The 144,179-nt window shown below is 43.8% G+C and overlaps 4 protein-coding genes and 1 pseudogene across 4 annotated transcripts in view; 2 read left to right on the top strand and 3 right to left on the bottom strand.

The window, feature by feature from the left end:
• The window catches only part of ZNF787 (zinc finger protein 787), a 22,542-nt gene extending 21,303 nt beyond the window's left edge, over positions 1-1,239 (top strand). The window contains exon 3 of the mRNA XM_028095216.2: positions 1-1,239. This exon is cut by the window's left edge and continues 504 nt beyond it. Coding sequence (XP_027951017.1) covers positions 1-569 — 569 coding nt within the window. The 3' untranslated portion in view covers positions 570-1,239.
• A 16,036-nt stretch (positions 1,240-17,275) lies between these two features.
• On the bottom strand, positions 17,276-38,735 carry NLRP5 (NLR family pyrin domain containing 5). Its single transcript, XM_028095226.2, has 13 exons — positions 38,393-38,735; positions 36,814-36,891; positions 34,083-34,139; positions 33,570-33,578; positions 31,887-33,474; positions 30,153-30,323; positions 28,327-28,494; positions 26,730-26,900; positions 24,724-24,894; positions 22,592-22,762; positions 20,449-20,619; positions 19,005-19,175; positions 17,276-17,408 (listed from the first exon to the last, which is right to left on the bottom strand). The coding sequence occupies exons 1-13, from the start codon at positions 38,679-38,681 to the stop codon at positions 17,276-17,278; spliced, it is 3,348 nt and encodes a 1,115-aa protein (XP_027951027.2). The 5' UTR covers positions 38,682-38,735.
• Positions 38,736-52,637: 13,902 nt separating this feature from the next.
• NLRP8 (NLR family pyrin domain containing 8) lies at positions 52,638-73,732 on the bottom strand. The gene is made up of 11 exons (XM_088027030.1): positions 73,650-73,732; positions 73,291-73,616; positions 71,550-71,624; positions 68,433-70,032; positions 64,698-64,868; positions 62,789-62,956; positions 60,771-60,923; positions 59,076-59,246; positions 56,874-57,044; positions 53,890-54,060; positions 52,638-52,767 (listed from the first exon to the last, which is right to left on the bottom strand). Exons 1-11 carry the CDS (start codon positions 73,730-73,732, stop codon positions 52,638-52,640), a joined length of 3,219 nt encoding a protein of 1,072 aa, XP_087883156.1.
• A 22,046-nt stretch (positions 73,733-95,778) lies between these two features.
• Positions 95,779-96,270, bottom strand: LOC114202144 (large ribosomal subunit protein uL23 pseudogene; annotated as a pseudogene).
• Positions 96,271-106,613: 10,343 nt separating this feature from the next.
• Positions 106,614-132,164, top strand: NLRP13 (NLR family pyrin domain containing 13). The gene is given in 14 exon segments (XM_088027029.1): positions 106,614-106,918; positions 108,100-108,152; positions 115,361-116,581; positions 116,584-116,930; positions 119,236-119,381; positions 120,782-120,949; positions 121,387-121,557; positions 122,689-122,859; positions 126,298-126,468; positions 127,101-127,271; positions 130,815-130,897; positions 130,900-130,952; positions 130,954-130,985; positions 132,041-132,164. Coding segments are annotated over 14 exon segments (3,216 nt in total).
• The last annotated feature ends 12,015 nt before the right edge of the window (positions 132,165-144,179 follow it).

Here is a 144,179-nt window from a genome sequence, read left to right as displayed (position 1 = left end):
GCCACCTGCGGCTGCACCCCGAGCTGTCGGGCCCCGGCGTGGCGGCCAAGGTGCTGGCGGCCAGTGTGCGCCGGGCCAAGGCGCCCGAGGAGGCGGCGGCGGCGGACGGCGAGATCGCCATCCCGGTGGGCGATGGCGAGGGCATCATCGTGGTGGGCGCGCCGGGCGAGGGGGCCGCGGCGGCCGCAGCCATGGCGGGCGCGGGGGCCAAGGCGCCGGGGCCCCGCTCGCGGCGCGCCCCGGCCCCCAAGCCGTACGTGTGCGTGGAGTGCGGGAAGGGCTTCGGGCACGGGGCGGGGCTCCTGGCCCACCAGCGTGCCCAGCACGGGGACGGGCTCGGGGCGGCGGGGGGCGAGGAGCCGGCGCATATCTGCGTGGAGTGCGGCGAGGGCTTCGTGCAGGGCGCCGCGCTGCGGAGACACAAGAAGGTGCACGCCGTGGGTGCGCCGTCGGTCTGCAGCCGCTGCGGACAGAGCTACTACCGGGCGGGCGGGGAGGACGGCGAGGACGACGACGACCAGGCGGCTGGCGGGCGCTGCAGCGAGTGCCGCGGCGGGGAGGGCCGGTAGGGGCGGAGGCCCGGGGGGGGGCAGGGCCCCTCGGGCTTGGCGGGAACGATGGCGCAGGACCCGGAGACCGGAGAGAGACGGACAGAGGGGCGGCAAGGGCGGCGGAGGCCTCGTCTCCCTCCCCTGCCCCGTCCCGCCCCGCCCGGTGGTCCGCGCTGTGCGCACGGCCGGCCCCGGGGCGCTAGGGCCCTCCCGCCCCCGCCCTGCGCCCTGCAGCCTGCCCCAGCCTGGCCTGCCCTTCTGGCTCTCGGCGACCCCGGGAGAGACCGTGCGTGGGAACTGGAGACCGAGGGAGGACGGGGCCCACGGCCCAAAGAGCGGTCCCTGGTCCCTCTTTCTCTTGCCCCGCCGCCCGGAAGGCCCCGCCCTTCCGCTTCACAAGGGCCACACGGAGCGAAGGGAGAGGGTCCTTTTCCCCTTAGAGTTTTCTTTGGATCACACCCGCCTCCTGACTCCGCCCTGCCATTATTTTGTCTCTACTTCCCCGCGGGTCCTGTTGTTCTTGGCCCTCGTCCCCCCCCATCCAGGGTTTGGGGTCGTGGGGCAGTGCTGGGGCAGGACTAGCCCCTGTTCCCGGCAGACCCTGCAGAGATGGGGTCCCGTCTGTTCCCTGACCTGGACGCGGCTGCAGGAGGGGTGCGGGGGCAATAAATCGCACTATCTGATTGTCCCTGCTCTGCGTGGTTCTTGAGTTGGGAGGGGGAAGGGCAAGAGCGTGACTTGAGGGCTCCCCAGCCCGCATCCCAGGGCGGGCACCGGGCGAGGGCTGGGCCGTGGAGAGCTGCTGCTGAGTTGGTACCCTCCCGGGCCCGGGTGTAGACTGGGCTGTCCTGAAGAGGGACCCGGCCTAGCCGCCTGCAGTGGGCCGTGGGCTTTCCAGACAGAAGGTCACCGGACTCGGAATATTCCTGAGCTTGTGAGGAGCTAGGGCTGGTTCAGAGCAGGGCGCGCTTCTTGCAGCTTAGAGAAGGAATCCCACATCTCAGCGGGTTAACACAAGGCCGTTCCTCACTTGTGGGACAGTGACAGCACACGACGTGCCCGTGCTCCCGACTGTGGCTTCCTCCCCCAGCACCTGAAGCCCCTTCCTGCATCTAGCTTCTTGGAAAACTTGGCCTGGAGGTGACCCGTCTTTCCCCTGCTCACATCTCGTGTGTGTGTGTGTGTGTGTGTGTGTGTGTGTGTGTGTGTGTGTGTGTGTGTAGCGGGGGGGGGGGCAGTCACAGGGTCACATCTCAGTGCAGAGGAGGCTGGAAATGTCCCTGGTCAGGCTACTATTTTCCAGTGGGGAGCTACACCATGGAGGAGGAAGAGGGACTTTGGTGGGTCCAAGTGGAGGAGCCAGCTGAGGAGCTCGTGGGATGAAGACAAGGATATTGACGGCTTATTGACAGTTTGGGGGCACTTCTATGTCCCAGGCACTGTGCTCTGTGCCTGACAGACACAGTCCTATAGAGTCATTGCAGTGGTCCTGTGAGGAGAGGCCCGCTAGTAGGTCGTTCGTCAGAATAGGCCTGCCCCGACCCCAGCCCCGATGCTGATTCCAGTTTCCTGGGACATACAGCCAGAGTCTGGGTGCCCATGTCCCTGGATTTGTGGGAGGCTGCAGTGGGCTGTCCTGGGGGAGAAAGGGCCCCACCAAGGGGTGTTTTCAGCTTGATGTCCCTTTTATCTCTGGGGAAAGAGGAGTTTGCTGGCGTCAGGAAGTTGAAGGAGGAAGCGAGATTTCCAGCGTGAGCCCGGAATCTGGCACCTGGTGCTTCCCTGTCCTTGGGCAGGTCATGTTCCCCACTCCCCCCTCCCCGCCGCGGGCCTCAGGTCCTCATCCGGAGGATGAGGGGCTCAAAACCAAAGAAACAGGTGGCCACCTGGGGGGTGGGAGCCTGACTCCCGGGAGGATCTTTTAGACTCTCTCTGGTTGTGATTGTAGGTCAGAAAAGCATGGCCTCAAGTGGCATTTCCTGCTTGGAAATTGGTTAATGTGGTTCAATTTGGTTTGAAACCTCAGATCGCTGAGGGCTGGGGGTTGGGGGGTGAAGCTCTTGTTTGTCCAGAGAGGGCACGCATAAGCAGAGCCCTGAGAAAACATGGCCTCACGCCCTTGGGTCCTCTCTGTGGAGCGCTGACCTTGGACTCCTTGGGAGGTGGGGGCGGGAGGGTGAGGAGTTGTGGGAACATGAGTGGTGGCAGGTGGAAGGAAGCAGCTGGGCCTGACGCTCTCAGGCCTGCCTCTTCCGCTCCCTACCCCAGGAGGTCGGGAGGAGCTGACCCCTAGGCCTTGTGACCCTGGGCAAGTGAACTCTGACCCTCGGGTTCCTCTGCAAAGAGCTTGCCTGTCCCACTTGAAGGGATACCTGGGGCATCTGTCCGTGCCTCTCCGAGCCTCAGCTTACTTCACTTAACGCAGAACTCAGTGAGCCAACAGGACTGTGTACCATTAATATTAATATTACCATTATTGTCCCGATGCTTTCCAAGAAGACGAGTCACTGACTCACTGGAGTGAGACTAAATACATTTACCCACAATGTTAACAATGACACAGGATAATCATTCCCTGGGTTCACTTACTGTGCGTCGGGCACCCTTCTCAGCCCTGCCGTCCAAGACGCCGGTTCGGTGTTTCTTCATCCCAAGAGACCATGGATGCCCGTATGGAGAACTAATGCGCTGCACAAAATAGATCAGGCCCTCTCAGCATCAGCACTATTGACACTTGGGGCTGGGTCACTCTGTGGTGGGTGCCGTCCCTGGCCGTCCCCGGTAGGGTGTTGAGCGGCATCCCACCCAATCAATGCCAGTAGCACCCTCCACCTGTGTCAGTCCAGCATGTCTCCAGACATTGCCAGATGTCCCCTGGGTGTGGGGCAAAGTCGCCCCTCGTTGAGAACCACTGAATGAAATCGAAGTCCTGCAGCCCTTAGCTTTTTCCTCCCACGGAGTGAGCATTCCCCCTTCCTTTCCTGCAGCCAGCTCTGCCTTTCCTGGCTCTTCTACCGCGTGCTTGATGTCTTGGCTTCAGGTCTCGGTGGTGCCTGGTCTCCTGAAAAGTTCACCTGCAAGCTGCAAGCTTATGTTCTTGTGGGGTCCAGGCAGGGGACGGAAATGAGTGAGGGCCCTGGGAAGATGATCCCCCAGCCAGCACGAGCCCTGCAGAGTGTGGACGCGGCACTGCCTCACCTGATTTTCCAGGAGAGATCAGAATTAGGATTTTTAAAAATGGGAAACCCCCCTTTTTTTTTAATGTTAGCAACTAATTAAAAAAGAATTAAAGCCCAGTGTGAACCAATCCAAACATACCAGTGGCCGATTTGGGTTTAGGGGCTTCAGTTTCCAGTCCTCTCTTTAGCATCGATTTGAGAGAATTAAGTTCTCACCAAACACAAAACAAAACAACCCCCCAAACAAAGCAAAGGTAACTGTGAGAGGTGAAGGGTGTGTTAATTAGGGGGTGGGAACTTTGACAGTGTACACGTGTATCAAATTAAGATGCACACTTCAAATATCTTAGAGTTTGTCAATTTTACCTCAAAGCTGGCAAAAAAAATTTTTTTTAAGGGGGAATTAAGGTTTTGGAGTCCCATATCAGTAACGTTTGTCTCCTTTTCATGATCTCGAGCCAGAATTTTAAGTTGGAACATATCACATAAAAGCATGGATTTCTGGCTTTTCTTGGAAGTTCTGCAACACTGGGTCTTCATGCCGCGTGGAGACAGTTGGCTGGAGGTGTTGGGTGTGTGCATTAGTGTGTGTGTGATAGTCCTTTGTACACCCAAAACCCAGGGGTAGGGACCTTTCTCATGCTTGGTCACAGGACTCCAAAGGAGGTCTTTACGGAGTACAGACCCAATACGTTTTGGTTTCCTCTTGAGCTCGTACAGTTAGTTCTGGAGGTCAGAGATTTTGACTCTGGGCTAAACATTCTGAATTGCAACTGGGGAAGGCTGTGGTGGCCATGATGCCCAGGACTCTGCTTACTGAGCATTTCGGGTGATTTGGATGGCTGCCCTAGCGGGGAAGCTGCCTGCTCCAGAATAAACTCAGACCTTCTCCACTGGGAAGGAATATGTGCTCTGTGTTGGGGTCTGCTGTCCTTGAGCTTCGACGGGCATGCGGATGTGGAGGGGCCGTTGCTGACTGGGCAGATGCCTGGGGCCTGTCTTCTCATGCATCTTGCCATGTAGTCCTCGTGGTACGCCTACCCTGCAGCCTTTCACCCAGGACAAAGATGAAGTATTCGGGGGCATGTGAATTTGGGGGACCTTTCCAATCACATGAGCCCAGAGTGGTAGTGGTACTAAGAATCACGCTTGCTACCATGTATTTAGGACCCACTTGGGGGCAAGGCTGACTTCCTGTCCCTCACAGCTCAGTGCTCACAAAGGCCCATGGGGTTGGCATTAAGTTCTCCCTTGTTGGTGATGGAACTGCTACCAGATCATGGTTTGCAAAGTGGTAGAACTGAGATCTGAACCCAAAGCCCCAAACTTCACACTCCTACTGTGTCCACATCTACTTCCTTATTTGTGTTTATTGAGCACTTACTACTTGTCTGGGACCCTGCCAAGCACTGGGGACGCATCACTGAACATAACAGGCACAGTCTGCCCCCTTGGAGCTACCCTCTAGTGTGTGTGTGCAGGGGTGGGGGTTGGGGAGTGACATGCAGGCGAGGATTGATGTGGAGAAAGCCCTGGGGTGGGGAAAGGGGAATGGGCGGTCGTCTGGAGAGGTGAGGTTGCAAGGAGTGGAAGTCAGACAGTCACAGGATGACTCCATCCAGCTTATTTTCTGCTGTGAATGCAATTATCTGGGAATGTTGTGTTCCATGTATCCCCACGCCAGGACTGTTAAATGAACATTTATTAAGTTGAGCACAGATGGTGAGCTGTGGTTCAACAATAGACCACAAGAGAAACTGAAACAGGGAAGTTTATTACTTATGGGTCCCAGAGGAAGTACAGAGCATGCCTCAAGGGGCCACATGGGCAGGTCAAGGCAGAGTGCAGACAGAGTCAGGACCGGGAGCACTTGCCTTTCTTGGGGTCTGTGGGTGGAGTGCTCTGGGGTTCCCGGGCCAGGACTGGGCTGGCCAATTCAAACCAAAAGAGTGGAGTTTTGGTGAGCCCCACAGGGGTCTTAACCAAGGGGTGTATGAGGGATATAAGTGCTGGGAGGCAGGGGAGACTTGCTCACAAGGGTGGTTGGGGCAGTCACCAGGAACTTGCCTTTGCTTGTGACTCTAAGGCATGTGCTGCAGGGAGGCCTGAGTGTCAGGTTCAGGCTCCCACAGGCCACCTGGCCACACAGAAGGGATGCTGAGGCAGCCATTTCCTGGAGTAGCTTAGCTAAGGTCTGGACACCACCTTTCCCAAAGTGTACCCGGGGGAAGGTAGGTTCCAGGGAATGTGCATAAGGTGTTTGGAGAAAACAGGATCCTGTGTTCATGGAATTCAGGAAAATGTTGTATTTGAACTTTTTTTTAAAGATTTATTTGTCTATTTGAGAGAGAGAGAGAGAGAGAGAGAGGTGGGGGAGGGGCAGAGAGAGAGGGAGAAGCAGACTCCCTGCAGATCGGAGAGCCCGCAGGGCTCAATCCCAGGACCCCAAGATCATGACTGAGCTGAAACCAAGTGTTGGGCACATAGTAGGTGCGAAATCAAGATTTTTTTCACTGAATAAATCATAAAACAAATTTTTGTTTGTTCCCCTTCAAGGAGCCTTTAATTGCAGTGGTCGGGGTGGAGGGTACGTTATAACTTGCAGCATTTTCTGAACGTGTTTGATCACGAAACCTTCCACTGATAGAGCATCTTGGGGGCTTGTGGGCTCCAAGCCATCCCTAGAGAGGTACATGTTGTGTGTATGTGTATGGGTGTGCATGCATATGTACATGTGTGTGTCCTTGTGTGTCTTCATATCTCCGCACGTCTGTCATTGTATATGCATGTGTGTCTGTGTATCTGTATCTGTGTGTGTCTCTAGTGTCTCTGTGTTTGTGTGTCTGCGTATTTATGTCTGTGTTTCATACACGCACTCATCTGTTTTCCACTTACCTTCCAAAGAAGCTATAGGTCTGGAGGGGATTGCTTCTGGCCCCATCGATTTTGCCTGCTCTTTGCCTTGATAGACAAAAAGTCTATCCACAAACCCTCCCCATTCTCACGCCTCAGCCAGATCCTTCAGCACCATGGACAGAGCCCCATTGCTGGGTCTTGGGTGTTGGGAGTCCAGCTTAATCCACATGCATCATCTTCTGAAGCTTCCCAACCATCTCATGAGGAGGTATCATCCCCATTTTACAGATAAGGAGAGGCTCAGGGGAGGTTATTTCCCCCAGACTCTCCCAGCTCGTAAATAGCAGAGCTATTTAATAGTGAAATCAGTTACCCATACTTACAGTGGTCTATACTTCATGCAATGTTTGTGAAATTGATGTGGTCACCAGCAAGCAAAGCAATAAGAGTATTTCGATGGACAAAGTCATTATGGCTTCTGGGGGCTATGCCTAAGGAATTTGGGTCAGGAATTGGTATGTTTGATCACAAATAAGATCTTTTTTTTTTTAAAAGATTTTATTTATTTATTTGAGAGAGAGAGAGAGAGAGAGCACAAGCAGGGAGGAGAGGGAGAAGCAGGTTCCCTGTGAGCAGGGAGCCTGATGTGGGGCTCGATCCCAGGACCCTGAGATCATGACCTGAGCTGAAGGCAGACACTTAACAGACTGAGCCACCCAGGCGCCCACAAATAAGATCTTAAATAGAATAGATACTTGGAGGAAAATTACCAAGTCTCTTTTATACCAATTCCCAGATTCCTCATTCCTCTTCCTACATTATTCTTTGAGATACTCAATGAATATACAAATGTTTTTATTTATTTTTTTTAAAAGATTTTATTTGACAGAGATACACAGCGAGAGAGGGAACACAAGCAGGGGGAGTGGGAGAGGGAGAAGCAGGCTTCCCGCCGAGCAAGGAGCCCGACTTGGGACTCTATCCCAGGACCCTGGGAACATAACCCGAGCCAAAGGCAGACACTTAACGACTGAGCCACACAGGCGCCCCAAATATACAAATGTTTTTACAAATAATTTATCAAATGGGAGCACATCATGCATATTATTCTGCTACTTGCCTATGTATGTATGTATGTGTATACGATGTATCTTGTATCTATGTAATCTGGATATCTATATTTCTACCAACTGTCTATGTATCTATCCTTGTATCTATATATATATATGTACGTATGTGTCTGTCATCAATCTTCCCACTACCACCTAGCTAGCTAGCTACCGATCTACCTGTATATCCAGGATTGTTCCAGAGAGGCCCATATACATCATCTCATTCCTTTCAATATTTTCACAACATTTCATTGTGGATATAACATTTTATTACCTAGTAACACAGTAAGACTGTCTCTTGTCTTCTGCTATGATAACAATGCTCCAGCAAAACCCATTGCTTCTCTCCTGGCTTCCAAGAGCTGCATGAAGGGGAATGTGCATTTGAATTCTGACAGATATGACCTCTCCCCAGAGGCTAGACTGATTGTGTCCCCAACATTGTACGAAGTGACTCCTTCTGCCTGCCCTCCCCGTGAGGGTGATGTGGTTTGGAGTGTTGTTGGGGTGCGGAGTAGACCACCAAGAAAGAATTCTTGAGATGTCTTTGGTGCAAAAAAAACAAAACAAAACAAAACAGTGGCTTTAATAAAGCATGGGGACGGGACTGGTTGGCAGTAAGAGCTGCGTGAGGGGTGACTTATTATATACTTGGGAGTTGGAGGAGGTAAGGAAAAAGGGGGGTGTCCAAAGGGACTCCTATATGCTAAAGAAGACTCACCAGATACTGGCGGCCTGGCTATTATCAAGCTAAGGTTGTTTTCCCTCTACTAAGGCATTAAGATAGTTGGGAGTTTCCTGGAGGAATGTTGTACTCTGCCTATCTCAAGTATTTATCAATAGGCTGCAGGTTATAAGGAAATTCCCCTCTGCCTTTGTTTCTCACAACACTAAGGAGGGGAGGGTGATGTTAGGCTCCAGGAAATGGACTCTATGGGTCTCTGGAAGTTAGGCTAGTGATAAGAGTGCTTCTTCCTTGTAAATCACTAAGACATTTGTAAACTGATGGAGACTCCTGTCCTGCAGAACTGTGATCTCTATCAGTGAACCATTGGTTTTTTTTCCCTTCCCTTAGTTTTAGGGCAACCAGCAATGCCTGAGGAATGTCACACGTACCCCAGCTGGGGGGCAGGGGGGTTGTAGGGTTTCAGCTTGTGCTTGGCCCTCCGCTTGCCTTCTGCTCCCTCATCAAGGGGACACATGAGCAAAGGTTTTGAGATGGCCATTATCTAGGGAGATACAACCTAATGTGCACCTACTCTGTGTCCGGTGCTTCATAGATATCATCTTGCCTAATGTTCACACCAACACTCGGAAGCAGGAGCTGCTTCCTCCGTCTGACAGACAGAGAAGCAAACCTCAGAGAGGGGAGGTGACACATCCTAAAAGCCGCTAGATTTTATTAAGTGAAGCCACTGGCCCAAGATCTGGTGATTCATTATCATTCCCCATGGAATAGAAAAACTGCCCAAAACTCCATCGAGTTTGGCAGCTTCCTCCAACCCACACCCCTTGTCCTGGACCTCAGAGGCTCCTCCCTCTCCTTAGCTGCATTTGATGTGGGAAACAAAGAGAGAAGAAAAAAATAAATTTCCTTACTGCCTATAGCTCATTGACAAGTCCTTGAAATGGGCAGAGTGACATTCCTCTAGGACTCAGCTGCCTCCATGTTAATACTTTGCTGAGGATAAAAGGCAACCTTAGCCCAACAGCTAGGATCCTGTAAGTCTACTTTAACATATAAAAATTCCTTTAGAAATTTCCTTTATCTCTAAACCTCCCGAGGGACATGTTGGCAATCACCCCCCCAAACATATGATCCACCGATATATATCTGAAGTGTCTCATGAATCAGGTTTTTTGCTTTGTTTTTTTTTTATATTTAAAGAAAAAAATCTTTATTTCATACATAGAAAAAGTAAGAAAGTAATTAAGCTTGACTAATTTTTATTTTATTTTTAAATTTTTATTTATTTATTTATGTCAGTCAACATACATTACATCATTAGTTTTTGATGTAGTGTTCCATGATTCATTGTTTTCGTATAACACCCAGTGCTCCATGCAGGACGTGCCCTCCTTAATACCCATCACCAGGCTAACCCATCCCCCCCCGCCCCCCCCCCGTCCCCCCCCCCGCCCCTCTAAAACCGTCAGTTTGTTTCTGGGAGTCCATAGTCTCTCATGGTTCGTCTCCCCCTCCGATTTCCCCCCTTCATTTTTCCCTTCCTTCTCCTAATGTCCTCCTTGCTATTCCTTATGTTCCACAAATAAGTGAAACCATATGATAATTGTCTTTCTGTGCTTGACTTATTTCACTTAGCATCATCCCCTCCAGTTCCATCCATGTCGATGCAAAAGTTGGGTATTCATCCTTTCTGAAGGCTGAGTAATATTCCATTGCATACATGGACCACATCTTCTTTATCCATTCGTCTGTTGAAGGGCATCTCGGCTCTTCCCACAGTTTGGCTATTGCAGACATTGCTGCTATGAACAATGGGGTGCATATGGCCCTTCTTTTCACTACATATATATCTTTGGTGTAAATACCCAGTGGTGCAAATGCTGGGTCGTATGGTAGCTCTATTTTTAACTTTTTGAGGAAACTTCATGCTGTTTTCGAGTGGCTGTTCCAGCTTGCATTCCCACCAACAGTGTAAGAGGGTTCCCCTTTCTCTGCATCCCTGCCAACATCTGTCGTTTCCTGACTTGTTAATTTTTGCCATTCTAACTGGTGTAAGGTGGTATCTCAATGTGGTTTTGATTTGAATTTCCTTGATGGCTGATGATGATGAACATTTTTTCATGTGTCTGTTAGCCATTTGTATGTCTTCTTTGGCGAAGTGTCTGTTCATGTCTTCTGCCCATTTCTTGATTGGATTATTTGGTTTTTGGGTGTTGAGTTTGAGAAGTTCTTTATAGATCTTGGATATCAGCCCTTTATCTGTGGTGTCATTTGCAAATATCTTCTCCCATTCTGTGGGTTGCCTCTTTGTTTTGTGGACTGTTTCCTTTGCTGTGCAGAAGCTTTTTATCTTGATGAAGTCCCAAAAGTTCATTTTGCTTTTGTTTCACTAGCCTTTGGAGACGTGTCTTGAAAGAATTTGCTGTGGCTGATGCCGAAGAGGTTACTGCCTATGTTCTCCTCTAGGATTTTGATGGATTCCTGTCTCACATTGAGGTCTTTCATCCATTTAGAGTTTAGCTTTGTATATGGTGTAAGAGAATGGTCGAGTTTCATTCTTCTGTATATAGCTATGACTCAGGTTTTATTAGATGGTAATAAATGACCTTTTCCCAACAATAGCTAGCCCCCTCAAAGTCCTGGAAACCTTACTTCCAAAATTCCTTAGAGACTTGTGCTATCCTTAACCCCCTCCCAATTTGAAAGTATATCATGGGCCACTCCTCATGACCCCAGTGTAGCCTTTTCTGCCCATGGGTCCCATCCCCGTGCTTTAATAAAATCACCTTTTTGCACCAAAGACGTTTCAAGTATTCTTTCTTGGCTGTCAGCTTCGAACCACAATGTCTTTCCTATATCACATTCACTGCTGTGACTACATCCAGAACAATCTATTTTTATTTATTTTAGATAGAGTGCGCCGTGTGAGTGGGGGCAGGGACAGTAGGAGAGGGAGAATCTGAAGCAGACTCTGGCTGAGCTCTGGCCTGGGTCGGGGGGTGGGGTGGGGTGGGGGAGGGGGGCCGATCCCACTATGAGATCATGACCTGAGCTGAGACCAAGAGTCAGAAGCTTAACCAGCTGAGCCACCCAGGCACCGCTATGTCCTATCATTTAAATGCATGGGTCTGAGTTACACTTTGTTTTGTTTGCTTGTTGAGGTAAAATGCACGTAATGCAAAACCAACCATTTTTCTAAAACTTGGTAAGATTAATGAAAAAATTAACAAAATAACAAAATACCCTAAGCCATGTTCATTTTACTTTATAAAAAGTATAAATGACCTCATCATAACCTCATATATCCTAATCACCTCCCACTGGCCCCACCTCCTAATACCATCAGATTGGGAGTTTCAACATGTGAATTTGGGGGGCGGGGGGGACACAGACATTCAGTCCATAACAGTTATAGAAGAAGATTTTTTTCTTTTTTTTTTTTTTAAGATTTTTATCTATTTATTTGACAGAGAGAGACACAGCGAGAGAGGGAACACAAGCAGGGGGAGTGGCAGAGGGAGAAGCAGGCTTCCCGCTGAGCAGGGAGCCCGATGTGGGGCTCGATCCCAGGACCCTGGGACCATGACCCTAGCCGAAGGCAGATGCTAAACGACTGAGCCACCCAGGCACCCCGAGATCTTTTTTTCTTTTAATAAAAATAGCTTTCTGAATTTTTGTCTCTCTGCTCCCCCTTCAACTTTTAATCATGGTCCCTAATCATCTGTGGCAAAACAATGAAGAAACACCATTTCTGACACAGGTGCTCCCAGACCATGGAATGACTTGACTTGGTTTTCACCAAGCATTTAAGAACTCTGCAGCCAGACTCTTTCTTTTTAAAAGAATAGACTTAATTTTTTAAAAAAAGATTTTATCTATTTGGGGGGGGCACGAGCAGGGGGAGGGGCAGAGGGAGAAGCAGGCTCCCCGCCGAGCAGGGAGCCCAATGCGGGACTCGATCCCAGGACCCTGGGATCATGACCTGAGCCGAAGGCAGACGCTTAACTGACTGAGCCACCCAGGCGTCCCAAAAAATAGACTTAATTTTTCTCAGGCAATTCTGGGTTCACACAGTTCATGGAAGGTGCAGAGATTTCCCAGTAACAGCCTGACCCACCCACGCACAGCCTCCCCCACTATCAGCATCCCCAGCCAGAGTGGTGCATTTTTACCACAGATGAACCTACACACGTGCATCGTTATCATCCAAAGCCTGTAGGTTACATTATGGCTCATTCTTGGTGTTGTATATTTTACTGGTTTGGCCGCGTGTATAATGCATCTCTTGTTCTAGCATCACACAGAGTAGTTTCACTGCCCTAAGACCACCTGTTCCTCCCGTCCGCCTCCCCCACCCCCTGGGAACCACTCATCATTTCACTGTCTCCATAGTCTTGCCTTTTCCAGAATGCCATATGGTTGGAATCGGATGGTGTGCAGCCTTTTCAGACTGGGCTCCTTTCACTTGGTAGGGTACCCTCGAGTTCCCTCCATGTCTTGGCTTGATAGCTCATTTCTTGTTAGTGCTGAGAATATTCTGTTATCTGGACGGACCACATTTCATTCATGCATTTACCTGCCGAAAGGCACCTTGATTGCTTCCACAGTTTTGGCGACTGTGGATAATGCTGTTACCCTCTTGGGTGTCGGGTACACGGCGGTCCCTCTCCTATAGAAGAAGCCAGCCGTGGAGGCATCCGATATCCTCAGCACTGCATGCTGGCATGGGATTGCCAGCGGATCAGCCCGACCCACTGGGGTTCAGGGGAAGCCACTGAGGGTGCGACTGAGGGAGGTTTTCTGCTGAATGTAGAGTGATGGTCCTCAGGTGAGGGCGATTGTGCCCCCGGAGTGACATCTGGTGGTGTCTGGAGTCGTTTTTAGTTGTCACGACTGGGGGCAGGCCAGTGCTCCTGGCGTCCTAATGGGTAGAAGCCGGGGATGCTGCTCAATATCCTCGCACGCGCAGGACAGCCCCTCCCCCACAACAATGCTAACAGGGCGGAGGATGCAAACGCCCGCGCAGGGAGGTGTGAGCGGATCCTTTCTGCCGGTCCAGCTGGCGAAAGATAAGGATGGTGTTCTACTGCCATCTAGTGAGGATGGGGGGAGACGCAGAAAGGCAGGCGGGGCATCCCGACCCCAAGCCATATCCGTTCTGATGCTTTTATTTTTTTAAATTTTATTTTATTGTTATGTTAATCACCACACATTTCATCATTAGTTTTTGATGTAGTGTTCCATGATTCATTGTTTGCGTATAACACCCAGTGCTCCATGCAGTACGTGCCCTCCTTAATACCCATCACCAGGCTAACCCATCCCCCCTCCCCTCTAGAACCTTCAGTTGGTTTCTTAGAGTCCATAGTCTCTCATGGTTCGTCTCCCCCTCCGATTTCCCCCCCTTCGTTTTTACCTTCCTTCTGATGCTTTAGGCTGCACTCAGTAATGGCTCCGTGGGTGGCTGATTCCAGGTTTAGTTAATTCAGCAGCAATGCCGGGAGGTTGTGGGGAATAAGCGTGGTGTACAAGTGGGCATGAGGGATTTTTTTGGGGGGGGGGAAGATGAACTGTTCTGTATATTTTGGTGATGGCTATCCAACTGCTTGTCAAAACTCAGAACTGTACACTAAACAGAGGGAAATTTCTACTGCAGGTAAATCATATCCCAAAACCAACTTAAAAAAATACAGACAATGCGGAAGAAAAGCAGCCTTCTCAGGCTCCAAAGTAAAAAACAGCTGGCATGCTCTTGCTAACATGACTCTTCCTAGGATGTACTGATTGAACATTTGCAGCTTGTACTTGTCGCCCCCCCCCCCCCCCAGTTGCTAGAATGTAATAAGCTCACAGAGAGCAGGGACCTTGTTGGTCTTGCGTGCTGCTGAATTGTCAGACCTGGCCCAGCAGCCAGCCCATAGGCACTGGGCATTTCTAAGAATAATCAGCACATCGTTGCCTCCTTTTGGAACTTGGAATCAAATGAGAGATCAGGAGTTTGATATAGATCAAGATGTCGCCTCTATTACTCAAAACTCCATTGGCCCAATGGCCTATATTTGCAGATTTTTTTTTAAAGATTTGAGAGAGAGAAAGAGAGCACGCGCGCGTACAAGCAGGGTGAGGGGCAGAAGGAGAGGGAGAAGCAAACTCTCCGCTGAGCAGGGAGCCCCATGTGGGACTCGATCACAGGACCCTGAGATCAAGACCTGAGCCGAAGGCAGATGTTTCACCGACTGAGCCACCCAAGCACCCCTGTATTTGCAGATTCCTAACACTTTGCCTTAATCAGAGTCATAGGAAGCTGCATTGAGGGGGAAAGAGTGCACATGTCGTAAGGACAGGCTGCTTGGAAGGAGAGCCCAGAGGGGCTAAGCCTCATAGGCCTGGTGTTTTCCTTCTGTCCTTACCAACTAGGTAACTTCTCTACCCTTGGAGATGGCTGGAGCGGGGGGAGGTAGTGGTGGGGACAAGACATTAAGTGCCCTTTTCCAACACGCAGAAGTGAGTTGAGAGTGGCTTCCCCCAGAGCACAGAGCAGAGCATCGGACAGACTATAAGGTGGCCCAATGATCTCTTCATCCCTTCATGCCCTTCTGGGGTCTCTTCCCCTTGAGTGTGTGCGGGACTTGTGACTTACAGCGAAACAGAATATGGCAAAGTAGGTGGGACTTCACTTGTGTGGTAACATGAAATTTTAAGTCTGTTTTGCAGGGAGACTCTCTTGCTAGCTTTGAAGAAACAACCTGCCATGCAATGAGGCAGCACGGGAAGTAGCTGGGAATGCCCTCTGACAACTTGCAAGAAACCGAGGCCCTCCGTCCAGCAGCCTGCAAAGAAATGAACGCCTCCAGGAACCACTTGAGTTTGGAAGAGGTTCCTCCCCCAGTTGAATCTCTGATGAGACAATGGCCCCATTGGACACATTCATTGTGGCTTTGTGAGACCCCGAGGCAGAGGACCCAGCTAAGCCACACCCAGACTCCTGACCCACAGAAACCGTGAGGTAATGTGTTTCAAGCTGCTAAGTTTGTAACAATATTGTGAAGGGCAGTCGATATCACAAGTAGGTATTTAATAACATATTTGTGGGATGAATGTTCTAGCTTTGAGAGCTTTCCAGGAATTCATCTTCTCAAACTGCCCATAAGAAGTCGGTGCCATTTTCCTTATTTTACAGAGAAGGAAACAAAGGCTGATGGAGGTTGGCATTTGTCTTGCGTCATCAGAGTCATTTAGGAGAGCCAGGATGCCAACACAGGTCTGAATTAAAAATTCGTTGCCCTCTCTCTTTGATCTTCCTTTTCGGGCAGTTTTCCAAAGCGGGACATATGTACCGTCAGGGGGAGAGAGAGAGAGGGACAGGCAGTGCTCAAGAGACTCCATTAAACACAGACGGCAGGTGTGAGGTACTTTTAGCTCTATGTCAGGTGATACTCCTTTAAAAAGACAAAATAGTAATGCTTTATTAGCATTTAACACAAGCATTAGTGGTAGAGCCTCACAGGGTCTGTAGGTCAGATGGTCACGTGTCCCATGCAGGAGAGCCGGTATTCTGAAGACTAGGACATCTCTGATTTGGGAGGTGTAACTGTGACACCTCTCCCCCATTCACATCACACAAACCATGCCCCACTGGTCCAAGGCACAAGCATTATGTAATCTGAGACACTCCCAGAACATGCATTTAAAATGTATTCCTGCAGAAACACCACAGATTGAAGACAATGCTAGCAACATAAGCCCAAGGGAACTACAGGGCTGACATTTCTCCTATGCTCTGCATAAACTTGTCATCAGCCATATTACAGGGCTGAGAGGAGGCAGGCTGATCACCATCTAATCACCATCTGAGAGGGAACAAGCCTGAAACATTTCCAGGTTTGAAAAAATGAAGCTTGAATTTGAAGACCAAATGAGTTAATTTGTAGATTGTGTTTCAAGTAGAGCCTGTGTTAGCGACCATCATCATGGACCAGAGAAATAAACCGAAGGACCAATAAATAGGACATATTGGTGAGAACACAAGAATTTCCCACTTTCCTAGAAAGAGACTGATTGATCTGTAGCCATGGTAACGACCAACCGGTCGTTAAATGGATCCAAGATGACTTGCCCCAGGGAACCTGCTTTGACAAGCCAAGGATGGACTCCCCTTAGCTTCTGAGATTCAGCCGATCAGGAAGGGATTCACTCTGATGAACACACTTGTGAATGCTAAGCAGTCTTACCTGAGAAACTACATGTCATGCTACATGCTCACTCCAGAGACTCACCAATCCCTGAACTCCACGCTTCCCCAAATCCCTACCTACATAAGATCAGCAGTCTGCTCTTCTCAGAGACAGTGGTAGACCAGTTCTTCACTACACTAAGTAATACATTTGGTTTGTTTATATTTAGATAGTGATAGTCACACCATCCTCCTGACTTTTAGATTGTGCTTTAATTCTTTTTGTAACACCAGCAGAGTTGTATCATCAACATCTGGGGGTCACTTTTAGGACCTAAGTCCTCCGACTCTTCTCTTGGATCATATCCCCACTGCTCAAGAAGGTCACAGGGTACTTACTCCCCAGATACTCTCAGTGCTTATTTTATTTGATTTTCTCTATATGCTCCGAGGTAGGACAGACATTTCGTAGATACAGAGATCCTAGGATTGGAAGGTCACAGCCTGTGTCAGAGGCAAATGTAGTAACCAAGTTATATTGGACACATGAGAATCGCCACCAGTGAGGGCTTTGTGAGAACCAGAACTCACATTCCATCTCTGAGAGGGAACTCCTGGGTACAGCTTGCCCCAGAAGACGGCTTTTATGTTCCTCCATCAGAGTGCATGTGTGTGTGTATGGTCGGGGGCAGGGAGGGGGGGAGAGTTTCATGTTTTCAGTTTTTCCACCAATACCGGTCATCTTCATCAGAAGAATACCAACTGTCACCAATTATGATCTGTGGCTTGAGTTGTTGGACCTCCTTCAGAAGCTTCCGTATTTGAGTGGGATATTGCCATTTCCACAACCTGGAGAGGCAGAAGGGGGACACATTACTCTGGGAATTTGCTTCTGCTTCTTCTTTCCTTAAAATTCCTGGAAACTCCATCAAGGATCTGAGACCTCTTCTTGTACTCTTGAGGTGCTCCACAGAGGAGGAGTAAATCCCTACATGTGAAGGCACGCTTGCATGCATTAGGTGCTACACTGAGCTTTTATGGTCATCTGCCCCTCACCACGGTCTTTAGAGGCAGGCATGATTATTCATCCATCCATAAACTCCTTCCTGAGAACCTACTTTGTGCCAGGTCCTGTTATAGGGTTCGGAGGCCCAGTGACGAATAAGGCAAAGCCCCTACCCTCAGGAAGCTTATATCCCTAGGGCAGGAGAAACAGGTATTCAAATAGATACACAGCATCGTTTCCATTTTACAGATAGGGAAATAGGCTCCTGGAAGGTCCATTAGTAAAATCTAGGTCTGACTCTTCAACTGCCAAGTCCCATGATCACAGGCTGAGCTTGTCCAAAGCTACACTGCTTCATGAGTCATTGATGCAAATATGCTCTCTTTCAACCCAATGTTCTGCCTTTCCAGCTTATCTGCTGAAGAGACCACTGTGACAGTTCTCCCTGTCCACACTGAAGTCTCTGAATCCACAGAGCCATGCCTTCCATTCCATCCTTCCCCTCAGATCCCACACTACAACCACCCTGTTACATCCATACGTCAACACTTGACCCCTGCACAAACCCAACCACTGTAAGCTGGGCTACACAGAGGCAGTTTTTCAATCAGGGAGTTTGCTATTGAAATAAATACAGGACAACCAACCTCAACGGTCTGTCCCTCTTAACCGTTTTCCAGTGGGGAGTTTGGTGGTGTTAAGTACACTTGCACTGTTGTGCGGCCATCTTCGCCATCTATCCTCATAACTTTTCATCTTCCCCAACTAGAACTCTGTGCCTATTAAACACCGACTCCCCATCCCCCTCCCTCTCCCCCAGTGCCACCATCTACCTTCAGTCTCTATGGATTTGACTGCTCTCAGGACCTCACTTAGGTAGAATCATGCAGTATTTGTCTTCTTGCACCTGACTTACTTTGTCCATGTTATAACAGGTGTTAGAACTTCCTTTTGTTTTAATGCTGAATGATATTCCACTGTGTGGATATATCACACTTAATTTACCCATTCCCCTGACTGCAGATGCCTGGGCTGCTTCCGCTTTTTGACTACTGTGAATAATGCTGTTGTAAACATGGATGTACAAGTAATTCTTCTAGATCCTGGTTTCAGTTCTTTTGGGTATGTACTCAGAATTGTTGGATCATATAGAAATTCCACTTTTAGCTTTTTAAGGATAAACATCTGATTTGTATGTTGTCTCTCCATTCTTCCTAAACCCATCCAGAAGTAAGCCCCATGATATCAGGCACCTTGCCTCTGTCTCTATCCCTATCCTCAGTACGGTGCCCAGAACACAGTGGGCACTTAGTGGTTGGATCAAGGATCTGGTTGGTAAGCCACATCTCAGTTTCTGGGATAAAGCATTTCTCCACCAACCAGCATGCTCTGTAGCAGAAGGAGGTTTGTATCTCGGAAGACAATCGCCAGGGACTCACCCGATTATTTGTAGGTTAGATGTGGGTTGTGCAAAGGCGGGACACAGCTTCATCATTCCTACGGGGCTGAAATTGTTCTGCATCAGATTCAGGCTGGTCAGGCGCTGGCTACAGAGGAGAGCCGAGGCGAGGGCCTCACAGCAGCCGGAAGTCAGTCCACACGCCTCCAACCTGCAGGGCCAACATGCCAAGAAATGCCTCCAAAGTTCAATGACCGACCCTTCCACCCACTGGACCTTCATGGCAATGTTTAAGATAGAGGGGTGGGCTCTACCACTGGCGTTTCTGGTTCCACAGTTCTGGGGAGGAACCTGGACATTTGCATTTCTAACGGATTCCCAGGCGATGATGCTGGTTCTCCTGTTAAGAGCCGCTGGGTGACTTAATTACAGTTGTGGAAAGAATGAAAGATAAAGAAAGGGTGAGAGCACTTGCAACCAGGGAACAAAGCAAGGCACGTTGAGAAAGGCTTGCTGAGAACCTGCATTTCACCTGGAACCCAAGAAGGAAGCCAGGTGAACGGGGCAGGAAGTAGAGATATAGGCTTGGGAACTGCACGCACCTGACCCTCTCGGAAGGAAGGCTGGGACATGTCTGAGACTCGGACAGGGAACCAGACAGCCACAGGGGAGTCAGAGGCCATGGTGTGAGAGGAGGCTGGGCATTTTAGGTCCCATTAAGGATTTAGGATTTTATCCTAGGAGCAGCTAAGGGCCAAACAGCTTTGTTGGATGTAATAATTGGATGGTGGCCGTGTTCTCCCATGTTGGAGATGCGTGTTGAGGTATTCAGAGGCTGAACAACAAACTATAACTTGCTATGAAATGGTTCACCAGATAGAGCAAAATACTGATGATCATTTAAACTGGGTGGTGAGCATGCAGGTTTTTAATGTCCCAATCATTCTAGATTTTGTGTATTTGGGAACGTCTTGTGATAAAGTAAAAAGTCGTGGGATGTGCTCAAGTAGTTTTAAGTGCCTATAGTTAGATGGTGAGGTGGGGCTGAATAAAGCTTATTGTTATTATTGGTTTTGCTTCTACAATAATATCTAAGCCTCTGTGAAAACAGGAAATCTCTACTAGGGAGGCTTTGGAAAGAGGTGAGGGAAGGTAATTCAGTGATAGCATAAGGCACTTGATAAGATTCCCGATATGAGTGAGGTTAAGCTGATAGCGGTAGAGATTTTTCCTCTATTGTTTCAGAAAGTAGGGAACGTGGGTACAGATATTAAGTGGTTTCATGGTGGAACGTGCAGGGCCTTCCTATGAAATGGCTTCATGTTGATTCGAAGGGGGTGAGGTCATTTCTTGAGCACCAGGGAGAACAAGGTTCGTTCAAATGGAATTGTGAGAGTTGGAACACTGTCTTTGTTCAGCAACTTCGTGCCCAGGTCCCCCTTCCTTTTCACCCAGCCCTCATACAGGGGACCCCAGGAACTCACCCGAGCCTCCTCAGAGAAGCCCTCCTGTGTTTCAGTCCCTCGCACAGTGCTATGATGCCTTCATCACCCAGGGCATTCACCGCCAGATCCAGGCTCTTCAGGTGTTTGCTCCTTGTGATCACATGGGACAGTTTCTTGCAGCAGGCCGCGGTGAGATGACACTTAACCAATCTGCAAGAGGAGAGCCCATGTCATTTGAGGAGAGGGTCAGAGGGGGACGATGCCCAGAAACATCAGTGGGGTTTTCCTGGACTCCTTCCTCACTGGTAACCTTTCTGTCCATCCCTGGGAATGGCTTAGGTTGTGCAGCATCCAGTGGCTCAGGTGAGGAGGGATGATAGTGACAGGTGGGGAAAGCATGTGATGTGGCTGGAGGGATTTCTGGAAAAAGAAATGAGCACATCAGAGCTTGCTTCCCACCTGCAGATGGGATGAAGATTCCCCCAGGTGGATGGAGAAAAAGAGAAAAAAAAAAAGAGAAGTCGGTAGAGTCCCTGAGAGGGTGAGAAAAGATGACAGATGACAGAAGGTACTGAAATGCTAGATGGGTTTGGGGCCCAAAAGGAGAGGCGTCTTGTGCTTCTGTTCCTGGGACGAATGGGGAGGGTGGGGGCAGAGAAGGCCCCTGAAATACTGACTGCATGATTCATCTGAGTAGAGATGAAGGGAACAGCTCCACTGTCTCCTGTCTTCAGCTGAGAATAGAATGATCCCACTGGGGATGAGAGAGTCCATCTTCCCGAGGCGTTCACACCAAGAATGAGCAAGAGCTCACACCTGCAGACCAGGTGGGAATGGCTAAGCCTAAGATGCCAGCAAGGATCAGTGATGATGATCCCCCAGCATTTAAATGTAACCCCAAAGAAGTGGCGCCTCCAAGTAATTAAGCTTTAGTTTCTACACCATGCAAAAGTAGAGCTCGAAACACTGATTTCATGAAAACAAACATAGGAATAATACTTGGGGGGGGGGGGCACTCAGCTCTGTGGGCTATGATCTCTATCCAATTTCTTTCTCTTGTTTATTATTGGAGAAGGAGAGATATTAAAATGGTCCTACTTTTTGGTTCACTGATTTTTTTTTAAAGATTTTATTTATTTATTTTACAGAGAGATAGCGAGAGAGGGAACACAAGCAGGGGGAGTGGGAGAGGGAGAAGCAGGCTTCCCGCGGAGCAGGGAGCCCAATGCGGCGCTCGATCCCAGGACCCTGGGACCACGACCTGAGCCAAAGGCAGACACTTAATGACTGAGCCACCCAGGTGACCCTCTACTTTTGTAATTGAGAAGAAGATACTACCAAGTACACAAAGATTTAGAAGGTACGCATGACTAAAACATTGGACATAAGCTTAGTGTCCAGCTTTAGGGGATTTCTAAAGTTATGATGCATCATTCAGTGGCATACCATACCATACTTAGTTTATGATTATGATCTGCAGATCCTCAAGGGACAGAATGTGAGACCAAAAGGCAAGGTTTGGGCTCCTAAGGGAGTTCTGGTTTCCCCTGCAAATGATTGGTAGGAGAACTACATGAGCCTAGACATGTGAAATATTTAAAGCCTTATGCCTGCCATGTGGCAAGAAGCTTTTAGCGGTAACTGCTGGGATCCTTTCTTTGTAATACTTACGCATCCAGGAGGAATTTGCCAAAGTGTTAACTGCTTTGTCAGATTGGAGATTCATTTCTGTTCATTGATATCTTTTAACTTTTCTATAGTCTGTTTAAGGATGGAATACTCTTATCAAAGAGAAACATTCCAATAAAAGGTAAAGAAATTTGAGCCCCAGAGGAAGATGTTGAGAGAGAGCCCCTCCATCTCCACCCTACATACAGAATGAACAGCTGAAGAGTAACTTAGGGCAAAAAGAGGTTTTCTGAGAAGCGAACAGGTTTTTAGAAATCGAGGGTGACCTAAGCTCCAAAAATCCTATCGTGGGGTTCCTATCTGGACTCATTTCCGTGTCCTTCCCACACTCACTGTGGTAAACAGATGAAAGCCTGAGCATCAGTTGACCCAACTAGACCCAATTACCAGAACTAATTTTTGGTACCAGTCTTCCTGCTCACATCTCTGGACTTTCTAGGAACCCCAGGCCCCAATATAGTAGAACTGACCCCCGACAACCATTGAAACTTACTCCAGGTCCTGGAGGTGACAAGATGGTTCCATCAGGACCTCGCAGAGAAGGTTCATCCCACCATCTTCCACGGGGTTCATGCTAAGGCTCAGATGTGTCAGATGTTTGTTGCCCATAAGTGCAAACGCAAGAAAGCCACAGCCGGCGACATCCAGGTTGCATTCATTTAGTCTGCGGGGCACACACAAGGGAAAGAGGAGGGAGGTTTCAGCTTGGGTAACAGGACGACCATGATGTGCTTGGTATGATATCTAGCAGCACGCGTGCACTGGATGCCGTTCAAGAAGCTCTTTTTAATTTTCCTTCATGCTCAATGTGTCACTTTCCTGTGGCTAACTGTAACAAATTACCACGAACTTGGTGGCCTAAAACACACATTTATTACCTTACAGTTCTGGAGTTCAGCAGATTTTGACTGAGGCAAAAATCAAGGTGTCAGCAAGGCTGTGTTCCTTCTGGAGGCTCCAGGGGAGAATTTGTTTTATTGCCTTTCCTAGCTTTTATAGGGCTGCTCATGGTCTTTGGCTTCTGGTCTTCAGTCAGCAATTATATCCTGTTACCATATCTCCTCTCCCACTTCTCCCCCTTTCCCTCATAAAAACACCTTTGGTTACATTAGGGCTACTCAGATAATCCAAGATAATTTCCCATCTCAAGATCCTTAACTTGCTCACACCTGCAAAGTCCCTTTTGCCATGTGAGTTTACATATTTACAGGAATTAGGACATGGGCATCTTGGGGAGCAGGTCACTCTTCTGTCTACCATACTCAGTATCTTCCCATCATTTATTCACTGAGGAACCTTGGAACCCACAAGGTAGACATGTATGTTAAAGTTATATTCTTTAACAGAATTTCTGGCTACAGGTATACCATTAACATACGTTGATTTCTTAAATTATAGAGTTATTGGTGAACTAATTGGTCAACGGGGTGAAATGGCAGAAAGCAAAGTGACCCCAGCAAGGCAAGCTGACAGTGTGGAACAGGTGTAACACCCATCTTTTGTTCTCACCACCAGACCAAAGATGTAGGCTAGAAGAATAACCTGGCAATGGGGTAGCAGTTTTTAAGGCAGTTATGGAGACCCCTTGCTCTACGCTAGCTAGAGTACATGGCCTTCCCTAACTGCGCATGTGGTACTGTCCGGAGTGGTGGGGACACTACCTCTGTGGCTGCCAACCCTGTGTCACCATTACCATCATCCAAAAATCTCAATTATCCAGCTCTCCCTACCAGAACCTAAGCTCTGTGAACTTAGGGACCACATCGGTCATCTCTGCATCACTGGCAACCAAGAGTGTTCGCCAGTAGCACGTGCTTACTATAGCCAATCCTCATTATTCAGGGATTCTGTGTTTGCACATTTGTCTGCTTGCTAAAATTTATTCGCTACTCCCCCAAGTCCATACTCATGGTGCTCATGGGGCATTCACGGACACACGTGCCTGTGCAGAGCAGAGAAATATCCGAGCTGCCCAACGCACACGCTCCCCACTGAGGCTGAACTCGTTTCAAGTTCATTGTCAACAAGTATCCTTTTCATGATCTAGTTAGTGCCACGTTTTCCGCATTTTTGTGGTTTTTGTGGGTCATTTTGTTGTTTAAGATGTGGTGCTGTCCAGTGTTCCCCTGCCCAAGAAGGCTGTGCTGTTTGGAGAAAATGCTTCAGAGATGAGCTTCGTTTGGCCACGAGTCATGGCGCTGTCGGCCCTGAGCGCAATGTGAGTGAATCAACAATATGTATTAAATAAGGGGTCTTTAAACAGAAACACACAAAGCAAGGTTAGGTACCGGTTGGGTGATGAAAATGTGACCAGAGGCTCGAAGGAACCTAACCTTGTGTTTCCCCTGGAAGAGGTGGTTCGGTGTTTGTGACGACTTTATAGAACATAACTGCAGGAAATAATGAGAATCGCCTGTATTTGGATAAATGACGACTTCCCACTCTAAGAAAACGGGCCGAGATGGAATTTTCCAGGGAAGGAGGAAACTGGCAGGGCCAGGATGCAGCCCTCATCTGTTCCCTTCATCATGACAACCATCCTCCCACTGCTTTGAGCTTGGCGAGCGTTACATGCTGTTTGTAACAAAGCAATGCAGTCCTCCCAAGGAAGCAAGCTGGACTCACATCAGCCTCTGTAGCCCACAGTTGGGCAATTTTATGGCTTGACACAACATATTCACGCCTTCACTCCCCAGGCTGTTGCTCGACAGGCACAGGTGCGTCAAACTCTGGTTGCTGATGAGGGCTGAGGCCAGGTCCTGGCAGTCGGCAGCTGTGAGGCCGCAGTTCCCCAGTCTGCAAGGAGAGAGCCCGGGAAGGAAAGAATGAGGTCTATTCTGAAGGTTCCATCCCTCCCTCCTTCGCAAATAAGGGAAAGAAATGCTACCCCATGGCTGACCATGCTCTTGCAGACGTATGGTGATGTCACACTGTGTCTTGCATTTAACTTGCAAACCCAACCCTGATATTTATTCTAAATGGCGTGGGTGACTAGATCTGCCATCACCCACAATTGGAGACACATGGACAAGGTCAACCTGCTCCCCATCCAGGTGTTCTTGCTCCTCACATGCACTCTCTCATGGGATTGTGGCAGAGTTAAATGAATTAACACATCTAACATGCTTAGAGCAGTGCATATAGCAAACATTTACTCCCTATTACTGACACTGATTTATTTTGATGAAGAAATACTGGCTGGGTTGGATTAGAAGGGGGTCAGGATGTGTAAGCCTGAAATATGCCACTTGGGCATAAGGATGATCTTGAGCTGAAAGCAACTGAGAAAAAGCAGACACAGGAAGGGCTCTGTGCTCTCCCCCATCTGCCTAAAAACAGGGCATGAGTTTCCCTTGTGAGTGTGTCCCTCCTCTTTGGTACCAGCAAGAGAATGACCCTTGTTACCAGAGATGGACATGACATGGAGATGAGTCATATATAACATTTATCTACCATTAACTCCTCTCATATACTTCCTAGTCACCTATCCACAATTTCTCAGCCCCCTAGAAGCCCCAAACGCCTTTTGTCTAGTCACTTCTCTACAATTTAGCATAACTTTGTTAAAATGATATATAAGCTTGAGTCTAACCACTTCTTTGGGTTTCTCACATCTTTTCTGTGAAACCTCCATGCATATTAAAAAAAAGTAGTACAAATAAAATAGGTGTGTCCTGTCAATCATCAGTTTAATTTGCAGGCCTCAGATATTGAATCTAAGAAGATAGAGGGAAAGTTTTTTCCTTCCACTACAGACTGAGGGAGAGAAGATATGTTGGCTTCTAATGTGATTCCCCCCCCCCTCAGGAATTGAAAGGTAATTTGTGCCATTTTGTTTTCAATTTCTGCTATGACTTTAGACTCAAACTCCCCAGGAAAGAGGGATGTTATTGACATGGCATGCTTTGGGAGTGATGGGGGGGGGGGAACAACTTTGCCCAGATTGTAGGTCATCAAGGGGGAGATTTCCAAGTCTTAGGTATCAAACCAGAGCTCATGTTTTAGTTTTGCCTTTTATTCCCTATGTGGCCCCAGTCAAGAGATTTTCCTTCTTCTGGATTCTGTTTTCCTTATCAGCAAATGGGGTGAAAATAATTCCTACCTGGCAGGTTGTGAAGGTGGCATTAATGGGATTAGAACACTCAGCACAGGGCCTGGTGTTCAAGGACGCCATAGATGGCAGCCCCAACCACAAGCTAAGACTCTCCAGGATTTGGGCATTGGTGCAACTTTCCACTACATAACACGACAGTGCTAACTATAAGCAGAATGCCGTATGTGAGATCCCCAGAACTCATTTGTCTTTTAATGGTACATCTGTACCCTTTAACCAACCTCTCTCCATTTCTCCCCCCAACCACCAGCCCCTGGCAGTCAACATTCTTCTCTCTGGTTCTACGCGTTTGGCTTCTCCCCTAGACTTTTATATCGTTCAGAGTTTGATAGCAAAGACACAGATGTTATTTACTGAGTCTTCTTTTATACCTCAATATTGGGGCACTCCCGTGGGGTCAGAACTCCCATTCCAACCCTTGGCTTAGGCATCCACGAATTCCCCTCCCCTCCTTCCCCACCATTTGGGCCGTGTCAGCTAAGAGAAAGGAACCCTGGTGGACAGAAGTGCAACTCACATCAGCTTCTGCAGGGTGCACTGTGAGGCTGTCAAGGCATTGCAGAGAGGCTTTATGCCCTGGTTTGCCACCTTATTTCCTACCAGGCTGAGAGATTTTAGGCTGATGGATGTAACAAGGATTTGGGAGATCACCAGGCAACAGGCGGGCGTTAGTCCACAGTGATCCAACCTGCAGAGATAAACAACGTGAAACACATTCTCACTTCTCCCCCCAAAGCAACCCATTTCCCTGAGCACCAGCTACTCTGGCCATGTTGCTGATTTCTGGACACTATTTGCTCTAGGCTCAGGGTCTGAGCATTTGCTATTCCTTGTGTTTGCACCATCCCTACTCATCCCCAACCCCACATCTTTATGTGGTTCAATTTTTCATTCAGGTCTCCTGAATGTCACCTCTACTGAGTTTGCCAGCCTCACAACCTTACCTAACTGTGCCTCCCCACCCCACTGCACCCGAAACCCCTCTATCCAGTGTTATTTTAGGCATAGCAATGATCACCAGCCAATGTTTCATATATTTGCACTTTAAAAAAATTGAAGTATATCTGACATGTAATATTGTGTAAGTTTAAGGTATAAGCATGTCCATTTGAAACATTTATATACTGCAATATGATTGCCATTGTAATATTAGTGAGGACCGCTGTCGGGTCACATAATTATTTCTTTTTTTGTGGTGGGAATAATGACGATCTAGTCTCTTAGCAAGTTTTATGTTTATAATACAATGTTGTTGTCTACAATTATTATACTGTGTGCTAGGTCTCCAGGACCTATTTACCTACTAGTTGCAAGTTTTACCTTTCAACAACCTATTTCTACTTTCCCCCACCCCCGGTCCCTGATAAACACCATTTTACTGTGTTTTTATGAGTTCAGCTTTTTTAAGATTCCATATGTGAGATCGTATGGTATTTGTCTTTCTCGGACTTATCTCAGTTTGCATAATGTCCTCAAGGTCCATACAAATGGCAGGATTTCCTTCCTTCTCAGGACTACTTGCACTTGTTTATTGTTTGTCTTCCTCTCCAGCATGTCGTCTCGATGACCCTGGCTTGGGACGGCGGCTCGCAGGTTACAGAGCAAAAACGCATGTAGTGCAAAGCGAAATACTCTTCCGCAGTTGCTCTGTGTCAGTTAAAGCTCAAAACAGAGCTTATGCTTCTCTGCCTCGGCATGGCATCCAGTAGCAGTGTCTTTAGACCAAGTTAATCTAATTGACAAAACACATGCCCAGGATCTACAAGACCATGGTAACAGCCCCAAACTGGAAATGACCAAATGTCCCTGGACAGGTGAATGGCTACACTAACTGCAGTGTATCCGTCCTACTAAATCGTACTCAGCCCTGAAAAGGAACATGCGACTGATACTCTGAACAGCATGGATGATGGATCCGAGGGGCGCCTGGGTGGTTCAGTCAGTTAAGCATCCGACTCTTGATTTTGGCTCAGGTCCTGATCTCAGAGTCATGAGATCGAGTCCAGATTGCCCTCTTCCTTTCTGATAGGTTTGCAGCTTGCTGCGAATAATTATTTAACAAGGAAAGACAACAAGACAAAGCCAAAAAGGCAGAAGCCATACCCAGAATGTACCTCAAAGACTCCAGCAAGCAGTTTGGGTGTCTTAGTGCTTCGCACACCATCATCAGATCTGCATCCTTCAGGTGAGTGTTTCCCAAGTTCAGGTATTTAATATTACGGTTGGTAATGAGAGTCAACCAGAGATGACGAAGGCCCAGGGTAACCTGCACACCTTTAAATCTACCCAAAAGAAAGCAGAAAATACGAGACACAGGTGACAGCTGTACCCCAATTTTCCCCTTTCCCCTCCTCTCCCGTTCCAACTCTCCTATCTTTCCACTGTTGGCATTTATGTAAAGATTTTTAAAATTTTGCAAGTGATCTCTACACCCAATGTGTGGCTCGAACCCACAGCCCTGAGATCAAGAGTTGCACACTCCACCCACTGAGCCAGCCAGATGGCCCACATTTAATTTTAAAGCAACAAATACTTGAGCATCTATGATGCATCAGGCACTGGAAACAGGATTAAGTGATGCTGGTACTCCATGTTCCGATGGCGCTTGATCTCATGGGGAGACGCTCAACAAAGAGCTGAACCAGAGTCATGCTGAAGAATGAAATATGGTTGGTCCATTAAGAACAGAGCTAGAGGGCGCCTGGGTGGCTCAGTTGGTTAAGCGACTGCCTTCGGCTCAGGTCATGATCCCGGAGTCCCGGGATCGAGTCCCACATCGGGCTCCCTGCTCAGTAAGGGAGCCTGCTTCTCCCTCTGACCCTCCCCCCTCTCATGTACTCTCTCTCTCTCTCATTCTCTCTCTCTCAAATAAATAAATAAATCTTTAAAAAAAAAAAAAGAACAGAGCTAGAGGGGCACCTGGCTGACTCGCTTAAAAATAAAATCTTTAAAAAAAAAAAAAAGCAGAACTATAAACAGATATGGTCAAGTTCAAGTCAGGCTGAAGAAAAAGGTCAAATGTCAGAAGACTGTATATATCGTGACACCACTTGGGTTAAAAAAAAGTCATTTGCCAATATATACATATAATTGCATGGGAAGTTTATGAGTAATTAGGGAGATAGGAAGTTGAAGAAGCATCAGAGGTTTTACTGAAAACCCCTGTAATGCCTGAATCTCGTTACCATGATGATGCATTACTGCTGTATTGCAAATACAGTGGTGACACAGAGTTAGGCTCATCACTGCGTGGCAAGAGCTAAGAGCAGGGATTCTCAGGGGAAACGCTAGGGTAAAGCCGGCAGAGGGTGTTAGTGCAGGACGGAGGTGAACAGGGCACTGTCAAGACTCTGGCACGGTCCAGCTTTCGGAGACTACTTAGGGAAGGGGTACAAGTGGCAAGAAGAAGAGGTTTGTAAGGAGAAGTTACATGTGCTTCTCTTGGTCTTGGAGGGAAGAGTCCAGAACAGAGCCTTTGTCTGCAGAACTAGCACTTCGTCTCCTACTCCAGGTGCTTGGTGAGTACCCTGGGGTCCACCACAGACCCAGGACCTTATTGGGTGTTCAAATATTTATTACCTTATTAATGAACCTAAAAGCATTAAGAACTGACTTAAAACCTCCCATGAGTCAAGTACTTTGATCTCACAATGGCCTCGTGCTCCACCCATTTGCCTGCAATGAGCTCCCCGCACCTTTGGCCCTAACGAACTCCTATTCTTCCTTCAATACCCAGAGTGAATGAACCTGCCTCAATAATCCCTTCACAGGGTCTTTAGTTTCTCCCTATTGTGTGCTTTTGGGAACTTGTCTCCTGTGTCTTCCACAGCAGTTATCCCCTCTCATTACATTCTTAGATGGGTCTTTTCTGGTAGGTGGGAGAAGAGAGTGGTGACATAGCCATGCCAAGAGGCATGTACCAGGGGCCGGGTAGCCTTACATTAGATTCTGTATTTTACAGGTTGGCTGCCTCAGTTTGATACAGAGGGTCTTCATGGCCCATTCATTCAGGATACTGCCACTCAGGTCCAGCTGTCGCAGGCTTGGGTGGGTGCTGAGCACGAAGCAGAGACTTTTCCAGCCCTCATCAGCAAGGGTCTTAATCGGCGTCCTACATTGGAGAAGGAAATCAACATTGGCTTCCACCGGATGGGGTTTAACATGAGCAACTGCCACAAGAGTGTCAGAGGAGAGAAACCAGTCTGTTATGGCAAAGACGGGGATGGCTTCAGAGGTCCTGAGGTCGATTTAGTGATGTCGCTTTGTGCTTCGAATGCATGCTCTCACACCCACCCTGCCTCCTGAACATTTTAATACCCCACGGGGCACATACTAAGGTGATGCGGAGCCACCAGCTCTTGAATTGGGTTTGCCCTTAGATTCTAGCTCCCCCTTGAATGTAAAATGGTGCAGCCACTGTGGAAAACAGTATGGAAGTTCCTCAAAAAAGTAAAAATAGAGCTACCATATGATCCAGTGATTGCATTTATAAAAATTGAATTTTGAAATTGAATTGAATTGAAGTCAGGATCCTGAAGAGATCTGTGCATTATCGTTCCGAACAGCCAAGATATGGAAACAACCTAAATGTTCGCTGATGGCTGATGGACGAATAAAGAAAACGTGACACATACACATATGTATACACACACCAGGGGATATTATTCAGCTTTAAAAAAAGAAGGAAATCCTGCCACTTGCAATAGCACGAATGAACCTAGAGGACATTATGGTAAGTGAAATAAGCCAGTAACAGAAAGATGCATACGATCTCACATATAGAATCTAAAATAGCCAAACTCATGGAAGCAGAGAGAGGATGGTGGTTGCCCGTGGCTGGGGGAGGGGGAATGGGGCAATGTTGGGGGAAGGGGACAGAGTTTCAGTGACACAAGACGGATATCTAAGGTAGAGCAGTGTGACTGCCGATAACGATACTGTATCATATACTTGAAATTTGCTAGAAGGATAGGTCTTAAGTATTAGCAACACACACACACGGAATGGTAACTAAGTGAGGTGATGGACATACTAATTAGCTTAATCATGGTGATTATTCTACCAAGTTGTACATCTTAAATATGTATAATTTTTATTTGTCAATTATGCCTCCATATGGGGCGCCTGGGTGGCTCAGTTGGTTAAGCAACTGCCTTCGGCTCAGGTCATGATCCTGGAGTCCCGGGATCGAGTCCCGCATCGGGCTCCCTGCTCAGCGGGGAGTCTGCTTCTCCCTCTGACCCTCCCCCCGCCATGCTCTATCTCATTCTCTCTCTCAAGTAAATAAATAAAATCTTAAAAAAAAAAGTTATGCCTCCATAAAGATGGGAAGGAAGGGGCACCTGGGTGGATCAGTTAAACATCCGCCTTCGGCTCAGGTCATGATCTCGCGGTCCTGGGATGAAGCCCCGCATTAGGCTCCCTGTTCAGCAGGGGGTCTGCTTCTCCCTCTCCCTTTGCCCCTTCCCTTGCTGTGCTAATAAATAAAATATTAAAAAAAAAAAAAAGAGGGCACGTGTGGTGACGGACACTGGGGGTTATGTGCAACTAATGAATTGTTGAACACAGCATCCAAAACTAATGATGTACTATATGTTGGCTAATTGAACATAATAAAAAATAAAATATAGGAAGATGGCAAAATAAAAAAAAAAGAATAAAATGAAGGACTCACCCTTGGGGAATGAGGGGCTGTGCCTCGGTGAACTCATCCTCTGAGAAGCTCTCGTGGACATCGATCCGAATTTTCTGCAGACACTGGCAATGCTGCAGACAGAAAGAGGACACCATCAAGTCCATCCGGCGGTTTATCGGAAGCCACACTGCCTGGAAGCTGTTCAATGCCAAGCGAACAAACTCTTCATCTTGAGTCTCGAAAAGACAGTGGAAGGCGTCCAGCAAGTCTGGTGGGGCGGGGGTGCTGGCCTGTTGCCCCAGCAGAGAGATCCAGCTCAGAAGCCCCTGCTTCATGGCCAGGGGAACGCGACATCCCAGCAGGACTTCCAGAGCCCCTGTCACTTCTTTGCTCATGAGGCCAAACAAGAAACGCTTCATCTGGAACAGGTGGGCATTGGAGCTGATCTGTTGGAGCTCCACCAAACTCATGTTCTCCATGAACACAGGGTAGGGAGCCCTCTCCGTTTCCAGTCCTTCCAGAACATAGTACAGGGCAGCAAAGAACTCCTGGAGGCTGACGTGAGGGAACATGTAGCACCTGTCGCAGCCACGGTCTCGGAGGAGGATGTTCGTGTGAAACAGAGCGGAGAGCTCAGACTCCCTGAGTCTGTGAACACCGAGGTCATCTCCATAAAACAGAAACTTCCTGTTCCACACTCCCTGCACAGCCATGAGGCACAGGCTCTTCAAAATGGCTCTCTCTTCCTGGTTGAGACAGTGCCGGGAGGCGTCTCGCGGAGTGAGCTGATGGAACACAAAAGTGGCATATAAACCTGTGAGAGTTTGGCAGGTTGGGGGAAGGCTCTTTCCCGATGCCTCCCGTAGATTCAGAGCCTCGCAGATGAGCGACCCCAAGACGGGGACTTGGCACTCGTCCAACAACAGGTGGTTGTCCACCACCGAATGCAAGACTTGTGTCTTCTGATGCTCATCCTTCATGTGCCCAAGGAGCAACTGGATCCTTTTCTCCACCGAGATGCCCCCAACAAACAGGTAACGGGGCAATGTGAGCATGGATTTGAGCTTCTCTATGCCCGTGTCTCTGACGGTGATCATCAGGGAGGACTCGGGAAGAAGGACTTTCCTCAGCAGACTAAGCATCAGAACAGACATGGGTTGTTTGGCCGCCCAGTCTTTACAGAGATTTGTGTCATCGTCTTGGGAGGCGAAGTCCAGGTCATCGAAACCATCAACAACAAACAAGAGCCTTTCTGGCTGGGACATGATTTCCATCATTGGAACCTGGGAGTCTGGCCACTTTCTGGAAATTAACTCTGCAAAGCTGCCCTCGCTCATGCATTGCATGTCGCTGGCATGGAGGAAGAAGACATAGGAGAACATGCCCTTGAAGAGTTCACCCTGTGCCCAGCACAGCAGGACACTTCTGGCCAAAGTGGATTTCCCAATTCCCGATTTTCCGTGCAAAACCACCGTGCGAGGCTGGAAGCCCCTCTGGTCTGGACTAAAAGCACCAAGCAATGTTTGCATTTCTGGACAGTCAGAGGCAAGGTTTTCAAAACCACGGTATTCATCCAACTCTGTAGCAAATTTTGTCATCACGTAGCCCTTGTAGTCCCTTGTGTTATCTCCACAGCCCAAGTTGGACAGGGGAAGGCAGAAGAAAAACAGGAAACATTTCAAGAAAGTCCGGAATTTAGGGAAAAGCAAAAACAAAACAAACCCCCAAACCCTGGACCTGGAATCAGTGGATCCTAAGTCAGACAGTCTACACACATGGCTCTTTTGTTCCTTCCTAGCAGTGTACTGATAACAAGCTCCATCCCTCAAAGATCACTTCCTCAAAGCTTAGGAACATCCTACAAAATAGCTCTATTTGTCCCTTTAGCCTCATCTTTCTTTTCAGCACTTAATACCTGCCACATGACATTTTTGTTGGCTTACTGTCCTTCTCCCCTCAGTAGACTCTACTTGATGCCCAAGTTCACCAGAATCATAGGTTTTTGGAATTTATCTTCATACCCAGTCCCTGTAGATGATCACAGTGAACATACGTGACTCTCTCCTTGGTGATGATTCTAGGAGCTCTTGGGGAAGAGACTGATGCACCAGAGACAAATGTGGATGAGCAAAGGGACAGTGGACTCCTCTGCCACCCAAACTCCATAGACTGGTTTTCACCCAGCTCCATCCCAGGACAGAAAAAAAAAAAAAAAAGTGAATCAGTTTTCTTTACCTTCTTCTTTTGTCTCTGCTGCTATGGCACCATCTTGTTCTATAGCTTGTGAAATTTCTGCAAAAAAGAGAGTAAGGATGAATTCCCCCACTCTTATGTGAGTATCCAAATCAGAGAGGGCACAGACCCACATCTCAGGACCAGTTTGAAACATGGCAGCTGCTGGCTTAGCTAGAGAGACTAACTGTATATAAAATGAGCACTTGATTAAAAATCAGAAGATATGAGGTTCTGGTCTCATTTCTGCTTTTAATTCGTTGGGGACCTTTAGGCAAGTTATTAAAATGAGGGCTAAAACCTGGTGGATAAGAACCAAGGGAGTCTGGAGTGTGGCATAGGATTTAAATGGGAATTCTAGGGCGCCTGGGTGGCTCAGTTGGTTAAGCGACTGCCTTCGGCTCAGGTCATGATCCTGGAGTCTCAGGATTGAGTCCCGCATCGGGCTCCTTGCTTGGCAGGGAGTCTGCTTCTCCCTCTGACCCTCTTCCCTCTCATGCTCTCTCTCTCTCTTGTTCTCTCTCTCAAATAAATAAATAAAATCTTTAAAAAAATAAATGGGAATTCTGTCACTTCCTGCTTATGAGGTCTTGGTCAACTTGCTGGGCTTACAGGCTTCTGTATGTTCATCTATAAAGCTAGGATAGGGGCGCCTGGGTGGCTCAGTCGTTGGGCGTCTGCTTTCAGCTCAGGTCATGATCCCAGGGTCCTGGGATCGAGCCCCACATCGGGCTCCCTGCTCGGCAGGAAGCCTTCTTCTCCCTCTCCCACTCCCCCTGCTTGTGTTCCCTCTCTCGCTGTGTCTCTGTCAAATAAACAAAATCTTAAAAAAAAAATAAAGCTAGGATAATAGTTTTTATGTTGTGGAGTTGCTCTGAAGATTAAATCAGGTGTTTTGTTGGAGGAATAGCACAGCCTCTGGTATGTAATAGCTACCACTTATGGACAATAATCATTATGTCTACTTATTAAAAAATAGTTTCCTAATGTGGCTAAGTACATATTTGACTTAGGTGATGTGGGAATGGCCTTACGGTATTTAAGGAATAGCCATAATGGTGGTGTTAGTCTTGTAAATTATAAAAAAAAATGATACAATAAATTATGATAAATATAATGGAAAACCATTTGAGCATTTTAAAGCAGAGGAGTCAAGTTGTTAGATGTAAATTTCTAAAAGATCACCTTGGTTGTTATTGTGTGGAAAATGGATTGCATATAACCGTCTGTGGAAACAGGTAAGAGATTCAAAGGAAATGATTCTCATACACAGGATATGGATAGAAAAACATGGAAATGGGTTATACTTCAGATGTAGATCTCATAGGATTTTGATTCATTGGATGGAAGGTAGAGAAAGAAAAGAAAAGTGAGTAGGCTTTTGGAATGAATAACCAGGTGGTTAGCAGTGCCATTTACTGAAATCGAAAACAGTGGAGACATATATAGAAAACCAATAACACCAATAACGGCAGAATACATGGTTTTCTGAAGAGCACATGTAACTTTCTCCAAGATGGGCCACAACACACAATGTGAGAATGGAACAATGTTCCAAAATTTATGGCATTACAGATAAAGCAGTGCTTATTGGCCCTCACATGTAGAGTTTGGGCATGCCATTTTGCCTCTGGATCTGTTTTGTTACTGGACAATTGGAATTTCAGTTACTACCACACAGGATCCTGTTGAGACTTATGAGATTAAAGCAGGTGGCACCATGCTTGACTCATAAGGTCTCAACAAGTGATAGTACTGACGTACAATGGTAATTTAGAGGGGTTTCCCAATGTGGCTGGTAAGACCCCAGCTTTTGTCAATTTTGTTCCTACTGCCAAGATTAGTCAGGCAGTGTCTTTATTTCACATCATTGCTAAATCACTAAGTAATCTTTAAATGCATAAGATACAATTTTATCCATGGAAAGATGATAATATATAGGACTCACCCTGTTAAGCTGACATTTACATTAAAATTGGAACAATTTACAACCTCTGGGATTCTGAGACTCTTGACTCATCAATTGCTCAGACTTTTGTTTTGAAGGGGGTTTTCCTATCCCCAGCCTGGACAAACCTGCATCAACACAAAGTTGGTCCTGATTCTTTCAAGGTGTTAGACTTCGTGGTCAATGCTGACTGCTGGAAGATTTGCGATCTACAAGTGGTAGTGTGGGTAACAGTGGGAAATTCATGTTGTCTATGCAAGCCTACATCTTTCCCTCTAGGTTTTGGCTTCACTGCTCTGATCCCTTTCATTGGTCTCCCTTTTCCTCCACTGAAGTATGAGCTTCATGAACGCAGGGGATTTGCACATACTTTGTCCACGGATGTAACATAAGTACAGAGGGCAGTGCCTGGCTTGTCACCGGTTCCCAAATATTCAGGGAATTTTATTGAATATGGTTTCATGCTATCTGGATCTCTCCACCAAAGCCTCCAAAACAGATCCTTAGGTGGAGCTTGTCCTGGCAAGGTCATGAAGTTCCCCAAACTGAAGATGGGAACCCAGAGAGTTGTAAGAAAGCTTTAAGATCACAGACTTCTCTTGGACTTAGAATAAGAAAGACCATGATTACTAGATGCTCAGAACCCATACAATCAGCCAAAAACAGGATGCCAGACTAGAAAGAACACTGGACTATCAGAAGTCATGGTTCAAGTCCTGGATGGGCCACTAACTAATCACCACATGGCTTTAGACACATCCATTGTCCCACCACATCCACACTGACCTGGCACTTCTTTCATGCTTGGTTCTTGGTCATTCTTCCTTTGTGTAGAGTTTTCTGGTATTTCAGTCAGTGAATATTCTGCAACAGAGAGGAGATGACACAATAGTCTCAGTAAAGTCATAGCAATTACCCAGACTAGGGGATGAGAGCATCCCCTGCCCAAATTACTGAGGGGAACCAAGACAAACATCAGGATCTCACAGTTTGTTCCATGACTAGCTGGTAATGGAGACAATGGAGTCAGATCCTCCAGTGCCACCAGCACAGTGAAGCAGCAGAGGCTGGTCATAAAGAGTGCTCCAAGTTTGAACTTGTAAATTCCAGTCCCATTTTGCTGTATGGCCTTGGGTAATTCACATGATGAGGTTATGTTATGGTTATATTATGGTTATCAAGAGTTTATCTTCAAGAGTCATCCTCAGCACCTGTCTTAAACTTCAACTAGTTAGTTAACTACTCACTAGAGGCCTGTGAATTATCCAAATAGAGGTGTCCAACTCATGAGTTCTAACACTGACCACTCTTTCTCCAGTCAACATATTTTCCACACAGGGCTTTTTTGAAGCTCAGAAGGAATAGCTTCTCTTAAAGTCCTTTGCAGCTGTAGATGTCAAGTTACATCTAGGGATGGCATACCTGTAGTCTTTAGAGCCAATCTGACTGCTTGCCCTTGGCACTCTAAGTTTTCTTTCTTTGTTTTTTTTAAAGATTTTATTTATTTGAGAGAGAGCGAGCGTGCACACATGAGCAGGGGGAAGGGTAGAGGAAGAAGCAGAATCCCCGCCAAGCAGGGGGCCTGATGTGGGACTCGATCCCAGGACCCTGGGATCATGACCCACGCTGAAGGCAGATGCTTAACCGACTGAGCCACCTAGGCACCCTGGACTCTAGGTTTTCTGTCCACAGTTGAAGAGAAGAATTCCTCCTGATAAAGGAGGGCTATTTTTTCTACTACCTTTCTCCTAAATACCCTAAGCTGATCACACAATTTGATCCATATACGTTGCTATAATATGGACACCAACAGTCTGACAAGATCAGTCCTTAGAAGAGTTCCTTGAGCTTTAAGTCCTTTAGCTTGGGGCAAGAAAGACGGGAGACATCCACTGTACAACCACCATAGTGTTCTCAATAAATGAATGAAGATTTGTTAACAACTTTGTATACATTATGTTATTGAGTCTTTGCAACAGCACAGGTAAGCGTCAAAGTTACTGTTCCAAGATGTAGAATCCAAGGGTCAGAGTAAAAGGGGATTTGCCCAAAGTCACACATAGAACAAGTGGAAGGTCCAGAGCTCAAGTTTAGCACTTAAGACTCCAAGTCCTGTCTATAAACTTCAGCCAAATTCTGTCTGGGTAGAGTGTCTGTCTACTCATTTTTCTTTTCTTTTTATACAGGCTGGACACTACTCTAATTTCCAGCCAGACAGGATGACTAATGAGTGACTTCTCACAGTTCAGACTCACGCCATGGAGGTGGACCCAGTTAGTGACCAAGTATCCCTCTCCATTCCCATGGAAGCTTGAGGTAATCTCCTTTCTCTTCCACCCCCAGATTTGCCCCAAGTCTTACTCACTTTTCATCTCTTTCCTTGCCTTCTCAGAGAGTGTGGACAGGTTCATCTTTTCAAAGATGTGAATGGATATTTTCCAGGCAAGAGATTCTTTATAATGCTCATGGAAGAGGGAGGCTAGATGTTCCACATTGGCATTGTTCACTTCAACCCATGGAAAAGAGCACATTGCCAACTCTGAAGCTTTTTCCATGAGCAATTCCTTAAATGTCTGAAACTCTTCCTTGCTTAGCTGCTTGAAACACCATTGCAGTCCATAGTTGGAAAAGGAGGGTAATTTGGCTTCTCTCATCTTAGTGCAAGGCTGAGAGCTCAGGTTTTGATGGAAAAGTGGATTCTTTAATAATATGGAGAAATGGTACCTGTGAAAGAGTAATAAGATTCACAAAAGAATCTTGCATCAAATTCTCTAATTCATACAAGCAACCTCGTCAACTCACTAGAAACATTTTCTGTTCCTTTTGTGAAATACACAGAGAAGCCCAATTCATGGGTAACAATTCTTCATAGACTTAAAATTACTAGCCATTATATCTATTTATCTTGTTATGAGAATATAAACTCTGGGATGTTTTGCTGCCCTTATCCCTAGTTCCTGAAACAGCACCTGGCATAGAGTCAGAATAAAAACACTTAAAGAATACAAAAACACTAATTAGAAGGTAGATGTGCACTGCTACATTTATTGCGGCATTATTTACAATAGCTAAATTATGGAAACAACCCAACTGTCCATCGATAGAGAATGGTTAAAAAAGATGTGGTATATACACAATGGAATATTATTCAGCCATAAAGAAAGAATAAAATCTTGCAATTTACAATAACATGGATAGGCCTGAAGGGTATTATGCTAAGTGAAATAAGTCAGACTGAGAAAAACAAGTACCATATGATTTCAGTTATATGTGGAATTTAACAAACAAAACAAATGGGCCAATGAAAAGAAAAGAGAGAGAGAGAGACAAACCATGCAACAGACTCTCAACTGTAGGGAACTGATGGTCAGTAGAGGGGAGGTGGTTGGGGACATGGGGAAAACAGGTGATGGGGATGAAGGAGTGCACTTGTCCTGATGAGCACTGGGTGATGTATGGAAGTACTGAATCACTATATTGTCCACCTGAAACTAATCTAACGACAACAAAACCCCAAAACACTTGTCAGTGATACTCTTGGCTAATATGTTATACCCATGGAAACTGGCAAATAAATTACCACCATTTACAGAAAATTAGTCACTCTATTTATTTAAAGTAGCTTCTACACCCAACATGGGGCTTCAACTCACGACCCTGAGATCAAGAGTTGCATGACAGTCAGGTGCCTGAGTCACACAGTTTTTAGATCAGTTGATTCCTTTTGTGTCTGTTAACATGAAGTTACATAAACATAGTACAGTTTTGGTGTAAAAATATTTGAAAGTCTTATCTGTTAAGGGTCTTGTATCTAAAAGATAGAAAACCTTTTATAATAAAAAAATCTAATTAAAAATGGGCAAATGATCTGAAGACATTTCTCCAAAGAAGATACAGAAATGGCAGATGAGCACATGATAAGATGCTCAACATCATTAGCCATCAGAACTGATTCCATACCCCCAACCCCCTAAATCAGCCTGTTCTATAGGTGCACATCCATGACCTGTGCCATGCATTTCTTCTCCAAGTTCTCTGGAAGGCTTGTCTGTGATGACAAATATTTTGTACTTGTTAAGAATGCTCCAGGAAGAATTCTTAAACCTGGCAAATCTCCTCTTCCACCATCATGTGGCCTCTATAAACAGTGACAACCAAAATTGGTTGGGCATTTTTGGGCTGCTCTGGTCTTCCCCAACCATTACTTTGTGGTGGAAAAGAAAGCAATCAAAGGGATATCCTATAATATCCTATAATATATAATAAAACACTTCAAGGGGTCAAGTAGATGGCAACTTGTTTCCCCCCCCCAGGAGCCCTATCAGGGTGGAAGTTAGCTGTGCTCGATGTTCCTACACTTGCTGCACTTCTGAGTCTGATTTGTAGATACCCACTGAGGTCCTATCTAGCTCCTTCCTGGTACTGGAACCTTCCCACCAAAGTACAACCAGACTGCAGGGGACAGGTCTGGTCAAACTCGGGGTTTTGATGCTGCTGCTGAGGCAGAGGGGGGGACATCTGCTCTCTGCTCCCTTGACCCACACACTTGTTTCTGGTAGGTCCTTTCTGCCCCTCTGCCTGCCATGCTAAGATTATCTCAGTTTCCTATGAGACAGTCAGGATAAAGAAACCGAAGATTATAACATACATGGAAGGAAACACAGAAGGAAGGCCTCTGTGCTGGTCAAAGAAGGAGACATAAAGATGCCATTGTGACAAAACGCTACATTTCCCAAGTTTGAGTATTTCAAACACTGCTTTCAGAGATGAAGTGGTCTACATGGGCACAAGTTTTCCCCCAGGATACAGGAAATAGGTTATCACAAATGCCTGAGGTGGCACCCCTCAGACCATTATCATGGATTGACCAGCTGCCTGGAGAAGCAAACACAGTTTTTTGTTTTTTGTTTTCTTTTCTTTGCATTCTTCCATTTTCCCTTTCGATCCCAGAGAGAGTTTTGCTACAACGAATTGCTAATAATGATATTGTAGCAGAGGGCAGCTAATGCAGTTGACCAGACCTGTGTATTCATGTGCCAGGTCTGAAGGGTCAGGTAGCACAGAGGAGGCATCTAAGAAAGTAGAACTCAGAGGCAGAGGAGAGAGGTGGTTGCCAGCAGCTGGGTGTGGGGGAAACTCGAGCTGGTGGTCAGAGTGCGGACCTGCCATTACAGGATGATTAAGCCCTGGGATCTAATGCGCTGCATGGCAATGATAGGTACCAATGCTGTTTGTATAATTGAAATTTGCTGAGATTAGATCTTAAATGTTCTCACCACACACAGGTGATGGGTAGGTTAACTAGCTTGATTGTGGTGATTATTGTAGAATGTATACTATATCAAAACAGTACATTGTACTCCTTAAATATATTTTTATTTGTTCATCATACCTCGATAAAGTTGGGAAATAAAAAGAGCCCGTGTTGGTAATTTGATGTTAAGAGAGTGTATACTTCTGTGATTACAAGCATAGGCTCCCAGATGGAGACAGCCTCAGCTCCAATTTCTGCTTCCATGACATTCATGGTATGTCCCTGGGGGCAAGTAACAGCCTCTGAGAGTGGTCGCTGTCTCCCCCTGGAAGATGAGAATCGGTACCCACGTTTCTGGGGGTTTCCAAGAAGTAACACAAGTGGGCAGTCACTCTAAGGATGGGCCCAGAGCATGCGCTCAAATCCTGAATACCATCTGCTCTAATCATCACATGCTGGGACCATCAGCAAAATAGTACATGTTAACGACTCTCAGGGTCACATTTAGATTTAGAATTCAATTGTTGATTTGTGTGTGGGGGTGAGGCTAAACTATCCTTATGTTTTGGTGACTTTGGAATGTCTGGAGATTAGGACATAGGACATTTAGTGTTTGGAATTCCTAATTCATTTTGTCAAAAGAGGCAAGATTTCTGGGGAAAAAATTTCTTTTTATGCTACATTTGCTACTCACATGATTAAAACATTTATAAGAGTGGTTGATAATCACTCCCTTTCGCAATCTGGACCAGACTGTTCCACAAACAGAATAAATGCCTACAGTTTTGCCTGTTTTTTTAAATTTTAATTTCAGTGTAGCTAAAAATAAAAAGCTTCTGCACAGCAAAGGAAACAAATCAACAAAACTAAAAGACAACCTATGGAATGGGAGAAGATACTTGCAAATGACATATCTGATGAAGGGTTAGTATCCAAAATATATAAAGAACAGACAAAACTCAACACACAAAAAAATCCCAAATAATCCAATTAAAAAATGGGCAGAAGACACGAACAGACATTTCTCCAAAAGAGACGCACAGATGACCGACAGACACATGAAAAGATGCTCCACATCCTACAGTTTTTACTAAAACTGTAGTTTCATTTGTGTTTGCACCACTCTTCACATACATGAATGACCTCAGGTTTGAAGTATTTGTAGCCTCTCTTTGCACTGTAATTAATTTTTACCGATATTTTGTGGCATGAGAAAAGCACTCTTTTGTTTCAGGCAATAGACTATCATTCATTCTCTAGTAGAAAGGCTGTAGTCCCTAAATGGGTGGGCGTGAGCAGTGAGAATTAGCATTTGGAAAAAGGCTTAAAAAACAACACACATGCACGCACTCACTGGAAGACAGATTCTATTTAAGGAAGAGTAGAGGCAAAGAGCCACACATAGTCAGGTAAACGAAGCACAATCCTGACGAAACTGAGGGACGTTGCTGTAACAACAAAGTTGGAGTTTCATGTTCCCAGAAAAATAAAGCAGCCAAATCACATGGTCTTGATGGAGGCTTATATAGTATGGAGACATGCTTTGCAAACTAGAACTAGACATCCTTCAACAAACTGAATTTTCTGCTAGTAAAAGCTCCAGCAAATATACTTAGTGGTGAAACTTTGTTTAAAAAAAAAAAAAAAAAGAGCAGAAGTCAGACTTTCTGCAAAGGGCTGGCTCTTTTGGCTCTCTGTCCCAACCACTCAGTGTGGCTGCCATTGACAACATTGACAACAGATAAACAGGAAAGCTGTTTCCAATAAAACAGGCGATGGGCTGGATTTGGCCCTCAGGCTACAGTTCACTGACCCCAGGGAGGGAGACTGAGCATCTCTCCTCAGTTTTGTACTCTCTCCACTACTATTTAATGTATTCTGTAGCAGAGCAGTTGATAAAGAAATGAGGAATAAAGAATTGGCAAAGAAAGGTAAAATAGTAACCTTTGAAGGTGGGTTGAAAAACAATCATAAATTGTTAAGTCATCATTGAATTGAGTTGGTAACCAATCTGAGATATAAGACCCCATCCTAACCCTAATAACCGGTCAGGACACACGATGAGTGATCAGATTAACTACAGAGATAAAAATGAGCATTATTTAGGAAAGTGAAGTGTCTGTTTTGAAAGCTTTAATATGCTCCTGATAAAAACCTTGATTGATGGGGAAAGACAGACTGTATATTTTAAAAATATCACTTCCCCTGAAAGTCATCAATACGATATCACCCAGGAAGTCCTACTGATATGTTTATTGGGACTAGACACTCATCAAAATTCTTATAAGAAGCCAAAAATAGATAAGAACATTTGGGGGAAAAAATGATTTCATTGATGTCTCAGCTAGGTGGTGACCTCCATGAGAGGTCACGGTTTCCTAGGTTCTAAGATAGCGGAAGTCATGTTACATCTTAAAATATGTATGTTTGTGAATTCCTATCTCACAAAATAATTTGCAGATGGAACAGAATGTCTTAATAGTAGAAATAAGACAAGATGACAAAAATTCATTCAACTCAGTCCCCTTCCTACCCCCCCAAAAAGCCACATTAAAGCTCCCCCTGAGAAATGAAATGGTACAAATAAATTTGAAATGCATGACAAAGAATCCATTATATAAGGCACTCTCCCAGTCAATGGAAATGACCAATAGTTCAATTTATTAAAACGAGCAAAGGATATGAACTAAACAAAACAAAACAAAACAAAACTGGATATTGTTTTTAAATGTACTTGAAATCAATGGTATAATATGATAAAAAAAATTCCAATGTCCCATGTTTGACATTAAGCTAGCAGCGTCCATAATGTTTGATCATGCACTGCTTCATTACGGTGTAGGAAAAAGGTGCTCCTACATTTTTGGTGGAAGTGTAAACTCATGCCATCTCTTTGGGGGACAATTTGGCAAGATCTGTGCATTTTAAAATGCAAATATTATTAGACACAGGCTTGTGTGTAGCATCAAGACTGAAGGCCATTGATCCATAACAGGTGGGTTAATTTAAGCAATTAAGCACTCTGCAACCTTAAAAATGCTCAATCAGCACAAAATGGTGCCCCAGTCTGTAGGACATTAACATAATCCTCCCTCCTCCGCCTGCCACAGGATCTTTGGGGGATGGGCAGAAAGTGGGTTGAGTGGGGGAAGATGAACTAACTGGGCCAAGGCAAGTGTTAGGAGTTAGTTGGACAGATAGGCAGTCAGGGCCAGGGTCCCCAAAAAGAAAATATGGAGTCAGGACGGCTAAAATAAAACAGCACTGACATCCTGTTTTGCAGCTTAGACAGGACCACACTGACATTCTGCTTCGCAGCCTTTGCAGAAATGATTCTGCAAAACATCCTAAGATAAGACAGTTAACCATAAAGCATTTGTCACTATCATGTGCAAGGGGCAGTTAAGACATAAGCCCCTCACGGGCGCCTGGGTGGCTCAGTTGGTTAAGACATAAGCCCCTCAGATGTCAGCCACAAAAGTCCATCAGCATGTAGACATTAACCTAATAGGTAGACAGATACGTGACCAGAGCCCTGATTGGCACGACTCAGTACACTCTGATTGCTTAAGACAATTCTGCAAAAGAGCTCATAAAAAGTCCTAAACTTAGAAACTCCAAGGGCAACCATCTTAGGCTCCTTCCCTCTCCGGGAGCTTTATGATATTACTCAATAAACTTTGCTTTGCTGCCCACCACTCTTCCTCTGGTCTACCTCTTCATTCTTCAAAGTGGTGTGACCAAGAAGTTTGCACACTAAAGGCAGAGAATTTCTGCAAACAGAAGAACACTTTTCACTTTATGCCTTCTCATATGGTTTGCCTTTTCAAAATAATACTACCATTAAAAGTCATTTTAGAAGCTACTAGAAATGTATTCTACTAACAATTCTTACCATTACTCATCTACGAAAGACCAAAAAAGAAAAAAAAAAAAAAGAGCTAGGGAAAGGGAGCCAGGTAAACATTACTAACGATGGGGAGAAGTTTATGTGCTAATTACTCAGAGCCCTTTCAAGAACATCAACTTTTCTGCACATTCCTATATATTTATGAAGAATACTGACCATATTGGTGGAAAAAGGGAAAATACTTATTTCTAACAAGTTAAAAAGTTTACATCCTAACCACACAGCAATTAAAATTTTAAACTAAAATTTCCTAATTTTTTCCCCCTCCAACATAAAACAACCTGGACACATGGAGATTGAAAACAAAATACCCCCTACCCCCAATCTCCCAACTATTTGGTTAAGTGACTAAATGAATATGGGAAGCTCATTTAAAAGAGAATGAGTTTCAGCTTGCCACACCTGAACATTGATATAGACATGATTTGATTTAAATGTTTGCTTGACCACGCAAAGCAATCACTGAAGGGATCAGGAGCGAGAAGAGAACCGTGGCTGTAAGAAGCCACAAAAATCTCAGTGATCTTGGGAAGGTTATCTTTTTGGATGAGATGAGTGACAAAGGTTATATGCTCAGAGTGAAGAGTAAGTCAAGGTACAAGCAGTGAACAAAAAATCTAAATGAGTACTTTACTCTTTTTGAAACCCCTTCTTAGACAACTTATAGCTACTCCTTTGAACTTCCCGTAAGTAATGTCAATATACAAAGAGCATTACTGTCTTCAATTTCCAGAGTTGAAAGCTGAGGTTCTGTGAAGTTTGAACAGCTTGCTCTGCTTTAGGAGAAAGCATTTAACGCATACCTAATTAGAAGGCTCCACCTCTTCCAAAGCATCCCAGAGAGGGAGCTGATAATAAAACCCAACAGAGCAGAGAGGAGGAGAGCCCAGGTGGAAGGACTAGCCTGGACTGGAATAGGCAGGTGGGTGCCTTCCCCTGTAAAACTGAAGAGGGACTGGGGACAAGGTAAGGACATTATTCCCGTAGAGGCAGGATTGTAGGTTGGAAGAATGTAAACTAAGAGTGGTGGTTAATGTTATTTTCTGGAAATAAAAGACTAACCAAAGCTCTCCCTTTGTCTCTGTCCTTTATAACCTCTACCTGCAACAGCCCTCAGCACGGGGACCTTGAATGATCCCATAGAAGCAGTCAAGACTACAGGGCTGGGGATCAGTCACACGCCATTCTGAACACGGGTTCACCCCTTGCTGCCCCACGCGAAGCCATTTAATTCATCTGTGGCTCAGTTTCCTCACTCGACAAAGAACACCCTCAGGACCGTATAGCACTTCAATAACCGTGAGCTTCAATAACTAACATATAATTAGCACACTTAACACAGTGACACCCCCGATGTCCCACAAGTCCAGACGTCAGCTCATCTTGAACTCCGAGCCACAGCATCCACGACTCTGTCCTTTATTTTTTGTTTTCTTCTGTGTTCAGTTGTCACGGCCCGCGTACAAGGTCGAACAGGGATGAGGGCAAGAGAATGAAACATAAAAGTATGGGAACAGGAGGGTTGCCCACGGGGGTGCCGCAACAACTTTATTCTTACTTACACACTTTATATAAGTTCAGGTTATATAACAATAGGACATAAACAAGTTCCACAGGTTCCTCCCTGCCCTCTCCTGGCTCCGTCCCGAGTTTTTGGTTCAAGGCCAGGTTCCTCAAGGGCATAGTTTCTTCCCATGCCTTCAAAGGGCCCGGTGCGCTATTTTTCAGGGCTTATCAATAACACTGTGGTTTTCTTAGCCTAAATACAACTCGGGCTAGCCAGTACCACATGTTCTTGTATGGGGGCAGTCAGGTGGCCATGGTTCAAAGGGATCAGGGAGCCTTTGCTCTACCTGATTAACCCCTTTGTTGCTCATGGCTCCCGACATTCAGTGATTCATTAGTTGTGTATAACACCCAGTGCTCATCACATCACGTGCCCTCCTTAATGCCCATCACCTGGCTACCCCACCCCCCCACCCCCCTCCCTTTCCGCAACCCTCAGTTTGTTTCCTGGAGTCAAGAGTCTTTATTTTAGACCCAGAGGCTGGGAAGGATTGAGGACCATACCCCAAGCGAATGTGAAAAACACGTGGGGCATGTGGGGGCACAGGGCAGAGCTCAAGGAATAGGTCCCAATCAGTAAACGGGAAAGAAAGGAGAGGGGGGAAGGCACTAAGAACAAGACGGGATAAAATACTCACTGACTCGCCTCCTCGCCTACCAAGCCAGAGCCTGCTCCCCAGCCCACGGGCAACCGCACGGTGATGGGCTTTGGGGAATCCTGGGCCAGTGACGTTGTTGCTCCCCATTGGCTGCCCTGGGTTCGGAATGGCCGGGCCCAGGACAGGTGTGGAGGAGCTGCTTTCTGCTGTATGCACCGCCCCTCCCACCTGTCCCAACGCTTGTGGTGAAGACGCTGCCTCCACCTCAGCACACCTGGGCCCAGCCTCCGCTGGGCTGTCCCACAGCGATAATTGTGCGTGGGTCCTTATTTTACACAACGTGTGTTTATTGACCACTGTCTAATGCCGCTGCTATTGTAGGTTCAATCCGCTTTATCCATAAAACTCTTACCTGGATTCCCTGTGAACTCATAGTAAGCATTCCTGTTTGTTGTCAGAAGAACGGTCTCCAAAATTCTCCCCTTCTCAAGTGTCCATCCTGGGTAATAGAAATACCAGCCACTTGGTGCCGTGAGTCTCCACATTAATGGTGGTCTCCTAGAGTTTTTCTATCCTGCCCCTCGCAGCTTTATTGGGATATAATTGACGACACTGTGTAAGTTTAAGCTATGCACAGTATTGATTTGATATGCTGATTCACTGCAAAATGATTACCAGCCGTGGTAACAGATCGCCCCTACTTCGGTAGTTCCCAAACTTTACCCCAGATTAGAATCACCTGGGGGGACTTTTAAAACCCCTGATGCCTGAGCCACACCCTATTCCAACTGAGTCTGGAGGTCTGAAGCCCACCCCCCACCCCTCCAGGTAAGACACTGTGCCACGAAGCCTGGGGACACAGTCATACTTCCAAGCCTGGCTCTTCCCCTATTGCTTTAGCAAAGCTGTGTCTCCTGGACCTTATGGGGAACATGTCAGTGGGTGCATTCTCTGGCTTTCTGTTGCCTAGCTCCGAGCCTGGTGGCCCCAGGCAAGGCAGGTCAGCCTCACCTCATTCACTGTGGTGGTGCCTCACCATTGGCTCCAGCTGTTAAATTCTGGGCTCTGGAGAACAAATTAAAGCCAACTCTAAATGCAGAGTTTGACTTTGACGGACCTTTATTTTTCTCTACCCCTTAAGGATGGTGTGAGGGTGGGAGTGGGGCTGAGGATCCCAACTGCTCTGGCTTTTGTAGATCACTGCTTTGTAATATAGCTTGAAATCGGGCAATGTGGTGCCCCCAGCTTTGTTTTTCTTTTTCAACATTTCCTTGGCAATTCGGGGTCTTTTCTGGTTCCAGACAAATGTTAGGATTGTTTGTTCCAGCACTTTGAAAAATGTCATTGGAATTTTGATCAGGATGGCGTTGAAGGTATAGACTGCTCTGGGTAGCATAGACATTTTAACAATGTTTATTCTTCCGATCCATGAGCATGGAAAGTGTTTCCATCTTTTTGTGTCTTCTTCAATTTCTTTCATGAGTGTTCTGTAGTTCCTAGAGTAGAGATCCTTTACCTCTTTGCTTAGGTTTATTCCGAGGTATCTGATGGTTTTTGGTGCTATTGTAAATGGAATCATTTCTCTCTCTACAGTTGCATTGTTAGTGTATAAGAAAGCAACTGATTTCTGTGCATTTTGTATCCTGCCACATTACTGAGTTGCTGTATGAGTTCTAGTAATTTGGGGGTGGAGTCTTTTGGGTTTTCCACATAAATTATCATGTCATCTGTGAAAAGAGAGAGTTTGACCTCTTCTTTGCCAGTTTGAATACCTTTTATTTCTTTTTGTTTTCTGATTGCTGTTGCTAGGACTTCTAGTACTATGTTGAACAATAGTGGCGAGAGTGGGCATCCTTGACGTATTCCTGATCTTTTTTTTTTAAAGATTTTATTTATTTGTCAGAGAGAGAGCACAAGCAGGGGTGCTGCAGGCAGAAGGAGAGGGAGAAGCAGGCTCCCAGCTGAGCAAGGAGCCCCATGTGGGACTCAGTCCCAGGACCCTGTGATCATGACCTGAGCTGAAGGCAGCGGCTTAACCGACTGAGCCACTCAGGTGTCCCGATGTATTCCTGATCTTTTTTTTTTAAAGATTTATTTATTTATTTGAGAGATCAAGAATGAGAGAGAGAGAGTACATGAGAGGGGGGAGGGTTAGAGGGAGAAGTAGGCTCCTCACTGAGCAGGGAGCCGGATGCGGGACTCGATCCAGGGACTCCAGGATCATGACCTGAGCCGAAGGCAGTTGCTTAACCAACTGAGCCACCCAGGCACCCCCGATGTATTCCTGATCTTAAGGGAAAGGCTCTCAGCTTTTCCCCATTGGGGATGATATTTGCTGTGGGTTTTTCATAGATGGATTTTATGAACTTGAGGAATGTTCCCTCTATCCCTATACTCTGAAGAGTTTTAATCAGGAAAGGATGCTGTATTTTGTCAAATGCTTTTTCTGCATCAATTGAGAGGACCATGCGGCTCTTTTCTCTCCTCTTATTAATGTGTTCTATCACGTTGATTTGAGAATGTTGAACCACCCTTGCATCCCGGGGATAAATCCCACTTGGTCGTGGTGGATGATCCTTTTAATGTATTGTTGGATCTTATTATCTAGGATTTTGTTGAGGATTTTGGAATCCATATTCATCAGGGATATTGGTACTGGCACAAAAACAGACATATAAGACCAATGGAACAGAATAGAGAGCCCAGATATGGACCCTCAACTCTATGGTCAAATAATCTTTGACAAAGCAGGAAAAAATATGCAATGGAAAAAAGACAGTTTCTTCAATAAATAAAAAAGACAGTTTCTTCAATAAAAGAAAATTGGACAGCTATATACAGAAAAATGAAACTCGACCATTCTCTAACACCATACACAAAGATAAACTCAAAATGGATGAAAGACCTCAATGTGAGACAGGAATCCATCAAAATCCTAAAGGAGAACATAGGCAATAACCTCTTTGACATTGGCCACAGCAACTTCTTTCAAGATACATCTCCAAAAGCTAGTGAAACAAAAATGAAAATGAACTTTTGGGACTTCGTCAAGATAAAATCTTCTGCACAGCAAGGAAACAGTCAACGAAACAAAGAGGCAACCCACAGAATGGGAGAAGATATTTACAAATGACACTACAGATAAAGGGCTAATATCCAAGATCTATAAAGAACTTCTCAAACTCAACACCCAAAAAACAAATAATCCAGTCAAAAAATGGGCAGGAGACATAAACAGACACTTCTCTGAAGAAGACATACAAATGGCTAACAGGCACATGAAAAAATGTTCATCATTAGCCATCAGGGAAATTCAAATCAAAACCACATTGAGATACTACCTTACACCAGTTAGAATGGCAAAAATTGACAGGGCAAGAAACAACAAATGTTGGAGAGGCTGGGGAGAAAGGGGAACCCTCTTACACTGTTGGTGGGAATGCAAGTTGGTACAGCCACTTTGGAAAACAGTGTGGAGGTGCCTCAAAAAGTTAAAAATAGAGCTACCCTGCGACCCAGCAATTGCACTCCTGGGTATTTACCCCAAAGACACAGATGTAGTGAAAAGAAGGGCCCTATGCACCCCAATGTTCATAGCAGCAATGTCTGCAATAGCCAAACTGTTGAAAGAGCCAAGATGCCCTTCAACAGACGAATGGAAAAAGAAGATGTGGTCCGTATATACAATGGAATATTACTCAACCATCAGAAAGGATGAATACCCAACTTTTACATCAACATGGATGGGACTGGAGGAGATTATGCTCAGTGAAATAAGTCAAGCAGGGAAAGTCAATTATCATATGGTTTCACTTATTTGCGGAACAAAAGGAATAGCAAGGAGGACATTAGGAGAAGGAAGGGAAAAACGAAGGGGGGCGGGAACCAGAGGGAGAGATGAACCATGAGAGACTATGGACTCTGAGAAGCAAACAGGGTTTTAGAGGGGAGGGGGTGGGGGGATGGGTATTAAGGAGCGCACGTCCTGCATGGAGCACTGGGTGTTCTACGAAAACAATGAATCGTGGATCACCACATCAAAAACTAATGATGTATGGTGATTAACATAATAAAATAAAATAAAATAAAAAACCCTTTTGGAGAGCAGAGAAACCCATGCAGGTAATATGCTCATTACTTCCTGTAGAAAAAGATGATTTTTCAAAAGAAAAAAAATGTATTGCTGCTTCCAGATCCTTGAGTTCCAAATGCTGTCCTAATACTTCAATCATGAACAGCACAGTTTAGACCCGAAAGAGTTCAGTCTGCCCTGTGACGTACCGTCCCTTCCCATGAGGTTGGAGGGGAGGTCCCCTGCATGTTCCTACACTTCTTGACGTCCTGCGGACCACTCTCTAGAGCAAGGCTCTAGTTCAGCCTGCTGCGTGTCCAAGAAACTTCTCCTTTAACTTGTTCTATCGTATTAATGGACTAAGCCCATTAAAAAAATTTAGGAGTCACACTTCATTTTTTAAGAGAGTTCCTTAAACGCAAGGTGAGGGACACCTGGGTGCTCAGTTGGTTGAGTGACCAACTCTTGGTTTCGGCTCAGGTCGTGATCCAGGAGTGGTGAGATTGAGCCCCACGCCAGGCTCTGTGCTCAGTGTGGAGTCTGCTTCAGATTCTTTCCCTCCTGCTCCCACACTCTCTCTCTCTCTCTCTCAAATAAACAAATAAAATTGTTTAAAAAAAAATGAGGTGATTTCCCTTTTCCATCCCCCACTGTATTATCTTCTTTTGGAAATGTCCCCCGGACACTTTTTCAGACAAGGAACAAATTTCTTCCTTTTTTTTAAAGATTTTATTTTTAGTAATCCTTACACCCAACATGGGGCTTGAACCCACAACCCCAAGATCAAGAGTCTCATGTTCCACTAAGAGAGCCAGCCCAACACCCCTGAGATTTCTTCCTTCTGAACAGTTTGATATACTAGTCTACTGGTAAATAAATAACACTTGAAAAGTTTTCAAAGTGCATTCATGTATACATTTTTAATTAAATTCTTCCAAAATCCTCAAAGGCCAGTCAGATATTTTCCAGAGACAATGTTAGCATGACAGATTCAGAGACATCTGGAAGCCAGGGGTGGAGGTGGGCTGGTGCCCCCAACTCAGTGACTAATCCGTGTCTAACACATGGCCCTCAGCATCTCCGAGGGAGGTGCTTAGAGGTCATGCCCCACACCATTTTCTGGAATCAACTGGGCCATTCCAGACTCAGAATGGCCCACAGAACAGGCCAACAATTCCCAAGGAAGAAAGTATCCAGGGGGCCACCGGATCACTCTATCCATCTTGCCTCATCCCAGCAATCAGCGCTCCAGTCCTGTACAATCCTCAGGATTTTGTTCTTCACAACTGGGCCCTCCAGCCTCGTCATCATACTTGGGGCATAATTCTGTTTCGTCTCCCTGTGAAAGGTAAGATTCAGGCTTTGTTCCCTCACATTTGGTTTTCTTCTGCGGTCCTAGAGAGGTACGAACAACCTCGAGGACAGAAATTCACCACGCCGGAGACCACTCTGGTCCCACACAGCAGACCGAGAACAACGGTGCTGCGCTTGGGAGTCAGGGATGGAGTCCAAGGGCCTCGGTTCAACCACTTACTGAGTGCGGTCAGCAGCCTCCGCCAGTTCAGTGATCCTGCCCCCTGTGACTCACACTCTGGTGGAGTCTCCTCCCTCACTGGGCTATGGTTGGTCTGTGTGACCAAAAGAGTAAGGCAGAAGTGGTGGACGCCACTTTCAACAGGGAGCAATCAAAGACCGTGGTCTTTTTTTGGGTGCTCTCTCTCTTACTTGTTATGGAGGAAGCCAGCTGCACTGTCATGAGCAGCCCTACAGGGAGCATCGAGGACTCTGGCCAAGAGCCACATGGGTCAGTGTGGAAACATCTAGTCTCCATCCAACTCCAGTCAGGGGCTTACCTGAGGCCTCGGGGAAGACCATGAGTTAGAACCACCCAGTCAAACTGCTTCCGTATTTCTGACCCTTAGAAATTTTACAAGGAAATTCATGTGTGTTGCCTTAAGTGACTAAACTTTGAGGTAAATTTGTTACAGGGCAACAGACAAGGAATACTCCAGGTGTTGTTACAACCTCCACCCAGAATCCACCGCTCACTGAGAACGTCATGGTCTCGGGCACTATGCTTCCTAGACACACTTCCTTTCCATCCTCACAACACCTCCATGGAGAAGCGGCCATCCCACTTCACAGACGGGGAAACAGAAAGGTAAAGGAACTTGTTCACAGTCATATGGCTGTTAAGTGCTGATCGATCAGTTAAGACCAGGGTGGAAGGTTAAGGATAGGAAGAATTTAAAATCAGATGGGAAAATCCTGGTCAGTTTTCCCGTCAGGCACAAGCAGGAGCTGGGGTCTGATCAGCCACATAAAGGTGAGTATAAATCCCCAGGAAATGAGGGAGGGACATTAGCAACATCTGCACTAGATTTTGGGTCCAGAGTCTCCCTCTTTACGAGGACCTTTGCTTGGGTGCTGTTTCTGCACAGGGAACCCAGCAGAGACTTACAGAACAACCTTCTCTTTCCACTTGCGCTGCTGGAAGGCCTCCCGCAGGAGCACTATACCCCTGTGCCCAATGTCGTTCTTGCTCACGTCCAGGTATCTCAGGCTCTGGTTGTGGAGGAGCATGGAAGCCATAGTCTGGCAGCAGACAGAGGTGAATAGGCACTTTTCCAGCCTGTGGGATGGAAGTAGACAGTAGACAACTTGCCACGCCCCACATCTGAGAGCTCAGCCCATACTAACCCTGTGAGTCCTAACTCCAAGACGTTATGAGCCACATAACCTCTTTCCGAAATTGCCACCATGCGTCAGCTTTGCTCATCCAAAAAAATATTTATTTAGCATCTCCTGTGTACCAGGCACTGCCCTGGGCACTGTTGATATAACAGTGAGGAAAACAGCATCCCTGGCTTCCTGGAGCTCATAACTGAGTGGGGGTGGGGGAGGACGCATGTCACCAAACATATTCGAAGAGCACCGTTGGTTTCGCTATTCTAGTATGCAAGGGGTTCTGGTTCCTCTATGAATAGGTCCCTTTGCTTTCCCAGGCTGTGTGAAAAAAGCAGGAGAGATGGTCCCGAAAGGAGCTGCGTCACATAAGTACCGCATATCATAAATTCAGAGCAGGCAAAGAAGAGGAAGTGGTGTGTAGGTGAGCGAAAGGTACAGAAAGGGGGTGGTTAGGGGTCCCATTTTTGAACAGAGTACAATCTCCCTGGGAGCAAGGCTATTATAAGCAATGCAGAACAGACAGGACAGAGGGGCCCTGGGGGTCCCTGTGTCTCCTACATGTGCATCCTTTGCTTTCTTTCCGGTGGCTTGCCTCCCCCGCCCTGTGAACCTCCGCTAGCTGATAAATGACAAGCTGGAAACTGCTGCCCAAGCCAAAACTACAAGGGCATGCATTCCGCTTTGCGTTAGTTTATAAAGGTCTCGACCCAGTTTCCGTCAGGGAGGCACTTGCTAAACGGTGCGCCAGCTAAAACATCCCTTAACCTTGATCAGAGTCAAGTAAATCATTTCCTTTCAACAGTAGAAGGAGGAGGGGCGCCTGGGGGCTCAGTTGGTTCAGTTTTTGCCTTCGGCTCAGGTCATGATCCCAGGGTCCTGGAATCGAGTCCCACATCGGGCTCCCTGCTGAGCAGGGAGCCTGCTTCTCCCTCTGCCTCTGCCTCTCTGTCTCTCATGAATAAGTCAGTAAAACCTTAAAAAAAAAAAAGAAGGAGAGTCATTCTAAAATAATTCTAACTACAAATAAGACCCACAGGTATGTGAGGATTTTTTTTTTTAAATGAAGAGAATAAGCAATAGAAACCTGGGTTCTTCTTGGGAAAAATAAAGATATAGATGGCTTTTCTACAAGACTAGAATTCCACAGAATGAAATCTAGGGGAATTTTAGATCAAAAAGTTTGGAATGGGGGCAGTCCATGAATTTTATACTCAGCCAAGTTACTGCTCATCCGTGGAAGTAGATTATAAAAAGTAGTCTCACACAAGCAAAGGCCTAGAGAACACTACGTAAATGCTCACCTGGAAATTTATTTCATTCTTGAAAATACATTTCACTCAGTCTAAGAAATAATTCAATGCTTAAAACCTAAGATTAAATTTCTGGAGAAAAAGAATTGTGAGCTGGGACGCCTGGCTGGCTTAGCTAGTAGAGCATGTGAGTCTTGATCTCAGGGTTGTGAGTTTGAGCCTCACGTCGAGTGTACAGATTACTTAAAATAAAAATTCTTTTTTTTAAATATATTTTTTTAGAGCGAGATAGAGAGCGCACACATGAGGAGGGGCAGAAGGAGAGGGAGCGAGAACCTCAAGCAGGCACCACACCGAATGCAGAGCCTAACATGAGGCTCTGTCTCACGACCCTGAGATCATGACGTAAGCCAAAATCAAGAGTCAGGTGCTTAACTGACTGAGCCACCCAGGTGCCCCAAAATAAAAATTAAAAAAAAAATGAGTTATAGTGAACACTGAATTTCCTTAGACTAGCTAATTATCAACAAAAATGAAATCCATTATCAGTACTAATCCTAAGAAGTTAGAGATGTAACATAAAACAACGATTTTAATAATCTAGTCTTCAAATCCAGATTATACTAATAGAGAACAGAAAATGTGGGCAGAAAAGAGGCAAAACAGTTTCATCCATGGATCACCAGAGAAGAGATGTTTCCAAATATTTCCCAAACACTTAACGTAACCATGATACGAATTAAAAATAGGATGGCTCTTGTCAAATCGCTGGCTAGTATGAATGTTAGCATAGAGACCATTTAGGAGAAGAAGACAAGAAATTATATGTAAAAAAGAATCCCTAAGTACAAACGTCGATTTCAGAAGACCAGCTATGTCAGGCATTGGTCCACAGACAACAAAGAAACTTTTACTGAATGGAAGACTATTTCCTAGAACCATGGTCCTGCAAGTGCACCATGCATGGGAGCCACCTGGGCATGAAGGTTGAGGGGTCTGCGGGCTCACCCCCAGAGTACCACATGACCCAGCAGCCCCACCTCTGTGTCCGCATCCAAGGAAGTGGAACCAGGATATCCAAGAGACACCGGCACCCTCATTCCCTGCAGCATTACCCACAGTAGCTACCACACAGAAACCGCCTCCATCCCCACCAACAGATGAATGGATACAGAAAATGTGGTATATCTACACACGATGGAATATTATCCAGCCATAAGAAAGAAGGAAATCCTGCCATTTGTGACATCATGGATGCACCTGGAGGGCTTTATGCTGAATGAAATAAGCCAGAGAAAGGGAAACCCTGCGATGATTTGCATTCCTAACAACTCCCCAGAGGAAGAAGTTCCCAGTCTGAGGATCCCCTTTCCGAACGCTACACTGAGGCTGCCCAGTCCTCCAACTAAATGGAGGAAAAACCCCGGAAATGCAAAAACCCTTTCCTGTGTTCTGCTCAGAGAATTTTACAGACCATTGTTGCAAAAGAGGAGATGGGGTGACTTACTCCAGAATCTGGAGGCCAGACTTGGGTTTCGTGAGGGCCTCAAAGAGCAGGTTAACTCCATTGTCCTTCAGGCTGTTAAAACCAAGGTCCAGGCTTCTCAAATTTTTGTTTTTATCCAGAGCAGAGGCCAAGTCTTGACAGCAGTCAGAGGTCAGGGCACAGTTTCTCAGCCTGCGAAGAAACATGTGTCAAGAAAACCAACCAAAACACCTTTAGATTTTACTCCTTTCCTGCCTTTTTTTTTTTTTTTGCATAACAACATTATCAAGATATTCCTAACATAACCAATATCATTTACCCACTTAGAGTGTACAAGTCAACATCTTTTAGTATATTTACAGAGGTGCGCATTTGCCACAATTTTAGGACATTTTCATCACCCCAAAAAGGAAAACCCTGTACCCTTTTAATTCCCAATTTCTTCCCCCAGCCCACCCCCAACTCGAGCAACCTCTATCTGGTTCTGGATATTAATCCAAAGGAATTGGAATCAGGATCTCGAAAAGATCTTGAAAAAATATGTCTTTCATGTACCATAATATTTTCAAAATTCATCCATATTGTAGTATGTATCAACACATTGTTCCTTTCTATAGTTGAATAATATTCCATCATATGGATACACCACACATTCTTCATTCATGCATCAGCTTATCAACCCTTGGGTTGTTTCCACTTTTTGGCTATTATAAATAATGCCTCTATGAACATCTGTGACATTTCGGTGTGAATGTATGTTTTTATTTCTGTTGCGTATGTACCTAGCAGTGGAATTGCTGACTCCTATGTTAGGTCTACATATAACCTTTTGAGGAGCAGCTAGACCGTTTTCCAAAGCACCTGCACCACTTCCTGCTTGACTTTGGGAAGCTAAAAGTTAGTGGGTTCAGGGGATATTTTGTGCCCCTTTTTTTCATTTCTGGTTTTATAAGCCCTAGCAAATTTCTTTATGGTGTAAGACCGTCTAAGTTTATTTTCTGTTAATAATAGACAAAAGCACCCTACATTGGTGTTCTGAGTCCCATTTCAGCATGTATGGGGAGGTCCCCCACACTAAGAAACAGGAAAGCCCAGATGGTAATAGTGTCTGAGAAATCCACCGAATTCTGACACTATGTACAGATCATCAGATTGTGCAGGCTAAGGGCTCAGTCCTACAAGACTGCTTCCCTCACCTCACTCCCCTCATACACCAGCCCCAAGGCCAGGCTGGGCTTCTATAAACTGGAGGTTCCAACTCCAACCCAGGATGCCAGTCACCAGTCAGGTTCCCATGACCCCCTCCTTAGATTTGGTTCATTTGCTGAAGCAGCTCACAGAACTCAGGAAACCCATTTACTCATTTGATTACCATTTTACTATAAAAGGATAGAACTCAGGAACAGCAGATGGGAGAGATGCATAGGGGGAGGCATGGGGAAAGGACTCACAGAGCTTCCATGTCCTCTCCAGGTGAGCTGCTTTCCCTGCATCTCCATGTGTTCGCCCACCTGGAAGCTCTCAAATCCCATTCTTTGGGGCTTATATGGTAGCTTCGTTACACAGGCATGATTAATTAAATTGTTGGCTATGGGTGGCTGGTTCCACCTCCAGCCCCTCTTCCCTCCCCAGAGGTCAGGGGGAAGGACTTAAAGTTCTTTTTTTAAAGATTTCATTTATTTATTTGACACAGAGAGACACAGCAGGAGAGGGAACACAAGCAGGGGGAGTGGGAGAGGGAGAAGCAAAGAAGCCGGCTTCCCGCGGAGCAGGGAACCTGACGCGGGGCTCGATCCCAGGACCCGGGGATCATGACCTGAGCTGAAGGCAGACGCTTAATGACTGAGCCACCCAGGCGGCCCAGGACTTAAAGTTCTAACCCTCTAATCACAAGGCTGGTTCTTGGGGCAACAAACCCCCATCCTTGGGTGAGTTCCGAAAGTCACTCATTAACATAATAATAGACACCTTTATAGTTCTCACTACTTAGGTATTTCCAAGGGTTTGGGGAACTCTGTAACAGAAACAGGGACAAAGACCAAATACACATTTCTTAGGTTATAAATCACAATATCACACATTCCGACGCCCAAGGGAAATCATTTAAAGAATTTATGACTGAGATCATGTGCACACACACACACACACACACACAGAGTAGGTTTTTTCAATCACTCTATTCTACTCCAGGGAGGCTCAAGAAGAGGGTATTTTGGGACTCACACCAGCCTCTGCAGAGGACACGCAGGGTGCTGTAGGGCACTGCAAAGCTGTTTGGCTCCTTCATCCTTCAAGGCATTTTCTGCCAAGCTCAGATGGGTCAGCATCTCATTACTCTTGAGAGAAGACGTAAGACTTTTACAGGTAAGCAGGGTGAGGTCACAGTTCTCCAATCTGAGGGACAGAAACACACAGATGGGATGCACTTTAATCCATGTGCATGACCAGATTTTCCTAGCCCCTACTGAGAGATGAACATTGCCATCTGGGCTTTCCTTTTCAGTGTGAAAGCCTCATCACACCTCTGTTACCACCTCTTAGGGCTTCCAAGTCCTAAAGAAGAGGGTACCAGCCTTCCTGTGAGGTTAGGGGTGTGGAGGAGATGTGGGTCAGGAAAATAGTTATAGGGATTAGAAGGGCGGGAACGAGACCACCAACGGCTAAAGAATATGTAACGGATACTGGGGTGGCCCAGAAGAGACAGCCTTTCACAAGCTTAAAAAAAATGAATGCTTACTCAAAAAAAAAAAAATATATATATATATATTTAAACATATATATATATATATATGCTTTAAAAAGATTCATTAAAGACAGGAGCAGGCATTCGTGGTAGAGAAACCAAGATGAATAGTAAGGTCATGAAAACATTTTCATAGTAATGAAGGAAATAGAGGTTAAAACAATGAGATACGATCTCCTGCTTGTCAGACTGGCAAGATCAGGAGGGAGAATACAGAATATAACAATGGCCAGACAGGGACTCGGAGTTACGGGAAGCGGCACCCACCTGCTGGCAGGACTGAAAACTGGGGCAGACTCTGGACACAAGCTGCTGAAACGGAAGATGGGTGCTCTCCATGACCCAGAGATCCCACTGCTGGAGTGTTTTTCGCAGCGTGTGCGTGCGTGTACCATGTGCGTGTGTGTGCGCGTGTACACGGCCAAACCTCGGCGGCGGGTAGGACGGGTACCTACATTATTGCATATTCACATAATTGTTATCATTCAGCAGTGACGAGGAATGGGCTTCTGAAGCAGCTAAGCACAAAAATGTCGGTTGATCAGAAAAAGAACATACAGTAGCTGAGGCCACTTATGTGAAATTCAAAGCAATGCGAAACTGCGTGGTGCTCTGTTTAAGAATACACATGTGAGGGGCACCTGGGTGACTCAATCGGTGGGACGTCTGCCTTTGGCTCAGGTCATGATCCCAGGATCCTGGGATCGAGTCCTGCCTTGGGCTCCCTGCTCAGAGGGGAGCCCGTTTCTCCTTCTCCCTCTGTGTTCTCCCTCTCTCTTTCTCACAGATAAATAAAATCTTAAAAAAAAAAAAAAAGAATACATGCGTGAGGGGCCTGATCAGCCCAATTCAAGGCAGCTATCGTGAGGGGTAGGGCAGGGATCAGTGTAACCCGTGAGGAAGGAAAACAGTCCTGGTGAGGTTCTAGGTCATAAGCTGGATGACAGATACAGCAGGCTCATTGTAACTATATTTTCCAAGGTATTAGGTATAAATGTGTACTTTTACATAGACTTTCTCTCTCTCCCACCTAGATTCTTCACGGACCCATCGATACAATTAACACCAGCCACGAGACAAGTTGGCACACATTCCTCCATTACTGCTCTTCTCCCAGAATCACACAATTCACCAAACAAATGAGCAACAGTCATGACAACAACAACAAGACTTACACCAGCTTCTCCAGTTGGGCCACTGACAGGCAATATGCCCCAAATGTCTCCAGGCAGCTACTTCTTAGCATTAGTGTCTTCAAGTGTTTGTTACTTCCAAGATCCCTGGCAAGATCAACCCAACACTTAGGGGTAACCGAGCAGTCTTCCAACCTATGGAGGCCACACAAAAATGCCAAGCCTGAGCTCCTGGGGAAAATGGTACCCATGTAGCCATGTAGATCCTGTCTACTGTCCCATATTCTTGTTCTTCACACAAGAGTGACTCCAGGGGCGATTTTCATCTTCTCCAGCTGGTAAGCTTGCACCAAATTCAGCATCTTAGTCACAAAATATCAAATAATAGACACTTGGGGCCATAACCAGCTAGCACTGGCTTGGAGCTGGGCTCTATCCATGAACCAGGGACTCAATTCAGCCCTTGAAATAAATGCAACTTCTTTTTACATTTATCTGCCAAACAATCTTCAAGACAAAGAACTGCGGTTTCAGTCACATGGGATCACAGCTGCCGTCTTGTCAAGCTGGGTTTCCATCGGAAGTTGACTGTTGCCCAACTACCATGCTGAACCACCTCCAGGTCTGGCCACCTGAGCCTCGGAGGCTCCACTCAGCTCTGGCCGGTGTGAAGGACCAGAGCTGCCGGGTGGAAACAAGAGGTTGCCCAAGCTTCGTTGGCACAACGTAACACACGGAAAGACTGGTGGGGATGCTAAGCACTTGGGTGCTGGGATGTGTTTAACTACTGATTTTGGTGAAAAAAGCCCTGATGTGCAGTGTTGGCCAATATCTAGTGTGAATGCTCCCAGGGTGGCTGATTTACCCATGTGGAGTTGTTAAATGCACAGCAGGAGCACCCCACTGCACAAACGCAACAACCTCAGGAACACACACTGGGAGTTGGCAAACTATGGCCGTGGGCCAAGTCTCCCGGCCACCTGGTTTTGTACAGCCTGTGAACTAAGAACTTAAAAAAATTTTTAAATGGTTAAAAAAAAAAAATCAAAAGAATATTTTGTGACACGTGAAAATTAAATGCAATTCAAATCCCTGTACCCATAATAAATATCAGCAAATTATATAGTGGATAGAGTTATTAACAAATTGTATAATTCTTAACAAATGATTAATAATTGGTATTAATAAATGGTATTATTAGCACTCAATAACTTAATAATAATACAGTTTTATTGGAAGACAGCCACACCTGTTCATTTACATATTGGCCACGCAAACTTTAGCCCTATAAAGGCCGAGTTAAAAAGTCAAGACAAAGACCATATGGCCCACAGAGCTGAAAATACTTATCTGGCCCTTCATAGAAAATGTTTGCTGCACCCTGGCATTGATAATAGTATAGTAAAGAAATTAGGAGGTGTTGGGTTTTGATAATCTATGAAATTTTGTTTTCTCATATGGTTTATTTAATTGTAAGTCTGTATGATTTAACTTTTCAATAATGCTGTTTGACAATCAGCTCACAAAACTGCCTTCTTAGCAATCTCCTCTTGTGAGCCAGTATGAGGTAGGTGAAGCTCACCAATGGGGCTCTAGTCTCCCTATCTCAGACACATCTAGGACATGGTCTAATTGTAGAGCCTGAAAAGGTGAGTGAATGGTGGTTGCCAAGGCAGGGGTGTGGAAGAAATGGAAGAGAATGTTCTTCTGGTTGTAAGATGCATGAGTTCTGGAGATCTAATGTACAGCTTGGTAGCTGTGGTTGACAATACCGTCATATGTACCTGAAATTTGCTAAGAGAGTGGATCTTAAATGCTCCTCCCCACAAATGGTAACTGTGTGAGGTGGTAGGTATGTTAATTAGCTTGATGGTGTTGATTATTTCTCAGTGTGTATGTATATCAAATTATCACATTGCCCACCTTAAAAAAAAAAAAGCCGAATAAAACCAACAACGATGAGATCAAAAGAAAGATGACAGGAAGACCGCGCATGTAATCCCACCTCTGAAAGAACAGTCTGGGCGCCAGGGTCTCTCTAGATCCCAGGCTCATCTTACCTCAGACACTGCAGATAGCACTGTGGGCTTTTCAAGGCTGTGCACAGAAACTCCATGGCCTCACATCTCACTTCTGTGACTTGTATTTCCAAGTATCTCAGATACCGGTTTTCAATCAAAACTTGGATTAAGTCTTCGTTCAACATGGAGGGATGTAGACATCTAAGGCTGGAGAGGTAAGCAGTGCCTAGTTATAATAAGATCTCATCAGCTCATTAGTTCTTTTCTCAAAAACAGCTTTACTGAGGTATAAACAATATCAGTAAATGCATCTATCATATTTTAATGGTTACAACTTGATGAGTTTGGACATATGCATATACCCATGAAACCATTACCACAATCAAGGTGGCTAATTAGTCCTCCAGCTTTATTGAGATGTGATCGACACATAACAATAAGTTTAAGGTGTAGGACATGTTGATTTGTTACATTAATATATTGCAAGATGATTACTGCCTTGGCATTGGGTAACACCTTCATCCCATCACAAAATTATCATTTCTTTTTCTTTTTTGTGATGAGAACACTGAAGATGGACTCCCAGCAACTTTGGAGTATACCATACAGTATTGTTGACTACTGTCACAATGCTGAGCATCAGATCCCCAGAACTTATGACCAACATCTGCCCATTTGCTAATCACTTCTAGATTTAATTCGTCGATAAATATGTGAGGGCCTTTCTGTGAGGTCTGAACTGAGTTCTCAGCTCAGCGTGGCCTCTCTGGTTGGGTGACCTTATGTAGATCACTTACCTTCCAAACTTCAGTTTCGGGTCCACAAGCGAGAGTGCATGATGCCTTCTCCTTAAGATGGGTGTGGGAATTAATATACACGACACCTGTAATTGGCTCTGCATAGTGCTTGATGTATAATAGTCACTCAATACATGGGAGCTAATAATAGTCATCATAATAATAGGAGAGAAAATTGGTCAGACACTGGCTAGGGGCCACATGCTATCTGGTGGGCTATTTCAAGGCATTTTGATGAGTTACTGGGTTTCTGGATATTAAAAACCAGAGAACGAGAGCATGGTATAGTGGCTAGGAGAACAGACTCTGTAGCCAAGATGTGCATGAGAGACTCTTGACTCCAGGAAACAAACTGCGGTTGCTGGAGGGGAGGTGGGTGGGGGAAGGTGGTAACTGGGTGATGGGCATTAAGGAGGGCGCATGATGTGATGAGCACTGGGTGTTATACACAACTAATGAGTCATTGAACATTACATTAAAAGCTAATGATGTATCATATATTGGTTAATTGAATTTAAATAAAATTTAAAATCTGTATTTTAAGTACATATTAACTGTATCACCTTGTGCCCCAGTTTGTTTATCTGTGAAATGGGGAAACCTACTCCATTTGTATATCCTTTTTGGAAAAATGATCTCACTCATATGTGGAATCTAAAAAAGCAAACAAACCCAAAACTCAGAAAAAGAGATCAGTTTTTTGTTGATGTCCGAGGCAGGAGGTGGAGGAATTGGGTGAGAGTGGTCAAAAGGGACAAGCTTCCATGTAAAAGATGCAAAAGTACTGGAAATGTGATGTACAGCCCAAGGACTGCAGCTAACATGGCTGGGTGGTATATTTGAAAGTTGCCAAGAGAGTAGATCCTTCTCATCACAAGGAATAAAAACAATTGGTCGCTCTAGGAGGTGATGAATATTAACTTGCTGAAGTGATCATTCTGCAATATATGCATGTCAAGTCATTATGCGGCACACCCAACACCTACACAGGGCTGTTTGTCCATTCTATCTCAATAAGACTAGAAGGGGAAAAACGATACACATGGATGCTTTCTGCAAGTCTATGTGAGTAGAGAGGGGGTAGAAAAATGGGATGGGAAACAGACTCTTTCCAAGGAATTCCTTCTAACCAGGGTGTGTTTTATACGCACATTAGTTTTTGCAGTTTACACCCAGGATGTCTCAGAGCCATAGAAAGAACCTTCACTGACTCAGTCTCCATAGAAGTGTTTGTCACAGTCAGGACTTCCAAATTCTCATGTGTCCTAAACACGGAGCAGAAGTCTTGCCACCAGAGAAAACACTGGTCACTGCTTTCTGGTCTATGTGCAAGAGAGAAAAGAGAACATGACTCGTCATCAGAGATTAAACTTGAGAAAACCTACTTGTAAACCCAGGGCTGATGTTTCCGACCCTGGTTGTGATCACAGAACCTTTATGACTCCAGTAAGACTCTCTAATTAAAAAAAAAAAAAATGCCCAGGAATACCATTGTAAGACTTCTCACTTTATTCCAGGAAAACTTGTGGCCTTAAATAAGGATACCTAGATTTTCCTATGACGTAGGAAGAGAGTTGTTGTTTTAATCACTTAGGATTTATATGGGGGCAGGTGTCATGTATATTAATTCCCACACCCATCTTAAGGAGAAGGCATCATGCACTCTCGCTTGTGGACCCGAAACTGAAGTTTGGAAGGTAAGTGATCTACATAAGGTCACCCAACCAGAGAGGCCACGCTGAGCTGAGAACTCAGTTCAGACCTCACAGAAAGGCCCTCACATATTTATCGACGAATTAAATCTAGAAGTGATTAGCAAATGGGCAGATGTTGGTCATAAGTTCTGGGGATCTGATGCTCAGCATTGTGACAGTAGTCAACAATACTGTATGGTATACTCCAAAGTTGCTGGGAGATTGAATTATATCTGTATCCTATATTCTTATTCTTTGCTTAGAAAATTATTAAAAAGAAAAACAACTCTATGTAGGAACAGAATAAGGGAAAAATTAATTTCTTTTGGCATGGTGAGTACAGGAAAGGAAAATCCACAGCTAGACCAATATGGGATATAGTTGGACTCTGGAAGGACCTGCTACATATTCCCCTTCATTTTTCCCTGTGCAGTCTTTTCAGAGAGGCTGGCCAAGAGATACTGTGAGGATTTTTGTTTCATGCTGTTCGTATTAGATAGTTGTAAATAACTGAAAAGCAAATGAAGGGGGCACTGGTTTAATCATCTCCGATACACCTAGAAGACTTGAGTACACCTCATTGGAGAAGGTGTACACAGACATTAAAATATTTCTAAGACACATTAGATGAAAAAAGAAAATTTCAGAATACTTCTTACACTAGCATGCCATTTTTGTTTAAGATGAAATCCCATAAAATAAAACCATGTGCTTTTCATACCCATTTTAAATGCAAACACATAAAAATAATACTAACTCCATGTATGGGAGTGGGAGAAGTGGATACAGGTGGTCAAAGGGTACAAAGCTCCAGTTATAAGATGAATAGATTCTGGGGACGTACTGTTCAGCTGGATGACTATCAATGACAATACCATATTGGATATTTGAAAGTCATTTGAGAGTAAAAGTTCTCATCTCACACACACACACACACACACACACACACACACACGTGTGTACATATATAAAATCTCTACCTTGTATACCTTAAACACACACAAGGCTATATGTCAATTATAGCTCCAAAAAGCAGGAATAAATAGACCAACTCCCTTCAAGAACTGTCCCAAAAGTTATCAACAGACTGACCAACACGAAGGAAATTTCTCACCTTTTAAAAGTTCTTCTAATGTTAGGTTTTAAGATTATTCAGACTTATATCAAGACATTACGGTTAGACTTTTGAGGTCTTTGTTGGGAAGACCAATATGCAAAACTGAGCTGTTTGGAGTTGCTCACATCAGTTGGAAGTAGACATAAAGTAGTCTTTCCTGTGGAATCATTAAATTTGGAGCTATCTGTGATATAAAGTTAAAGATGTGATGTGTGCACCCTGTGATTGGGCAATTCCTTTTCTAACAATATACCCTAGCACAGGGGTTGGCAAATTTCTTCTGTAAGTGGCCAGCTAGCAAATATATTCAGCTTTCATAAACCAAAAAATTTGTGGAAACCTCCCAACTCTGCCATAGCAGTGTGGTGGCAGTTGGAACATATGTCATAGGCAAGCATGGCTGAAATCTGACTAAAGTTTATTTACAAAAACCAACAGTAAACTGGGTTTGGCTCCCAGGTCGTAATTTGCTTACCTCTGCCCTGGAGAAACTCACTTGTGCCAGAGGAAGATAGGGCATTGTTCGACGTGATGACACACAGAGCAGAACCTAGATGTCCCCTAACTTCAGAAGAGGTCCATTTTATTTATCTAGCCATATATTAGACTAATATAGGATATTTAAAATGAACCTGACAACAACCCAGCAACACGTTTAAGATTTATGCTGGCTTTCATGGAAGAAAAATGTGTCTGGAAGAGATTGTGGCTCCTTTACACAGAGCAGCTAAGGAATGAGGGAAGCACTCTAATTTTGCATCAAGAAGGGTTGGGGTCCCTCCCGTGACTCCAATACCAGGGGTCAGTCTAGTTTTCTGGCTCTTCATCATAGCTACCAGAGGTCTGATTTCAGTTTAAGTCTTAGCTTCAACAAGCTGTGTGACCTTGGACAAGTTATGACTCTATCTGACCCCCATTGCTTCATGGTGTCCAATGGTGACATTAAAAGGAATAATTCACATAAAGTAAAAATACCTGGCACCATGTCTGGTACAGGGCAGAGTATGAAAACTGTATGAGAAAATGAGTAGTCAGTACTGTCACTTCTTAAGAAAAATAAATCCACTATATTTAAGTATAGATCTTCTGAGAGAGTATTTCAGTTGAGTGGTGGGAATAAGAATCACATTAGTAATTATAGCTTGTATTTATTGGTAGGAACTAAAGGCTGAGACAGGTTTGGTGTATCATGCCTATTATCTCATTTAATCTTCATAAAAACCTTGTGGGGTGTGTACTATTTTTTTTAATCATTTTTTTAAATCATTTTTTTAAAATCATTTACTCATGAAGAAACAGACCCAGAAAAGTTAGGTAAACTTGTCCAAAGACACACAGTTCGTTGGTCTCTGGAGGAGATGGAGAACTCAAACTCTTGCCCAGGAAGCCAGAACACCCACTTCAGATCACAGTGGGGAGTAGGGAAGAAACAGTGAATAGAAGTGGTGTTTTCAAGGTGTTTGGTAGGAAAACAAGGAGGGAGATGTGATAGTCCCCTGATGAGGACATGTAGTTTTCAGTTCTTTTTTCCCTAATGAAAGATGGAAGTGATGTTTTTACACTGAAAGGAAATCTCCCTTGGAGCTGCACTGCCCAATATGGTGGCCACTAGCTACATGTGACTATTCAAATTTAAATTAATTAAAGTTAAATGAAATTTAAAACGCAGTGCCTCTGTCACACTAGCCATATTCCAAGTGCTCAGTAGTCACACATAGATAGTGGATTTCCACCATCACAGAAAGACCCATTGAACAGCACTTCCCTAGAGACTAACAAGCTGGTGGTACACAGAAGTGGGGGTGACAGGTGAAGCAAGGTCCCACATATAAGGGAGGGGAGGGCATGCAGACTAGAGATAGGGAAGGTAAACAAATCATCTTGCTTTTCCAGGATTCTCCTAGTTTTAGCATGGAAATCTGCATCCTAGACGCACCTCCTGCCCTGGTTTTAGAACTGAAAGTCCCGTGTGTGAGGGACGGCCTCAGGACAGCCGGTCACCCTGGATGCCTGGGGGATGGTAGGCAAGGTCCCTGGGAAGCACAGGTTGCCAAAGGAAAGATAAGAGCACTCACTCAGTGGAATGGAGGGGATCCGGGTGGAGTGAGCACACTTGGGTGATGGTCAGAGTAATAGTCAGTTCTAGATCCCGCAAACGTTGACAGTGCTTAAGACAAAAAGCAGACACTTGCATGTCTTTCTTCTTGTTGATGATCAAAGCAGCTTTCTGACAATCACTTAGGATCTGACTCACAAATGCCTCCTCCTGGATTTCATGCAGACAGTAGAATAGCTGTGGGACGCCATGGTGCACGGTTGGTGGGTTACATTCATATGACAGGGCTGCCACTTTCAGCAATTTCTTCTTATTACCCAGGGACAGCTTGCATCCAAATGACTTCCCTGCAGCTGAAGCACATGTTTCATTTAAAAGACCAAATAAGAAAAGCCCCATCTGAGCAAGATAGTTTTTTTTTCTTCCAGGATATGTTATCAGGCGTATGATCTGAACACGGTCCAACACCCAGAAACTTCTGAGTCTTTGTGGGAAGCACAGAACGTACAACAAGGCAGCAAAAAACTCCTGGAAGCTTATGACGGCAAAAGCATAACGGTCTCTGTCACCTGCCACCCTTTGAAAAATATTCACACGGAGAAAAGTAGCAACAGCGGTCTTATCCAGCTTGGCTTGCTCAAGGTCTTTCGTGTCAAATACCCATCGCATGTTCCACATACCTTCTGCAGCCAAGTAACACAGACCTGCCAGTTGCTTCTGATGAGTGTTACTGGGAAGTCTTCCAGGTTTGGTTGGAAATAAGCTAGACAGATATTGGACGAATACAGCTGTGGCATTTGGATATGACTGTGCAAGATCTGCTCCTCTCTCCATCTGCTGTCTCAGACAAGAACACACCATCCAGCAAACCACAGGGACCTGACACATGGAGAAGAGAATTGTGTTTCCCATGACAAAACTCAAGGCTTCATCAGCATCCCTCTTGTTTCTGAAATATGTTCTGAAATACTTGGCTCTTTCCATCATACTAAACCCTGTAAGTGTTATAAAAGAGGGATGTTTTAGGAAGGGCTTAAGTTTCCTCCAAGATGTGAACCTCAGGGTGATCAGTAAGGTGGCTTCAGGAAGCATTTTTTTGCTCAACAAACTGGTCAGGAGGACAGACCCAGGCAATTTCTGGCTCCAGTCATCACTCAGGTCAGCTGGTCTATCCGTGAGTGTCAGTGTTACTTCCTCAAAGCCATCAAAGAGGAGCAGAAGTTGGTCTGGTTTGGACATAATCTTGGACATGAGAGACTGTGCCCCAGGCCACTTATGGGCAATCAGCTCGGAGAAGCTCTGCTCATCCACCTGGGCCATATCCGTGCAATGGAAGTAGAAAGCACACCAGAACTTGTGGGGGTAGAACTTGTTTTCTGCCCACTCCAACATCACCTTTTTGGCCAAGCTTGTTTTTCCAACCCCAGCGACTCCCTGTAGGACCACAGTCTTGGGCTGTCTACCTTGAGGTCTTTTGGGAAGAAAAAGACATGGTAAGAACCTCTCGTGTCTCTCTATGTCTTGGTAGAAGAAGTCTACGTGGGTCCCAAACCAAGTGGTCACGATACGTATCATGGAATACTCATCCATAATGTGCAGTTTGTATTCTTGTATTTTATCTAGATTAGCAAGGTGGGAGAAATACAGGGTACAGTGTCAGAGTTATTTAAGAACCGATTGAACGAAAAGAAAACTAGCCTTGACGTCTACATCAAGTCCCATGACACACCTGCACACATCATGCTCTTTTCCTGACAACACTGCACCAATGAAGAAGCTGTGAGTAATCAGAAAAGTCAACTTGAAGTGGCTTAAACAGAGAAGGACTGCTTTTTACTTAATAAATTTGGGGAGGGGTGTGTAAAGCTGTTGAAATTGACTCAGTGGTTCTGCAGCATCAGGGCCAAGTAACACTGCATTTCTGTAAGTACATTCTTTATACTTCTTGCCTCATGATTAGGAGATTACTGCTGTAGTTATGTTATCGTTATGTCCTAAGTTATATTTGTATTCAAAGCAGAAATAGTGGGGAGGAGGGACATGTTCACAGCTCATGTATACATCTATTGGTACAAACTGAAGCACTCAGGAGACTTCTACTTATATCTCGTGGCCTTAGCACCATCAGATGGTTAACCCCAACTTTAAGGAAACCCGGAAAAAAAGTATTTCCCTTAGGGCTGGGTCCACTTTATCCCTAAATAAATTATATTCTGTCAACACATGAGATATGGGGTAGGGAGTTAACAGGATCTGTCACAGCCTTTATCTCAACCTGTGATTCTCTCTCCCCTCCCCTCAACAGGAAACTTTACAAATTAGACATGATGTCTGACTCCAACTTCATTCCCTCCACCTCCAGGTGATAGAGAGGAGGAAGCTTACTACAAGTTCAAGATCTATTTACTTATTAGCTTTATGAGGATAAGCAAGTCACAGAATCTCTAAGCCTCCAGCCTGCCATCTCCAAAATAAAGTAGAATTTACAACTCTGGCTCCGACTGTGGTGTCAGAACATCAGCCCTCCAGTGTTTGTTGAATGGGTGAAATCTAACTGTGCTAAGGCTGGAACTGGGGATCCCACACCTCACTTACTGTGTACTTTCATAATAGATTAGAGTGTTGCCCTTGGGCCCTCAGCTCCTTTTGACTTCATCTCCTCACACAAGTACGTGGGCCAGTCTTAGCCAACCAGAGCACTTCATCATTTCATTCATTGCTGAGCTCGTGACCTCAGTTCATTCAGCTCAGTTAGTTCTAGGATGAGTGCTGAAGCAATGAGAAAATACTCCTCGTTCTGCTGATGGTGCTAAACAGATACAATGTAAGGTAGCTGGTGGCCCAACATGGCCACTGCGGTAGGAGAAACCACCCAAGGCTGAGTCCCACAGAGAAGAGGCAACTAGGAGAAGGGCAGAAGAGATGCCTCGCCGACATCACTCAATGCCTCCAGCTGGGCTGGTGGCTGGACTTCTGAGTTAGGTATGTCTACAACTACTCTTTTTTCTTAAAATTCTGATTCATAGAAGAGATGCTGACGTACTAATTTACAATCTGCCTTGCCTCAGGAACCAAGCTTCTTACCCCAACCCACAGTTCATTTTCCTCCAGGCTTTGTCACAATGCCAGGACATACCAGATTCTCCTTCCTCCAAATTCACTGGCATTTCTCTTGGGTTCGGGTCCTCTGGCTCCAGGTTGGGTAGAATGTCTGGAACAGACAGGAAAGGAGACCGTTGCACTGGAACGATTGACAGGACAGGGAAAGCCACATGGAAGGAATGGGCCCCTTCAGGATAGGAGCAACCACACCATCCGAGAGTCCCATTCTCTCACCACCTTAGTCCAGGGAGAAGAAAATTGCCTAGACTCCATCATGATGTTAGGAAGTGAGAAAATGGTGTTGTTTTAGGATGTACTGATGAAGTATTCAGTAACATAAATTGATAGCTCAGTCAAACACAGAGGGAACAATATACACAAACACACATGCGTATGTATATGTAAAATATATGCAGACTTTAAAATCTATGCATGTGCACATATATATGTATGTGTATATATCTACCTATGTACATATTTATATGTACGTATATGAAAATAATCATGTGTATATACACACAAACACATACATATAGAGTCATTGGTTCTTCTTATTCGTGCTATTTATGTTCTATAAAATTACTGTGAATATTCAGTTAGCCCCATGAATATAGGGTTAGGTTCCTGTAGCCTCTGCTTACAACATTTTTGACTCTTCAGTACATAACCATGGTCTATGTGGTTTTTTGTTTGTTTGTTTGTTTAAAGAAATCTTATTCAGTATATATTATTGATACATGAACACTGAACTCACAGTCAGCAGCACTATAACTCATGCCTGAATGAAGCTTTTGCAACACATATATTTCCTCTGCGCTTATGATGCTAAACATGCTAAACAGCCCTTCACCACTATGCTGGAGGGGGGGCAGGTTAAACAGCAACATCACCAACAAGATACACAAAAACATAGCACCACCAAATAGATTGTGGAAAGGACACTTGTTTACAGGATGGGTGCACAGGTAGGAAGGCAGAGCGCTGCTTTATTCAACTGCAGCTGGGAACATCTGTGTCCAAGTTTTCTCCACCCTACATGTCTGTAAATGACTATGAAAGTGTCACAATTACTGATTCTGGAGTTACAAATAAATTTTAGTGAATACACAGCTTCACAAAAATGGAATCCATAAATAATGAAGATAGACTATATATAGATACCAAATAAGCAATATCTGGTTAAATTTTTAAAAACTATGCTAATATAGGGGCGCCTGGGTGGCTCAGTCGTTAAGCGTCTGCCTTCGGCTCAGGTCATGATCCCAGGGTCCTGGGATCGAGTCCCACATCGGGCTTCCTGCTCAGCGGGAAGCCTGCTTCTCCCTCTCCTGCTCCCCCTGCTTGTGTTCCTGCTCTCGCTGTCTCTCTCTCTCTGTCAAATAAATAAATAAAATCTAAAAAAACCCCAAAAACAAAAAACTATGCTAATATAATGGTCTTTGACTTTTGGGGTCAGAGTCATCGGCATACTCCACTATTTGCCTTCTTGTTCAGGTGGCCAATATGGGTAGCCAGTAAAGTATTTAGTTCTTTAACACTCAAATCCATTCCCATTTTTAAAAAAGATTTTATTTATTTATTTGCTAGAGAGAGAGAGTACAAGCAGGAGGAGTGGCAGGCAGAGGGAGAAACAGGTTCCTTGCTGAGCAAGGAGCCTGTGGTGGGACTTGATCCCAGGACCCTGGGATCATGACCCGAGCTGAAGGCAGCTGTTTAACAACTGAGCCACCCAGGTGTCCCCCCATCCCCATTTTGTATGCCAGATTATTACTCACCATTTAGCTCCATCTGTACCCGAAGACACAGTTCTGTCTGGTTCATTTTGGCAAAGATGTCATGAGTCACATCCCAAGCTAGTCGTCCAGGGAAGAACTCCACCAAGAGATGAACCACCTCTCCCCATCTGGCTGTCTTCACCTGGTCCCAGGTGATCTGGACAGAGCCAGGCCTGGGGTTCTCATCCACTAAAAGCTGCTTGAATGTTTGGAGCTCCTCCTTGCTTAAATAGACCATGTACAGCATGACCCCATTTTCAAAAGGGGAGTTGGAGGAGGCAGAGGACATCAAGGATGAGATTAAATAACAAGGAGAAGATGAAGAGCTAGAAGAGCAAGAGGAAGAACAGGAGGAAGACCAAGAGGAAGAGCTGGAGGAAGAACAAGAAGAGCGGGAGGAAGAGTAGGCAAAAGGGCCAGACTTCAGATTCACATCACTCATCTTCACTCAAGACCTAGAACCTTAGTGCCAGTGATAAAGACAACCACTTGGAAGAGAGAACAGACCAGACCTGTGGAGACATGAAAATATAAGAAAATGAAAACCCACCCAGGAGGACAGCTTTATCTAATCCATATTTGGTAGAGCATACCATGTACCAGATACTCTCTTTAGCTCCGTCCCCACAAGGTTCTTTCTCTTGTGGAAAAACCTGGGGGCTTGTCCAGTATTCGGGCTTAGTGTTTAGACTCAAATCCACTTTGTAGTTTTTATTCTCTTTATTTTATTTTATTATTTTATTCTTGATGCCATGTATTAGCAAGGTAACTGGCCAAATCACAGCACCTCTCTGTGCCCCTTTTCTGATCTTTGATCTTGGGACCAGAGCATACCTATCAATGGGGATGTGAGGATTCTCAAAGAGACAAATCTACAGGTACATTCAGAGCTGTGCCTGGCACATCATAGCTTACAATTATTTGGGGCTTACGTCTATGCCAGGGTTATTTTAAAGACTCAATGGGAGGGTGGAGCAAGATGGCGGAGGAGTAGGAGACCTAAATTTCATCTGGTCCCAGGAATTCAGCTGGATAGGGATCAAACCATTCTGAACATCTAGGAACTCAACAGGAGATTGAAGAAAAAAATAGCAACAACTCTCTGAACAGAAAAGTGACCACTTTCTGGAAGGTAGGACATGCGGAGAAGTGAATCCGAGGCGATATTCAGGAGGACAGGTGGTGGGGGAGGGGGAGAGCCGCGGAGCACAAAACCGGGACTTGTAGAATTCTGCTCCGCTGAGGGACGTCGCTCCAGTGGCTAAGCGGGGGTGGAACCCTCGTGGGACAGTGTGGTCTCAGGACCCTCGGGGTCACAGAAAAACCGGGGGTGCCTGAGTGCGGCAGAGCTCCCAGGGATCGGAGCGGGGAAGCCGGCTGCAGAGACGGAGCCGAGGCACGGGCTCTCAGCTCGGGGTGGCCATAAACTGTGATCCGCGGCAGTCGGGCCACTGCTCCTCCAGCAGGGACCCAGCAAGCGGCAGAGCCGGGGAGACTCCCCTCCCTCCCCCGGGAGGAGCGGTGCGGGAGCGCACCGCAGGGATCTGCTGGGTTTGGAGACTCCACACGGGGTCGGGTGCCAGAGATAGAAACGCTCGGTCACAGGCCGGGTGAGCACGGAGTGCAGCCGGAGACCGGGGACACGGGAGTGACTGCTTTTCTCTGGGGGCGCACTGAGGAGCGGGGCCCCGAGTTCTCAGCTCCTCCGGGTGGAGATTGGGAGGCCACCATTTTCACTCTCGTCCTCCAAAGCTGTACGGAAAGTTTGCAGGGAACAAAAGCTCCCGAGGGCAAACCTGAGCAGATTACTTAGCCCTAACGGGCAAGGGTGGGGCAATCCCGCCTCCGGCAAAGACATTTGGGAACCACGGCAACAGGCCCCTCCCCCAGAAGATCAGCACGAACAGCCAGTAAGCCAAGACCAAGTTTACCGATCAAGGAGAACGGGAGAACTCCAGCGCTAGGGGAATACTGCACATAGAATTCATGGCTTTTTTACCATGATTCATTAGTCTTTCAAAGTTAATTTTTTTAACTGTCTTTTCTTTTTTCTTTGAATTTTTCTTTCCCCCCTTTTCAGCCAACATCTTATCAATCCCTTTTTTAAAAAATATTTTTTATTTTTCATTTTTAGAGTCCTATTCTATCCCTTCATAGTAGTTACTCTTATTTTTGGTATATATATATATACACACATAACTTATATATATATATATAAGTTGTTCTCTCTTTAAAATTTTGAGATACAGTTTCTTCTAACAGATCAAAAAATACCCTAAATCTCTAGTGTATGGCTTTGTTCTAGTCTCCTGCCTGATCACATTCTTTTTTTTAATCCTCTTCTTTCTTTTTACAACCAACTTCTTATCTTATCAATTCCTTTTATAAAATCTTTTATACTTTTCATCTTTACAGTCATATTCCATCCCTTCATCGTATTAACCCTTATTTTTGTACATATATAAGTTTTTCTTTCTTTAAAATTTTGGGAGGCACTTTCTTCTAACAGACCAAAATACGCCCCAAATCTAGTGTGTGGCACTGATCTCTGCACCAGCCTGATCATATTTGATCATATTCTGTTTTGTTTTGTTTTTGTTTGTTTTTATCTTTTTCTTTTTCTTTTTTTTTTCTTTTCTTTTTTCTTTCTTTCCCTTTGTTTTCCCCCGGTTTCAGGTCTTTTCTGATTTGTTTAGTGTATATTTTCTGGAGACATTGTTACACTGTTAGCATTTTGTTCTCTCATTCATCTGTTCTCCTCTGGACAAAATGACAAGACAGAAAAAAACACTTCAACTAAAAGAACAAGAGGCAGTAATGACTGCCAGGGACCTAATCAATACAGACATTAGTGCGATGTCAGAACTAGAGTTCAGAATGATGGTTTTAAAGATACTAGCTGGGCTTGAAAAAAGCATGGAAGTTATTAGAGAAACCCTTTCTGGAGAAATAAAAGAACTAAAATCTAACCAAGTCGAAATCAAAAAGGCTATTGATGAGGTGCAATAAAAAATGGAGGCTCTAACTACTAGGTTAAATGAGGCAGAAGAGAATTAGTGATATAGAAGACCAAATGATGGAAAATAAAGAAGCTGAGAAAAAGAGAGATAAACAACTACTGGATCACGAGGGCAAAATTCGAGAGATAAGCGATACCATAAGATGAAACAACATTAGAGTAATTGGGACCCCAGAAGAAGAAGAAAGAGAAAGAGGGGGGCAGAAGGTATATTGGAGCAAATTATAGCAGAGAACTTCCCTAATGTGGGGAAGGAAACAGGCACCAAAATCCAAGAGGCACAGAGAACCCCTCTCAAAATCAATAAAAATAGGTCAACACCCCAACATCTAATAGTAAGACTTACGAGTCTCAGAGACAAAGAGAAAATCCTGAAAGCAGCTTGGGAGAAGAGATATGTAACCTACAATGGTAGAAACATTAGATTGGCAACAGACCTATCCACAGAGACCTGGCAGGCCAGAAAGGACTGGCATGATATATTCAGAGCAGTAAATGAGAAAAATATGCAGCCAAGAATACTATATCCAGCTAGGCTGTCATTGAAAATAGGAGAGATAAAAATCTTCCAGGACAAACAAAAACTAAAGGAATTTGCAAACACAAAACCAGCCCTACAGGAAATCTTGAAAGGGGTCCTCTAAGCAAAGAGAGAGCCTAAAAGCAGCATAGACCAGAAAGGAACACAGACAATATACAGTAACAGTCACCTTACAGGGAATACAATGGCACTAAATTCATATCTTTCAATAGTTACCCTGAATGTCGAAGGGGTAAATGCCCCAATCAAAAGACACAGGCTATCAGATTGGATTAAAAAAAAGACCCATCTATATGCTGTCTGCAAGAGACTCATTTTAGATCCAAGGATACCCCAGATTGAAAGTGAGGGGGTGGAAAACCATTTACCATGCTAATGGACACCAAAGGAAAGCTGGGCTGGCAATCCTTATATCAGACAAATTAGATTTTAAACCAAAGGCTGTAATAAGAGATGAGGAAGGGGCGCCTGGGTGGCTCAGTTGGTTGAGCGACTGCCTTCGGCTCAGGTCATGATCCTGAAGTCCTGGGATCGAGTCCCACATCGGGCTCCCTGCTCAGCGGGGAGTCTGCTTCTCCCTCTGACCCTCTTCCCTCTCGAGCTCTCTATCTCTCATTCTCTCTCTCTCAAATAAATAAATAAAAAATCTTAAAAAAAAAGATTTAAAAAGAGACGAGGAAGGACACTATATCATACTTAAAGGGTCTATCCAACAAGACGATCTAACAATTGTAAATATCTATGCCCCTAACGTGGGAGCAGCCAATTATATAAGCCAATTAATAACAAAAGCAAAGAAACACATCAACAAAAATATAACAGTAGTGGGGGACTTTAACACCCCCCTCACTGAAATGGACAGATCATCTAAGCAAAAGATCAACAAGGAAATAAAGACTTTAAATGACACACTGGACCAAATGGACTTCACAGACATATTCAGAACATTCCATCCCAAAGCAACGGAATACACATTCTTCTCTAGTGCCCATGGAACATTCTCCAGAATTGATCACATCCTAGGTCACAAATCAGGTCTCAACCGGTACCAAAAGATTGGGATCATTCCCTGCATATTTTCAGACCACAATGCTTTGAAACTAGAACTCAATCACAAGAGGAAAGTCGGAAAGAATTCAAATACATGGAGGCTAAAGAACATCCTACTAAAGAATGAATGGGTCAACCAGGAAATTAAAGAAGAATTAAAAAAATTCATGGAAACCAATGAAAATGAAAACACAACTGTTCAAAATCTTTGGGATACAGCAAAGGCAGTCCTGAGAGGAAAGTCTATAGCAATACAAGCCTTTCTCAGGAAACAAGACAGGTCTCAAATACACAACCTAACCCTACACCTAAAGGAGCTGTAGAAAGAACAGCAAATAAAGCCTAAACCCAGCAGGAGAAGAGAAATAATAAAGATCAGAGCAGAAATCAATGAACTAGAAACCAAAAGAACAGTAGAACAGATCAACGAAACTAGGAGCTGGTTCTTTGAAAGAATTAACAAGATTGATAAACCCCTGGCCAGACTGATCAAAAAGAAAAGAGAAATGACCCAAATCAACAAAATCATGAATGAAAGAGGAGAGATCACAACCAACACCAAAGAAATACAAACAATTATTAGAACATATTATGGGCAACTCTATGCCAGCAAATTAGATAATCTGGAAGAAATGGATGCATTCCTAGAGATGTATCAACTACCAAAACTGAACCAGGAAGAAATAGAAAACCTGAACAGACCTATAACCACTAAGGAAATTGAAGCAGTCATCAAAAATCTCCCAACAAACAAAGGCCCAGGGCCAGATGGCTTCCCAGGGGAATTCTACCAAACATTTAAAGAAGAATTAATACCTATCCTTCTGAAAATGTTCCAAAAAATAGAAATGGAAGGAGAACTTCCAAACTCGTTTTATGAGGCCACCATTACCTTGATCCCCAAACCAAAGACCCCATCAAAAAGGAGAATTACAGACCAATATCCTTGATGAACATGGATGCAAAAATTCTCACCAAAATACTAGCCAACAGGATCCAACAGTACATTAAAAGGATTATTCACCACGACCAAGTGGGATTTATCCCTGGGCTGCAAGGTTGGTTCAACATCCGCAAATCAATGTGATACAATACATTAATAAAAGAACAAGAACCATATGATCCTCTCAGTAGATGCAGAAAAAGCATTTGACAAAGTACAGCATCCTTTCTTGATCAAAACTCTTCAGAGTATAGGGATAGAGGGTACCTACCTCAATATCATAAAAGCCATCTATGAAAAACCCACAGCGAATATCATTCTCAATGGGGAAAAACTGAGAGCTTTCCCCCTAAGGTCAGGAACGCGGCAGGGATGTATATATATATATACACAATGGAATATTATGCAGCCATCGAAAGGAATGAAATCTTGCCATTTGCACCGACGTGGATGGAACTGGAGGGTGTTATGCTGAGTGAAATAAGTCAATCAGAGAAAGACGTGTATCATATGACCTCACTGATATGAGGGATTCTTAATCTCAGGAAACAAACGGAGGGTTGCTGAAGTGGTGGGGGGGGTGGGAGGGATGGGGGGGCTGGGTGATAGACATTGGGGAGGGTATGTGCTATGGTGACTTCTGTGAATTGTGCAAGACTGTTGAATCACAGATCTGTACCTCTGAAACAAATAATACATTATATGTTTAAAAAAGAAGAAGAAGAAGATAACAGGAGGGGAAGAATGAAGGGGGTGGAACTGGAGGAGGAGATGAACCATGAGAGACAATGGACTCTGAGGAACAAACTGAGGGTTCTAGAGGGGAGGGGGTGGGGGGATGGGTTAGCCTGGTGATGGGTATTAAAGAGGGCACGTTCTGCGTGGAGCACTGGGTGTTATGCACAAACAATGAATCATGGAACACTACATCAAAAACTAATGATGTATGGTGATTAACATAACATAAAAAAAAAAAAACTCTGGGAATTTGTAAACATGCCTGGAATCAAAGGCATGTTATTCCTCCCCATCCACTGTCTCAACCTTCTTTTGTCTTCCTTTGTGATTATCATGGGCAACAAGTGTAATGTGGAGAAGAAGAAAAGAAACAATGACATTACCAGCAAGAGAGGGGCTCACTTCTTGGTCAATCTGCTGCTCACATACAATTGCTTCTCTGAGTTTTCATTGTTACCATCTTTTAATTCTCATCCCCATCATCTGAGAACTTCCTGTATACTTCCCTTAAGTCATCGTGTATTGGGCACAAACTCAATGTTTTATCTCCTTTGACTCACTGCAATGGTTTTGGACGTTTGAAGGTCCCTGTGGATGACAACCACCGCTTAAGTAAGCACTCAACTTTTTTTTTTTAAAGATTTTATTTATTTATTTGACAGAGAGAGAGAGTACAAGCAGGGGGAGCAGGCAGAGGGAGAGTGAGAAGCGGGCTTCCACTGAGCAAGGAGCCCAGTGTGGCACTCGATCCCAGGACCCTGGGATCATGACCTGAGCTGAAGGCAGATGCTTAACCGACTGAGCCACCCAGGCACCCCAGCACTCAACTTTCACCTCCACTCTTGGATTCTGTCATTCCTGATAGGTGAGCAAAAAAGCCTACATTAAGAAAAAAGAAAGATCTCAAACAACCCAACTTTACACCTCGAGGAACTAGGAAGAGAAGAACAAACTGAGCCCCCAGTTAGCATAAGGAAGGAAATAGTAAAAATCAGAGCAGAAATAAATGAAATAAATACCAGAAAGACATTAGAAAAGATCAATGATACTAAGAGTTATTTTTTAAAGATAAACAAAATTGACAAAACTTTAGCTAGACTAACCATGAAAAAACAGAGAGAAGGGATACAAAATCAGAAATAAAAGACATTACAACTTGTACCACAGAAATACAAAGGATCATGAGAGACCACTATCAAAAACTACACATCAGTGAATTGGATAAAGAAAAAGAAATGGATCAATTTCTAGAAGCATACAAACTACCAAGATTGAATCATGAAGAAATGGAAAGCATGAACAAATCATTAACAAGAAAAGAGATGGAATCAGCAACCAAAAATCTCCCCCAAAAGAAAAGCCCAGGGCCAGACGATTTCCCTGGTGAATTCCAGCAAATACTGAAAGAAGAATAATACTAATCTCAAATTCTTCCAAAAATTGAAGAGGAAGGAACACTTGTACACTCATTTTATGAGACTAGCATCACTCTCATACCAAAACAAGAGAAGAATACTAAAAGAGAAAATTACAGACCAATATCTGATGAACATAGATGCAAAAATCCTCAATTAAATTATAGCAAATTGAATTTAACAATACATTAAAATGATCATACACCATGACCAAATGGGATTTATCTCTGGGAGTGCAAAGATGGTTCAACAGAAATCAATAAATGCAATACAACACATCAATAGAATGAAGCGTAAAACCTATATGATTATTCCAATAGAGGCAGAAAAAGCATTTGACAAGACTCAACATAATTTCACAATAAAAACTCAACAAATTAGTTGTGAATGGAAAGTACCTAAACATAATGAAGACCATACATGACAAGCCCACAGCTAACATCACACTCGATCATGAAAAGCTAAAAGCTTTTCTTCTAAGATCAGGAACAAGACAAGGATGCCCACACACCCACTTCTATTTAATATAGTTCTGCAAGTCTGAGCCGGAGGCAAGAAAAAGAAAACAAAAGGCATCCAAGTCAGGAAGAAGTCAAATTTTCTCTGTTTGCAGATGACATGATATCACAAATAGAAAACTCTATAAAGACTCCACCAAAAATGTTAGAACAGACAAATTCACTTAAGGTGCAGAATATAAGATACACAAAAATCAGCTGTGTTTCCATACATTAACAATGAAATATCTGGGAAAGGAATGAACAATATAATTGCATCAGAAAGAATAAAATATGTGGGTATAAATTTCATCAAGGAGGTAAAAGATCTGTATGCTGAAAACTATATGACATTGATAAAAAAAAAATTGAAGACACAAATATATGAAAAGATCCCATGCTCTTGGATTGGAATACTCAATATTGTTAAAATGTCCAAACTACCCAAAGCAATCTATGGATTGTGCAATATGATAGTGCAATCCCTATCACAATTCCAATGGCATTTTTCACAGAAATAGAAATAATGATCCTAAAATTTGTATGAAACCACAAAACACCCTGAACAGCTAACATAATCTTTTTTTTTTTCTTAAAGATTTTATTTATTTAGTTGACAGGGAGAGACACAGCGAGAGAGGGAACACAGGCAGGGGGAGTGGGAGAGGGAGAAGCAGGCTCCCCGCCGAGTAGGGAGCCCGATGCGGGGCTCGATCCCAGGACCCTGGGATCATGACCTGAGACAAAGGCAGACGCTTAACGACTGAGCCACCCAGGAGCCCCAGCTAACATAATCTTGAGAAAGAACAACAAAGTTGGAGGCATCATACGTCTCAATTTCAAGCTATATTATAAAGCTATGGTAATCAAAACAGTATGGTACTGGTGTAAAAACAGACACAGACCAATGGAACAGAATCAAGAGCCCAGAAATAAATCTATGCATATATGGTCAATAATTGAAAATGGAGTCAAGAACATACAATGGGAAAAGGATAATCTCTTCAATAAATGTTGGGAAAATTGGATACCCACATGCTAAGGAATGAAATTGGACTCTTATCTTACACCATATGCCAACATTAACTCCAAAGGGATCAAAGACTTAAATGTATTGCCTGAAACTGTAAAGCTCTGAGAAGAAAACATATGGGAAAGTCTCCTTAACATTAATCTTGGCAATGATTTTGGGGGTATAACAGCAAAAGCTCAGGCAACAAAGCAAAAACAAACAAATGGGACTATATTAAACTAAAAGACTTCTGCGTAGCCAAGGAAACAATCAACAAAACGAAAAGGCAACCTACAGAATGGATGAAAGTATTTGAAGATCATAGATGTGATAAGGATTAACATTCAAAATATATAAAGGACTCCTACAACTCATAATGAGAAAACAAAAAACAACAAACAGCAACAACATGAAACTGAACCAAAAACCCCATTAAAATGGGCAAAGGCCCTAAGTAGACATTTTTCCAAAGAAGATGTACAAATGGCCAAAAGATATGTGAAAAGATGCTCAACATCACTAATTATTAGGGAAATGCTAACAAAACCACGATATGTATCACACCTGTTAAGATGACTATTATCAAAAAGACAAAAGACAACACTAGAGGATGTGGAGAAAAGGGAACCCTGGTGCACTGTTGGTGGTAATGAAAGTTGGTATAGCCAGTATGGAAAACGGTATGGAGGCTCCTCAAAGAATTAAAAATAAAACTACTTTATGATCTAGTAACCCTACTTCTGGGTATATATCTAAAGGAAATGAAATCAGTATCTTGAAGATATATCTGCACCCCCATGTTCATTGCAGCATTATTCACAATTGCCAAGATATGGAAACAATCTAAGTGCCCATCAATTGATGAATGAAGAAAATGTGGTTTATATACAATGGATTATTATTCAGCCATTAAAAAGGAGGAAGTCCTGCCATTTACAACACTATGGGTGAACCAGATACAGAAAGGCGAATACTGTATGATCTCACTGATCTGTGGAATCTAAAGTGTTGAACTCATAAAACCAGAGAGTAGAATAGGGGTTGCCTGGGATTGGGGTTAGGGGAAATGGGGAGATTTTGGTCAAAGGGTACAAACTTTCAGACATAAGATGAGTAAGTTCTGGGAAATCTAATGCACAGCATGGTGACTGTAGTCTATCACATAGATCCTTTCTCCTTCATTTTACAAGGGAGAAAAAAAATGAGGTTTCCATAGGTTAACTAAATTAGCCAAAGCTGTGACAGAAACCAGCAGTTGGAGTCAAGTCTCATTCCTAGCCCTATACACCAAGCCATGCAGCTGAACTGATAATGAACTTTTTTGAAAAGGAATACTTGGGGGGAGGTGGTGTCAAAGCTCATTTCTTTTTTTAACTTATTTTCTTTTTTTTAAGCATTTCTTAATCTTAGCTGTCTCCTCTTCATGACTACAGCTTTCTTGTGTTTGTTTGTTTGTTTCATTTTTAAATCCTATCAGCTAATGGCTACCATAGACCTCGGAGACTCTGGAGACCCTCTGATATTTCTTTCATGTCTCAGGATTGTGCTAGCTCTGACAGTCTCTTGGCCCTCAGCTACTGAGAGCTGGAAAAATAAGATTGAGAATTTAGGACTTCACTTCAGGGACAGGAAGACTGGATTTCAGAGACTGGTAAGGATTTCATCAATGAAACAGAGCTGGTTGTTTTCAAAGGTGAATCTCCAGCTTTGCTTTGCATTTTTGATATGGGCCAACTGGACTTGGTGAACTTGAATGTCTGTCATTGTAACTCTAAGAAACTGAGATGATGCAGATGATAGGAATAGGAGAGAAAAAAATACAACACTCACCCCGAAGGGAATTAGGCTCTCTGGCTCCTTCTTGTCAAGTACATCTTCCCAAGTAGAAAGAAAAGCACTTGGTCTGCCCTGCCCCCGGCCCTAATAGGTGATCCAGGCAGTTAACATCATCCCTCCCATTGGCTAATCCTCCTATCATCCTCCCGCACTGCATAGCTTTGAAAGCATTTAGCATCCCAGGTCCCAGGTAATGGGCTACAAGGCTTGTTCCCCACAGGTGTTTCAATCTGAGAAGGACATGCTCCCCTACCCCTTAGATTCAGAACAAACCACTTCAGAAAATTATGGTTTTGGAGAGCTTCCCAAACTCACAAAGGCTGACACTGGAGACAGTCCCAGTGTGTTGCTTCCCATCTGAAAACATCTAGAGCAATTTATTGGATGATCTTGTGCAACTGTCCCTCTCTCCTACCTGGGGTGTAATTTTACGGAGCAGAAGGAGGGTCTCAGTTTCGCCAGGACCCAATCTGGGTCCAAAAGCAACGGGCCCTGTCAAAGAGAGAGCCAGAGACAGAGCATATAGGAAAATGACATAAATATACATGTTGGAAGTAGTTTTTCCATTGAGTCTTTCATGTCTTCTGATACGTAATCAAGTCATTTGCACACATGGTTTTATCTGTTTCTTTCCAATTCTTACACCTTTCTCTAAGTGCTTCCAAATTTCCAGTTTAAAATTGCTAATTTAAATTTAAAGTGGCCAAAATCTTGAACTCAATCTTCTAATACCTCCAAGATGATGTTAAGTAGCCGTGGCATTAAAACTGTCTCATTGTGTTCCTGACTTCAGTGGAAAAGCCTTCACGTTATGAGGGAATGCTGTCACAGGTGGTTTTCCTGGCCTTGGGAGACGAAATGGTCACTAAATGTGGTTGCCTCTGTGGTTTTATTTTAAGACCTCATGGGGGCTCTTTCTTCCTCTTATATTTCACTGTTCCTCATAACCTCTCAGATGGTAGGAGAGGTACATCAATGGTCTTCGGCTGGAGTGGAAGACTCCATTCACACCAGGATAGCTTGGGTTATCATTAGAAACCCACCTGTGCCTCCCCTTGCCCAGCTAGTGATGATTTGCACCTGGAGAAGGCGTCAGAGATTATGTGTGGCAGCTGGGTCCTGGGTGGCTTCTCGACCTAGCTAGGGGGAGTCAGAAGGGAGCCATAAACTAGGAGCTTGGAGAGAGACCTGATAGGCTGAGTAGGGGCCTGAGGGCCAATCACAGGCTGGGGAGGGGGTGAGGCTGGCTACTTCTTGGAGGTTCCCTGAATCGGGGCATCTGGGAAGTTGCATGAGGTTAGAAGTCTGATCGGTGAGTGACGTCTCCTCTCTTTGTGGCTCCAGAACCCCTTCTCTAGTGTTCCTCCCCCTGTGGGATCCTGCTGGTGTTTTCTAAAGATTGCTTTATTGAGGTGTGATTGATAAACACAAAAAACCTTGCACATACTTAAGAAGTACAACTTTATGAGTTTGGATGAAGGCATCCACTCTTAAAACAATCACCACAATCAAAGTAGTAGATGTATATCCATTACATCCAAGTGTTTGTGTCCTTTGGTGCGTGTGCCCACGAGGTGAGAGCACTTAAGACGTACCCTCTTAGCGAATTCTCAGTGCACAATGCACTACTGTTGACTGTGTACTTTGCAGACTACAGCAGACCTCTAGAACTAATTCTTGCATAACTGATGCTTAGCTGTGGGATATCCGCCCAACAGAATTTTATTCAGCCTTAAAAAACAAACAAACAAAAAAGGAAATCCTGCCATTTGTGACAACGTGGATGAACCTGGAGGACATTATGCTAAGTGAGGTTAGCCAGCCCCAGAGGGACAAACACTGCATGATTACACGTCTAAGAAGTATCTAAAAGAGTTAAACTTATAGAAGCAGAGACTAGAATGGTGGTTTACTGGGAGCTGGGCAGAGTTTGCTGCTGGCCACTTTGAATCAGCAGCAGGAGTCCGCCGGACCTCTGTCTTCTGACTTGAAGCTTCTCACTTTCTAGACCCAGGAGATTCCATAGTCCTTGGAGAACTCACCACTGGGTTCCTCCATTCTTGTATCTTCTCCCTCCAGGGCTTTTTGCCCCTTGCCATTTTCACTGACCACTGCCCCATATCTTCTTCCACCCTCCTTGATTCAATCTGATGTATTTTTCAAGCCTCCTACAATTCCCTCTCCACTTTCACTTGCTTGTTCTATTGGCTGTGTGATCTCGTGGCACCTTGTAGGATCGTGTCTCAGACTCGGCGCACTGTAATACTAATTACAGTCGTTCCCCATGAATCACAGATTCTGCATTTGTGAATTCACCTACTCACTAAAGTGTATTTCTAATCCTCCTGCCACCAAATCAATACTTGTTGCACTTTCTCCTGGTCCTTCTTGGACATGCACAGAACATGAAAGATTTGAGAAATGCTCCCAGCTGGGCTTGGACAAGCCAATGTTCTGCCTTCTTGTTTTAGCTCTTATCCTCTGTACAGATGTCCTTCTACCTGGTCCATTTGGTGCCATTTCTTTTGCATTGGTGTGCATTTTCTTTTGAGATAACAGGACTATTTAATATGCCCTGTGTGTACTGCTGAAGTGCTGTTTGGTGTTCTTTAGCTCAAGAAGGCTGGTGCTATGCCCTACAGAGAAACACCTGTGTTAGGTGTTTTTCCTTCAGGCATGAGTAATAGTACTGTGGGCCGTGAGGTCACTATAAACGAATCAACGGTAGGTGCTGAATAAGATTTCCTAAACAGACACACACATAGACAAGGTTATGTATTGATGGGTTGACAAAAATGCTGTGATCAGAAGCTAACAGGATGCTGACCCTGTATTTGCTGCAGGCGCAATGGTTTAGTATTTGCTAATTCAGTGTTCCTAGTGACTTTATAGAACGTAATGACTGCAAATGAGAACTGACTGTACTTACAACAGCAGATGGTATGCATTTAATAGGGTTGGTAGAGAAGTGGACAAGACACACAAAGACTGCAACCATGTGTTTTCATAGCTGGTTTGTGAGCTCGCGCAATCTGCTTGGTCAAGGCTGTGTTGCCAGTTCTAGTGCAATGAGTCACCTGGCTCTTGGTAGTTGTTTGATGATAGTTTGATGCTATTCCAAGCTCAGACTTCCAGCTGATCTTTCTCCTCCCTATTAATACCTCCTAGGCCTTTCCGCCCGGAGCTCCCAAACACTTTCAGTGCTAGTCCTGTGAATTTGGGCTGCTGGGATGTTTTTTAATTTAAATTCAATTAGCCAACTTATAGCACATCATTAGTTTCAGATGTAGTGTTCAATTCATCAGGTGCGTATAACACCCAGTGTTCATCCCATCACATGCCCTCCTTAATGTCGACCACCCAGTTATCCCATCCACCACCCCCCTCCCCTCCAGCAACCCTCAGTTTGTTTCCCAGAGTTAAGGGTCTCTCACTGTTTTTCTCTTCCCATTCAGTTTTCCTTCCCTTCCCCTATTATCCTCTGTGCTGTTTCTTACATTCCACATATGAGTGAAACCATATGATAATTGACTTTCTCTGCTTGATTTATTTCACTTAGCTTAATATCCTCCAGTTCCATCCATGTCAGTGCAAATGGTGGGTATTCATCCTTTCTGATGACTGGGTAATATTCCACTGTATATAGGGACCACATCTTTATCCATTCATCTGTTGAAGGGCATCTCGGCTCCTTCCACAGTTTGGCTATTGTGGACATTGCTGCCAAGAACATTGGGGTGCATGTGCCCCTTCATTTACATCTGTATCTTTGGGGTAAATACATAGTAGTGCAGTTGCTGAGTTGTAGGGTAGCTCTATTTTTAACATTTTGAGGACCCTCCATACTGTTTTCAGAGTGGCTGTACCAGCTTGCATTCCCACCAACAGTTTGAGGATTCCCCTTTCTCCACACCCTCGCCAACATTTGTTGTTTCCTGACTTGTTAATTTTAGCCATTCTGACTGGTGTGAAGTGGTATCTCCTTGTGGTTTTGATTTGTATTTCCTTGATGCCAAGTGACGTGGAGCATTTTTTCATGTGTCTGTTGGCCATTTGTAGGTTTTCCTTGGAGAAATGTCTGTTCATGTCTTCCCATTTTTTGGCTGGATTATTTTTTTTGGGGGTGTCAAGTTTGATAAGATCTTTCTAGATCTTGAATATCAGTCTTTTATCTGTTATGTCATTTGCAAATATCTCATCCCATTCCATAGGTTGCCTTTTAGTTTTGTAGACTGTTTTCTTTTCTGTGCAAAAGGTTTTTTTATCTTGATGAAGTCCCAGTAGTTCATTTTTGCTTTTGTTTTGGATGGGTTTAAATAGCTATTTGTTCTGAAGGATGTCCTTGTCAGAGAGGTGAGTCTGCAGACCAGTAGCCCCAAGCCTCTTCTCTATTGGCTTCAGTGCTTTCTGGGACTTGAGATGACTGGTGTCCTGGCTGGACCAAGCTCTGAGGGGAATAGCAGTAGATCTTTTTTGTGTGTGTTTGTCATAAATCTTGTGTATAAACTTTGAGATATTTTGGTGGTTATTTGTAAGATTGACAAAACTGAATTAGAGCTATTTTAAGTAGATAATCCTCTTACTATTACTCAGCCATCAGAAAGGATGAATACCCAACTTTTACATCCACATGGATGGGACTGGAGGAGATGATGCTAAGTGAAATAAGTCAAGCAGAGAAAGTCAATTATCATATGGTTTCACTTATTTGTGAAACATAAGGAATAGCAAGGAGGACGTTAGGAGAAGGAAGGGAAAAATGAGGGGGGGGGAATCGGAGGGAGCGATGAACCATGAGAGACTATGGACTCTGAGAAACCAACTGAGGGTTCTAGAGGGGAGGGGGGAGGGGGGATGGGTTAGCCCGGTGATGGGTATTAAGGGGGGCACATACTGCATGGAGCACTGTGGGTTTTACACAATTAATCATGGAATGCTACATCAAAAACTAATAAGTACTGTATGGTGACTAACAACAAAAAAAATTCTCTTATTTTCTTTGATAACTTATCATTTTTCATTGCTTGGATTTGTGACCACTCTGTATATTGGCCTTTTTTGACATGTAAATGATACAAGTTTGTGTACAATTCAGTGCATTTGGGGATAGGTATAAACCTGTGAAATGATCATGACTGTCAAGGCCATAAACATATCCATCACTGCCCAAAGCTTCCTCCCACCCTCTTTCTATTTTTGTGATAAGAACACTTTAAGATCTACTCTCGTAGCATACTGTAAGCACAAAATACAGTATTGTTAGCCATAGGTCCTATGGTGTACATCAACTCTCCAGAATTTCATCTAGTGTGACTGCAACTTTGTATCCTTCAACCATCGCCCCTCTTTCCCTGTCCCCCAGCCCCTGGAAATTGCCAGTCTACTCTCTGCTGCTGTGAGGTCCACGGTTTCAGATTCCACCTATAAGTGAGGTTACACGGTATTTTTCTTTCTGTGTCTGGATGATTTCACTTACTGTAAGGTTCACAAATGGCAGGATTTCCCTTTTTTTTTTTTTTTTTAAGCCTGGGTAATATTGCAGTGTGTGTGTGTGTATTCACACTTTTCTTCATTCACTGCTGTTTCGGTTCCAACGTACTGGCTGTTGTGATTAATGCAGCAGATCTTAATTACTCCGATTGCTCAGTGGCCCTGATGGATGTAACTGAGCACTGATTTTTTTAAATTTTTTATTGTTATGTTAATCACCATATATTACATAATTTGTTTTGGTGTAGTGTTCCATGATTCATTGTTTGTTCATAACACCCAGTGCTCCATGCAGAACGTGCCCTCTTTAATACCCATCACCAGGCTAACCCATTCCCCCTACCCTCCTCCCCTCTAGAAACCTCAGTTTGTTTTTCAGAGTCCATCATCTTTCCTGGTTTGTCTCCCCCTCTGACTTACTCCCCTTCATTCTTCCTCTCCTGCTATCTTCTTCTTTTTTTTTTTCTTAAAATATGTTGCGTTATTTGTTTCAGAAGTACAGATCTGTGATTCAACAGTCTTGTACAATTCACAGCGCTCACCGTAGCACATACCCTCCCCAATGTCTATCACCCAGCCACCCCATCCCTCTCACCCCCGACCACTCCAGCAACCCTCAGTTTGTTCCTGAGATTAAGAATTCCTCATATCAGTGAGGTCATATGATACATGTCTTTCTCTGATTGACTTATTTCACTCAGCATAACACCCTCCAGTTCCATCCACGTCGTTGCAAATGGCAAGATCTCATTCCTTTTGATGGCTGCATAATATTCCATTGTGTATATACACCACTGCTTCTTTATCCATTCATCTGTCGATGGGCATCTTGGCTCTTTCCACAGTTTGGCTATGGTGGACATTGCTGCTATAAACATTGGGGTACACGTACCCCTTCGGGTCCCTACCTTTGTATCTTTGGGGTAAATACCCAGTAGTGCAATTGCTGGATCGAATGGTAGCTCTAATTTCAACTGTTTGAGGAACCTCCATACTGTTTTCCAGAGTGGCTGCACCAGCTTGCATTCCCACCAACAGTGTAGGAGGGTTCCCCTTTCTCTGCATCCTCACAACATCTGTCGTTCCCTGACTTGTTAATTTTAGCTATTCTGACGGGTGTGAGGTGGTATCTCATGGAGGTTTTGATTTGGATTTCCCTGATGCCGAGTGATGGTGAGCACTTTTTCATGTGTCTGTTGGCCATTTGGATGTCTTCTTTGGAAAAATGTCTGTTCATGTCTTCTGCCCATTTCTTGATTGGATTATTTGTTCTTTGGGTGTTGAGTTTGATAAGTTCTTTATAGATTTTGGATACTAGCCCTTTATCTGATATGTCATTTGCAAATATTTTCTCCCATTCTGTCAGTTGTCTTTTGGTTTTGTGGACTGTTTCTTTTGCTGTGAGCACTGATTTTTTTTTTCTTTCCTGTTTATTCTCCCTCCTATCCCCCACCATCTCTCAAATGTCTTTGAGGTGACATTCACTTCAATACTCTTTTTTAGTCACATTTAGGGGGAGCCTCCTGAATTTAAGTCCAGTCTTGAATCTGTAACTTTTCTAGGACAAGAGTCACTATTTTTAACAAGGGGACAAATCAGATGTTGACCTCCTTATTTCTGGGAAGAGATGGGAGCAATGATCTTGAGTCTAGATAGGGTTGCCAGATAAAACACAAGATGTCCAGTTAAATGACAGTTTCAGACACATGACAAAATTTTTTGGTCTGTGTTCCAGAAGGCATTTGTTCTAAAATTTAATTGGAGGGGCGCCTGGGTGGCTCAGTTGTTAAGCATCTGCCTTCGGCTCAGGTCATGATCCCAGGGTCCTGGGATCGAGCCCCACATCGGGCTCACTGCTCGGCGGGAAGCCTGCTTCTCCCTCTCCCACTCCCCCTGCTTGTGTTCCCTCTCTCGCTGTCTCTCTCTGTCAAATAAATAAAATCTTTAAAAAAAAATAAAACTTAATTGGAATTGGCACTATCTGGGATTTCAAATAAACAACAAATCTTTTTTCTTACTGTATGTCCCAAATATTGCATATCTGAAAATCAAATTCAACTGGAATTGGTATCATCTGGAGTTACACTGGAGATAAACAACACATAGCTTTTTTCTGTTTAAGTGTGTCCCAAGTGTCCTTCCTCATTTACCTGAAATTCAGACTGACTGGAATTCAAATACATGTCCTGTATTTTTATTTACTGCATCTGGCAATGCTAGTCTAGGATCTGCTGCCACTACCTTCTGTCTTGATTCTTGCCTGAAATTCTCTCCAGGTTGTAAGCAGGAAGTTGAAAGCTATTGGTCCTTGGATTATCAGGAACATGGTTACCTGCTATCATCCACATTTTCCTGGATTTTTTTGTAGAAATAGGTGCCTGATTCTTAAATTACAAGACATGTGTATATAGATTTCCTTCCTGTCCCCTCCCCTTCCTCATCACTGATCCTAGGGACACTGTGCATCCCAGGGGGTTGTCCTCTGGTTGAGGGGATGAAGGCAAACTTTGAGCAGAGCCAAAAGTCCTTGAGGTTTGCTGCTCATGGTGTTGCAAGGGCCCCTCACAGGGTAGAGACAGACTCAGAAATTCTTAATGGGTTTCTTTCTTGCATCTAGGGAATGAACCACTGAGGACGAAGGTTTTGGGTAGATCAAGTGGCTTCTCTGTTTCTGACGTTCTATTTGCTTCCAGCTCCTTTGTGTTCAGGGAGCAGATGTTTGAGCAACAAAGAGCCCTTCACTTAGACCTGACAGCACCTTCAGTTTATGTGGGGAACATCTGAAAATATTGTTGGTGAGGCCCCACCTCGGACCCATTATATCCCCATTCCTGAGGAGGTGGGGGCAGAGCAGACTTAAATCTCGTCTTTTTAAAGCTGCTCACGTGATTCTAATGTGCATCAGGGCTGTTTAGAAAGGCATAGTCTTTCAATTAAATTCAAGTGTGACTTGCATTCCCTTTTGTTGGCACGTCCTTATTCTGGGGACATTTCTTCATCCTGAGACAAAACCTCCTCCTTACTCCACACACTCTCCACTTTTCCACTAATGCATCTTAAATGTCTGACCTGAAATGCTTTTCTGTTCATCAAACTTGTTTCATAGTTTCTTCTTTAATTGAGCTCAAATTCATACAACATACAATTATTTTAATGTGTACATTTTGGTGGTATTTAGTATATTCACAGCCTTGTGCAACCATTCCCTTTGGTCCCCTAAACATGTTCATCACCCCAAATGAAATGTGAACCCATTAGGCAGTCACCCCACATTCTCCTACCCTGCTGCCCATTGGCTTTCTGTCTCTATGGATTTACCTATTCTGTGTATTTCATATAAATGGAAGCATACAACACGTAACCTTTTAGTGTCTAGCTTCTTCTAAGCATAATGTTGGTTGAGGTTCACCCACATGGTAGCATGTATCTGAACCTGATACCTTCTTTTTTAAGGACTGAATAATATTCCATTGTATGGCTATTCCACATTTCATTCCCTCATGTGTCGATGGACAGTAGTTTTCCCCCGTCTGAGTTTTGTGAGTAACACTGCTACGAACATATGTGTACAAGTGTTTGTGCGTCTGTATTCATTTCTTTGCGGTGGATAACCCAGGAGTGGAATGGCTGCATTAGACGGTAACCGCCTACTTTTCTTGACTCTTCAGGCGAAGTTAGGTTGACTATTCTCCCCCTTGTGTTAACCATTGTTCAGTAAATATTTGGGTGCCAGCAGTGTGTTGGGCAGTGTTGAAATAAAATGGTGAGCAGGACCAAATCTTGATGTCTTCCTTGTTAGACTTGAGAACTTGCACCAGGGCTATTTTCTGCCTCCCATAACTGGCATGACATAGGCCCTCATTATTAGGTTGAACCTTATTAACTTTCTGTCTGTAGATACGAAATCATGGAGATCTTGGCAATCTGTACCTGATCCAGCCTGGTAGTTATTGAAGTGATTCTGTAGGGCAGAGGCTCAGATGCACAAGGCTGTTGCCGACTTACTGTGCGGTTCTTAAAGTTTATGATGCAGAGTCATATTGTATTTCTTGCAATCTTGGATTTCTTTGGTTCTTTTTTGTTGAAATCTAACTGGCGTAAGGCACAGACGTCTTTTTTTCCCTTAGGTTTTTATTTATTTTAAAGATTTATTTGACAGAGACAGCAAGAGAGGGAACACAGGCAGGGGGAGTGGGAGAGGGAGAAGCAGGCTTCCCGTGGAGCAGGGAGCCCGATGCGGGGCTCGATCCCAGACCCTGGGATCATGACCTGAGCCGAAGGCAGACACTCAACGACTGAGCCACCCAGGCACCCCTTTAGGTTTTTATTTAAATTCCAGTTAACACACAGTGTAATATTAGTTTCCAGTGTATAAGGTATTTATTTATTTTTTTAAGATTTTATTTATTTATTTGACAGAGAGACAGCGAGAGAGGGAACACAAGCAGGGGGAGTGGGAGAGGGAGAAGCAGGCTTCCCAGGGAGCAGGGAGCCCGATGCGGGGCTCGATCCCAGGATCCTGGGAACATGACCTGAGCCGAAGGCAGACACTCAATGACTGAGCCACCCAGGCGCCCCCCGGTGTGTAATTTAGTGACTGAACACTTCACTCAGTGCTCATCACAAGTAAAGCACAGACATTGTAAGTATACAGCATTGGGGGAAATAATTAAAAACAAAAGCTCCTGCCAACCCAGAAAACCCCTGCACAAAATTAAAAGAAAAAAAGTTCTATTCTTGACTAAGCATTAAGCCAGACTGCAAAATGTGTCACAGGCAATCCACGGAAGAGAACACAAAGGCAGATGGAAATTTTGCCCTTCTCATAAAGCCGGGCAGTTACAGCCAGTCACACGCATGTTCTCAAGATAAACGGTAACTGGTCTTTAAATACAAGGACTTGTATGAGAGTTGACGGCAACATTTGATACATGTATTTCATCCTAAATTTACCTGGTAATTGGGGTGGCCATTTGTGTGAGCTAATGGTCTTTCACCAAAAAAGTAATGAAACTTAGAGCTTCTCTAGGATAGGCAGGTAATCACAATGTGGAACCAGGACCTAAATTAAAGTCCCAGAGATCAAGGGATAGGGGTGCTATCTCCCTTGGCATTTACAGCTCAAAGGTGGTTAACGCCAGCAAGAGGCAATTTAGACTTTTCAGATACTTCTATGCATCTCAAAGGGATAGAGAAAGAATTTATAATGAAAAGTTTGCTAAAGAAATGCCCTAATCAAAGGAAGGGGCAGCCACTTGTCTACTCCCTGTTTCTATGATTTTTTGACTTTCAATTTAAGATTACACACGTAAGTGATACCATGCATTATTTGTCTCTCTGGCTTATTTCACTTAGCAAAAGTTCTTGCAGGCAAATCCGTGTGGCAGGGGATTGGAAGATGGGGGACATAGGGAGAAATTGGTAAAAGGGTACAACTTGTAGCTATAAGATAAGTAAGATCTGAGGATCTAATGTAAAACACGGTGATTGTACTTGATAACACAGTATTATATAACTGAAATTTGCTGAGTAGAACTTGAATGTTTTCACGTGTATATATAATAAGTGAGGTGACGGATGTGTTAATTCACTCGATGGGGGGAAGCCCTTCATTGGGCTCTGCTCATCTATCAAATCACCACAAAATACAATTTAAATATCTTAGTTTTGTCAATTATACCTCAATAAGACGGAAATCGAAAAATGAGGAAAATCCTTCCCCCTTTTACACGAGTAAGAATAATTAACTTTTTTAAAATTTAAATTCAATTAGCCAACATATAGTACATCATTAGTTTTTGATGTAGTGTTCAATGATTAATTGCCTCTAACAATCAGTGCTCATCACAACTTGTCATCTTTATTCATTCAACTGTTAAAGGACATTTCAGCTCCTTGTTCATTTGTTTATGGTGAAAAAATTTAGATTTAGCCAGCTGGACTCAGTTTAGATGATCCCAATTTTGTTGGCAACATCCAAACCATCATAGTCAGGAGCCAGTCAAACATATGCCTTCTTCTCTCCATGAGGCCGGATGAAGGTGTTCACCTTGGCCACCTCAATGTCATAGAGCTTCTTCACAGCCTGTTTGATCTGGTGCTTGTTGACCTTGACATCCACAATGAACACAACTGTGTTGTTGTCTTCTATTTTCTTCATGGCTGACTCGGTAGTCAGGGGGACCTTGGTGATGACATAGTGATCAAGCTTGTTTCTCCTGGGGGTGCTCTTTCGAGGATATTTGGGCTGCCTTCAGAGATGCAGTGTCTTGGGTCGTCGGAATGTAGGTGATGTGCGGATCTTCTCTCTCTCTCTTTTTTTTTTTTCTTTTTCTTGATGACTGTGGACACCTTTCAGTGCTTTCTTGGCCTTCAAAGCCTTGGCTTTGGCTTTGGCTTTGGGAGGGGCAGGGGCTTCCTTCTTAGCCTTTGGCACCATCTTCGTAAAAGGGGTCCTTGTTCACTTTTGATTCAGACTTGTCCTGATAGCAGCTTAATGCCTTTTGCATATACTGCAATGCACCCTCTCCTGTTTGACCCTGAATATTTCCAGTGCTCTAGAATGCCTCCAAGTGCCCCTCCCAGGCTCCCTCAGCACTAACCTCTATTCTAAATTCTATCATGGTGGGTTAATTTCTGAGCTTCATATAAAGATAGTATGCAGTGTGTACCTGTTGTGATCGGGACTCTTCTCGACATAGTAATTGTGAGGTTGATTCATCCTGTTGCATGTGTTGGTGTTTTGTTTTTATATTTCTGTATAGAATGCCATTGTATGGATGTAACACATTCCCACATTGGTGGATGCTTCTTCCAAGTGTTTGACTATCATCAGCTAGAGTTGTCGTAAACATTCTTGTTCATGTCTTTTGGACGTGTACCTGGGAGGAGAATTGCAGGACCTGTGCATGTGTAGCTCTAGGATTTGCTGCCAGGCAGCTGTACACAGTGGCCATATCTTTTCACACTCCTACAGGGAAGGCAAGGTTATTCAAGCTCCACATCACTGACAACACTGGATGTCAGCCCTTACCATTTTAGCTCCTCCAGCTGGGGTATAGAATTCTTTCCCTGGGATCTAATGGAAATTTTCTGATGAGTCCTGTTCATGGGCCAGTTGGACAACCTCATGTGAGATGCCTTTTGAAGTGTTCTGACCATTAATAAAATTAGGATGTTTTTATGACAGTTGTTGGGGGTAGTGTTCTGTATGTATACCTCAGTTAGGTCAAGTTGGTTAATGATGTGGTTCAAATGTTGTATATCTTATACTTTTTTCCTGCCTGTTCCCTTAAACCTTAAATCTCCAATTAATCATTTTATTTCTATTTTTGCCTTATGTAATTTGAAGCTACATTATTAGGTACATAAAAATTTAGAGCTGCTCATAATGTCCACAATAGCCAAACTGTGGAAAGAGTGAGATGCCCTTCAACAGATGAATGGATAAAGATGTGGTCCATATATACAATGGAATATTACTCAGCCATCAGAAAGGATGAATACCCCACTTTTACATCAACATGGATGGGACTGGAGGAGATTGTGCTAAGTGAAATAAATCAAGCAGGGAAAGTCAATTATCCTATGGTTTCACTTATTTGTGGAACATAAGGAATAGCAAGGAGGACATTAGGAGAAGGAAGGGAAAAATGAAAGGGGGGATATTGGAGGGGGAGACAAACGAGAGACTATGGACTCTGGGAAACAAAGTGAGGGTTGCAGAAGGGAGGGGGTGGAAGAACAGGGTAACCAGTTGATGGGTATTAAGGAGGGCACATGTTGTGATGAGTACTGGGTGTTATACGCAAACAATGAATCATGGATCACTGCATCAAAAACTAATGATATACTGTATGGTGACTAACATAACATAATAAAAAGATGATAGATGATCACCTATAAAATGCAAATGATAATATGCATGATAATACAGCAAATAGACCCCAAAAAGCAAATTTTAAGGACTAATTCTATGTATGGCTCATTTTATTCTGTCTCTATACATTATATTCAACAGTTTCTTTTTTTAATGTTAACAACATCTTTTATTTAACCCAGCATATTCAATATGTAAACCATATAAAATTAAACAATTTAGAGCTGCTCTATCTTCCTGCTAGCCTGGTCCTATTATAAAATGTCCTCTGTGTTTAGTGATCATTTTGCCTCTAAATGTACTTAGGTAATGTTCTAGATACACTTGTTCTGGTTAGAGTGTGAACACTGCATTTTTTCACATTAAATGGTCTATGCTCTGATACTTGTCATGTGCCTTTCATTTTTAATCCAGTTTGACAGATAGTTTTCTTGAGTTAGCATTTATCCCACTTAGGTTTCTATGATTGCCAACACCTTGGGGTTTTGGTATGTCCTTTTGCTCTGTTTTCTATGTTTTTATTCTTTGTCATTTTTTGAAGAAATTAAGTTTATTTTCTGTTAATTACACATCTTGTAGCAGTGGTTATTGTAGAGAGTTCAGTGTTTATCTCTGACTAGTGGTTTGCCTGAGATGATGTCGTGACTGATCAATATGAGAATCATGGAGCAGCTGAGCTCTTTACTTCCTCTCATCCTGTGTCACCGTTTGTGTTTTACCACGTATATTATAATGTGTTACTATATTATAAATAAAATGATATAATACAGTATATTGTCAAGGGCTAATAATCTTGCACATTCATCCCCACATTGACCATTTCTGTGTCCCTCTTTATGTTCTACCATACTTCCGTCTGAAAAAGTTTTTAGGTAGTTTTTAGTGGTGAGTGTGTGTGTGTGTGTGTGTGTGTGTGTGTATATATATGTCTGCTGGCAATGAATTGTCTCTGCTATAAACTTTTTTAAATTTCCAGCTTTATTGAGGAAAGAGGGACAGATATTTATTTAAGTTGTGATTTTTTTAAAGGTGTACAACATGATTTAATATACATACTCATTGTGAAATGATCACCACAATCAAGCTAATTAACACATCCACCTCACATAGTTAACTTTTCTGTGTGTGGTGAGAACACTTAAGATCTACTTTTTTAGCGAATTTCAAGTATATACTATTAACTATAGTTGCCATGCTGTACGTTAGATGCCCAGAATTATTCATCATGTAACAGAAAGCTAGTAACTTTAGACCAACATCTCACCATCCCCTGGCAACTCAGTGTTTGATTGGAAACATCTTTATTTTACCATCATTTTTAAAGTTTTTCAAATTCCAGTTAACATACAGTGTAATACTAGTTTCAGGTGTACAATATAGTGATTCAACACTTCCATACAACACCTGGTGCACAACACAATAAGTGCAGTCCTTAATACCCATCACCTGTTTCCCCCCTCCCCCACCCACATCCCCTCTGGTAACCATCAGTCTGTTGTCAATAGTTAAGAGTCTGTATTTCTTCATTTTTTGAAGGACGTTTTCACTGGACATGGAATCTAGGTGGGTAGTGTATTTTTTAAATTTTATTTTATTATGTTATGTTAGTCACCATACAATACATCATTGGTTTTTGATGTAGTGATCCCCGATCCATTGTTTTCGTATAACACCCAGTGCTCCATGCAGGACGTGCCCTCCTTAATACCCATCACCGGGCTAACCCATCCCCCAGGCCCCCCTGCCCCTCTAAAACCCTCAGTTTATTTCTCAGAGTCCATAGTCTCTCATGGTTCATCTCCCCCTCGGATTTCCCCCCCTTCTTTTTCCCTTCCTTCTCCTAACGTCCTCCTTGCTATTCCTTATGTTCCGCAAATAAGTGAAACCATGTGATAATTGACTTTCTCTGCTTGACTTATTTCACTTAGCATCATCTCCTCCAGTCCCATCCATGTGGATGTAAAAGTTGGGTATTTATCCTTTCTGATGGCTGAGTAATATTCCATTGTATATATGGACCACATCTTCTTTATCCATTCATCTGTTGAAGGGCATCTCGGCTCTTTCCACAGTTTGGCTATTGCAGACATTGCTGCTATGAACATTGGGGTGCATATGGCCCTTCTTTTCACTACATCTGTGTCTTTGGGGTAAATATCCAGTAGTGCAGTTGCTGGGTTATAGGGTAGTTCTATTTTTAATTTTTTGAGGCACTTCCACACTGTTTTCCAAAGTGGCTGTACCAACTTGCATTCCTACCAACAGTGTAAGAGGGTTCCCCTTTCTCCACATCCTCACCAACATTTGTTGTTTCTTGCCTTGCCGATTTTTGCCATTCTAACTGGTGTGAGGTGGTATCGCAATGTGGTTTTGATTTGAATTTCCCTGATGGCTAATGATGATGAACATTTTTTTCATGTGTCTGTTAGCCATTTGTATGTCATCTTTGGAGAAGTGTCTGTTCATGTCTTCCCATTTTTTGACTTGATTATTTGTTTTTTGGGTGTTGAGTTTGAGAAGTTCTTTATAGATCTTGAATACCAGCCCTTTATCTGTAGTGTCATTTGCAAATATCTTCTCCCATTCTGTGGGTTACCTCTTTGTTTTGACTGTTTCCTTTCTGTGCAGAAGATTTTATCTTGATGAAGTCCCAAAAGTTAATTTTTGCTTTTGTTTAACTAGACTTTGGAGATGTATCTTGAAGGAAGATGCTGTGGCCGATGTTGAAGAGGTTACTGCCTATGTTCTTCTCTAGGATTTTGATGGATTCCTGTTTCACATTGAGGCCTTTCATCCATTTAGAGTTTAGCTTTGTGTATGGTGTTAGAGAATGGTTGAGTTTCATTCTTCTGCATATGGCTGTCCAGTTTTCCCAGCACCATTTATTGAAGAGACTGTCTTTTTTCCATTGCATATTTTTTCCTGCTTTGTTGAAGATTATTTGACCATAGAGTTGAGGGTTCATATCTGGGCTCTCTATTCTGTTCCATTGGTCTATATGTCTGTTTTTGTGCCAGTACCAGGCTGTCTTAGTGATTACTGCTTTGTAACACAGCTTGAAATTGGGCAACGTGGTGCCCCAGCTTTGTTTTTCTTCTTCATTTCCTTGGCGATTCAGGGTCTTTTCTGATTCCATACAAATTTTAGGATTGTTTGTTCCAGCACTTTGAAAAATGTCATTGGAATTTTGATCGGGATGGCACTGAAGGTGTAGATTGCTCTGGGTAGCAGAGACATTTTAACAATGTTTATTCTTCCGATCCATGAGCATGGAAAAATTTTCCATCTTTTTGTGTCGTCTTCAATTTCTTTCATGAGTGTTGTGTAGTTCCTAGAGTATAGATCATTTACCTCTTTGGTTAGGTTTATTCCGAGGTATCTTATGGTTTTTGGTGCTATTGTAAATGGAATTGTTTCTCTAATTTCTCTTTCTACAGTGGCGTTGTTAGTGTATAAGAAAGCAACTGATTTCTGTGCATTGATTTTGTATCCTGCCACATTACTGAATTGCTCTATGAGTTCTGGTAATTTGGGGGTGGAGTCTTTTGGGTCTTCCATATGAAGTATCATGTCATCTGCGAAACGAGTTTGACTTCTTCTTTGCCAATTTGAATACCTTTTATTTCTTTTTGTTGTCTGATTGCTGTTGCTAGGACTTCTAGTACTATGTTGAACAATGGTGGTGAGAGTGGGCATCCTTGTCGTGTTCCTGATCTTAAGGGAAAAGCTCTCAGCTTTTCCCCATTGGGGATGATATTCGCTGTGGGTTTTTCATAGATGAATTTTATGAACCTGAGGAATGTTCCCTCTATCCCTATACTCTGAAGAGTTTTAATTAGGAAAGGATGCTGTATTTTGTCAAATGCTTTTTCAGCATCATTTGAGAGGACCATATGGCTCTTCTCCCTCCTCTTATTAATGTGTTCTATCACATTGATTGATTTGCGAATGTTGAACCACCCTTGCATCCTGGGGATAAATCCCACTTGGTTGTGGTGGATGATCCTTTTAATGTATTGTTGGAGCCTATTACTTAGGATTTTGTTGAGGATTTTGGAATCCATATTCATCAGGGATATTGGTCTGAAATTCTCCTTTTTGATGGGGTCTTTGCCTGATTTGGGGATCAAGGTAATGCTGGCCTCATTGAATGAGTCTGGAAGCTTTCCTTCTGTTTCTATTTTTTTGAAACAGCTTCAGTAGAATAGGTATTATTTCTTCTTTGAATGTTTGGTAGAATTCCCCAGAGAATCCATCAGGCCCTGGACTCTTTTTTTTTTTTTTTGGGGGGGGGGGGAGGTTTTTGATCACTGCTTCAATCTCGTTACTGGTTATTGGCCTGTTCAGGTTGTCAGTTTCTTCCTGTTTCAGTCTTGGCAGTTTATAGGTTTCCAGGAAGGGATCCATTTCATCCAGACTGCTCAGTTGATTGGCATATGATTGTTGATAATCATTTCTAATAATTGTTTCTATGTCCTTGGTGTTAGTCGTGATCTCTCCCCTTTCATTCATAATGTTATTAATTTGGGTCCTTTCTCTTTTCTCTTTGATAAGTCTGGCCAGTGGTTTATTGATCTTATTTTTTTTAAGATTTTATTTATTTGAGAGAAAGAGAGTGTACATGAGGGGGAGATGGTCAGAGGGAGAAGCAGAAACTCCCTGCTGAGCAGGGAGCCTGATGTGGGACTCGATCCTGGGACTCCAGGATCATGACCTGAGCCGAAGGCAGTCGCCTAACCACCTGAGCCACCCAGGTGCCCAGTTTGTCGATCTCATTAATTATTTCAAAGAACCAGCTTCTAGTTTCGTTCTGATCTACTGTGTTTCTAGTTTCTAATTCTTTGATCTCTGCTCTAATCTTATTTCTCTTCTAATGCGTGGCTTAGGCATCATTTGCTGCTTTTTCTCTAGTTCTTTAAGGTGTAGAGTTAGTTGGTGAATTGGGGATTTTTCTATTTTTTTGAGTGAGGCTTGGATGGCTATGTATTTCCCCCTTAGGACCGCCTTTGCAGTATCCCATAGGTTTTGGACCTGTGTTTTTGTTCCTATTGGTTTCCATGAATTGTTTAAGTTCTTCTTTGATTTCCTGGTTGCCCAAACATTCTTTTTTTTATTATGTTAATCACCTTACATCATTAGTTTTTGATGTAGTGTTCCATGATTCATTGTTTGTGCATAACACCCAGTGCTCCACGCAGAACGTGCCCTCTTTAATACCCATCACCAGGCTAACCCATCCCCCACCCCCTTCCCCTCTAGAACCCTCAGTTTTTTTCTCAGAGTCCATAGTCGTTCATGGTTTGCCTCCCCTTCCGATTTCCCCCTTCATTTTTCCCTTCCTACTATCTTCTTTTTTTTATTAACATATAACGTATGATTTGTTTCAGAGGTACAGATCTGTGATTCAACAGTCTTACACAATTCACAGCGCTCACCATAACACATACCCTCCCCAATGTCTATCACCCAGCCACCCTATCCCTCTCACCCCCCGCCAATCCAGCAACCCTGTTTGTTTCCTGAAATTAATTCCTCATATCAGTGACATTATATGATACATGTCTCTGTGACTTATTTCACTCAGCATAATACCCTCCAGTTCCATCCACATCATTGCAAATGGCAAGATTTCATTCCTTTTGATGGCTGCATAATATTCCATTGTATATAAATGCCACATCTTTATCCATTCATCTGTTGGTGGACATCTTGGCTCTTTCCATAGTTTGGCTATTGTGGACTTTGCTGCTATAAACATTGGGGTGCACATACCCCTTCGGATCCCTACATGACCCAAACATTCTTGAGCAGAGTGGTCTTTAGCTTCCAAGTGTTTGAATTTCTGCCAAATTTTTTGTGATTGAGTTCCAGTTTTAAACCACTGTGGTCTGAGAATATGCAGGGAATAATCTCAATCTTTTGGTATTGGTTGAGACCTGATTTGTGACCCAGTATGTGGTTTATTCTGGAGAAAGTTCCATGTGCGCTCGAGAAGAATGAGTATTCTGTTGTTTTAGAGTGGAATGTTCTGTATATATCTATGAGGTCCATCTGGTCCAGTATGTTATTCAAAGATCGTGTTTCTTGACTTTCTACTTAGATGATCTATTGCTGAGAGTAGAGTATTGAGGTCTCCTACAATTAACATATTGTTATCAATGACTATTTTGGTTAACAGTTGGCTTATGTAGATGGCCACTCCCATGGTGGGGGCGTAGATCTTTACAATTGTTAGATCTTGTTGGATAGACCCTTTAGGAATGATATAGTGTCCTTCTGTGTCTCTAACTACAGTCTTTAGTTTAAGATCTAATTTGTCTGATAAAAGAATTGCTACCCCAGCTTTCTTTTGAGGTCCATTGACATGAAAGATGGTTCTCCATCCCTTTACTTTCAGTCTGGATGTATCTTTAGGTTCAAAATGAGTCTCTTGTAGACAGCATATGGATGGGTCCTGTCTTTTTATCCAATCTGCACCCTGTGCTGTTTTATGGGAACATTTAGGCCATTCACGCTCAGAGTGATTATTGAAAGATATGAATTTACTGTCATCCTGTTGCCTGTGAAGACCTCGATTTATAGATTGTCCCTATAAATTTCTGTTCTATATCACTCTTGGGGTCTTTCTCTTTTTTATAGAACCCCCCTTAATAATTCTTGCAGGGCCGGCTTACTGGTCACATATTCTTTCAATTTCTGCTGGTCTTGGAAGCTCTGCATCTCTCCATCCATTCTATTTTTTATTTTATTTTATTATGTTAGTCACTATACAATACATCATTAGTTTTTGATGTCGTGATCCATGATTCATTGTTTTCGTATAACACCCAGTATTCCATTCTAAATGACAGCCTTGCAGATAAAGTATTCTTGGCTGCGTGTTCTTCTCGTTTAGTACCCTGAATGTCTTGCCAGGCCTTTCTGGCTTGCCAGGTCTCTGTGGATAGGTCTGACATTATTCTGATGTTCCTCTCCTTGTACTGAAGGAATCTCTTCCCCCTAACTGCCCTTGAGATGGTTTCCTTGGTTCTAAGATTTGCAAGTTTTACTATTACATGCCAGGGTGTTGGCCTGTTTTCCTTGATCTTGGGAGGGGTCCTCTCTGCCTCTAGGACGCGAATGTTTGTTTCATTCCCCAGATTAGGGAAGTTCTCAGCTATGATTTGCTCAAATATATCTTCTAATCCTCTCTCTCCACCCACTCCTGGATTCCAATAATTCTGACATTGGAACGTTTCATGGTGTCACTTATTTCTCTGATTCTATTTTTATGGATTCTGGGTTGTTTTTCCCTGGCCTCCTCATTTCCCTTTTTATCTATTATATTGTCTTCCAGGTCACTAATTCGTTCTTCTGCCTCACTTACCCTACCTCTTAGATTATCTAGATTAGATTGGATCTCATTGATAGCATTTTTAAGTTCTGCCAATTCAGCTTTCATTTCTGCCCTTAGAGACTCTATGTTGCCATTAATCGATTTCTCCATTCTAGCTATTGTCTTCACAATTGCTAGCCTGAATTCCAGCTCCGACATCTTGGTTATATTTGCATCCATTTGTAAATCTGCAGCATAAATCATAATCTCTGAGTCTTTTCTATTTGGGGGGTTCCTCCTCCTAGTCATTCTGTTGATGGGTGGTTGAGGGAATGTGTAGAGTCCAAACTATTGACCACAACCGAAGCAAGATGCACCTGTTTTCTAGGGACCTTAGGGTTCTGACCTTTTGGTTTCCCAGCCTGTCTTCTGGGGGAGGGTCCTGCCTCACTGTTACTCAGGCAACCCTGTTTGGGCAGAGTTGGCAACCCTGTGGCAGGGGATGGGCACATATTTTGGGGGGGGGCTTTTGTTCTCTAGTGTCTTTCCCTTGTGGCTTTCTGGCTTTCACCATCTCTTCTGAGAGAGCAGAAGAGACCGTTTCCAATCCTCTGCTTCAGAGCAGAGAGATCTCAGTCTGTTCTTCAGTGAGCTCTCCAGGCCACACTGTCACCATTTCTGTCCGTGCTGCTATAAACTGCAGCATCCTGGGTTGTGTGTCCCTCAGCAGTGCTCCCAGTTCTCACCTCTAGATTGGGGCATGTCTCAGCCCTTTGTGCTTCTAAAACTCCCAGCCACCCCCAGTTCACACACGCGGCCCCACTCTGGGTTTCCATCCGGGCGGGCTGTCCTAAAGTCCTTTTCCCGTTGCTACCGGTCTGCGAGTCTGTGCCTGGTCCCCAGGTGGGAGGCTATCACTCTCCTGTGGTGTAGGATCCCTATGGGCGGGCTCCCTCCTCCTTCCATTTGTCTTCTGATATCTGCCTGAGGAATCACGGCTCCCCAATTTACCTCGAAACCAACCACTTGAGATATTCTGTTTGTAGAGATCCAGATCTATCTTCTTACGTCTCAGGCTGATTTTGTGGGTGTTCACAGTGGTCTGGTAGATATCCAGCTCAATTCCGGGGCCAGCTGGAATAGGGTCCCCTACTCCTCCATCGTTCCCCCCATTTTTTCTTTATAGCAACTCAAAGATGTCATTTCATTGTCACTTTTATACAATCGAGATAATTGACATACCTGTGTGTCACTGCTGTCTTAGAGAATGCAATGAGGTGACCAATCATAGTATAGAGTAAGTGTTCAGTATCGCTCTTTCCTCTTCATGTACCAGGTGCTGCTCTAGGTACTGGTGGTGCAGCCCACAACAGACAGCCGAGGGAGTTTACATTCTTGCACTGTAGAGAGATAGAGAAGTGTGCAGACACAGGTAGCAGGATGTGCTACTGGGAGAAAGTAGAACAAGTGTGTAGATTTGTTTTTGGAGGAGGAGAAATCCTGGCTCATGGTTTCAACTCTATTCTCTACAGGTTCTGTGGATGTAGCAATTCCCGGGCGGAGCTAGAAATCTTGTGTGTTGGGCAAGATGAGCCCCTCCGTGAACGTCTCTTTTGACAATGGTTCCTGTAATAAGCTGCTGTCTTACCTGATTGGCCTGGATCAACCTCAGCTGGAGGAATTCAAGCTGTGCCTCCAGTCCCCAGAGCTGCTGCTTGGGAACTTCCAGAAGATCCCCTGGGCAAATTTGAAAGCCAGTAATCCCATTAATCTGTTAGGTCTGTTGGGTGAATACTTTTCAGAAAGGCAGATATGGGAAGTGACCCTCAGCATCTTTGAGAACATGAATCTGACTTCATTGTGTGTGGAAGTTAGAGCAACGTTGAATGCTGAGTGGGTCCATGGGAGGGAGGGAGGGACGGATGAATGGATGGATGGGGGTGGAGGGACAGAGGGGCATCTGCCTGATGTGCAGGGGAACAAGGAGATGGTGGCTGGATTTTTATGGGGTCGTGCCAAAATTCTAGCTACCCTTAAAAAAATCTCCCTGCTGGGCTATGAGAGTTTCGGGTTAAAGGTATAAAGGCTACGAAAATTCAGAGCTCTAGCCTGGGAGGGAATGGTGACTCAAAGCAAAAAGGAGGAAAATGTGAGGTACGCTCAGTTGTGTTGCAAACCTTCTTTTGAAAATACAGACTTCCTCCTGGAAGGGAGTGGGTGCGAGGGTGGGGTAACTGGGTGATGAGAATTAAGGAGGGCACATGATGTGATGGGCGCTGGGTGTTACACACAACTGATGACTTATTGAATAGTACATCTGAAACTAATGTACCTTAAGCTGGCTAATTGAATTTAAATTTAAAAGAAGAAAATACAGATTTCTTCCAAGGCAGCTGTAGTATTAGGGAGTGATTTGAGTATAACAGGAATCTCATGTTTGCTTATGCAGGATTCTTTTTCCTACAAGGGAAACACTAGGTAAATGCCAACAAAACAAAAAACTGCCCCCAGCTGAGCCAAGCCATGAAGGAATATACAAAATGTACGGGTGCATACACACACCTCAAATATTTATCAGCTACCCTAGCACGAGCCACACCCACCCAAAACTTTCTGATTTTAGATCGCTCTTTCTACTTCACAAAACCTCACAAGCTGTAACACTTGCTACACCCTCAAGTAAACGTCAGGCGCTTTTTTTTTTTTTCTTGTAATGTGCATGCTGTGTTTGTGGTGGCATTGCGTCTGGTGTGCTGTTGTATTGTGTGGTATTTATTGTAGTAGTGATGTGTTTCATAACTAGTTAGCAAGTGTGGGACTGTGCTACTGTTTTTGTTATCATTTTTCTGAATGTATCACTGATTCCATTTTCCTATAATATAAAAACCCATGTGGTATTTATCCAGTTTTCTCTCTGCAGTGAGCCTTAGGAGTGCATATACCACTTTATGGCAGAACCAGTTGTCTCTGAGACCAGTACAAAATCATCCTAACTTTTACTGGTACCTGTTATGAGCCAGGCATTGATCCTGATGCCTCCTGTGTTTGTATGTAGTCTTTACTACACTCATAAGGAGGTCCTCTTGTTCCACTTTTGTAGACAAGAAAACTGGGGCCCAGAGCTCAAGTGAGTTGCCCAAGGTCACAGAGCTGGTGACTTGAACCCAGGTAGTAGGTGTCCAGAGGCTCTGTGCTTGACTGTATACTGCTTCTCTTGCCCCGAATGAGGGCATAAGTTCTAAGCAGTAGGGATGGGAGCTGGCAACATGATACCTCCCACATTGGAGACTGAGTCTATGGAAATTCAGGCTCTCTGTATCTTTTGGTGAGCAGGAGGATGGGGTGGGAACTAGATTTCCCTGTCTACCTGCCATCCTTTCTCCATTCCCTCTCCCCCCATCTTCCTCCTTCATTTGAAATCCCTCATTTACTCTTGTGTAGAATAGGCAGGTGTTGAACAGAGAATTAGAGAATGGAACCTAGAATCCTTAAATCCTGTTTTAGACTGACGATCCCAGAGGGAGGCATTTGCACAGAGGAGAATGCCATTAAAGGAAGAACATCCTTTCTAGCCACTGGTCCTGTATGAAGGCTGTAGAGCCAGACCTGGCACATTGAAGAAGCCCATTCTTCCTGGTCCTTACTTGATTCCCACTTGGCCTTCTGAGGGGGTGTAGCATATGGAGGATACCTTGCCAGCAGGAAAAAGCCCTAGACCACATCATCTTCCTGGCAACATGAGTGATGATATAAAGGTCCAGGGGGTCAGGATGGCTTCTACTCCCCCCTTGGCTCCATCTTCTAGGAAATATGGCATAACAAGAGTCTCTGTGCTTGAATGATGCTGTTGTATGTGAATGCGTGTGTGTTTGCGGGCACATGTGTGCTATCTTTTGGGGGCCCTGGATTTAGGAGCTCAGGTTTGGTGTCAGAGTGCCTGGATTCAAAGGTTGGCCCACCTGACCAACTGTAACCCTGGGCAAATGACTTACCCCTGGGCCCCTGTTCTCTCTTCTTGAAAACCTGGCCAGCTGTACCTACCTCTGAGTTTCTAGAAGGAAATGCTTAGAAGATGCTGGGCTCAGAGAAAGTTCTCACACATTCATTTATCTTTGGGGTAGTTTTTTCTGGATTCCAGGTGCTAGTTTGAGACAATGCCAGAGGGACAGTATCAGAACTGGGAATGCCTTTGTCATCTTATGGCATATACTTTCCACCCTACCCAAGACGATGTCAACAGATTTTGGGTAGGTGAATCTGTGATTCAACAGGCTTTCCTAGGCAGACAAAGGGAAGTCTGAATTGGGATTTTTTTTTTTTAAGGAAAATGGGACTTAAATTCTAGGCTGTTGTGTTGACTCTTTTGATAAGTGGCCCCAGCTAGATCTAGAGCCTTCAATTTAACGTATCTAGATATAGATTGTGGCAGCAAGGCTATAATCTGGAGGTATCCCATCACTGGGCTTATGTGCAACAGAGGAATGCAATGTGTCATGTTGTGAAATGGAGCTAGTGATGAGGGATGATCTTAGCTTACTGCGCTATGCACATAAGATTTCCCGTTCAGGTCCCCTGATCCTAGGTGAGCTGGCCTAGCCCTGGACAGGCCCTACAGGTAGGCTCTGTGGGGCTCCACAGAATTGGGATTATATTGGCCAAGCTCACCATAGTGGAGAGTGATGGGTAGTAGCTCTTCAAAGGAACACGGGGCATGAGGAGGAAGCCCAGGACCCAGCTGGCTACCCAGATCAAGTCCTGCAAACCTTGACAACCAATGGAATTATAAACATTAGAGCCATGTCTCTGTTAGAGCTATTATCCCTTATGGGGCATTGGCCTATAGCAGCTAAGCAGTGGGCAGTGGAATAGGAGTTATTGCTGTGTGAGTTAGACATGGAAGGGGCCCTTTAGCTCATGAGGAATGGGGCATTCAGAGTGGTTTTGTGAAATATATAGAGGGAGGCTTGAGTTAGAACCCAATTCTTGGTGCTTTTATTCCCATGGTATTCTGGTATCCAGAGATAGTAGAGTGGTTTCTATGTGCTGGGTGTTGTCCTGCGTACTTGGGATAAGTAGGCAAACAGAGGCTAGCCATTTGTGTCCCTCCTTCAGTGTGGTGGGAAGAGAGGTACTGAGCCTAAGAAATACATACACTACATAGTGTGTTAGGAGGTGACAAATGCAATGGAAAGAGAAAGTTGAATGGGGAGAGTCTTGAATGTGTGCCCAGTGATCAAGTGAAATACTAATCAAGACTGCCCAGCACCATTGAGCTAAAATTTGAGCAAAGACTCAGAGGTGAGGTGGTGAACCACATGGGTATGGGAGAGAGCATTCCTGACAGGGCATGGCTGGGTCCAAAGTACTTGAGTTGATGGGGCTGGAGAATGTGATTCTTTTGTCTCTTCAGTCTCAAGCCTGTCAGAGCAATACTTAGCTCTGTGGAGAGCATCCATCATTGGCCATTTTCAGCCTAGGTATCTCAATATCCCACCATCACTGTTTGTTTCAGAGATGCACAAGCATGGGTACCCCAAGATCCAAACCAAGAGAAGAAGAGATGCCAGAAGAAGAAGAAAAAGGTTTGTATGCTACTTTATGGTGGAAAAATGTGGTGACAAATGGCTTGATGGGGCATCCATTTTATTGGGTCTATAATCGCCACCACCTCTGAAATTTTCTTCGATTGATAGCATGCAGGAAATTATACAATTCCCAACCTGTTCTTGCACTGCTGCTTATTGAATAATAAGTTACTATAAACTGGATAATTTCTCTGACTCCACTCTCTGCTCTTAGATACCAGTGTCTCTTTCTGGACTTTGTACTTTGCATTAATAGGTAACTGCATTTTTTTTTTTTTTTTTGTACCAGTTGACTGTTGGAGATTTTCAGGTTGACAAAGTAATACATGCAGCTATGGAACAGATTTGGTTTTCTCAAATATATGTACTGGTGTATAATCCAGAAAATATCATGGAAACCTAAAACTTGTAATGAAAAACCTCAATCCGTTCCTCAACCCTTGAGTTCTGTTCTGTAGAAGCAACTATATGCCACTCTTGCTCAAAAGAGATTAACATACACTGTAACCTCTTGGTTTTTCAATCAATTATCATGGTAGTTAAATATCTCCAATTATTTTTGTGAAGCAATCAATTTTCAGTATCATGGATATAAATCAATGCTGAGCCACATGATACATCAGGAATACAAGCTATATTTCTTTTCTAGGGCTGCCATAATAAATTTCCACAAACTGAGTGGCTTAAATAACAGATGTTTACTCCCTCACAGTTCTGGATTAGTCCAAAATTACGGTGTCGGCAGTGTCATGCTTCCTCCTGGGGTTTGCAGAGAGCCTCTTCCTTGTTGATCGGGCTTCTGGTGGCATTCCTGGATTTGTGGCTGCATCCCTCCAGTTTCTATCTCTGGTCACATGGCCGCCTCCTCTTATGTGTCAGAATTCTGTCTCTTGTGAGAATACATTTGACTGCCTCTAGGGCAATACAGGATAAGTTCTTCTCCTCAAGGTCCTTATATTTGCTACACAAGGTTCTGGGGATTAGGATGTCAACATATATTTTGGGGGGGCACTGTTCAGCCCACTGTATATACCTTTTTGGGGGAATCATTGCCTGTTTTTGTTTGAGTTAATAATTGCTTTTTAAACTTTCCATGCAATTATCTCCAAATTCTTTGGGAAGTATAATGTAATCAGATGTAACAAGCAATCCATCAGGTCCCTCATCACTGTTTCTAGACAGTTTCCTGAAGCTGAACATCCTTCCCTAGTCTGTATCAGTTGCCACATATTTCTCATCCTGGGACTTGATTTAATCTCGAATTCTATTTTCTACTCTCAAATGTTGTTGCCCCCCCACCCCCACTTTGCCCTAACTTCTATGTCCATCTGTCTTTCTCACTGCTGTTTCAGGGGACCCATTTTATGATAAGTTAGAAAAGTCAATATGAGGAAATTTCCTTGAGAGCTTGCCTGATAATTTCTCTAGTGCACCATTGATGAATGGCTTGGGTGTAATTGTCCAGCTTGAAAGTCCTTCTCCCTCAATGTTTCTGGTGTTCCAATGTCCTCTGGTGCCCAGTGTTGATAAATCTTGATAACGTGATTTTTTTTTTTTTTTTTTACATTTTATATGACCCATGACCTATCTTTTACACTATGAGAACTTGTGGAGTCCTCCATCCCTGTGTTCTGAAATGTCACAGGGTATCTAGGTTTGTGGTCCTTACCCTCTTGATTAGGTTGGATATTAAGCAGGACATTTAAATGTAAAAAGTACTCTTCTGCTCTCAAATAGTCTTATCTTTTTGGCATTAATCATTCCTTCTCTGTTCTTTCTCTACAACTCTAATTAGGTGTTGTGTTTCCTGGGACTAACAATTAGATCATAACTTTTTTTTTCACAAAATTGAGTTTTTTTAATTGTGTATAGTTGACACAATGTACATTAGTTTTAGATGTACAACTTAGAGATTCAACAAGTTTATACATTATGCTGTGCTCACTTTGTTATTGCCATCCACCCATTACATTGCTATTACAATATCATTGACTATATTCCCTGTGCTGTGTCTTTTATTCCTGTGACTCCATAACTGGAAGCCTGTATCCCTCCTTCATCCATTTTACCCATTCCCCCAATCATAACTTTTTAATCCCATGCTACCATCTGTTTTTGTTAAAACCATTTGAAAGATTACTTCAACTTTCCATCATACCGTCCACAAAGCCTATTTCATTGATAATATTTATAATATCGAAACTTTTTAACTCGATGTCTCCTTTTAAAATGTAATACCTTTTGAATTTTTTTTTCCAACTTTTGGAGCACTTTTTGGTTCCCAGAGTTACCTGTTTCTTGGTTAAAGTGATTATACAAGCAAATATAAATGGTACAATGTGCTTAATATTTTAAAGTTTCTCCTATATAGCCAATTAATTCTACAAAGGTAGCAAGCTTAAAAATTTGGTGTGTGTTCTTCCAGCTTTTCTTCATGAATTAGATTATATATCAGTTTGTAATTCTTGTCATTTGATACCTTGATCACATCATTATACAAACCTATCAGCTTCACATTTTAATAGCTACTTAATATGTCATGGCCTGTAGCTTACCCTGTCCTATTGGTAGAAACTTGGGCTTCTGGGTATGTGCATATTAAACAATATTTGAGGGGCGCCTGGGTGGCTCAGTCATTAAGCGTCTGCCTTCAGTTCAGGTCATGATCCCGGGGTCCTGGGATCAAGTCCCTCATCGGGCTCCCTGCTCGGCGGGAAGCCTGCTTCTCCCTCCTCCACTCCCCCTGCTTGTGTTCCCTCTCTTGCTGTCTCTCTCTCTCTCTGTCAAATAAATAAAATCTTTAAAAAAAAAAAAAACAATATTTGATAAACATCCATGACCTATTGTGTCCATCTGCAAGTATTTCTGCAGAAGATGTGCCTAAACTAGAACTCCCGGATCAAAGCACATACAGAATCTAAACTTTGATGCAGCTAAATTGATCTTCTAAAAGACTGTATCAAGTTATGTCTCTCCTGATACTTCAGGTGTTTTACTGTCCTGTTATCAACAGATTCTTTAAAAAAATTGCCGCCTTGATAAAAATACTGCCCTGATTTAATACTTGGTTTGCATTTGTTGTGTGAGTGAGTTGAAAACTGTAATTGCTTTTAGCCTGTTTATTTCTTGCAAAATGACTGTTTGTTCTTCCCTCTTCTTTTGGGTGCTTGCTCTATTCTTTATTGACTTGTAAGAGCACATTGCATATAGAAAATGAATGACCTTTTGGTCTGTCCCATAGATGGCAAGTATTCCTCCTCATGCGGTTTTTGTCTTTCAAAATGACATGTGCTGTGTTTGTGTTCTGCTTTACATCTTCTGGATGGCAAGACTGTTTCTCCACTTGGCTGGGGCGGGGTCGGGGGGAAAGGTATCCGTGCTATAGCTGCCACCTGGGTGTAGACCCACGTGTTCTCCAGCTCTTGTTGTGTGGGAGAGAACAGAGGCAGGGGGAGATGGGTTACCTGGTTCTGAGGAAGAAGGTCCCACACGAGTGTCCCACCTTTGGTCCATAAGATCCATTTCTTAAAGACTGCGTGATCAAGTTTTGGGGTTTAATCAATCCAGAACAGTCCTTGTTTGGAGATGGGGTAAAGCTCTGTGAGGTTGAATATTTGAGGAATGCCAGCCTTCAGAGACCTTTGATAATCTGAACAGAAAGGGCCCCACCTCCAGAAAATGACTTTGCCCTTCTGGTGAGTAAAAGAAAAATGCTTTTCCATTCTTTCCTGCTTATTTGGAACTTAAAAGGGAACCGAGGTTCGAAGAATTTGATGTGTCCACAAAGCATTGCAGCCCTAAGCATCAGTTCTAAACCTTAAAGAAAATGCAAAGGCAGGCCTTTGGTATTCCCACTCTCCTGTTCTTTATACCAGAAACTGCATGTGTGTGTGTGTATTAAAAAGAATCATCCACTAAGATATTTAAGCCACAAACCTAGAATGCATGTACAACTCTATTTTCCTTAGCATTCCCCACACCCTCGTTATTAGAAATCATTAGTAATACTACTGGTTCTACTCTCAGTATATACCCTAAGTTCATTCATCCTATTTTCAATACTATGCTCTAGTTCCTCACAGGCTCTGCTCAAGTGTTTCCACAAAGAACCAGGGACCTATTGTTGTTGCTATTGTGTTATCAATGGATATGTTTGACCAACCCTACCTACCTTCACTTAGACAACAGAAGCAGCTTAATAAGTGGGCTCCTTGCTCCTTTCTTTCAACATAATCCCCTCTCTAAGCAACAGTGACCTTTTAAATATGGAGATTGTGGCTTTTCATCTCTTGGCCTTCAGAACAAAGATACCCATGACCAGCCCTTCGCCACAGTTGAGACCCCCTGTCAGGCACTTTGCTCACTCTGCTCTAGAATGTTCTTATTCCTGTCTCAGGGCATTTGTGCTAGCTCTTCACCCTGCCTAAAATCCTCTTTCTACATCTTGGACTGGCAGCTTCTCGTGATTATGGTGTTAACTCTCCTGCAGAAGCCTCTACAGATCCCTTCCCCTCCTCCTCCAAAGGGCATTCTCAGTCTCTCTTATGTTCTCTGTATTTTTTGTATATCCTTGAGCTATTCTGCTACCTTTGCTACTTTGTACCACCACGCTGCTCCTTCCAAAAGTTAGACCCTTGAAGGTAGAACTTATTGTCTTGTTTAAGGTTTTATATAAAAACTGACTATTCCTAAGGCCAAAATTCATTCTGACCATTGTTGTGTTCTGTTTTGCCTCACTTCTCTGTCTTAGTTCACAGAAGAAGATACAGAGAGAAGATGAAGGCTAAAATATTGATGCTGTGGGACAACATGCCTTGGCCTGAAGGCCATATATATCTCCGCAATGTGACGGAGAAGGAATATGAACTGAAGAGCCTCCTGTATCCTAACAGGACTGGAGCCCAGCCACAGACAATAGTCTTAGAGGGAGTAGCAGGGGTCGGGAAGACCACCCTGGCAATGAAGGCCATGCTGCATTGGACAGAGGGCTTTCTCTTTCAGCAGAGGTTCTCCTATGTTTTCTTTATCAGTTGCCATAAACTTAAAGAGATGAAGGATACCACATTTGCTGCCTTGCTTTCCTGGGACTGGCCTGACTCCCAGCCCCCCACTGAAGAGCTCATGAGTCACCCTGAGAGGCTTCTGTTTGTCATTGATGGCTTTGAGGAAATGGACCTGCCCTCCAACTTGGACAACAGCCCACCATGTACAGACTGGTATCAGCGACTCCCAGTCAACAGAATCCTGCTCTACTTATTGAGGAAAGAATTGGTTCCCATGGCTACCTTACTGATCACAACCAAGGAGTATAGAACCAAGGATCTTAAAAAGTTGTTACTGAATCCATGGTTTATACAAATCTTAGGGTTCACAGAGGGAGACAGGGAGGAGTATTTCATCAGGTACTTTGGTGACCAAAACAAAGCTAAGAAAATCTTGCATTGGGTAAGAAAAAATGAAAACCTGTTTTATTTCTGCTCTGCCCCCATGGTGTGCTGGACCGTGTGTTCCTGCCTGAAGCAGCAGATGGCAAGAAATCCTTGTTTCCAGCTAAGCACCCAGACCACCACCCGTCTGTACGTCCACTTTTTCTCCAGCTTGTTTGCCAAAGCAGAGGTGAGTTTGTCAGACCAGAACTGGCCAGAGCAGTGGAGAGCCCTCTGCTCTCTGGCTGCAGAGGGGATGTGGTTTGGGAATTTCACATTTGCAAAAGAAGACCTCAAACACAAGTGCCTGGAAGCACCTCTCATTGATTCTCTCCTCAGCTTGAATATTCTCCGAAAGGTCAGGGACTGGGAGGCGTGTGTTACTTTCACTCACCAGAGTTTCCAGGTGTTTTTGGGGGCCATATTCTATGCACTTGGAGGGACAAAAGGGTCCGTTGGCAGTCCTGCAAAGCATGAAGAGATGAAGGTGCTACTGAATGATGCTTTGGCTGACACAAACTTGTATTGGAATCAGATGGCTCTTTTTTCTTTGGTCTTTTAAAAAGAAACTTAGCAGGAGAACTGGAAGCTACTTTGCATTGTAAAGTGAGTCGCAGGATAATGGATGAATTATTAGAATGGGCAGAGGAATTAGAAAGTTATGACATTTTCTCCAACCGTTTTGAATTCCAACACTTTTTTGAGTGCTTATATGAGACTCAGGAGGAAGACTTTGTAAGGCAGATTTTGAGTCATCTCCTTGAAGCAGACCTTGATATTTTTGGGAATCTACAACTCCAAGTTTCTTCATTTTGCCTAAAGCACTGTCGAAAGTTAAGTAAGCTAAGGCTTTCTATCACCGTTCCCATCCCTCAAACGGAATTGACTTTCAACGTGGAGACTTTGGAGTTAGTAATGCAAACCATTTCCCTCCCAGGTTTCTTCCCAGGCTCTGCCCAAGTTCTTCCATGAAGAACTGGGGATATGTTATTGTTTTATCATTGGTTATGATTGACCAAACCTTCTAGGTCACTCCAACCCAGGAGACCATTTCCCTTTAGGTGTCATATAGGATTCCTTGGCTACTTCCATTGATCTACTTCAAGGTAGAGCTTCTATCTCAGGCCCCGAATAGTGAAGATGTATGTGCCAGACATTGTGCTAAGACCTCTCCTTATATCCAACTGATGCCCATTGTTGAATGGAGGGTGGAGTGTTATTGCCATTCGTAGATGAGAAAACTGAATAAAAACAGTTTGCTTATGTCAGTGTGGCCACTAAGCAGCTCAGCTTGGATCGATGTCCAGCTCTCTTCCAGAGCTCCAGAGCTCAAAATGCTGGTGCCCCTCCTTTGAGCATGAGTTGCGGTGGGGGTGCGTCCAATGGTGTCAACTATATCCTGAGGTTTGTCATGAAGAGTTTGTCCCTTTGTCTCCGGGAAGAAGAATCCCAGAAATACTTAAACTACTTTTGGGTCTTACCCTATGACCTTCTCCCATTGCTGACACTGTGGACTTGCAGCCTAAGAGGTAAAGAGATCTCAGTGTTCTAATTATTTCAGGCCCTAAAGGTGTTTTCTAAACTCCTCCCATGAGACAGGGGCTGCTATGTGTTCACACATCCTTTCTTGTTTAACCCTCAGACTTACAAAAAATACCAGTTCAATTTTGGTTGTACAAATAGAAATTCTGAGAAGACTAATCTCTTTGTGTTCATCCAGATTGGAATATTAGTAAGATGTTTGGTCTCAGGGTCTCAGAGTCATAAATGTTCAATATATCTTGGCTGACGTTTGTCCAGTCTTAGATTCCGTAAAACCTAAATAGTGGACTTAGGTAGCATTCACTGTTGGGTTACATGAGTAAGTGTCCTTACTACTAAATGTTTTCCCAAGGATAATACCATTTATTGTAAGGATTAATACTCCATCAACACCATTCCTCACCTTACACATAATCACCCTAAGGCTGAAGGAGATTTCATGTCTTCCTTAATGGCAATAACAGACCTTCTGATGTGAAGGTCAGTCCCTGTTTCTCTACAGTACAGTTTCTTTTCCTAAGTGGTTTTTAATTCTGTCTGTATCTCAGAATTAACTGGGATGTTAAACATGAATACATGGGCATGTGTACACACACACAAATACAAATACACTAAGGTTAGAAACAACTAACCAATGCAATAATTCTGGGCTCACCATGTAGAACCTTATATCCTTAGGTGCTTTAATGTGTTTGTTTTACTTTCTTCATTGGAGATAAAAAGTTTAATTCATGACTTGGATGCTCTTTTACTCTTGTAAATGTTGACAGCCTACCACATTAAGGAAATACTAAATAGAATTTTTTATTATGTTCAGTTAGCCAACATATAGTACATCAGTTTTTGATGTAGTGTTCAATGATTCATTAGTTGCGTATAACACCCAGTGCTCGTCACATGTGCCACCCTCAATACCCATCACCTGGTTACCCGACCCCCCTCACCCCCTCCCTTCTGTAACCATCAGTTTGTTTCCTGGAGTCCAGAGTCTCTCATGGTTTGTCTCCATCTCTGATTTCTTCCCCTTCAGGTTTCCCTCCCTTCCCCTGTGGTCTCCCACACTATTCCTCATGTTCCACATAGGAGGGAAACCATATGATAATTGTCTTTCTCTGCTTGACTTATCTCACTTGGCGTCATCCCCTCCAGTTCCATCCATGTCGATGCAAATGGTAGGTATTCATCTTTTCTGATGGCTGAGTAATATTCCATTGCATATATAGAACCCTCCTAAGTTCTAAATATTTGCATAAACCTTTTTTTAAATCAAAATCCTATGAGGGTAAGTTTTATTATGTACATTTAGAGATAGACAATTGGAGCACAGAGATTAAATCATAGGTAGTGCAGCTCTGAATTTATCTTAAGTCTGTTTGACTTGAAGTCTGAACATGTAAGGATTAAACCAATTGCCACCTCACCTCACTTATGCAGTTGCTTTCCTCTGAAAAGCCTGGTTGAGGATTGTTGGAATAAAACATCTGTGACTTTAAGAACTATACTTTTGGGATCACAGTTTTCCTGCCCAGCACTCTAGCAAATTCCTTCATTTCCAATGGGTCTCTTTTTGTCCCCTGTAGACCACACTCTGGGCATTGGTTGAGGTTCACTTTAGTAACACTTCTTTCTCTCATAAATGACAAGTCTGCATTCCAAGAGACACCAGTGGCAGGATATTTGCTCCATGTTTTGCAATGGGAATGTGAGTGAGCTGGACCTGAGTGATAGCAAGCTTAACACTTCTTCAATGAAGAAACTCTGTTATGAGCTGAGAAATCCAAGGTGCAAGCTCCAAAAACTGATGTAAGTGTGACACACAATTTGAAAAATTCCATCAGAGAATAATCCAACATTTTTCTCTTGATTATTGCAGTGAGTATCTATTTTCCAGAAAGTAAGCTCAGGTGCTCGGGATAATAAAATAAACATGTTTGTATGAATTGAGGCAAAGACCTGGTACTGTCATGAGTCATCTTGTATGAGACGTACAGGTAGACAAACTAATTTTCATAAGACCTCTGAGTGAATCTGCTGTTTTGAACTGAATATGAAGGAGTAGAAAACTTGTAGGATGTGATCGGGACAAAGCACTTGAGGAGAGCCAGAGTTTATGTAGAATCCATGTGAAGTGTTGAGTCTTAAGGAAAGGTGGGTAGTTTGTGGTAAAGAATTTGTTCATTCAATGGATATCTAATGAGCATCTCTTCTCCATTCTGAGGTTATAGCCATGAACAGAATGGACAATTCCTGCCTTCATGGAGCTTACAGTGTTGGAGAAATGAACTTAAATGACCAGAGTAGTGTATGAGACAGTGAGATCTCCCAAAGCAGGAGGAAATCTGTTCAGGGACCCCGGGTGTGGAAGAGGAGGCTTTGTGTTGTTGGATAGGGAAAGCAGAAGGCCCTCTCCTATCTAAAAGTTTTCTGAATAAAGACCTACGCATTGGAGCTGAAGCATCATTTTGGACTGAAACCTCTCACATGATGTAAACAGAGATCACAGGGTGCCAAATCTGGCTTGAAGGTAGGGAATAATGGAGGTGGCCATTGAAAGAGAAGCCAGTAAGAGCTACCTGACTGAGGACAGACTGAATGACCCTTACACTTGGAGAAGGCGTTGGGTTGGATGCTCTGGAGTCCACACCAACTAATTCTGCCTTACTGTCCCTCTGCAATGCAGTGCCACCTTGAGGTCTGAATATCAGATGTTTGCACTGATTCAGTGAGTTAAGAGCAGATTTGGCAGTAATGATTGTCCTCAAACTTCAGTGTATTGTGAGCTGAATCAAACCCCCAGGAGGCAGCCTTAAACATCTTTTATTAGGATATGGCTTTTTCATCCTCCCTCCCTCCCCTCTGTTTTGGTCTTATTGCTTAGTCCTAAAGTGAGGAGAAACAGAATTAAGAAAAAACAAGAGGAGAGGTGTTCTCATCAGAACTTTCTGGGTTGGTGTGGGGGGTTGCCCCCTGCCCAGAAGAGCAGGCAGCTCCAGGGTCTCTTATGCAGACTTGGTGGGGAAGGGGATTGATTCCTGATTTAATCCATCCAACTGAGCTTCAATTTCGGGGTCCCTCTTATAAATGTATATCCTCGAGGGAGGGCGTACATGAGTGTGCATGTGTATGTGTGTGCGTGTGTGTGGTAGAAAGGCAAGATGAAGTACTCCCATGAGGCCAGCCTCCTCACTTCCTCTCTTTCTCAGATGCAGATCAGTAACTCCTGTGAGGATTCTGAAGGAGCTTGTCCTTGTCCTACACGGTAACAAAAGGCTGACCCATCTGAACTTGAGCTCAAACCACCTGGGAGTTCCCGTGTCTACGATGATCTTTAAAACCTTAAGGCATTCAGCCTGCAACCTCCAGTATCTGTGGTAAGTCTCTGTTTTTCCAGATCTGTCCTCAAGGTCACCCCCAGGTTCAGTGATGCATTGGGAGGATGGGACTCAGCACGGCAGCAAAAGGATGTAGAGAAAGATGAGCAAAGGGAAGAAGTGCTTGGGTACAATGCAGTGCTTCACGTTATTTAATGTCCACCAGACCCACCCGAGGGCGTGTGTTAAAATGCAGGGTCCTGGAACCCACACCCTGAGACCCAGCAGGGCTGCTGGGGGGCCTGATAGCTAGCATTTCTAACAGGCTCCAAGGTGGTGCTGGGCCACTCTCTGAGTAGCATTGACTTCAGGCCATCCTGCCTGGGGAGATGAGGAGGAACAAGGAGACATAAGCTTTTATTTGTGGAACAAGGGGGCCTCCAAATGAAGACCCCTCTTCCTGTGAGTAACTGCCTGTCTTGGGGTCCCTTTGGTAGGTTGGAATCGTGTGGCCTCACCCCTCTGATGTGTCGTCATCTCTTTCTGGAGCTCAGCAAGAACTCGAGTGTGAGCTTCCTTAGCCTGGGGGACAATGATCTCTCCGGTATTGAGGTAAAAAGTCTGCAGGGGCCCTCTGGGATGTCAAAGTCTTCCCTGAAGGAGCTGTCGTAAGTCTTCCTATCTTGTCAAAATAGTGTCTTTGCAGGGTTAAGTGGCAGGGTGGGGTGGCAGTGGGATCATGTCTGGGGGAGCCTTGGGGATCCCCCTCTTGTGGTTACCTACCCTGCTGACACATTCCCTATCTTCACTCTTTTTCACTATGTCCTTAGGGCTCCATCTCAGCCAGCTTTGCCCTCACCTCGACTGTGGGAGACTCACCTGCCAGCCTCCCCTAAAATCAGTGGTTTTTTATTTATTTTTTAATATTTTAATATTTTAAAATTTATATTCAATTAGCCAACATAGAGAACATCATTAGTTTCAGATGTAGTGTTCAATAATTTATCGGTTGCATATAACACCCAGTGCTTAAAGATTTTATTTATTAGAGAGAAAGAGGGAACACAAGCAAGGGGGGGGAAGCGGGGAAGGGGCAGAGGGAGAAGCAGACTCCCCGCTGAGCATGGTCGGAGCTGGATCCCAGGACCCTGAGATCATGACCTGAGCTGAAGGCAGATGCTTTACTGACTGAGCCACCCAGGCGCCCCATATTTTTTAAAAAAGGATTTTATTGAACACTACATCAAAAACTAATATGTACTGTATGGTGGATAACTTAACATAATAAAAATATATATAAATAAAAATGAAGAAAAAATGTCCCATGTCAAAAAGATTAAAAAAATAATTAGAGAGAGAGCAGCAGCGGGGGTGGAAAGGGAGAGGCAGACTCTCCAGTGAGCAGGGAAAACCCAGTGGTTTTAAACTGGGGGTGATCTTGTCCTCCAAGGGACATTTGGCAATGTCTGGACACTTACTTGGTTCTCACCACTGGGAGGGGAGGATGCTACTGGCATCTAGTAAGTGGGGACCAGGTATGATCAATATGCTTCAGTGCAGCATTGGGGGACCCCCGCTCCCCCCCCACACACACCAGCATCACAAAGAATGATCTAGCCCAAAGGTCAGTATGGCTGAAATTGAGAAGCCTTACCCTGACCCACCTTTTTCTCCTTTATCCAGTTTAATCTTTTGATGATGTTGGGGTCCCAGATGTGTGGCCCAAGGGATTGGGAGTTTGAGAAAGAAAGAGAAAGTGGGCATAGCTGGGGCTCACACTGCACTTGTACCTTCTACAGCCTGGAGAAATGCAACCTGTCAGCGGCCATCTATCAGGATCTGGCATTGTACCTTACCAGCATCCAGAGGACAATTCGACTGTGCCTGGGATTTAATCCACTCCAAGATGATGGCGTGAGGCTCCTCTGTGCTTCCCTGACTCATCCCGAGTGCGCCTTAGAGAGACTCGTGTAAGTTCCTCTTGGTTCTATTTCTGGAAGTGACTCTCCTTGGGAGTAGGCATGGAGGAAAACAATGGGTCCTTCATTTGGGACCCATTTATATCGTTGAATACTAACATGTGTTGAGCAATTACTCCATGTGGTAGGCACCATTCTAAACATAGGTTCTGAGTAGCACCCCAGATTTGTTGAATCAGTCCCTGGGGGTTGTGCCAAGGAATTCAATTTTAACAAGGATACCAGGAAATTATGGCCTGGTCAACTAATAATCTGAGCTCCTATCTCTAGATACAGAGCTGGGCACCAAGGTTGGGGCCAGGGATAAAATAGACACCCGCCTGTGTGGAGGATGTAGTTTTATGAGTGAGATACCAAAAAAAAAAAAAAACAAAAACAAAAAACAAAAACTAGGAGTTCAGCTAAGAAGAAAAACAAAGTGGAATGAGTAGACAGGAGTGGTAGTTGGTTTCCTAGTAAGGTCTTCTCTCATCAACCAATTGGAGGAGGTGACACTAAAGCTACAAGACATTGACTAAAGAAGCCACATGCAGAGGCCCCGAGGCTGGAGTGAGCATAGGGCATTGCAGGAACAGCAAGACAACTAGTAAGACTGGGGTAACAGGAGTGAGTGGGATGACTGATGAAGATGAAGCTGGAGAGGCAGGACTATGCCCCAGCAGTGAAGGAATCGGTTTTGTTTGGAGGTGAAAACATTGTCTGAGGACTGGAGTTTGTACAGGGACATACTCTGAAAGATTACTCAGGCTGCTCTTGAAGGATGGACTATAATGGAAGCAAAAATAAGAACAGAAACAAGTGCCTGTAGATCAGGCAAGAGAACGACAGTGAATTGGCCAGAGTGAGGTAGTAAGATTTCAGGGTATACTTGATGGTAGAGCCAGTAGGACTTGCTGATTCATTAGTGTGGTTTAGGAAGGAAAGAACCGAAACATCGCCAGGTGATGGGCTTGGCAGCTGGGTGAAAGGTGGTACCATTTTCTGACAGGGGGAAGACCGGGGAGGATGATGAGGTTTGGATGTGAGGGGTTTGGTCTGGGACATGGGAGTGTGAGATGCCTATTAATCAACCACATAGAGATGTGACCTGAGCAGATGTATGTAGGACTGTAGGTTTCAAGGGGGTTGCTGGGTGGGGATGAATCCACTGGCAATGGTAGGCGCCAAGTGTGATTTTGTAGGTGATTTCTACTTTAGCTACAATCTGCTGCTCTGGGGCAGGTGTGGAATAGATGGAGAGATGGGTTTTCCTGGAATTGGATACTGTTCAAGTAAATATAAAAGGTTTAAAAGGCCAAGGGTCTTGAGGCCCCTCCAAGGGGGTAAATGGTGAAAGACCATAGAATCTGAGCTACAGACCAACAGGTTAGCACTCAGCACTGAGCCTCAAAGAACCATAATATTAATAGCTAATTAATACATATGTAATATGAACTAATATTATATATAACTTACAGGTTATATTAACAATAGATATAATAATGTTATAATTATGCTTAGAGCAATATACTTTATAATTATATTTCTTAAATTTTATTTTATTAGGTTAGTCACCATACAATACATCATTAGTTTTTGATGTAGTGATCCAAAATTCATTGTTTTCGTATAATACCCAGTGCTCCAAGCAGTACGTGCCCTCCTATAATACCCACCACCGGACCAATTCATCCCCCCAACCCCCCTCCACTCCAAAACCCTCAGTTTGTTTCTCAGAGTCCATCATCTCTCATGGTTCATCTCCTCCTCCAATTCCCCCCCTTCATTTTTCCCTTCCTTCTCCTAATGTCCTCCTTGCTATTCCTGATGTTCCACAAATAAGTGAAACCATAGGATAATTGACTTTCTCTGCTTGACTTATTTCACTTAGCATCATCTCCTCCAGTCCCATCCATGTGGATGTAAAAGTTGGGTATTCATCTATAATTATATGTATTTAATAGATACATGACTATATAACAAAATATAAAATAATATAAATCATATATGTAATCTATATAATTCATGTTACTCAATAATATAAATCATGTATATATAACATGTCTATTATATAATGCCTAAGCATTTTATATATATAATATATAGTATACATATTATATATATATCTAAAGCTTATATAATCTCTCTATATTCTATATCTCCTACAACTTGTATTGCACACTTGCCAAGTGCTGTTTCAAGCACTGCACGTCATGGCTCATGGGATCATCAACAATGCCATGAGGGACCATTATAATCTCCAGCTTAGCAAGAAATGAAGGCTGGAGGGAATAAAGCAACATGCCTGACAAGTCAGTAATGGCTGAACAGCATTTGAATCCATGTCTAACTGGCTTCAAAGCCTTGGGTTCATCCCCAGCTGCCTCAAGGTCATTTAAAGTGTTTTCCCTTCTGTTTATTTTTTATTTTTACTTAAAGTTAAAAAAAAAATTCTCACAGGGTGCCTGGGTGGCTCAGTTGGTTAAGCGACTGCCTTCGGCTCAGGTCATGATCCCGGAGTCCTGGGATCAAGTCCCACGCCAGGCTCCCAGCTCAGTAGGGAGCCTGCTTCTCCCTCTGATTCTCTCCCCTCTCATGCTGTTTCTTGCTCGCTCGCTCTCTAATAAATAAATAAATAAAATCTTTAAAAAATATTAAAAAATATTCTCACATTAAACTTCTGACCTGTGAGAAGTCGCACATTTTTACTATACAAGTCGGTGAGTTAGGGGAGAAGTACACACCCATGAGATCATCACCACCATTAAGGCCATATACATATCCATCACTTTCCAAAGTTTCCTCTTCCTCCTTTTTTATTAAATTTTTTGTGATATCACTTAACATAGAATATTTAAATACATAGAAAATTCTAAATGTTAGAGAACTTAAAGTACACAATACGTATTGTTAGCTATAAGTGATGTTGTAGATCTTCAGAACTTCTCTTGCATTACTGAAACTTGATATTCTTTGATCATCATCCCTTTATTTTTAAAGACTTATTTATTTGAGAGAGAGCAAGGAGAGGGGCACAGGGAGAGGGAGAGGGGCACAGGGAGAGGGAGAGGGAGAGAGAGCATCCTCAAGCAGACTCTCTGCTAAGCGTGGAGCCCAGCGTGGGACTCAATCCCAGGACCCTGAAGTCATGAGCTGAAATCAAGAGCAGGAGGCTTACCCGACTGAGCCATCCAGGTGCCCCGATCATCATCCTTCTATTGGCTCTTTTTTTTTTTTTTTTTGAAGCCGCCACTAATAACAAGCATGTTCTTGCTGTGCGCATTGCATAAATCTGGGAAAGGATAAGCACAGATACTCAGCATATCCTGGATTGGGGTTCAGGGGGACACCATGGTTGAACTCAGAGGCAGGGCCTGAGGCTTGTGTCCCCATGGGCCTTGTTTTGGGCTGCTTTCCTGAGCATCTGTCTCTGTGGCTCTTGCCCCGTAGGCTCTGGTTCTGCCAGCTCGATGTACCCAGTTGCAGGTACTTGTCAGATGCTCTCCTTGAGAACAAGAGTTTGACACATCTGAACCTGAAGAGGAATAACCTGCAAGATGAGGGAGTGAAGTTTCTGTGTAAGGCCCTGAGTCGTCCAGACTGCAGCCTACAGAACCTGGAGTGAGTTCCATTGCCCCTCTGTCCTTCAGAGGATGGGAAGAGAGCATGTGAATTAATTTGCAAATGCCTGAGTTCCAGATGGGCCTGGAGTCCTGGGTGTAGACATGATTGCTCACCTAGAGGAGCTTCAGGTTCTATTGGAGGGGGGTAGGTGGGGATGGGTGGGGGTACCTATGGTTGGGGGTGGGGGGGTACTGGGATGACTGCTGAGAACCAACCACAATGTGTGTTGGCGGTTCCCAAGACCACTCTGTGGGTCTGATGATTCACAGAGGACTTCAAGAACTTGGCACGGAGTCAGATTTGTGGCTGTGATTTATTACAGTGAAAGGAGAAAAAGCAAATCAGCAAAGGGGAAAAGTGCATGGGGTCAAGTCCAGAGGAAACCAGGTGCAAGCTCCCCATAGATGGCATGGGGAAGGAGCTGCATTGTCCTGTCTACTTCCTTTCTGCCGGGTAGATAGTGTACTCAGACCTCCTGACCAGCACCCTCCTCTTCCCAGGGCTCAGAATGAGAAGTCTGGCTTTGGCATCTCTCTTTTCCTTGGAAGAATGTGACATGGGCTGGTGTAGATAGAGCAAAGCCCAAGGATTCGGGGGTTATTGTTTTTCCCTTTCTGTTTATTTTGCAGTTTGTCAAGTTGTTCTTTAACCGCAGAGGGCTGTCAGGAGCTTGCTAATGCCCTCAGGCATAATCATAATATGAAAATTTTGGATCTTGGGAACAACGATGTTCGGGATGATGGAGTGAAACACCTGTGTGAGGTTCTAAAAGATCTGAATTGTGCACTGAACACACTTGGGTGAGTTGACGCTGTTCTCTTTGTGGGGAGCCCCCATCTCTACTGTTGCATCCAGAGGGAATAATATGCGGTCACCTGAGGGTTCAAGAAAGGAACAAATGACAAAGTTCTCTTGTTAAAAATCTCTTCTGCTTAGGGCGCCTGGGTGGCTCAGATGGTTAAGCGTCTGCCTTCAGCTCAGGTCATGATCCCAGGGTCCTGGGATCGAGCCCCATGTCGGGCTCCTGGCTCAGCGGGGAACCTCATTCTCCATCTCCCTCTGCTTCTCCCCCTGCTCATGCTCTCTCTCTGTATCTCTGTGTCTCAAATGAATAGATAAAATCTTTAAAAACTATATCTTCTGCTTAATGGTAAGGCTCAAGTTCAGAGACAGAAGTTCATTCCAGTTACCCCCTCCTTGGTGTATTGGAAGTATTCTTTGTTTCAGTTAGTACCTTTTGGATAGTAGGTGGGGGGCTGGTGCACCATGTTTCCCACCCCAGAGTCTTTTCTATCTAAGGGGAAGTCTGGTTTTAGCCATAAGGTGATGTGTTTGTTCAGCAAACTAAGATGGTTTGGACTCAAATAATAGGAGTCTTGGTTAAGTGTGGCTTACAGGATAGCTATTTTTCACATAGGTGGTGATTCTACTCATTCTCACAAAATGCTTAGAAATCATACAGTATTTCTTTCTTTGTGGAAATCCTGCCATTTGCATTAAGTGGATGGACCTTGAGGACATTATGCCCATAAGTGAAATAAGTCAGAAGTTGCTGGGTTTTTTTTTTTTCTCACCACATTCCTGTCCTTCAAGAAGTATCTTGAGGTGCAATATTCTTTATCTTGTAGGTAAAGGAAAAGCTGTCAGATTTATGCAAGTAATTCCGGGTCCTATTTGTGCCTTAAAAAGAATGCTGGTCTGGTTTTAAGCCCTCACTTGCTAGGTGCTTCTCCCTGGATGTAGAATGAATAAAATGTTTGCAACCGTTATTGCATTGTCTCTAGTGACGAATGCCTGTCTGATATTCAGTTCACTTTCACTCCGTTTTACTCTCCAATGTTGTAGTTTTAATGATTTTTTAAAAGATTTTTTTATTTGAGAGAAGAAGACAGAGAAAGCATGAACAGGGGGAGGGGCAGAGGGAGAAGGAGACCCCTTGCTGAGCAGGGAACCTGATTCAGGGCTCCATCCCAAGACTCTGGGATCATGACCTGAGCCAAAGGCAGATGCTTAACTGAGCCACCCAGGTGCTCCGCCAATGTTGTAGCTTTAAAGCAGGCACCTGAGTGTCTTATTTGGGTTCACAGGCTTCCATCTTTACCATCAGACCAGGGTTTCTCAACCTCAGCACTACTTACACCTTGGGCTGGGTAATCCTTGGCTGTGGGCTGTCCTATGTAACATACGATGCTGAGCAGCATCCCTGGCTTCCATCCTCCAGATGCCAATAGCGCCTCCCTAGTCTGCAGACATTGCTCGGTTTCCCCTGTGGGGGAAAGATCACCCCTCATTGAGAAACATTGGCCTAGATGACCAAGGGAATACTATTAAAAGTACATGATCGAGGGCGCCTGGGTGGCTCAGTTGGTTAAGCGACTGCCTTCGGCTCAGGTCATGATCCTGGAGTCCCAGGATCGAGTCCCGCATCTGGCTCCCTGCTCAGCGGGGAGTTTGCTTCTCCCTCTGACCCTCTTCCCTCTCGTGCTCTCTCATTCTCTCTCTCTCTCAAATAAATAATAAAATCTTTAAAAAAAAAAAAAGTACATGATCGCGGTCAACCATATATAACAGTGGTAAAAGCCCTGCAGGTGGCGCTAGACCAGAGACAGGACGCACTTGGGTGATGTTGGAGCCCATTTTTCTCATGTCATCCCCTTCCTGTCTACCAAATAGTGCCTTTACCTTGAAGCATTCTCTGGATCCTACCCAACTTCTTCCAACCTAAGGAAACATTCTTTCCCTTTACTGTTTTTTTTTTTTTTACCTTTTTTTTAAATGTTGTTTTATTATGTTATGTTAATCACCATACAACACATCATTAGTTTTTGATGTAGTGTTCCATGATTCATTGTTTGCTATAACACCCAGTGCTCCATGCAGTACGTACCCTCTTTAATACCCATCACCGGGCTAACCCATACCCCCTCCACCCTCCCCTCTAAAACCCTGTTTCTCAGAGTCCATAGTCTCTCATGGTTCGTTTCCCTCTCCAATTCCCCGCTTTCATTTTTCCCTTCCTACTATCTTTTTTTTAACATATGATGTATTTGTTTCAGAGGTACAGGTCTGTGATTCATCAGTCCTACACAATTCACAGCACTCACCATAGCACATACCCTCCCCAATGTCTATCACCCAGCCACCCCATCCCTCCCACCCCCCCACCACTCCAGCAACCCTCAGTTTGTTTCCTGAAATTAAGAATTCCTCACATCAGTGAGATCATATAATACTTGTCTTTCCCTGATTGACTTATTTTGCTTGGCATAATACTGTCTAGTTCCATCCACATTGTTGCAAATGGCAAGATTTCATTCCTTTTGATGGCTGCATAATGTTCCATTGAATATATATACCACATCTTTATCCATTCATCTGTTGATGGACATCTTGGCTCTTTCCATAGTTTGCCTATTGTGGACGTTGCTGCTATAAACGTTGGGATGCACGTACCCCTTTGGATTACTACATTTGTATCTTTGGGGTATACCCAGTAGTGCAATTGCTGGGTCATACAGTAGCCTATTTTCAACTTTTTGAGGAACTTCCATACTATTTTCCAGAGTGGCTGCACCAGTTTGCATTCCCACCAAGTAGGAGGGTTCCCCTTTCTCTGCACCCTCGCCAACATCTGTCATTTCCTGACTTGTTTATCAAAATTTTCATGTATAGATACCTGTCACATTTCTTTATAGGCTTATATGGAAATTTCTACTAACTTAAACTGATATAACACTAGAACTTTTGTCTTTGAACATGTGGTTGGCTAGCTACTACAAATAGATTTTGTTCTGTTGAATTTAGAAACAAGATGAAAGTGTAGGGAAGGGGTTGTAATCTTATTTTAGTCCTTTCAAGGACCTTATAAATAAAATCACATCCACTTTTTAAGATTTTATTTATTTGACAAAGAGGGAAAACAGCAGGGGGAGTGGGAGAGGGAGAAGCAGGCCTCCTGCCGAGCAGGGAGCCCAATGCAGGGCTCCATTCCAGGACCCCGGGATCATGACCTGAGCCAAAGGCAGATGCGTAATGACTGAGACACCCAGGTGCCCCAAATCACATCCACTTTTTATGAACATTGTTTCTTTCACAGTTGGGCAGGCTAATGTTCTGTTTCCTCAGCTGGCAAATGGAATTTAAGATTCTGGCTACCTTTTATAGGATTGGTATATGGATTAATGAGTTATGTGTAAGCATTTGGAGAAGTGTCCAGTGTGTGGTAAGCTTTCCACTGTAAGCCAGTTTGTTTTAACCACATACTTTTTCCTAGATCTGGTATCACTTCTAACTTCTCAATCTTAGAGGACCATCTTTCACACTTCCTTCCCACCCACTCCTAGGTTGGAGAAATGCAATCTGACGCCTGCTTGCTGCCAGCATCTCTCCTCAGTCCTTGGAAGCAGTAAAAGCCTGGTTAACCTGAACTTTTGCAGAATGACTTGGAGCCCAGTGGAATCAGCATACTGTGGAAGGCCTTGAAAAAAATCAACGTGCAAACTACAGAAACTTGGGTAATCCCCCGTGACTTTTATACTAGGAAGCACTAGCTGAGAGAGGGGGATGGGTTGGTTGATGTTTTAAAGCAAGCATTGGGTTCAGCCTGCATTCGATTTCCTAGAGCAGTGCTGGCCAGCAGAACCTATGGTAATGATGGAAACAGTTTATATCTGTTGTCCAGTACAGTAGCCAGCAGCAGCATGTGGTAACTGGGCACTTGAAAGGGGGTTTGTGCACCCCAGGAACTGAATTTTTGACCTTTCTCAGTTTGAATGACTGAAACGGCCACATGGGTAGTGATGACCATACTAGGCAGCATAGTCCCACAGACATTTGGGTAGTTGAGGAGTCCCCTCATTTTTCTCATTCTTGTACCTACTCAATGTTTCACTTAACAGACATTCACTCAATGACATCCCTTTCAAGGCTGACAAGCATGCCGTGGTAGATAGCAGAAAACTCATGGTCGTGGGCCTTGCCTTCATGGCTCTGCATTCTCCTCAGGGAGATGACAAATCTGAGATGTATAAAAGCAGTGTTGTCATGAACTCTATGAAGGAAACTCTGGGTTGTAGTAGAAAAACAAGGGTGATCAGTGTGATAACAGAAGGCATGTCTGACGTGGTGACGTTGGTCTTGAGTCCCAAGGAGGCCGGAAGGAGGAGTCCATGTATCAGGAGGGGAACATGGACAGTGACAAGAGACAAAGTGTAGAGTATTCTAAGGAATACTTAGTATTGGAGTAGCATGTGTAAAGGCCCCGAGGTTGGATTACCAAGCTCTGTATTGCCCCTTCCAGGCATTGAAATAGAGCATTTCGTTAGAACACTCTCCACCTTATTCAGTGTTCTGGAGATGAGGTCAGAAAGGTAAGCAGTGGGTTCCCCCCCCTTGCACCCTGGAGAAAGACTTTAAACTAGGCACGTTTTAACAGAAATCCTCTTGGATTCCAAGGAAGCTTGCCTACTTTGGGAAGTTGATCAAAAGCTATACATTCAGGACTTTATATTACCAACTTCACATCTAAAACAATGCATATTTAAAAGCATTCTCTCTCTCTTTCTTGCAGGCTCAAGAAAGAGTTGTACGACATAGTGAAGGGGGAGCTGCAGGAATTGCAGGAGAGGGGGTCCTTTCTAAGAGTCAAGTGTAAATGGGATTTCAATGACCTTGAGGACAAATGGTGGTGGTGATCCAATGAGGAGATGCCATGGCTTCACCATGGGATGGTCTTGGATTAGAACCACTGGGAGATTGTTCAGGTGTCCCTGTTCATGGGGACAAATGAGCTGTTCCCTCCAGAGTGCTTTTCTGCCCTTTTGTTGTAGGCAGCATATTAAATACCCAATCTCCAGATTTCTAATATAATTCTACATTTGGCCCCAAGACCCTACATTGGCTTTGCCTCAAGTTTCCTTTTGTCCTTCTTGGTGTAATGTCTTTCTCAGATGTTAAGAGGATTTAATAAAGCAAAGGATATTAAAAATACCTTGAGAAAGCTTAAAGCCTCATTTCCTGTGGATGGAGAGGTGGGATAAATGTGACTCTAATTCCATAGTTATCCTACTGTGGATAAACCAGCCGGATGGAGATCCAGAACCACTCCTAATATGCAAAAATAGACCCCATTTTGGCTTTTGCATCTACCTTCGAATGATCTATGGCTGTGATATATATAAAATGTATTTTACCTACCTGAAAACAGGAACCATGGATCCTACACAGGATATAATGTGAAATTAATGGCCTTCATGGGAATGCATATGAGGATAGGAGCTCACTACAATTTTCTCTCCCTTGCCTTATTATTCAATAAGCAAAAGCCATCAGAAGTCTTAAGGAACAGTTGGATATTCATTTTATTTTGCATTTTGTAGCTTATAAAACCTTTTTGGTATGTCTCAATCCTCAAGTCCTGTAGATGGGGGCATTCCTCCTTGATGAAGAATTTAAAAACAAAAGACACTGAGGGTGATCATAGTGTCTCCTCTGCTAGGTAAGTATAGGGAAAGGGAGGGAAAACTGAAGGGGGAGAAATCAGGGAGATGAACCATGAGAGACTATGGACTCCGGGAAACAAACTGAGGGTTTTAGAGGGGAGGGGCGTGGGGGGATAGGGTAGCCAAGAGATGGGCATTAAGGAGGGCTGGTGTTGTGATGAGCACTGGGTGTTACAAGCCACTAATGAATCACTGAACATTATATCAGAAACTAAGGATGTACTATACAGTGGCCAACTGAACACAAAATAAAAAAGATACTGAGGGTGAATGCTTTATAACAGATCACAGAAATAGTAAGTCAAATAATGGAACTTGGAATCCAAGTCTTCTGTTTTAAGAGCCAACATGCCTTATGAAAGCCAGTGGGGTCTTTCAGTGAGTTGAAGGCCATGATCTTTCTATCCATCCATCTTCCCTCATCCATTAAATATAAGTGAAACTTAGATCCTTGAAATACTTCATTCTCTTCCTGCTGCACTTTTATCATTCATTGTAGATGAAAACTGGGTTAGTGGGGAGAGGTGTATTAACTAACTTGGAAAATCTTGAGGGAGAGATTTTTTTAAATTTTTTTTATTGTTATGTTGATCACCATACATTACATCATTAGTTTTTGATGCAGTGTTCCATGATTCATTGTTTGTGCATAACACCCAGTGCTCCACGCAGAACGTGCCCTCTTTAATACCCATCACCAGGCTAACCCATCCCCCCACCCCCCTCCCCTCTAGAACCCTCGGTTTGTTTTTCAGAGTTCATCGTCTCTCATGGTTCGTCTCCCCCTCCGATGTACTCCCCTTCATTCTTCCCCTCCTGCTATCTTCTTTTTCTTTTTTTCTTAACATATGTTGCATTATTTGTTTCAGAAGTACAGATCTGTGATTCAACAGTCTTGTACAATTCACAGCGCTCACCATAGCACATACCCTCCCCAATGTCTATCACCCAGCCACCCCATCCCTCCCACCCCCCACCACTCCAGCAAACCTGTTTGTTTCCTGAGATTAAGAATTCCTCATATCAGTGGGCGCCTGGGTGGCTCAGTTGGTTAAGCGACTGCCTTCGGCTCAGGTCATGATCCTGGAGTCCTGGGATCGAGTCCCACATTGGGCTTCCTGCTCAGTAGGGAGTCTGCTTCTCCCTCTGACTCTCTTCCCTCTCGTGCTCTCTATCTCTCATTCTCTCTCTCTCTCAAATAAATAAAATCTTTAAAAAAAAGAATTCCTCATATCAGTGAGGTCATATGATACATGTCTTTCTCTGATTGACTTATTTCACTCAGCATAACACCCTCCAGTTCCATCCACGTCATTGCAAATGGCAAGATCTCATTCCTTTTGATGGCTGCATAATATTCCATTGTGTATATATACCACCTCTTCTTTAGCCATTCATCTGTCCATGGACATCTTGGCTCTTTCCACAGCTTGGCTATTGTGGACAAGGCTGCTATAAACATTGGGGTGCACGTACCCCTTCGGGTCCCTACATTTGTATCTTTGTGGTAAATACCCAGTAGTGCAATTGCTGGATCGTATGGTAGCTATTTTCAACTGTTTGAGGAACCTCCATACTGTTTTCCAGAGGGGTTGCACCAGCTTGCATTCCCACCAACAGTGTAGGAGGGTTCCCCTTTCTCCACATCCCCGCCAACTTCTGTCGTTTCCTGACTTGTTAATTTTAGCCATTCTGACGGGTGTGAGGTGGTATCTCATTGAGATTTTGGTTTGGATTTCCCTGATGCCGAGCGATGTTGAGCACTTTTTCATGTGTCTGTTGGCCATTTGGATGTCTTCTCTGGAAAAATGTCTGTTCATGTCTTCTGCCCATTTCTTGATTGGATTATTTGTTCTTTGGGTGTTGAGTTTGATAAGTTCTTTATAGATTTTGGATACTAGCCCTTTATCTGATATGTCATTTGCAAATATTTTCTCCCATTCTGTCGGTTGTCTTTTGGTTTTGTGGACTGTTTCTTTTGCTGTGCAAAAGCTTTTTATCTTGATGAAATCCCAATAGTTCATTTTTGCCCTGGCTTCCCGTGCCTTTGGCGATGTTTCTAGGAAGAAGTTGCTGTGGCTGAGGTCGAAGAGGTTGCTACCTGTGTTCTCCTTTAGGATTTTGAAGGACTCCTGTCTCACGTTTAGGTCTTTCAACCATTTGGAATCTATTTTTGTGTGTGGTGTAAGGAAATGGTCCAGTTTCATTCTTCTGCATGTGGCTGTCCAATTTTCCCAACACTATTTGTTGAAGAGACTGTCTTTTTTCCATTGGACATTCTTTCCTGCTTTGTCAAAGATGAGTTGACCGTAGAGTTGAGGGTCCATTTCTGGGCTCTCTATTCTGTTCCATTGATCTATGTGTCTGTTTTTGTGCCAGTACCATACTGTCTTGATGATGACAGCTTTGTAATAGAGCTGGAAGTCCGGAATTGTGATGCCGCCAGCTTTGCTTTTCTTTTTCAATATTCCTCTGGCTATTCAGGGTCTCTTCTGGTTCCATACAAATTTTAGGATTATTTTTTCCATTTCCTTGAAAAAGGTGGATGGTATTTTGATGGGGATTGCATTGAATGTGTAGAGTGCTCTAGGTAGCATTGACATCTTCACAATGTTTGTTCTTCCAATCCATGAGCATGGAACGTTTTTCCATTTCTTTGTGTCTTCTTCAATTTCTTTCATGAGTATTTTATAGTTTTCTGAGTACAGCTCCTTTGCCTCTTTGGTTAAATTTATTCCTAGGTATTTTATGGTTTTGGGTGCAATGTAAATGGGTTTGACTCCTTGATTTGTCTCTCTTCTATCTTGTTGGTGTATAGGAATGCCACTGATTTCTGTGCATTGATTTTATATCCTGCCACTTTACTGAATTCCAGTATGAGTTCTAGCAGTTTTGGGGTGGAGTCTTTTGGGTTTTCCACATGAGGGAGAGATTTTTAAAAATCAAAGGTTTAGACTGCTTTATGAGTGCTTTAAGGTCAGGTCGTGACCTTAGTTACTGCTGAGTAAAATGGTATCATGTCATTTCTGATAATCTGACAATTTGTTAACCCCAAATCCAAGATAAGCCCAAAGTTTCTTGTTTCTTTATAACTCAGGGATGTTTTTCTGTGAGTGTTGGGTATACAAATTCTCTATTATTCTCATAATATTTTAGGAATTTATTCTAGAATTCCTGAATTTGCAATGGAATTATTCAATTACAGCAAAGGATCTTAACCCTTGGGTATTCTTAGAGTGTTGTTTTATTTCAAAGCCATGTAAGGCCAAAGTGGCTTTCTAGAGGAATCAATGATAAGTCCACCCACCCCTGCCCCAGGAAGGGGAATTGAGGGTTCAGTAAAGGAAGAGATGGGACTGAAGGGATTTGTATGAGCTGTGATTGCTAAGCTGCTTCCCCAGGCTCACTACAGGTTATGAAACCCACCACCCAGCAAGGAGCGATTCACTTGTGGCCAATTGCACACTAACTGCAAGTCTGTGATCATGTGGAAGACCTACCCACCCACTCTTTTTTCACACCTGCTACTTTGCCATCATAAAAGCATGGGTAGACGTGGCCAGGACTAGGGAGTGGCTGGGAGTAAGGCCGAAGTAGTGCATAGTTGAGGTTAGAGAGCAGGGAGAATCCCCTCTGTGATGTGATGGGGGAGCTGTGGTTGAGAAAATGATCCCCTGAGTGGAATTTGGCGAAACAAATAGATTCTCTACAGAGTGTTTTTTTTCTTCTTTTTATTTCTCTTCTAATTTGATTAGAGATGTAACATGTACCATACAAAGTTAGACATTACAGAAATGAAGTGCCACCTCCCAGAGAACCATTGGAATTTATCATTATTTGTTGGTAGTATCAGAAGTATTATTTAATAAGTTGGTATTTTAATAGCCACAGTAGTGCCATGCATTTGGAAAGTGTACATATATGTGGAAGACATTAGTTATGAGATGCCTTATGAGAAAATGTGCAATGGAAATGGAGTTTTGCAGACACCTTGAAATAACTCAGAAGCCCCCAGGAGTGACTAGTCTAGACTGTTTGGAACAGAGTGGCTTTTGATGATGGCACCACTGCTTCTTAGCTAGTGATTTACACCCTTTAAGTTGATTTTTCTTACTACAACATGGGTCTAACAGCACTAATCTCAGGTTTTGCAAAAATTACACAAAATAACTTGTAACATGCTCAGTGTGTGGTAAACACCTATAATGTTGCTCTTAGGTTAATAATCTCCTTCAATCCTGTCATCTCAAGATCCTCTCTTGCAAACTAGATGCTTTATGGCTCAGTTCTTTATCTGCACATCCTTCCCCCTGTTTTCTACTGACCTCTACTTTTGAGGGAAAGAGATTTGAGATTATGGGAAACTGTTGGAATGCCTCCTAGTGGGTGGGAATGGATGTCCCCTTAACATAATTGTTGCTAGGGCAGGAAGTTCTTTGGTTTTTCCAGCTGGTCTGTCTCTCAGAAACCCTGGCAGGATCTCCTTCCTCTTCTCCACAGATGACTTGACGTGACTTTCTCGATCTTTATCTCTTATGATGTTTGTGATAAGCTGGACATAACAAATTCACTATTTAGCCATTTTGTTTGTTTGTTTTTTAAGATTTTGACAGAGCATGCACACAAGCAGGTGGAGCATCAGGCAGAGGGAGAGGGAGAAGCAAACTCCCCACAGAGCAGAGTCCAATATGGGGCTCGATCCCAGGACCCTGGAATCATGACCTGAGCCGAAGGCAGACGCTTAACAACTGAGCCACCCAGGTGCCCCTATTTAGCCATTTTAAAGTGAACAGTTCTGTGATGTTAAGTAGATTCACACAGTTGGGATGCCTGGGTGGCTCAGTCGTTAAGCATCTGCCTTTGGCTCAGGTGATGGTCCCAGGGTCCTGGGATCGAGCCCCCCATCAGGCTCCCTGCTCGGCGGGAAGCCTGCTTCTCCCTCTCCCATTCCCCCTGCTTGTGTTCTATCTCTCGCTGTGTCTCTCTGTCAAATAAATAAAATCTAAAAAAACAAAAAAACAAAAACACTGTTGTGCAACCCTCACCACCATCCATCTATGGAACTTTATCTTCCCAAATTGAAGCTCTGTCCCCATTAAATACTAACTCCACATTTCCTATTCCCTCAGTCCCTGGAACCACTATTCTACTTTGTCTCTATGAATTTGACCACCCTAGGTACCTCATAAAAGTGGGATCATACAGGGGCATCTGGGTAGCTCAGTTGATTAAGCATCTGACTTCTAGCTCAGGTCATGATCTCAGGGTCCCCAGATTGACCCCCATATTGGGCTCCATGCTCCGTGGGGAGTCTGCTTCTCCCTCCGCCTCTACCCCCTGCTCATGCTTTCTCTGTCTCTGCCTCAAATGAATAACTCTTTTTTTAAAAAGTGGGGTCATACTTTTATTTATGCTTTTGTTGACTGACTTATCTCACTTGGCATAATGTTCTCAAGGTTCATCTGTGATATGGCAGGTGCCAGAATTTCCTTTTTTAAGGCTGAATCCTACTTCATCATGTGGATAGACCACATTGTGTTCATCCATTCCTTTGTCAGTGGACACTTGAGTTGCTGACTTAATCTTAACTCCTGAATTGATGGTATAGGAGGCCAGAAATGAAATACTCCTTAAGCTTTCTTTCCAGTTCCCACCCGTCTTCATTTACAGGGTTGGAGGTCTTCATTTGGAGGAAGGGAAAGAAGAGTAGAGAGTTTTAGAAGCCATAAGGTGTAGTGGGAAAAGGAGGACCAGAGTAGAGTCTGGGGAAGGATGGGAGATGCAACGGGTCGTGCAGGGAGGTAAGATTAGCAATGCCAGAGAAATGACCTAATACTTGGAAGGAGGCAAAAAGAGAATTAGGTGTTCTCTTGGGGACAGTGCTGCTCTTGCAGCTTTTATTGGAGTGATTTTTACAGCTCTGCAGAGGCTGACTTGTGGAGTCTTCTCTGGTGTTTATATATTATTTAATTTTATGCTTCTACTTTTTCAATTTATTCCACTGAACAAGCATGACTCACAAGATGAATCATAAAGCATTGTTCAAATTTACTCTCAGATGTGAAATCTTTTCCTGCACCTGGTTAAATACTTGACCTGGGCCATTTCTTTTCTTTATCATGTAATAGTTTCAATATCAATAACTTAACAATCTAGTCCATGCCATAAAACTCAATTTAAACTTCATGCTCTCCTGAACTATGAGATGGAAGCCCTAAATCCTGAGAAGGGATGTGTTCGGAAAGAGGAAAGGTGAGGGAGCAGGGAAAATAGTTACTGGACTGACACAGTGACAGACTCAGCATATGCACCACCCGATCTAGATGTGTAAAGCCGGCTTTCCTGGGATCAGCAGAGCCTTCTCATCAATAGAGAATTGCCCTTTGGAGGCTTTACTGATGAAGACAAATACATGTTTCATTCAGCTGGTAGCTTATTCCTTACTAAACCCCAACATATACATTGAAACCAGTAGCTTACCTTGCTAATATTTGTCATTGCGACTTTACACATTGTCTACTAAGGTCCTACTGTGCCTGATGTTGAGCTCAGTTCTGCATGCCCATGCCACCTGCCTCCCTCTTGTTACAATTTTTATCCTTCTATTGGTTGCCTTGTAGATACATGTGGTACATGTACATCTCTAGATGGTTAGACTTCTGTATGAGAAGAGATTTACAAGGTTGTAAGTGGTGATATGTATAATGTCAAATATTAGCAGATAAAAGCCTATCAATAGATTATTTAAATGAAGTACATATATACAAGGCTGTTCTCTCAGGTTCAAGAAACAAGGTTTAGATATGTATAGGTATATATAGATATGGTTTACTTACGTATTATGTATCTCAACCTTTTTGTATGTGTGCACATATGGATACATGCATACACCTTTAACCACAGAATGCTATTGTATATATGTGCTTCACTGTGTTTATACTTTAACAATCTATCCATGTTGAGATGTATACACAATTTATGTGTATATTACATGAAGTACATTATTTTCAGTCTATTCATGTTATGTTTACATACATATATCAATATAGATAGACTAACAATGAAAAATGCATTTAGTGTGGGATCTTTATGTAATTAAAATCAATGCTATTTTGTTGATGGATGCATTCACATACAGAGAAGTATAGGAATGATATGGGGGGCCAGTCTTATGACAGATTGCTTGTGCAGAGGAGAATAAGACAGGGTTGGTGGTCAAAAGGATCTTCAGCTTTAATTGTACTTGTAGGTGGAGGGCAATGGATGGTTTGTACTTTTGTGATTTTTAAAAAAAGCGCTTTCCAAATACCATCATAAGGCAAGAGAAGAGAAAGCCTGAGTTGGGATACTAACGACACTAACAGAAAAGACAGTGACCAAGTTATACCTTAGGTCCAGTGCTCTTGGTACGGGCTGCATCTGTCCAAACCATGTGTGGAAAGGATCATGGTTTCTACAATCCACATGCTTGATCCAGGCATTCACGGGGAACAAATTCTGTTGGGAGATTTGTTTTACAAAATGTTTAAGATCTAAGACTCTATTAAGTGTTCAAAATGTTGTTGTGAGACAGGATAGGAACTTGATCTTGGCAGTCTTTAGTGACTTTCCCAAGACCACAAAGTTGAGGGGAGGGCAGTGGGGGGATGGGTTAGCCTGGTGATGGGTATTAAAGAGGGCACGTTTTGAATGGAGCACTGGGTGTTATACGCAAACAATGAATCATGGAACACTACATCAAAATAATAAATGGGGAAAAACCCATATAGACACAGTCTATGAAGTATCCAAATGTGGGGCCAGAAAAATCAGGGTTCACATCCATGTCCGGAACTGTAATTCCTGGGGACAGAGTAGGCATGAGTAAGGGCTCCAGTAACTTTTCTTTGAAGGTGCCCTTGGGTCAGGAGGAGTCTAACTTGCTTGCTGCCCTATTGTCCTGTCTCTTTTCCATCGGTCAGCTATAATTGTCAAGGTTAGATTTTGCTTTTCTGCAGCTGTCAGAAGTCTCTGGGTTTCCTCATCAAATTCAGTTTTTTGCAGCCTAATAAGATAGAAAAGGGGCTCTGTTGAATTCCTACCTCTTTTGTTTCTTCTCTGCAGCTCCTCTTTCTCAGTTCTTCCTGGGACAATCCTAGAACAACTTGGTGTTGCCTCCAAAGGGAAAGACAGATCCATGGGGCGGTGGTGTGTTGATAAATGTTTAACACCGGGCTCTTGCGAGGGGGGAAGAAAGCCCTGATTTGTAGCACTGTATGTTTCTGAGGTGTAAATTATCCAACCATGGCCAATTTTAAGCTGCCAACTTGGTGTCTCTAAACACAACAGGAGAAAGAGATAACACAGGGTTATCATGATCTGGTAGGAGCGGTCTCCACATTACAGGACAGGAAAAATGTCCTGTCTGATAGAAAGCCCTGATTCCACCTAAACACTAGCATTTGGGACTGGAAGTGAGAGGCAGCTTGGTAGAAAAACTATTTTTATTTTTCAAAAGATAAATTAGTAATAGCTTCCATTATCCGAGTGCCTGGTCCTAGCCTTCTATTGTGGGTTTTACACGTGTATCTCATTAAAATGCCAAACCTTATGAGATGCCGTTATTGACCTGATCTGTGAAGAAGACAAGGAAGGCTAAGCAAGTTAAGGAATTGGCCCAAGGTCACACAGCCATCAAGTGGTAGAGATAGGACACAGATCCCAGCAGTTTGGTTCTGGAGCCCTGGCACTTAGCACAAGGCCGTATAGCGTTGCTGTGAATTAAACAGGAGGGTTAAGGATCACCGTGTCTTTGTTCTTCTGTGGATATCTGTTTGCAACCTCCTGAGTAGCTTCACCTCACTGTTGAAGTGAGGGACACTCCTTCGTGTCTCTGCTTCTGTCCACAGTTGGGGAGGGTGCAGGGGACGTGGAAACTCACATAGTTCTGTATTTTTATCACATTTTCATAGTTACTATGTCAAGTCAAATCATTTCCCCCATTTTGCAGAGAGAAGACAGATAATCAGGGAAGACAAACGCTTTGCCCAAGGCGACAAGACTCAACACAAAAAATCTAGAATTCCACAGCTCGGGAAAATGATGGGCAATCCAAGTCTTCCCACTGCCTCAGGCACCACCCCCCCCACGGTATGTTCGGAATCTTTCACACAAGGTAAGAGGAAGATGACATGGTGCAAGCCCCCTTAGGTTTCTAGATGTAGGTTTACAAGGAGGGGCTTTAAAGGAATGGACCTATTTCTTCACAAGTTGGAAAAGACGGTAATAGTCTTAGTGCTGGACTTCTACATCATTTACTTCCCCTTTCAAGAAAGTAGTGGCCCTATAAGTACCTCTGACTGTGCCTGATTTCAGATAGGTTTGAAGAGGGTAGGAAAATATAGAAAGAGATGCTGTAGGTTCATTATATTGTTACTTAATAGAACAATATTTATCTAATAAAATAACACACATAATTTATAATTATATAATACTATACATGTATAATTTATAGATTTAAATCTATAATTATAAATACATAGTAAATTATACAGTATAATTATAAATATAACAAAGTATAAATACATATATGTGCTTGATAGATTTTATAGTTACAATTTATAACTAAGTACCTATTATAAAATTTTAATATGTCTGTATATTACATAATATAAGTCTATTTGATATTGATTTTATAACAATAAAAGTTTATAATACATATGTATAATTTTATATTTATACAGGCTTATATAATATATATTTTATTGATATTAGATTTGTTATAATTTATAAATGTATATAAGTCCTATAAGTCTACATGAGTCTTATATAAATCTATAATCATAAATACATTAAATTTTTAATATAAGCTTTAATATAGTAAGTTATAATTTGTAATTTTACATACCTATGTATTGTAATTATAACTTGTACAATAACAGTAGCAAATGCCACTGTTTTTGGGTGCTCACCATCCACCAGGTATTGTGCTGAGTTGACCCATCTTTCACTCCTGGAAGCCTGAGGTGGGGAGCACCACTTGCATTTTGAACATAGTGAGACTGGACTGTGGCAGTGCCATACCTCAGGTCCCAGTGAATCCCTCCTTTGCTCAGGAGTGTCCCCACAGGGAGAGCAGCCCCGGCTCACCTGAGCATCTGCAGAGTGCATGCTGGGTGTCTCAGGGCTTCACACAGCACCACTGCCCCACTGTCGTCCAGGGCGATTCCTTTCTGACTCAGTCTTTGCAGGGTTTTACCGCTGGTGAGGGCACGGGAGAGGCCATGACAGCAGACACTCGTTAACTTGCATGCGCCCAGCCTGCAACCAAGGACAAAGAGTGAGAAGTGGTTCATCCATGTGAATGGGACATGAGCTTCACATTTGTCAAGCTCACTCCTAGCCTCTGAGTACAGTGTCTCATGGTCCAGTCTGTGACATCTGGTCCCTGTGCTGGGGTAGACTGTAGAAGTGACCACAACTGTGTGTCCCTCTTTTACCCGGGCCTGTGGCAATGTGCCTTTGGTGCTCATCCATGTGCACAGGGCACTGTGCAGCACCGTTTGCCGAAACTGTGTCCTCTCCCTGCCCCACCTGCGATGCAGTTGTCCCCACTGCAACATCTGAACATGCATCGATGGGTCTTTTTGGGATCCTTATGCTGGTTGTTTATAACTCTGGGTTCAACTTGGCTTTTAATTTCTTTTCTTTTTTATTTTCTTATGTTAGTCACCATACAATACATCATTAGTTATTGATGTGATGATCCATGATCCATTGTTTTCGTATAACACCCAGTGCTCCATGCAGTACGTGCCCTCCTTAATACCCATCACCGGGCTAACCCATCCCCCCTCCCACCTCCCCTCTAGAACCCTGTTTGTTTCTCAGAGTCCATAGTCTCTCATGGTTCATCTCCCCCTCCGATTCCCCCCCTTCATTTTTCCCTTTCTTCTCCTAATGTCCTCCATGCTATTCCTTATGTTCCACGAATAAGTGAAACCATATGATCATTGACTTTCTCTGCTTGACTTATTTCACTTAGCATCATCCCCTCCAGTCCCATCCATGTTGATACAAAAGTTGGGTATTCATCCTTTCTGATGGCTGAGTAATATTCCATTGTATATATGGACCACATCTTCTTTATCCATTCATCTGTTGAATGGCTCCTTCCACAGTTTGGCTATTGCGGACATTGTTGCTATGAACATTGGGGTGCATATGGCC

This window comes from Eumetopias jubatus, unplaced genomic scaffold (assembly GCF_037043125.1).
Source record: "Eumetopias jubatus isolate StellerSeaLion01/CBP00866 unplaced genomic scaffold, mEumJub1_p1.0 scaffold_10, whole genome shotgun sequence".
NCBI lineage: Eukaryota > Metazoa > Chordata > Mammalia > Carnivora > Otariidae > Eumetopias > Eumetopias jubatus.
Note: the sequence above shows the minus strand (reverse complement) of the source record. Positions and strands in the feature narration are given on the sequence as shown.

Coding starts and splice junctions, on each gene's coding strand:
- NLRP8 (XM_088027030.1), bottom strand. CDS start 73,732: ATGAGTGATGTGAATCTGAAGTCTGGCCCTTTTGCCTACTCTTCCTCC. Junction 70,033..71,549: donor TTTGGAGGAAGGAGAATCTG/GTATGTCCTGGC, acceptor TTGCTAATCTAG/ATAAAATACAAGAATACAAA. Junction 64,869..68,432: donor GATCCCCTCCATTCCACTGA/GTGAGTGCTCTT, acceptor TCTTGCACATAG/ACCAGAAAGCAGTGACCAGT.
- NLRP5 (XM_028095226.2), bottom strand. CDS start 38,681: ATGAGAGAAGCCAAATTACCCTCCTTTTCCAACTATGGACTGCAATGG. Junction 36,892..38,392: donor GGCAAGGAAAGAGATGAAAA/GTGAGTAAGACT, acceptor TCTCTGTTGCAG/AATATTCACTGACTGAAATA. Junction 20,620..22,591: donor TGTCACCTCCAGGACCTGGA/GTAAGTTTCAAT, acceptor CTCCTCTTGCAG/ATTGGTTAAGTGTCATCTCA.